We start from the raw sequence: 141,294 nt of genomic DNA on the forward strand, positions 1-141,294 counted from the left end.
CTATAGATCCTACAGATATTAAAAGGATAGTAAGGGACAACAACTTATACCAGTAACTTCAAAAACTTAGGTTTCATCTAAGATAAAATTTTTGAAAATACCACAATGGACTCAGAAAGAAGTAGAAAACCTGATAGCCTTGTATCTACTAAAGAAATAGAATTTGTAATTAAAAACCTCTCTCTCTCACACACACACACACACACACACACACACACATCAAAACAAAAAAACTCCAGGCCCAGATGGCTTTACTGGCAAATTCTATCAGCCTTTTAAGAAATATCACTCCTACATAAACTCTTAGAAAGTAGAATAGGAGAGAACACTTCCCAAATCCCTCCCTCCCTCCCTCCCTCCCTCCCTCTCTCCCTCTCTCTTTCTCTTTCTCTCTCTCTCTCTTTTTTTTTTTTGCAACATAGTCTTACTTTGTCACCAAGTTTGGAGTGCAGTGGTGAAGTAGTGCAATCACAGCTTACTGCTGCAGCCTCCACCTCCTGGGCTCAAGCAATTATCCCACTTCAGCCTCCTGTATAGCTGGGACCACAGGTGTACACTACCACATTGAGCTAATTTTTTTTTAAATGTTTTTACAGAGATGGGTTCTGTCTATGGTGTCTAGACTGGTCTTGAACTCCTGGGCTCAAGCTATCTTCCTACCTCAGCCTCTCAAAGTCTCAGCTCATTTTGTGTGTGACCATCTGAGACATAAACCTGAGAGTGGAATTGGTAGAACAAAGTATATTTAATTTTACTAAGTGCTGTCAGATTGCTCCCCAGAGTAACTACACCAGTTTCTGCATCTGCCAACAATACTTGAAGATTCTTGTTTTCCACTATCTCACTAAATCTTGGTATGATAGAGGCAACAGAATGCTGCAGAGATCATGGATTCTGGAGACAAATGCTTGGGTTCCAAAACAGGTTCTACCATTTTCTGGCCGTGTGACCTTGGACAATTTACTGAATGTGTGTCTCAGTTTCCTCATCTGTAAAATGGAATAATAATAGTACCTATTTTACAGATACTGGGGCTTCATAAGCATTAGTCGATGAAACTGTCATTTTTTTCTGTTTCAGACATTTCCCCCATTTATCCTGTTTCTGAATATGGATTTCAAATTCGACTGTAAAGCTGAAAAACTAAATGAGTTTTTAGGTGAGCTGCAGAGCGCTAGTCAGACCTTTTTTGTCTTTGGATTATTAGTATATGTAGTATACAGGGCAGGATCACATTTTTTCTTACTAAGTTGGATACATAAATAAAATGTAGCTTTTTTCTCAGTTACTGATCTGATTTTCCTCACAAATCTTACTCCTTCCTCTTCACTGGATAGTGGAAGAGGCTGGAAATAAATTTGGTTTCATTTCATTAGGTTTCATTTATTCTCTTTGAAATAAATGATCAGAATTTTAAATTCCTCCCATTCTACTGCTGCTCCTCTCTAAAGTGGCATCTGGGTATAGAGGGCAGGGCTTATATGACCTTTTGATGTTAGACTGAAGGGATCCTCAAGCCTGACACTGGTTTTGGTTGTGTACAAGTTGGAATCTTCTGGGTAGTTGGCTCAGTTTCATACCTGGGCATTGTGCCAACATTTGCCTCTAAAGCTGATAAATTTGTGGTCTTGTGCCCCCTGTTTCTCCCCACTTCCCCCAGTTGGGCCATCTCTCAACAACTGCCTTTGGTGCTGGAGACCCCAGTGATTCTCTGCCGCATTCTCCTGTGGGCCTAAAGGCTCTCTAGTCAGTATCTATGCCATATAGGGATCAAGAGACACCACTTCCTGACCATGCTGCTCTGCTCTCTTAATGCTTTTGGGACCACAGTTAGTCCATCCATGCTACAGAACAGCTTCCTTCCACAGTCCCAGTAGGGAAAAGGCAAAAGCCTCTTTGCCCTTGGCGCTGCTGCTTCCTTCTCTGAGGCTTCGCAGGCCCAGGTCAGGTTGATTACATCATATTCTTCCCTCTCTTGTTTCTATTCCTTTATTTACCCCTGCTCATCGGAATGGGAAGAGACATATTTCTCCCCCTTGTCAAGTCTCTTACTTCTTCCTTCCTTCCATTGTTTGGGATTTTAACTTCCTAATGGGATTTTAATTGCTCCAGTAGAACTTAATAGTGCAATTATCAAATCTGGAACATTTTTACATAGCAGACATTGTATTTGGGCTATGCTGTCATATGGAACTCATTTAATAATCTCTACTTGACAAAGTTTAACAACTTGGCTGGGCATAATTCAAGAATGACTTCAGTCTAGAAAATGGCATGAATTTGTAGAAAATATTCTAAACAATTTCAGATGGTTTTACAGCTATCTCACTATTGTTCCCTGCTCCCACTGGAGGGCAAATAGTGGTAATAGTAAACATAGACAGACGGTTCATTTTTCCAAAAGGACTTCTTTTAATACTCTACTTATTTCCTTTCCTGAAGGCACAGCCATGCACCCTGGTTGACTGTAGAAAAGAAAAGGGCCCTGAGGAAAGTGGGAGTTTTTGCCTCTCTGCTAAGCCTTTTGTTAAAGGACATCAGTTGTACCACACTCACTGGTGAGTTACCATTTTGAAGAGGTTGTGAAGAGTGATGCTCAGTACAGGCATACCTCATTTTATTTTGTGCTGTGCTTTATTGCACATCATAGTGTGTTTTGTAAAAATTGAAGATTTGTGGCAACCCTGTGTTGAGCAAGTCTATTAGCACTATTTTCGCAATAGCATGTGCTACTTTTTGTCTCTGTGTCACATTTTGATAATTCTTACAGTATTTCAAACTTTTGCATTATTATTATATCAGTGTGATCAGTGATCTTTGATGTTGTTATTGTAATCATTTGGGGGCACCACAGGCTGCACTCACATGGGATGGCAAACTTAATCGAAAAATGTCGTGTGTGTTTTGACTGCTTCACTGACCGCCTGTTCCCCCATCTCTCTCTCTCTTGTTGGGCCTCCCTACTCCCTGAGACAAACAATATAGAAATTAGTCCAATTAATAATCCAACAGTGGCTTCTAGGTATTCAAGTGAAAGGAAGAGTCACATGTCTCTCACTTTAAATCAAAAGCTAAAAATGACTAAGCTCGGTGAGGGAGGCATATCAAAAGCCAAGGTAAACTGCAAACTAGGTTTCTTGTGCCAGTTAGCCAAGTTGCAAATGCAAGGAAAAAGTTATTGAAGGAAATTAAAAGTACAATTCCTGTGAACATGTGACTGATAAAGCAAAACACATCCTTATTGCTGATATGGAGAAAGTTTTAGTGATCTGAATAGTAGATCAAACTAGTCACAACATTCCCTTAAGCCAAAGCCTAATCCAGGACAAGGCCCTAATTCTCTTCAATTCTATGAAGGCTGAGAGAGGCAAGGAAGCTGCAGAATAAAAGTCTGAAGTTTGCAGAGGTTGGTTCATGAAGTTTAAGGAAAGCCATTTCTATAACATGAAACTGCAAGGTGAAACAGCAAGTGCTAATGTGGAAGCTGCAGTGAATTCATGAAGGTGGCTACACTAAACAACAGATTTTCCATGTAGATGAAACACCCTTCTGTTGGAAGGAGATGGCATCTACGACTTATTGTAGCATCAAAGCTTCAAAAGACAGGCTGACCTTCTGTTAGGGGCTAATGTAGCTGGTGACTTTAAGTTGAAGCCAATGCTCATTTAACATTCCGAAAATCCTAGGGCCCTTAAGAATTATGTTAAATCTACTTTGTCTGTGCTCATAATGGAACAACAAAGCCTGTATGACAGTACATCGGTTTACAATATAGTTTACTGAATATCTTAAGCCTACTGTTAAGACCTACTGCTCAGAACAAAAAGATTCTTTTAAAGATTTTGCTGCTATTGGCAATACACCCAAGAGCTCTGATGGACATGTACAAGGAGATTAATGTTGTTTTCATGCCGGCTATCACAACATCTATTGTGCAGCTCATGGATCAAAGAGTAATTTTGACTTTCAGATCTTATTAAGAAATACATTTCTAAGGCTATTGCTGCTATAGTCTTATAGTCTTATTAAGAAATTCATTTTGTAAAGAAATGAAAATTTAAAAAAAAGAAATACATTTTGTAAGACTATTGCTGCTATAGGAACCACTATAGATAGTGATTCCTCCAATGGATCTGGGCAAAGTAAATTGAAAACCTTCTGGAAAGGATTCACCATTCTAGATGCCATTAAGAACATTTTTGATTCATGAGAGGAGGTCAAAATATCAACATTAACAGGAGTTTGGAAGAAGTTGATTCAACTCTCATGGATGACTTTGAGGAGTTCAAGACTTCATTGGAGGAAGTAACTGCAGATGTGGTGGAAACAGCAAGAGAATTAGTATAAGAAATGGAGCCTGAAGATATGACTGAGTTACTGCAATCTCAGGTTAAAACTTTAATGGGTGAGCAGTTGCTCTTATGGATGAGCAAAGAAAGTGGTTTCTTGAGATGGAATCTATACTTCTGATGCTGTGAACATTGTTGAAATGACAACAAATGATTTAGAATATTATATAAACTTAATAAAGGAACAGCAGGGTTTGAGAGGATTAACTTCAATTTTGAAATAAGTTCTGTAGGTAAAATGCTGTAAAACATCATCACATGCCACAGACAAATTCTTCATGAAAGTATGAGTCCATTGATGTGGCAAACTTCACTGTTGTCTTATTTTAAGAAATTGTCGGCCGGGCGCAGTGGCTCAAGCCTGTAATCCCAGCACTTTGGGAGGCCGAGACGGGCGGATCACGAGGTCAGGAGATCAAGACCATCCTGGCTAACACGGTGAAACCCCGTCTCTACTAAAAAATACAAAAAACTAGCCGGGCGAGGTGGCGGGCGCCTGTAGTCCCAGCTACTTGGGAGGCTGAGGCAGGAGAATGGCATGAACCTGGGAGGCGGAGCTTGCAATGAGCTGAGATCCGGCCACTGCACTCCAGCCTAGGTGACAGAGCGACTCCGTCTCAAAAAAAAAAAAAAAAGAAAGAAAGAAAAAGAAATTGCCACAACCTTCAGCAGTCACCACCCTGATCAGCAGCTATCAATATTAAGGCAAAAAAGATTAATAGCAAAAAGATTACTATTTGCTGAAGGCTCAGATTATTAGCATTTTTAGCAATAAAGTATTTTAAACTAAGGTATGCACTTTTTTTTTTTTTTTTTAGACAGGGTCTTGCTGTGTCACCCAGGCTGGAGTGCAGTGGCGCAATCTCAGCTCACTGCAACCTCCACCTCCCGGGTTCAAGAGATTCTTCTGCTGCCTCAGTCTCCTGAGTAGCTGGAATTACAGGCGCCTACCACCACACCTGGCTAATTTTTGTATTTTTAGTAGAGACAGAGTTTTGCCATGTTGGCCAGGCTGGTATACCTTTTTTTGTTTTGTTTTGTTTTGTTTTGTTTTGTTTTTTTAACTTAACATAATGCTATTTCATGCTTAATAGACTACAATATAGTGCAAATGTAATCCATATGCAATGGGAAACCAAAAAGTTCATGTGACTTGCTTTATTGCAATATTCGCCTTATTGTGGTGGTCTGGAACCAAACCCACAATAGCTTCAAGGTATGCCTGTATAGACTTGTTTGCATTTCCTCCCACCATGTAGCTGGTACCTAGCCAAAGAGCAAGGGAGCTAAGTTTCATAATACTATATAAGTTTTGGTGCTTGGGGGCAAGGAGTGAAGCTCATATAGGACTTTAGTACGGCCATACTCTAACTCAGGTTTTGTCAGACAGGCTCGCCCTGGCATAGCATGCAGTCATGCAACTAATAATAACAGAAAATATCAAAGCAGCAGAACTCTTGATTCCTTAGCTCCAGCTGCTTGCTCCCTCAAATTTCCCATCTCAGTTAATGACACATGATATACCTAGTTTCTCAAGCTTATAATCCAAATCACCCTAGATTCTTCCTCTTCCTTTATTCTCCACATCCATTCCATCAGTCCTGCTGGTTTTACCTCCAGAATATTTCTTAAATCTGTCAATTCTTCATCTCTATTGTTAAGACCCTTGCCCAAACTCCAATATCCCTTACTTGAATTACTTCAATTGGGTCCAAATAGATCCTCTGCCTTGTTACCCTGGCTTTTCTAGCATCTATCCACCATAGAGCAGGCAGAGTGACCTTTGAAAAAATGCAAATTAGATCATATAATCTCCCACCTACTATTTGACAATACATTCTCATTATACTTTTGAAAAATACAAACTCATTACCACGACCATGTGAGCCACCCCTTTCTATATGTTTCCATCATTTTGGGTCACTCTGCCCCTCACTCACCCACCATGCTCTGGCTGCATACTCTGTTTCTTGAACACTTCAAGGTTGTTCCCACCTCAAGACTTTTGTACCTACTGAGGGCTCTACCTGAATGAATATTCCTTCTGGATCTTTAAATAGCTACTTTCAAATATGCAGAAAGCTTCCCTGACCACTCAAATTATACTAACTGCTCCCCTCTCGTCACATATCCTCTTGACACATCGGTCTATTTTGTTTTCTTTATAGGACTTCAAAATCATCAAACTTATTTATATGTTGGCCTTTTATTGCTTGTTGCCCTACATTAGAATAACTCTATTAGCACACAGAAGAATACCTGGTTTCAAGGAGTGCTCGATGAATAATTGTTGAATGAATATAGGACCTTGTATCTTACTTGGTTTTTTTCATATGCATGACTCACTGAGAGAATCCATCATAGGAGAGGAACGAGTGGTAGGGCAGGATTGAGGCATTGCCAAGAACACCACTAAATGCCTTAAGAAAGAATTTTCAGTGCTAATGTTCTCCTTTCAAACATATCCATTGTGGGTTTAGCACAAGTGCTGAGACCACAATAGAGAGCGGGGCAAGGATTTAGGATTCTGTGTGTCAGCCACTGCTGGGCCTGCCTAGCTTCTTGGATGCGTGATTAACACCAAGCCCCACCCCACCCCAAGTGTACCCACACTTTCCCCTTCCCAGCTGCCAGGCACATGCCCTCTTCTACCTTCAGTGTGAATATACCTCCTCTTTTCTCAATTATGCACACTGTACCTTTCCCCTAGTGTGTCACATTCTGCCTTCTTGGTGTGAAGAAGGCAGATCTTTGACTTTCAGATCTTATTAAGAAATACATTTCTAAGGCTATTGCTGCTATAGTCTTATAGTTGTATTAAGAAATTCATTTTGTAAAGAAATGAAAATTTAAAAAAAGAAGAAATACATTTTGTAAGACTATTGCTGCTATAGGAACCACTATAGATAGTGATTCCTCCAATGGATCTGGGCAAAGTAAATTGAAAACCTTCTGGAAAGGATTGCTGCTCTACCCCCATATCTCAGAAATCTTTCATGGAATCACTACAACTTTATTTTGGTAGATGGGCTCAAGACAGGGGTGGGCTGCACACGTGGACCCTCCGTTGGACACAGGTATTGGGGGTGAGCTTGGTGGGTAGGGGCAGATGCATCACGATGTTCCTGCTCTGCAGCTTAGTGTTGCCAAGGGGCCCTCCCATGTACACAGGACAGGAGTACACCGTCAGGTCGGCTGGGGGTGGCAGGTCGCTGGTGCCTGGGGCCTGTGTGCTGATGCTGACTGGAGGCAGAGGACTGGGTTGGCTGGAAGGACTGTCTTGCAAGGCTCCAGCTATTGGGTCCCACTCCGCATGTAGGACCTGTAGCCCGATCAGCAGCAGCCCTCTCTCTGGAACCGTGGGGTTTGGGCCGTTCTCCACCTGGGGGCGTCAGAAGCTGGTCAGGCAAGGCTAGGAAGCTGGGAGGTGGCAGGTGGGGAGTGGGGGTTGGGGGTTGGGAGGTCGTAGTGGACCGAGATCAGAGAAGCTAGCAGGGTTACCGAGGGGCAAGATCACCAATAAGGGGTAACTGCGAGGTGTAATTAGAGACTTTGAGGGGACTGGAACCGCGAACGAGGGGTGGCGCGAAGATACCCTGAGGTGCAGAGGGTTGCTGTTCATCTCCAGACGTTTATACGGGAGCGGACTGGAGACCGCGCCTCGGCTACCAGGGAAATTCGAGCTGGGCACATTCTGGTCCAGGGCAGCTTCCCCACGCAATGCCAGCAGCAGGCGGCGCGGGTGGCGAAAGGCTGACAGGTGGAAGACGCGCTCTGGTACATCACTGTTCGCGTCCGCGCCCACGCCCAAGTAGCGAACCAACAGCTGCCCACGGCGCGACAACTGTCGCAGCCAGTGCCAGGGCGGCTGCGGACCGGCCGGCGCATGAGGTCGCCAAGGCAAGGGTAGGCGGCCAGTCCAGAGAGCGTGGGCCACCTCAGCACAACGGCGGGAGGGACACGGGGGTGCGCCCTTCAGCTGCTGCAACAGGCAATCAAGGTCGCGTTGTAGCGTGCCCACCAACCGGCTCAGTTCCAGAGCCTCTGTCTCTAAGACGCCCTCCAGGGGCCGCCGCGCATTCGGCCCCAGCACTGACCTCGGGGCGCCAGACTCGTCTTGGCGAACCAGGTTGGTCAGCAGATCCTGCAGTGACTCCAGCCTCCGGTTGACTTGCACTAGGCGTTGCCGCAGTCGCCTTTCCGCGAGCTGGGCGCCTCCTCGAGACTCAGGAACCCACACGGGTGAACTCCGCTGCAGCGCACTCAAGAGAACGCGACTCTGGCGTCGCAACAGCCAGGCCTGGGGGCCCTCACTGAGTCCGCAGAGCCGGGGTTCAGGTGGTGAGGGCAGTAGGTGCATCTGGGCCTTGCACTCTGCCATTGCATCCAGCTCCCTTAGCTCTTGGGGATAGAGGTGAGGGGTGAGGGACAAGATGTACTCTCCCCACCCTAGACTCAAGAGAGTAAGCCTTTCTCTGATCCTTTACTGCCATCACCCCCCATAACAGTATGAATATTACCCCCATATACCTTTATTGAGACTGCTGTCCACATTTCTGTGGTGGGTAGCATTGCATTGTACTATTCCCTACCCCAAAACAGATACCTGAGTGAAGCTTACCTGGGAGGGGCATGAGCCTGGCGAGCAAAGACTGGGGTGTGTGTGGCTGGACCCAGTTCCTGCTACTGGGGCTCAGGCAGGCTTGCGTGAGGCTAAACAGAGCCTCCCTGTCCTCAGTGTCCTCCAGAGGACCCCCGTAGAAAACTGAAGCTGAAGATGAGGTTAGAGCCTTTCAGTTCCAGTACCTTCAGTTTCCACCACTCCCAAAACCAAAGCTGTGAATTATATCCCACCCCCACCCTCTTCCAGGCTCTCCTGGGGGCTGATGACTCCAAGGGGGACAGGAAGGGTCTTACCAGCCAGCTCTTGCATGGCAGCACGGGGATTGCTAAGACTTGCCCACAGCTGGTCTTGGGTCTGAAGAACCTGGGTTAGGGTCACTTGACTCCTAGAGAAGGGGAGCGGAAAGCAGGGTTTCACATATCATCTGTATGCTGAGGACTGTCAAGTCTTCTCTTCAGTTCGAACCCCTCTCCTGAGCTTCAGACCCATGAGGGTTCACTAGTCATTGCTGCATGGCACCCCAAATACAACTTGCTTTCAACTGAAATCATCATTTTCCCCCATAAAACCTGTTCCACCTCCTATTTCAGTGAGAGATACCACTAGCCACCCAATTATCTAAAACAAAAATCTGAGAGTAATCCTTGACTCCTCCTTCCTCCTCACCCCATATTTATTCTCTATCCCTTCCATGGCTACTACCCTACCACCCATACCACAATCTCTTCCCTGGAGATTTCCAGAGTCTCCTAAAGCTGCTCTGCTTGTCCCCAGTCCTGCCTCCTCTGGTCCATTCTCCACATTGTATCCAGAGTGATCTTTTCAACACACAAAAAGGATATTGTTTCTTCTTCTACTGGGACTACAGGCGCCTGCCACCATGCCTGGCTAAGTTTTTGTATTTTTAGGACAGACGGGGTTTCACCGTGTTAGCCAGGATGGTCTCGATCTCCTGACCTCGTGATCTGCCTGCCTCGGCCTCCCAAAGTGCTGGGATTACAGGTGTGAACCACCATGCCTGGCCTACCTTGCCCTAGTCTTAAAGGCCCTTTATAATGAGCCTTACTTCTCCCTCCTCAACATCCAGCATGTCCATGTCAACCACACTCAAGTCTCCTCCCTTCTGCTGAATTTAGGTCCCTCTGCTCAGAAAGGTCCATCTCTACCTGATTTGCCCCTGCTTTTAAGATTCAATTCAAAGTAAAATCTCAAAGTCTTTGGAGAAGCCTTCCCTAACTTCCCCTTGCCCTTGCTCTTTGGAGCTTCCAAAGATGAATTAGTTTTACTCATCCCAGCATACGGAAGATACTCAATGTTTGTTGAGTGATTGACTGAGCAGCTCACCAACGCCCCCTGTGTGCCTGCAGCCTCGTTCCATAGAGCTGCCGGTGTAGCAGGAGGCCATGGAGGAGGAGCAGAGGTAGTGCCTGGGTGGGGGGTTGCATATAGAGTCCTTGCTGGGCTAGCTCCACACTATCAATCAAAACATGGCCCAGCTCCAGGGACTGGTTCCAGAAAACAGGCATGGAGTGCTGAGTCAGCACAGCTGGGGAGGAAGGAGAGTGCTGAGTCAGCACAGCACAGTTGCCCTCCCACTTCCAATTTGAGAGCCTGTAGGGGGTTAAGCTCCTCACCTGGCAAAGAAGCACTAGACTCTGCAGGCACAATAAGCCAAAGACGAAAATCTCTGTGAACAGTGGCTACATTCCTGCTTTCAGGTTGGCCTAAAAGCTGTTCTGATTCCAGGTCTGCAACCACTAGACTCAGACAAGGGTCTGAGATCAGTCCTTGGGTAAAGGGTCGGGCAGAAGTCTAGGGATCAGACTTGAGGCTAGGGGTGTCAGGAGTCAGCTACAAGGCCAAGTGGACAGGTTTGGTGCTAGGTCACTGGCCATCAGTCCTGAGATTTCAAGCTAAGGCCCAAGTGTAGGATAGGATCCTGGCAGCCAATCTAGGCAATAAACTCACCTTTGGCTCTGCCTAACAGTTCCAGCAAGAGCTGTAGCAGCTCTTTCGGCCAATGGGGCATCAGATGACAGTTGTCCAGCACCAGCCAGTGCCCCTCATACATAGCCTGGGATAGAGTGCTGACCACAACTGAGACCGGGTCCCAGACTTCAGAGCCCAGGGCTATCACCTGCAGATGCTTCTGCCCCTGGGGACCAAAAAAGAGATGGCGGCATGACTCAAAGTGATCCTAGGGTGACCTGAGGGACCCAAACTAATGCTACCATTATCCCAAAAGTCCCTAAATAGAACAGAAAGATCCATGAAAATGCTTAGAGGAGGTCCCCACGCCCCAGCCTACAGGAACCTGGTCACTCTGTGACCAAAAGACTAGGTTCAAACCTGCTGATACTTGGCAGCCAGATTCTGGATGACAGTCAGAGGATGCAGAGTGGCTGTGGGGTGGCCAGGCAGTGGCAACAAGATCAGCATGGGCTGAGTAGCCCGACTATGTTTAAAGGGCATGGTGGGAGCGCCCATGTTTTCATCCAGGGGCCGACCCAGGAGGCTGGTTGTGAAGTCTGCCAGGGCACCTGCCAGGCACTCAGGTCGCAGAACGCGCCACAGGATCAGCTTCTGGAGGAGGCTAAGTGGCTCAGGCCCAGGCCCAGGTGCAGGACCCAGCACTGTGGATGACAGTGACAGGTAAGCCTGCCAAGCATTGGAGTGGCCTGCCAGGGAGGCACACAGGCCAACAAATGGGGGCAGCAGCTCTAACATCTCACATTCATGCCAGGCTTTTGGCCCAAGCCAGGCCGGTCGAGCCACACCTGAGACTGGCTTGCTGTGGACTGTGCTGGGAGAGGCTGCTAGTCCAGGCCAGAGTGCCAGTCTTTCCAGCTCTGATGCTTTCCCTGTCACTTGCAGCAGAGCCAAAGCACCCAATGCACCCACCAATGGTACCTGGGTAAGGCCCAGTGCTGTCACAGTGCTGCCCAGCAGCTGGCGGGTCAGGTGTGCTCTCAGTTGCAGTAGATGACTGGCCAGGTCCTCCCCGTGATTAATCTCACGTGGCTTCATGCTATCCAGAGCCTGCTTGGTGACTGCCAGCCACTTCTCTGGGCTCATACGGAAAAGTGGCAGCAGGTTCTGCAGTTGGCTTAGGGCCTTTACCATGGCTATTCCATGCCAAACCACAGGCCGATAGGGTGCCCATGATACCATTTCCTGTAGTTTCTGCCCTTCTAGCTCTTCACAATGGGCACGCAGCTGGCATAGCTTTCCTTGGGCCCTCACCATGTTCCGCAGAAACTTGGCTGGCTTCTGACGCTTTGGATTCTGGAACAGCAGCATCGTCAGCAGCCGCTCCTGCATATACTCATTTGTTGGATGGATGTGGCCCTTTCCCACAGTCCCCAAACATCTACATTCATCTCCACCCCCTTACCCAGGTCCATCCAATACTCATCTCAACCCACAGACTGAGCCCCCAAGCACCTCAGCAGCCTCCACAGCCTTGCAGGTATCTAGGGCTCTGATCTTTAGGTTCTGCCAGCGGGTCTCGAGCTCAGGACACTCTCTGCACAAGATTTCATGCAGCATCTGTTCTTCCAGTATTTCCATGTTCAGGCCCAGATCCAGCACATTCAGCCCCTTTAGCAGTTCACAACCTAGCACTTGGGGTAACATGGGAGATGCTTAACCTCTTCCCCTTGGCAGAGCCACGGGGTAGAGTAGACAGGGAGTATGGCTCCCTGCTATAGACCTGAGCCTGCTCTGGGCCAGGTTGAGTGAAGCCCTCTTAGGGCTGGTGCTGAGGGCCTAGTGTGTCCACACAACTGTGCTGGCAATTTGCCCTCTGGGCCTCACCTTTTTCCATAGCACAGAGGGAGAGGGTGGTGCTGAGATACAGACAGAAGCCAGGCTGCACCTGGGGTGGGCTCAGCTGCTCCCGCTGCAGCAGCCATTGCAGTTCTTGGCACCCTAGACCCAGCTCCACGTTGGTCAGTAGCACAGGCAGGCCTGTGAGAGGGAGGCAAAGGAACCCTACCCACGATGCCAGCACCCATGATCCCCATTCCCCATCCACGAGGTCTGGCTCCGACCAGCTTCCCTGTGGCTGATAGGAGGGTTTCCACAAGACGCTTCAATATAGTTAGTGCCCGGGATGAAGGATGGGAACTGAGGTTAGACTGAGGTGTGGGAGGCCTGTGGGGTCACAGAATGGGGCGAGTCAAAAGGGGTCCAGGGTGGGTGGGGACCAGTTCTCACCACAAGCAGCTGCCTCCTGGAGCTGAGAACCTAGCTCCGGGTCAGCACCTGAAAGAACACTAAGGTAGGGAAGAGACGGAAGCTGAGTCTCATAGGCTGGCTTTGACCCCTGGCTCTCTGTCTTCTCCTCTTTCTCTTCATTTTCCTCTTGCTCTTTCTCCTGCTCATTTTTTCTTTCCTCTGCCTTCTGCTCTTTTGTCTGGTCCTTAGCCTCATTACTGTCTTCACTATCATCATCTTCCTCTTTCATGTCCATTTTACTCTCTGTGTTTTGATTTCTCATGAGGCCTTTCCCTGGGACAGAAAGATTCAGAGGAGCTCTTCTTAGGGGAGGAATCAGACTCCTTAGGGGAGGAATTCACTCAAGGGCTCTATTTCATGAGGGAAGGTCTGCGGGACGACATCTTAGGAAAGTTGCTTAAGCTCTCTATGACTCAATTTTCTTATCTGCAAAATGAGGTTGATATTAGTGGCGACCTCACAGGGTTACTGTGAAGATTAAATTAAATTATACATAGAAAACACTTAGATGTGCACATAGTAAGCACTCAATAAATGTTGGCTCTCAAAATTATTACTCTAAAATTCCAGGGAGGGATCCTACTCATCCTCTATCTTCCCATAGCCTCTCTTCTGTATTTTCTATGCCTTTTCTTCTGCCTCTTGTAAGGGCATTTGTGGGATTTAGGGCCCATCCAGATAAGAATCAGGGTGATCTCATTCAAAGTCCTTAACTTAATTACTCTGAAAGAACCCCTTTCCAAATAAGGTCACATTTTTCTCACAAACTCAATCCCCAGCCTCTTCTTCTGGGAAATAAACACTCTATTCCTTCTCCTAGAAAATGTTCCTTCCAATACTCCACCCAGAAGGGTCCCCGATCCAAACAGAGCCAACAGAAATATTACCCAGGATTTCTGAACATTGGATAAATTTGGGTAGTGCTGAGTAGACCAGGGAAGTGGAAAATCATGGACCAATCAGTCATGTAGATTCAGAATCATTGTAATAAAGAGAAAAAATAAATGTGACCAAATTGATTCCTGTAGTATAGGCTGGTGCAATCTGGGACATCCTGATCACAAAAATGCAGTGTCCTCATTATGAAGGGAAAGACCACAAGAGGCTGAGTGATGGGCAGTTCAGATACTCTGGAAGCATTGCATTTATTATGTCTGCTTACCTCTACCCTCAGTGGGGGCTGGTGCCAAGCATCTATTCTCTGCCAGAGGTAGCGGGTCCAACCACATGAGGGCCTGGTTGCTGGGGTCAAGCAGCAAAGGCCAACGGCAACTACTGTAGTGGGTGGGGCTTCGCAGAAGCAAGCCGGCCAGGTGGGCTGACTTTGCCTGTGGCTTCAGGTTTCCATCCCACTGGTACTGTTCAGATGCAGAGCTCAGCAGGGACAGAATATTGAAGGGAGAGTGTGTAGCCAGCAGGGGCTTCTTTGGTGGTATGCTGACAGATTTTTGCTTCTGCTTCAGTGCCTGTGCCACATCATCTGGGCCCAGGGCCTCCTGAAAGCCCCTACACAGAGCTAACCACTTGTCCAGTAGCTCTTGGCGCCGCAGTGGTGGGAAGGGACCCAGGTAGATGATGGCAGCTGAGCATAGGAGGGCATCTCCGAACACAGTCATGCAGCGTCCCTTCAGCTTCTGGAGTGGACGGGAAGACCAGAGGCTGTGTAGGCCAGTGAGGAGGGTGCAGGGAGAGATATGGCAGAGGGAGGGCAAGGTGGGGTGTGGAGGAAAACATGGCAAGGAGTGCAGAGAGGGACAGAGGGAGGCAGTGAGGGCACAGGGAGGAGCGGGGGAGTGGCATGAAAGGAACTTTGGGGGAGACATCTTGGAGAGGGATGGTTACCTGGAGCTGTATAGTCCAGGCATGCATAGGCATGAGCAGTGCAGCCTTCATGGGCCATTTGTGATACTGCCCACGCTGTGCTTGACTGAGGGTCTTTGCCACACAGTTGTGGGAAGCTTGGGCATCCTCCACCATCTTAGCCAGGGCCAAATTATTCTCCAGGGTCTCCTGGGCCTGAAACTGGTAGTAGCCCAGGCGGGCCTGCTCCCGAATGAGTGTTGCCTCCACTTGCTGCAGCAGCAGGCCCGTGGGCAGTCCCCGGCAATGTGCCAGCCCATAGTGCAGAACAGCCCAGAGCCAGGCTGCCAGGCTGGCTGCAGGTCGGCTCACTGCCCGCAGGGCTGCATCACTCATACCTGGAGCTTTCAGAATTAGATGTAACTTTATCAGCTGTGAGTCTGTTATCTTGTCCTTGGGGAAGAACACCAGCTCCTGGAAGGATGTATGTTAAAGGGATGGGGAAGACACGGATGCTCTGGACCTTGACCCAACAGTTTAGCCTTGCCAAGTCTCCCTTTTATGCCTCCCCTATCCTCCTTCATTGTGCTCCACCCTTCCTACCTGATAAAAATCCTCAGTGCATAACAGCTGTTTGGCACTTGCCCAGCCTGTTTCACGGTGGAACAAGTCACACATTGCATCAGTCACCCGGACCACAGATTCTGGTGGTGCTCGATAGCTCCGTATCTCCTCGAAGTCAGCCACCTGCAGCTGGCTCAGAGGCTCCAGAAATGCCTTGCTCATCTAAATGAGGAGAGATAACTTCTAAAGTGAGCTCCTGAGATGTTCTGTTCTTCCTTCAAGGTGTTTCTAGGGGGATCATCTCCTCCTTGGAGTCCCCATGAGAGGTCACTCCCCAAGCCATCCTATTACCTTTGTCCCCTCCCCCCAGAAGACTCCATGATGAGTCACTCCATTCTCTCCTCTTGGTATCCTTAGAGGGATTGCCCTCTTTCAGGAGAGGAGCAGTGCAGGGCAGGCAGCAGGAAGAGCCCACCTGCTCCAGGAAAGCCTCTTGCTGAGCCTGCAGGGCATCCCGCTGCTTGGCGAGGTCCTCAATGAGGTTCTCTTGATGCCTACACTCTTCTAGCTGCTGCTTGTATAGGAGCTTGCTTTGCTCTAGCTGCTGCTGAAACATGCTGAGGCTCTGCAAAGAGATATCCAGGCCCTGCAGTTCCAGATCCTGAGCCATATGGGAATACCCCAGAAGACCCTATGATCCCGGGACTCTAGCATACTCCTCACTTGAAAGACTGACCACGTTGAACTCCAAATAGGCCACAGAGAGAGGCTGAGCTCTGGGTCTGTCACTTATTAGTCTGTGAGTTACATATCTAGTAATGCAACCCCAAGTGTGTGGTTGCTTTTTCTGCAGCCGCTTCACCCAAAGAATATGTGTGTAACAGTTACATTACATTACTCTATATTTTAGTTGACCCATTAGCAGCAGTTGTCACAGAAGACAGTTCCCTCCCTCTTGAGGCATCCCCCTCTGTTGGCCTTCGTGATACTGTGTTCTCCTTGGGCTTTCTCTAACTTCTCTGGCTGCTCTTTCTCATTTCCTTCCTCTGTGAGCTTAACTATTCCTCATCAATTTTTTCAGAGCTTCCTTTCTCTTCTCACTCTACACTTATAAAAGCCTTCTCTGATCTAATGGCTTTGATTCCTACTTATGTTCCAACTGCCAAATCTCTCTCTCCAGCTAGGTTCCCTCCCAGCCCCATACCACGTATTCATCTGCCTAGTGGAAATCTCTTGGGTGTCTCACAGGCCCCTCACATTCCACATGTCCCCACATGAATGTATTTGGTTATGCCTCCTCAGCTGTCCTGCAATCTGACTCCTCTCCTGTGTATTCTTTTTCTCAGAGAATGGTGGCAAGATACACTCAAGTTTCCCAAGGAACAAACTGAGTTGTTACGCTTGGCTCCATCTCCTGTATCCCCCAAATCCAGCCCATCTTTGAGGCCCTTCAATTCTACCTCCCAAATGCCTCTCGTGTACACTGCCCTTCCCAACGTTGGTCACTCACACTCAGGCCCTCTCACTCCTCACCTTCTGCACTGGCCTCCTAACTGGTCTCTCAGTTTTTATTCTTACTCCCCTCCTTTTATCCCCCCACTGCAGCCTAGCTGGTTTTCTAAAAGCTGAATCATTGTCATTAACACTTGTCATTTCTACATTTGATTGACAATACCCCCATGACCAGACCCCTACTCATCATTCCAATCTCATCTCTTTTCTCTCTCCTAGCATGCTACTTTCCAGCCATTCCTGACTTTCAGTTCCTCCAACGTGGCACACACTCTTTTGCCTCTAGGCCTTTCACATACTGTTATATCAACCTGGCCCCTTTCAAACACAGATCAAATCTGACCTAAGTTTCAGTAATCAACTTTCATGTACTTTATTCCTTTGTTTACATAGTTAGGGAATTTTCTGAGCTCCTACCATGTTATATACATGCTCTGTGCTGCATAGCAGGGCACTCTGCTTTCTCTAGAAAGTTTTCTTGATATTTTGGAGCACTCTGAACTTACTCCGTTATAACATGGTTTTGTCATTGCCTGGATGAGTATATCTTCTGCTAAACTATAAGCACCATGAAGGTAAGGATAGTGCCCTATCTTCTCTTATTAGGAAGCAACCTAACCTTTTTTTTTTTGGAGACAGGGTCTCACTATGCCACCCAAGCTGGAGTGCAATGGTGCAATCATGTCTCACTGCAGCTTCAACCTCCCGGGCTCAGGTGATCCTCCCACCTCAGACTCCTGAGTAGCTGGAACTACAGATAGGTGCTACCATGCCTGAATAATTTTTTGTAGAGACAGGGTTTTGCCATGTTGCCCAGGCTGGTCTTGAACTCCTGAGTTCAAGTGATCTATTGGCCTTGGCCTTCCAAAGTGCTGGGATTACAGGCGTGAGCCACTGTGCCTGGCCTAACCTAATATTAATAGTAACTAACATTTATTGAGCTCTTACTATGTGCCAGCACATTTAAATACTATACATGTAAGATCTTGTTTAATCCTCATTACAACCTTATAAGGTTAGGGAAGTCTCCCCAACCTTTCTGGACCTTTGTTTTCTCATCTGTAAAGTGAGAAAAGAATAGCTACCTCAGAAAGGTGTGGCAAGGATTCTGTCATCTATCTATCTATCTATCTATCCATCCATCTAGATGTAAATGTAGGCATGTATTAACATAGACATAAATATTAAGAAATGCCTGAACAAAAAATAAATTTTTGTTGAGTGCAATAATGAAAAAATTAACCAGTTGAATATAAGAGAGTAAAGAGATGGAGGGGCCCAGACTGAGTCCTGGGATTTGGCTCAGTGGCTGGTAATGCCATTTCTTGGGGTGGGGAACACTGGAACAAGTACACACTATTACGGCTATTGATTGAATGACCAAGGGATCTGACTCTGAATGACCCTGAGACTACAAACATCTCTTATCCAGATCTTTGGCTTACTGTGTTCTACTCTGGTATAACTGACTCACAGATCAAGGAATACTAGCACCCCCTAAACCAGATCAACAATCCTGGTATTAATCATCTTGGGAAAATGTAGGGCAAAAAACTGGGAAAGGGGATTTCTGTTGCTCTTTGACTTTGTTTTCTTTCTTTGCAACTTAACTGAGTCTTGAGGTCTAATCTAAGCTGTTCATCCTAGGTGGTGAATAGTAGGGGGGCATCAGTACCTTTAAAACTCCAGGTGACACCATTTACATCAAACACAATGAAAACCACATTAGTAGACACGACATATGCCATGTATCTGGAATTGTGTGGCACTGGATGATAGTCCTAAGGGCACTCATCAGAAGAGCTGGCTAGGTGTTAGGAGCTTAAGACCTGAAACCCTAGTAGAAAGATTATCTGAGTGTGACATGGGCACTAGTTCACTGCTCTGAAGTTATACCAGAACATTTATCAAAATCTTGTGTAGTAGGAAGAAAAGGTGCTATTTTAGAATTCCTCTTATTAAAAGCAAAACTGCTCTTTAGTTTGGGAAAACACCTTTAGCTAGGAGTATTTGGCTTTAGAAGGTGTGATAAGCCCTATCATCACCAATTTTAGCCAGCTATAAGAAGTCTGTTTATTCAAAGAATAAGATTGTTCTGTATAAGACAGCAAAAGGTTTTGAGGTTTCAACTAGAAGGGCATGCTAAAGGAAAAGTGGGATGGCTCAGAAACATTGTAGACCAGGTATTAGAGAGATGAGAGAGGAAACGAAAAGTTGGTCACTGGAAAATGCCTGGTAGAGGAGGGTGAATAAGAAAATTCAGGACACTCTTGTCTAGTATACCATTATAAATCTACTTCTGGTTCTATGCTATAGCATAAATTTCTCCCTGCTGCCATCACCCATCTACATGTCCTCACTGTACACAACAGTTTTGTTTGTTTGGTGCTTTTGTGGAAGAAAGGGTATAGGCACAAAGTGCTATGGAAAAAGAGGATAATTCTAAGAGGTGAGTGAGTGGTGACTGAGATGTAGTCCCTGCCCCAACCCCCATGGGAATCTACAGCATACTGAACTTCTCATGATCAAGGTGCTAGGGGCAACCAGAAGCAGATGCTTGGATTTCACACATTGTGAAGAATCAATCTGATTTTAGCTGTGTCATGGGAAACTTTTGAACCTAAGCTGTAAAGGAGGAGGCAGCAGAGATTAGAGAGATTTTCTAGGGGAAGTGGAAGCTTAGGGGGACAAGAACTAAGGTTCATTCTGGTTGCTTCCTTTCAAGACCCCTTTTGGGCTTCTGCTTTGACACCACCATGGAAGCCTCAAAATCGTCTCCTTACCTTGCTGGAGGCTTTCAGCTGCTGTTCCAAGTCAGAGATCAGATTGGCATGGGTACCATGCTCCTTAATCAGCATTCTCAGATTCTCCAAGGCATTCTGGACCCTGGAGATACAATGTGCTGGTGAGGAAACCCAAAGGAGCAGAAGGAGGTACATTGCAGGGGATGGGACCACTCACCGCTGGGCCTTGTTCTTAATCTTCAGGATTGTCTGTTGCTGCAGCATCAGGAAAGTGTCCAGGAAGTCTAGGAAGGTCTTAGGGGTGACGAGTGGCAATGCAGGGCACAGGTGCTCATGGTAGTGGGTGGCCGAAAGGTGGATAAGAGCCATGGCTTTGGCCACACTGGGAATTGAGGCCTGGAGGTCTGGGTACTTCCAGGAGCCTGCAATGGGCATGGCTTTAGCCTCACTTTGTGAGCTTGTAGGAAAACAGGAAAGGAAAGGGATCATCTCCTAGCTCAAGAAGAAGGGTAGGAAATGTGAAGGGGGCTCTGTAGGCTCTAGAGAGGGAGAGAGAGATTGACCTAGGTAATAACCCTCATTAAAGCCTGGTAAAGATTAGTGGTAAGGACAAGTAAAAAGGGCTCACCATCATCAAGGGGTAGACTCCGAGCACCCTCCAGGTGATGCTGGGCCACTTTGACCAGGGCAGCTTGGTCCCAGGGTTCATAGCGGTCAATGCTGGCAGTGGCCAGTTGAAGGAGCCTCAGGAAAAGGGGGGAGGGCAGCTGCTTGTGGGCCTGTTTATCTCCAATCAGGAAGAACAGGTGAAGGTGGCTGCACACTTGCTGGTGGAACCTGTGGGCCAGGGCTCAGCTAATGTCCTCCCCTTTACCTTTGCTTGCCCCTCCTGGCCCTAGTCCCAACCAGACCACTTAGCCCCAATCTCTCAGCCCTTATGGCAGCCCACAGAATTCCTTTTGGCCAAGACAGAGTAAAAGCAGAGCAGACTCGGGTATGGGGTTCTTGGCCTCACCTCTGCAACACCATTTCCTTCTTGATGTTCTGTTTGACACCAAGGTTCTCCCTGGGGAAGTGTTCTTCAATGCGGTCCAAATCCGCTTCTGTGTACTGGCCAGGGAAACTGCCTGAGGTTGCCAGGGCCAGGAGGCGATGAAGTGTAGTGAGATCCACACCACTGGGTACCAATAGAGCCACAGGCTGGCTTAACAAGCCAGCACGCCAGCTGGCATCTCGTAGACATTGGAGAATGTCCTCCTCTGACCCAGATGGTAGATGAAAGAAATGGGTCTGACATATACTAGAAGCCAGAGTGATGGCAGTGTGGCGCCCAGTACCCAGAGCCCCCGAAAGCAGCAGGCCATGCTGCCGGGGCCTGGCCAACACCCGGACCAGGCGGGCCACATGCTGTGCCATGGAATGACACCGGGCAAGGTGGGGGCTCAGCTTCAGTTGAGCAGCTGAGGTGGCCAGCTGCTCCTCTAGCTTCTCCCACTGCCGTTCCAGGTACAAGTTGGGGGTTTCAGACTTAGGCCCCAGTGTCAGCTCCTGACTGAAGACCACGTCTGAGGGCTTTTCCTGGGGATGTAGTAGTAGCACTGGTAATAACAGGGGTGAGACCAGGTCCATCTGGGGTGCCTTCTGCCACCAAGTCTTGAATGATCTCCTTACCTGGAGCCTATAGTTGGATGCCCTTGTGCCTTTCTCTTGCCTTATCTTGTGACTTATGCTTTCCCTCATCCCTCTGCTTACTGGTCCTGTAGATGGTGTTAGACTCGGATCCCTGGAGTTTGAGCCTGTGGTGACCTGAAGTCCATAAGGCTCCTCTTCCTCCTCTGTTTCACTGTTGCTGTTGCTGAAGTCCTCCCACTGGGCCAACTCCCCTTCAGATTCTACTTCGGGCACCCTCTCCTCCTCCTTCTCATCCTCCTCATGGTCCTTGACCAGGTTCTGGGGCCCTGGACCACAACAGAAGACACTCTGAGCTACTACTAGGAGCAGCTTGGCACAATAGGAGCGTTCCCTAGGGCTGTCCAGCCGGTCACAAAAGGTTCTCTGTGCCTCATGCAACCAAAGACGCACCACATTGCGTGTGGCCATCATAATGGTCAGACGAGTGCCACGCAGGCCTGACACCCGGCGCAAGTGCTCCTGGTGGTTGGGATAGTCCACAAAGCCTCGGGAGCCTGTTCTATTAGGCAGCAGCTGCAGGTTGCTCAGTAAGTGGCTCACAGAGTGTGGGGAGAAGTGGTAGTGTGGGTGGAGGGGTGAAGGCATGAAGCAATTGCACACAGCCTCCCAAGCCTCTACTGAGGCCCTAACTAGGGCTCGTGCCAGAGCACGCTCCCGCTCCACAGAAGGGAAACGCTCAAGCCAAGCCTGAATAATAGGCACATGTCTGTCCAGCAGGGTGGCCTGGGTCATGCTTTCCAGGGCCAGGACTGTGAAGAGTCGGAAGAGGCGTGGACACAGTGGGCGCTCACAGTAGCCTGGCACTGTGACAGTGGCAAGGAAATTGACTGTAGGCTGCAGTGTCTGCAGTTCCAAGGTGCTGTGGGCATACACAGTGCCATCCATGGCCTGGCGCAGAGTCTCCAACACTGGCTGGCAGCTCTTCTCTGGGTCTATGGGACATGAGGAATAATAATGAGGACATGTAAAAGTCCACATGAGGGTATCAGTCTGTTCCTTCTATTCCTGCTACACACGGTTCTAAAGGAATTTTGTGAATCTGACATGTTGGGACTCGGTCACATTTGAGTAAGCTATTCTCCCTCCCCAACATTCTCCCTAAAATTGAGGAATTTCTTCTCCCTTCTCCCGAGATCCTATCTCTTCTCCTTCTCCCTAGTTCCTAGCTCCCTATCCTATTTGGAAGCTGAGAAGGATAGAAACCAGATCTGACCACAATTAGGGGGAAAGTGCAATCATTTCAGTCAAAGAGAATAGAGTTATATCACATGTACACACAAAAAAATCAAATTTAGGCTGGGGTGTGGTGGCTCACCCCTGTAATCTTAACACTTTTGGAAGCTGAGATGGAAAGATTTCTTGAGGCCAGGAGTTCAAGACCAACCTGGGTAACAGCAAGACCTTGTCTTTACAAAAAATGAAAAATAAAATAGCTGGGCCTGGTGGCGTGTGTTGTAGACCTGTCTACTTGGGAAGCTAAGGCTGGAGGATCACTTGAGCACAAGAGCTTGAGAGAGCCGTGATCGCACCGTCCAGCCTGAGTGGCAGAGTGAGACCTTGTCTCTAAAAAATGATAATAATAATAATAAATTTCAAAAACAAACTTTATTAAGACACTATTTACATACAACAAAATGTATACATTTTAAGTATACAGTTCAGCAAGTTTTGACTAATGTACACACCTGTGTCATCACCACCCCAATGATATTTAGAACATTTTCATCACCCTAGAAAGTTCCTCATGCTCCTTTAAAGTCAATCAATCCCCCTGCCACCACCATCATAGGCATTGTTATGTGATCTGATTTCCATCACTATAGGTTAGCTTTGTCTGTTCTAGAACCTCAAATAAATAGAATCATACAGTATATACTTGATCATGTCTATCTTCTTTTACTCAGCAGGTTTTTGAGACTCATCCACGTTTTTGAGTGTTTCCGTAGTTTGTTCCATTTTATTCCTGAGTAGTATTTTTCTGAGAGCCCCCAGTTAAACTGGTGTTCTAGTACCAGAGCAGCCAACAACCCTGCCCTAACAGGAAATAAAGGGGAGCTGAGTGTGGGGGTTTACAGTGTGCCTTTCACAGGATACTTCTTTTATCTGATGGACTGCCTAATGCCTAGTTGTCTGACCTGTGACCAGAGAGTCCTTCACACAGAGAACTTGCTCTGATTCTTTAGATAGAAGGACAAATTCAATACACCACAACAATAGGAAACAAGTTCAAAGATTTTTACTTAATCCTGTGCAAGGAGGGCATAATGAGCCAGGAGGTCATCAGTCTTCCATCCTCATGTCACCTGAGGCAGCAATGAAGAGTCAGAGAGAGAGAGAGAGAGAGGAAATGCGGGAGGAAAGGAGGAATGGAGGGAGGGACTGGCAATATATATAAGGAAATAGGGTGTGGGTCATTTTAAGTTTTCAGGCAAATGCCTGAATGGCCTGTTTTTAAAGGAAAGGAGGGAAAGCAGGGAACTAGTCGGCTAGGTGGGAGAGGTGCCTCTAAATTCTTATCTCTTGCCACCACCTGGAGTCATTTGGGTATATATGTGGATTTACCATTATACAGAACAATGCTACTGTGAACATTCATGTATACTAAGTTTGAGGATATGTGGTTCTCATTTTACTCGGGTGAGTACCTAAGAGTGGAATTGCTGGGTCATATGTTAAGTAACATTTAATTTACTAAGAAACTGGCATATATTTTTTATAGTGGATGTACCATTTTACATTCTCACCATCAAAGTGAGAGAGTTTCAGTTGCTCTACATCTTTGAAAACACTCGTTATTGTCAGTCTTCTTAATTATCACATGGTGGTTTAAATTTGCAGTTCACTGATGCCTGATAGTATCAAGCATCTTTTTGTATACTATTGGCCACTCATACATCTTTTGTGAAGTGTTGTCTGTTTAAGTCTTTTGTCCATTTAAAACATTGGGATGATGTTTGTTTTCTTATTGAGTTGTAAGAGTTTTTATGTATTCTGGGTTCAAGTCCTTTGTCAGATACATGTATCATGAGTGTTTTCTCTGTCAATAGCTTATTTTTTCGTTTTCGTAACAGTGTCTTTTGAAGGGCATAGGTTTTCAATTTTGATAGAATTTAGGTTTTGTGCCCTAAGAAATCATTGTCTAACCAAGGTCACACAGATTTTTCTCCAATTTTTTTCTAAAAAATTTATAGTTTTAGCTTTTACATTTAGGTCTGTGATCCATCTATAATTTATTTTTATCTATATTTTGAGGTAGAATACATGGTTCATTTTTTTCCATGCATATATCCAGATGTTCCAGTACCATTCTTTGAAAAGCCTATCCTTTCCCCCCATTGAATTATCGTGGCACATTTATTAAAAATCAACTGGCCATATATGACTACTTATCAGATTTTCTGTTCTATTCCATTAGTCTATATGTATATCCTTATATCAATACCACACTCTCTTCGTTACAACAACTGTAGAGCCAGTTTTAACATCACTAGTGTGGGTGTCCCAACTTCATTCTTTTTCAAAGTTGCTTGGCTCTTCTAGATCTTTTGCATTACCATATAAGTTTCAGAATAAGTCTGTCAACTTACCAAAAAAAAAAATCTGTTAAGATTTACCTTGGCATTGCATTGAATCTATAGATCATTTGGGGGAGAATGAGGACCTTACTGATACTGACTCTTCTAATCTATGAACATCATAAATTTCTCCATTTATTTAAGTTTCCTCTATCTCAGCAATATTTAGTCATTTTCAGTGTCCAGATCTTGAATGCTTTTCATTAAATTTATTCCTAAGTATTTTATCCTTTTAAATGACTTATAAGTAATATTTTAAAATTTCAATTTCCAATGGTTTGTTACTAGGATATAGAAATACAAACGATTTCAATGGATTGATTCTGTATCCTGTGACCCTGATGACTTAACTTATTTATTGTAGTAGTTTTATGGGGTTTTAGAAAAATATTTCTTTGGGGTCTGTATGTAGACAATCATATTATACGCCAATACAGACAGTTTTAACTTGTCTTTTCTAATTTTAAAAGCTTTCATTTCTTTTTCTTAATTGCATCGCTGTGGTCTCCAGTACAATATTGAATAGAATCAGTGAGTATGTTCTTGCCTTTTAACTGATTTTAGGGGGACAGTATTCAATATTTAACCATTAAGTATGTATTTAGCTGTAAGTATAATAGACGCTCTTCATCAAATTGAGAAAGTTATCTTCTATTCCTAATTTCCTGGGAGTTATGGAATAGTGTTGGAATTTTGTCAAGTGATTTTTATCTACTAACATTACTTACTCATTTGCTCCTTTATTCTGTTAATGTGAGCTACACTGATTGATTTTTCAATGGTGAGTCAGCTTTGCCTTCCCAGGATAGACTCCATTTGGTCTTAAGATGTTATTATTTTTGTATGTTGCTGAATTTTATTTAATAATATTTCAGTGAAGATTTATTTTTGCATTTAGGTTTATGAAAGATAACAGTTTATTTCTTTTCTTGAAATGTCTTTGTCATGGCTTAGTATTCTCCGTTTTCTGAAAAAGGATGTGTAAGTTGTACTTTCTTTTCTAAATACTTGATATAATTCAACTGTATAACCATCTGGGACTGGAAACATTTATTATTATGCATTCAAACTTTTCTTAGGTATGAGGCTGTTCATTTTCTATTATTTTTCTTCTTTTGGTCAGGCTTTGACAAGTTATGTTTTTGTAAGGCATGTGATACGGTTTGGCTCTGTGTCCCCAACCAAATCTTGTCTTGAATTGTAATCCCCATATGTTGAGGGAGGGACCTGGTGGGAGGTGAGTGGATCATGGGGACAGTTTCCCCCATGCTGTTCTCATGATAGTGAGCAAGTTCTCACAAGATCTGATGGTACATCTCCTCATCCCCCCACCCCCACCCCACTGCTATGTAAGACGTGCCTTGCCTCCCCTTCGCCTTTTGCCATGATTTTAAGTTTCCTGAGGCCTCCCCATTCATGCGGAACTGTGAGTCAATTAAACCTACTTTTTTTTATCTTTTGAGACGGAGTTTCATTCTTGTCACCCAGGCTGGAATGCAATGGCGCGATCTTGGCTCACTGCAACCTCTGCCTCCCAGGTTCAAGCGATTCTCCTGCCTCAGCCTCCCAAGTAGCTGGGATTACAGGTGACCCTCATCATGCCCAGCTAATTTTTGTATTTTTAGTAGAGATGGGGTTTCACCATGTCGGCCAGGCTGGTCTCAAACTCCTGACCTCAAGTGATCAACCTGCCTCAGCCTCACAAAGTGCTGGGATTACAGGCGTAAGCCACCACACCCAGCCTAAATCTCTTTTCTTTATGAATTACGCAGTCTCAAGTAGTTCTTTATTGCAGTGTGAAAACAGACTAATACAGCATGTATCCATTTTATCTAAGTTACTAAATTTATTAGCATAAAGTTTTTCATAATTTTCCCTTATTATCCATTTTTTAAAACTTTTTTTTTTTTTTTAAATGAGAGTCCCACTATGCTGCCCAGGCTGGTCTTGAACTCCTGGCCTCAAGAAATCCTCCTGCCTAGGCCTCCCTCCCTAGTAGCTGGGATTACAGGTACATGCCATCATGCCTGGCTCCCCCCAACTCTTTTTTTTGATATGGAGTCTCACTCTGTCGCCAGGCTGGAGTGCAGTGGTGGGATCTCAGCTCATCGCAACTTCCAACTCCCTGGTTCAAGCAATTCTCCTGCCTCAGCCTCCCGAGTAGCTGGGATTACAGGCACATGCCACCATGCCCAACTAATTTTTGCATTTTTAGTAGAGACCGGGTTTCACCGTGTTGGCCAGCATGGTCTCAATCTCCTGACCTCATGATCTGCCCTCCTCAGCCTTCCAAAGTGCTGGGATTACAGGCGTGAGCCACACTGCCTGGCCCTGGTTCCCTTTTTATCCTTTTAAATATCTTTAAGAAAAACTCTTTTATTCCTGATATTCAAAATTTATGTTTTCCTTTTTATTTCTTGATTTGTGTTAACAGGTGATTGTCAATTTTATCTTTTTCAAGAAACAAAATATGGCTTTGTTGATATTCTCCATTGTTTGTATGTTTTTCTGTTTCACTGATTTCTGCTCTGATCTTTATTATTGATTTCCTTTTAAATGCTTTGGGTATAACTTACTCTTCTTTTTCTAGAGTCTTAAGCTGAAAATTTAGGTCATTGATTCCAAGCTTTTCTTTCTAAGAGATGTTTAAAACTATAACCTTTAGTTGCATCTTACAAATTTTGATATGCTTTGTTTTCATTATTATTTAGTTCAAAACATTTTCTAATTTCCCTTGTAATTTCTTTTTTGGTACATAATTTATTTAGAAGTGTGTTGTTTAATTTTAAATAACTTGGAAATTCTCTAGGCATCTTATCAATATTTGTATTGTTATGGTCAGATAAAATATTTAAAATGTTAATCCTCTGAAATTTGTTGAGACTTATTTTATAACCCAGCATATGGTCTATCTTGGTGAATGTTTCATGTGCATTTGAAAAGAAGGTGCATTTTGCAGCTGGTGAGTATAATGTTCTTGGTGAGTATAATGTTCTGTAAATGTCAGTGTGTTGCTAGTGTTATTCAGATCTTTAATGTCCATACTTTCTTGCTCCTTGTCTTACCAGTTACTGTGAGAAGCATATTAATTTCTTACTATGATTTCAGATTTACTATCTCTCTTTTGTTTCTATTGGCTTTTTTTCATATACTTAAATGTCTGTTTTAGATGTGGACACATTTAAGACTTTTGTCTTTCTGATGAGTTGAATCTTTTAATTATGAGATATTCTTTTCTATCTCTGGTAATATCCTTTGTCTTAAAGTGCTTTGGTATTAATATTGCCACATCAGCTTCCTTATGCAAACTATTTCTGCAGTAAATATTTTGCATTAAAAAACTTCTTTTAATCTATCTGTGTTTAATATTTAAAGTGCATCTTTTGGACAGCATATAGCTAGATCTCAGGGTGAGTTTCTATTCTATTGCTTGCTTCTTCTTGACAGCAGGTCAGATTATTTTCTGGGGGTTTCTGTTGGCATGTCTATTCATTTTTTATTTTATATTAGATGTTTTGGTGGTTGTCACTCAAGGACACCTTTTACATTCTGCCAGCAGTAATATTCTTCACTCTACAATGTTGCTGAAGTCTCTTCTCAGCTGAAATCTCTTCATATATCTGACTGTACCACTCTTTACTCCTTCTGTTGTCTGCAAATTCACTACAAAGACCAAATAATATAGCTGGAAGGAACTACAGGTTTTGGAACCAAATACACTTGAATTTTAATCTTGGTTCTGACACTTAATAGCTAGGGTATCTCGGGCAAGTTATAAAATCTCTGTGTCTGTTTCTTCATCTTTAAAATAATTGCAAAAATTCTCCATCTTACTTGGCTTTTATGAGCACTGAAGATGACACAGACATATCATATAGCACATAGTAGATATTCAATAAATTGTACCGGCTATTATTAAGTACTAATATATCTGGTTCAAGTTTTCTACATCTCATAAGAGACTTCGCTATTTAACTGGATAGACTATCTACCAGGTTGTTGGAGTCAAGGAAGTCAATGGGCTAAACCTCTACCTAAAATTCACTTCCCAATCCCATGGCCATATTTAGAAGCTGTCATCATCTAGAGGCACATCACTTTAGAAACTTTACACTTCAGTATCCCAAACTTTCATCACGATTTTTCTCCTTTCCTTTGTTATCTTGTTTTCTACAAACTTTTATTGAGCACTTACTTCCTGTTGGGTCTATCAAAATGAATGAGACAAATTTCTGTTCTCTGTTCTCATAAATCTCCAAGTGTGGCGAAAGGGACAGACAGGCAAGCATACAATCATGATATCATGGTTATCACAGGTTATTGTACAGAGCACAGGATGGATATCTAACCGAGCCTATGAATCAGGCTTCCTGGAGAAGCTACTGCCTTAGGTAATTTAGAAAGAATATGTAGGATTTATCCACATAAAGAAGGCAGAGAAGACAGCAATCCCAGGGTGTAAAGGAAGCCTGACTTGTTGAGCCCAATTAGAGAGAGTGTAAGAGGACACAGAAGAAAGCCTCATCACAGAAAGCTTTGTAAGAGCATTTGTCAGATTTCCAAGTAAAGATCATCTGAACCATGGAAATAAGTGGAAAGATTCAAGAAATATGTAGGAGGTAGGATTGAAAAGACATGGTGACTAGATATTGGTGAAGAAGAAAGAGATGTCAACAAGATTTCTGGCTTACATGACTGGTTGGATGGTGAAACTAAGAGGACACACGGGAGCAGATTTTGGCCACGGGGAGATGATGAGCTCAGGGTTGGATCTGAGGTACCAACAGGACAACAAGGCAGAGACATACAGTAGACAGCTGGATAGACAGATCTGGTGCTTAGAAAAGAGGCGAGATTGGAGACAGAGATTTAGCAGTCAAAGCAGAGAAGAGGCCATGAGAGTGGATGGGATTATTCAGGGAGCATATGTAGAATGAGAGGATATTAAGAACAAAACATTAAAGTTAGATCTATAGACATATATTTGAGAGTCAGTGAATATTGCTAGGGATTTTATAATCTCAAGAGAGGACAGTAGCTCCTTCCTTCCCTCCTCCCAGCTCCTCACCAGAAGTGGCCAGGTGCAGATCCTCCAGCAAGAAGAGGAGGGAGGCTTTAGAATCCTGGTGATGCCCAGGCTGTGGGCTGGCTTGTGTTTGGCCCTGGATTCCTCTGCTCAGCAGGAGACGGAGGTGGGTGGAACTGAAGGCAGGGTGGATGGGGCTGTATATGTAAGGGTGATGTGGCTCTACCAGCACCTCCACAAAGACTGACTTCCCTGTTGCTGCCTCTCCAGCTAGCAGCACTGGCTGCCCCCCTGACAGAAGCAGGTCCACCACATACAAGAGCCGCTCAGTCTGCAGGACAGAAGTGGGACTTACTGCAGCACCTCCAGTATAAGAGAGTAATCTAGCTGAAAATAAAAGTCTAGGGGACTTGTCCTAGAGTGGGCCTCAGCTGATCTTTGAACATGGATTACCCCAAAGGTAAGTCCTGAAGTTCTAACCCTAGCTCTTGCCTTACTGTCCTCATACCTGGATAGAAGGGTGAAAGGTGCCCAGAGTTCCTTTGATGTGGCTGCTCAGGTATTGGCCAGTGAAGGGGACCAGTGTTCCATCTTCAGGGCTTACATGTAGATCAAACACCAAGGCTGAGGGTGGTGGCTCAGGGTAGTTGGAGAGGCGACTAATAGAATCCCTTATGAAGGTATCAAAGACGGGCCAGAACCTGCTCAGATGGACACACAGGCAAAAGCGTCAGACAGTTACAACACTTCCATTTATGACACACTCACAGACTCCACCATACCCTAACAGTGATGTCATGTGGGTTTTTACTTCCATGGGCCAGTCCATCTCAGCCCTCTGCATTTCCCATCCCCCATCCCGGTAGGTACCTGGAGGGAAGGTGGGCTCCGAAGCCCCAGATCAGGGCAAAAAGAAAACTGCTGACAGCCAGCAAGTGTTCCCTGCACTTATTTGGCACATCGTCACTGTCAACCTGGGACCGATTTAGAAAGCTGCTTTTTGAAGACCTGAAGCTTTGGGCCACAGGATCACTACAGCTGAGGTCCTCTGCAAAAGTTGCCAGGGCCACGAAAGGAGCCCCAGTAGAAGAAGGTGGAAGGTGAAAGAAAGAAAAAAGGTTGACACTATTACTTCTCACTCCTGGCCCAGATCCACCAAAGAACACATGCCCCAGGCTCCAGCCATATACCCCAGCTACCCTTAAGGCTCCATCTCTCTCAAGCCAGCCCTTCCATCTTCCCACCTGGGCCAGGGGCCTTCTCCTCCTTTAGGCGCAGGTGGGGGTCAAGCAGACTATGCAAGATGCGTGCCATGCTGGTAACTTCTGCCACACCTGCACAAACAGCTTGCTGCCCATGTACCTGCAGCAGAGAGCTGACACCTTGGCGCGCAAGGAATCGGAATGTTGCAGGCACCAGAACTTCAGCCATGTGGTTGAGCTCAGCGACTGTCTGGTGCTGCAGGCGGTACTCACAGGGAAGGGATGCCATCAGGGCACTAAGTATACACTGCCAAGTCTGCTCTCCACCACACCAGACTAGGGCACAACAGCCTACCACTGTGGGGGACATGCCTGTTGCATCAGCCACCTCCATCAAGAGAAAGGTGCCTGGGGGTCGTGCTATCTGCTGTCCACTGGGGAGACTAAGCTGCGGAAGCTCACTCAGGAGGCAAGTGATGGAGTCCAGCCAAGCAGCACTGGAGGCTCCATCACATATTATCCAGTGCTGGATCCCCATAGATTCCTCTGTCTGCCTCTTTTGGCCCATGTTGTTACACTGGCCGGCTGCACGAAGTACCTTGGGGAAGATGCCATGATGCCAGCAGGAGCCCTCTAACCATCCCAGGAACTCCTGGGGGCTGAGGCCACTGGGGTACAGGTGGGTAATTTCCACAGGCTGGCAGCCTTGGGTTGAGGTGTCCTCCATGGCTGCCAGCCGATTTTGGATCTTAAATAAGCTGTGCCAACAAGTGGTCTTGCCACTGCCTGCAGGGCCTAGGAGCAGAATGCCTGAGGCCCGGCTCAGGGCCTGGCTCAACTGTTCCAAGGACCCCAAAATGTCAGGGCTGGGATGCAGACCTACCTGCTGCAGTTCCTCCACCACCAGTGCCTTCATCAGCTTGTAAGTCATAGCTTCTGCCAGCACTTGGCTGGCGCTAGGGAAAAGCGCACACAGCAGCCCTCGGAGGTTGTGCAGGTGGAGCCCATTGAGAACGCTAAACAGTGGTGAGTGCAGTAGGGCATGCAGTAGGGCAGCCTCCTCAATGGCAGCTAGGCTGCGAGGCTGCTGGCACTTCGTTTCCTCCTTGGCCACATTTAGTGTCTGTATTGTGTCTTCCAGTATCTGCTTGAGCAGTGGCAGGCGGCAGGGCAGGGGCCCAGACACCAGCTCACGCTCTAGAGAGAAGAATTTGGATAGGCGGGTAGCCATCTGGAAGGCATCCCGCATCCCTGCACCTAGCAGAGTCAGCTCTGCCACTTGCCGCAGATCAGGCAATGCCAATGCCACAGGCCGCAGCAGCAGGTGCAGGTTGGCAGGCACAGCAGAGCTCAGGGCACGCAGTACCAGGAGACAGCCATAGCCAAGGCGCATAGACACGTGATGTTTTTCAAAGAAGCCACTGCCAAGGAGCTGGGGCTCGGTGGGGTCTATGGTGCTTGTGTTTCGGGAAGCCTCCTGGTACAGTGGGGCATACAAGCTGTGCAGTTCACCCAGGCGCTGGCCCAGGGCAGACAGCAAGCCAGGGGGAAGCTGCTGAACTTTCTCCAACAGCAGCCAGGCACCACCCTGCAGGGCACCATTCAGATAGTTGCTCAGGCATTGAGCCTCTATCTGAGGTGAGCAGGGCAGCATCACCAGCTGGCGGCCCAGGGCCTGTGCCAGGCTATTCACTATAGCTCTCTTGCCCACACCATTAGGACCCAGTAGAGTCCCACAGGCCACCTCCTCTAGGGCCAATAATAGTACCAGTGCTGGCCGTTCAGGCAGCAGGCTGGGTAGAGGCCCTAGTCTAGGTCCCAAGTACTCATAATTGTACAGGAAGGACCTGCCTAGCACATCTATCCAGCATGCTGCTGGTGACAGAGAGTGTTCAGAAGATGTAGTAGTCTTAAGACTCTGTAGGGGGCTTTTGGGGATTATGTGAGGTGAACCCAAGTGATACTTGAGTTGGCGGACCCAGTGAAAGTCTGTGAGATCACTGACCTGGTGCTGTTCCAGCAGCTGTGCTATATCCCGGTGAGTCACTGCCATGACCAGCAGGGCACTGAGCAGGCTGGTCTGGCGGACAGAAGGCAGGGACTGTCCACCTTGGGAAGCCCTCTGGGCCCGCAAAAAATTCACCAGTACCTCAAGCTTGCGCATATGCATGGAGACCATGGCCAGGGTACCCCAGTCAAGCAGAGCTTCCTCCATCTCGGCCCGCCATACCACCTCCTCTGCCACCAGCACACACTGCCATGGGAAGGCCTGGACTAAATCGATCCAGTGCTGGACATACAGTTGCAGGTACAACTTGTTTTGCTTGGGCAGCTGCTTGAGGGCTTCACCTAGAGATGGGCCTCGAGCAAGGCGAGCAGCCACACAGCCCTGCAGCATGTGCACCAGTGCCAAGCGCAGACACTTCTCCAGAGAGGCCAGCCACTTAGGGAGATCTGGATGCAGAGGAAGGGGACCCTGCAGCTTCACCTCCTCCCCACCCGCCCCTAGCACTGCAAGTGCCTCCACCTGAGTCTGTGCGTTTGGGCTTGACTCCCAGTCATCCATGTTTTTCTCACCAGTTGGGCAAGACTTGAACCTCACAGCATGCACATGAGGAAAGCAGCGTCGTACCCATAGCTGGGCTTCGCATGATTCCAGTCGAGCAGCCAGCAGGGCTACCAGCTCACTGTCACTAAGGAAGAAGAGGCGGGGGAAGTGAGCACACACTCCATAGAGCACGCTCTCCAGAGTCATGATGATGCCCTCCAGCTCCACCGATCCTGCTTGCAGCAGTTGTTGCAGCTGCTGGCCTTGGAAGTAAGGGCTCCTCTTGGCACTGGGCACTACCAGTGACAGAACCATGGGGTCAGCTACAGAGATGCGCATCAGGGTTCGATACTGGTCGTCCATGACCTTGAAACGAGAGTTCTGTGGTGAGGGAGAGGATAAAAGTGAGGGCCAATATGAAGTGGCAGCTCCCCTTTCCCACGCTGAGCCCTGCTATTCAGGAACCCTTTTTGCCCTCTCTGCCTTAACCCCCTTCCCTACCAGGTCAGCATTAGGAAACTGGATCTTCATCTCATGCAGAACTTTATTCAGAAAAATCCACTTCTGCTGGAAAGTCAGCCACACCTCCAGCAGGGCACCTGTGTAAGCAGCCAGAGAAATGCTGGTGGGAAACACTAGGGTTCTACCTTCTGCAGAGGAGTCCACCCTGCTCCTGACCTCTCAGGTGCCCCGCCAGCCCAAGCAAAATACTCTGCCCAGCAGGACTCGGGGATCCTGCTTGAGGGAGAAAAAATTTTCACTGTGAATAAAAACCTGATCTCTTCATCCCAAGAAACAGCCCTGAAGGAGGTCCTCACTCTATTCTTCATATGTTCTCCCACCCAACCTCCACCTCTCACCCCCATCCCTCTGGCACATCCTGCCTCAGGTCTCACCCATCAGCCTGACTAGAGGCCTGCACTTACCCAGGCCATGCATGATGGCCATCCACTCCAAAGCTATTTTGTTTAAGTCTCCTGACTTTTGGATGGCCAGGATCTTGGACAACACCTGAAGACTTTCCTGGATGGAATCCTGCAGGTTGCTGTAATCTAAGACAGAAAAAGCTGAACTGGCAGTCAGATGGGGCAAGGGCCGGGGCTGGGGGAGAGAAGAGCAGACCAGGGGGACCTTCCAGGAGAGGCAGTTACAGAGACCTTGATGCCCTTGCTATCTTTTTTCTTTTCTTTCTTTTTTTTTTTTTTTTTTTTGAAAAAAAGCCCAGGCTGGAGTGCAATGGCACGATCTCGGCTCACTGTACTATGCTTCCTGGGTTCAAGCAATTCACCTGCCTCAGCCTCCTGAATAGCTGGGATTACAGGTGTGTGCCACCACACCCGGCTAATTTTTTGTATGTTTAGTAGAGATGGGGTTTCACCATGTTAGTCAGGCTGGTCTCGAACTCCTAACCTCAGGTGATCCACCCACCTCGTCCTCCTAAAGTGCTGGGATTACCATGGTGAGCCACCATGCCCAGCTGCCCTTTCTGCCTTTAAGGATTCCATCAGTCAATATGTAGAGCCTATAAAGCACTTGGGTCTCAAAATGGTGAGAGAAGAAGCTCCTCCTTTCCCAAGGCACTGTGGGCAGACTCCAGGCCAGCTGAGTTCCCTGACTAGCTGCTGTGAGTATCAAGCTAACTCCATGGAAGTGCTTTGTAAGAACTAGGGCCTCTAGCCTGGGAAGAGGGCTCAATGGCTCCAGGACCCTACATCATATTTCTATAGCAAGAATGCCCATTCTGTCTTAAAAGGGGTCCTGGTAGAGAAGCTGAGAACAAACTTTTCTCTATAGTCTTAGCACTTGGCTCCCTGGTGCTGCTTAAAGAGTTATCCCTTCAGGCCACAAGTGCTTGGTTAGACTAGGGCTGGAAATGAGGTAGGGACACTAATTGGGGTAAAAATGAGAGAACAATCAAGAAAGGAGGTTTATTCAGACAGATGTAGAACTCTCCAGACATCCCTGGTGGGAAGAAAACTGTCTATCCCCTTCCCTTACTCTTCCCCATGTGAGGAGGCAAAGAGGCCCATCTTTTATGCCCTATGGGAAATGAGGCAGGCCACAGCCCTGCACACAGCTGCCTGTGTAAGTGTACTTCAGCTTTCCTCTGCATATCCACACAGACCTCAAGTTCTCACCTAATTGGGGGAAGGTTATGATGAGGTACCGTGAAGTCTCACTTGACCTAGATCTGAGCTGTGTCTGCCAACATGATATATAAAAAGCACAAACTTCCTTGGGGGTGATGGTCCTGATATTATACTTTCATTTTCATATATATCCTTGTTCTCATTTGGTTAAGAATCTAAAGGGGGAGATTAATAATTTGTAGGTGTGCCCAATCCTGTAACAACCTGTCTTCTTGAGGTAAGAATTAAGTACATAACAAGTCCATCATTTGGGGTTTATTTGGGTGAATGAAGTCACCAGCTTCATGGTGTGTGGCCACTACAAAGATGTTGTCCTTGGTTAACATGCCCAGAGTTAACAGGAAAACAAAACCTGGTACAGAGAAAGGAGAGAACCCATAGGAAGAAACCTCAACCATACAAGTGCTTGGTGCAAATGCTAGCTTAGAGAGAGAAGGGAAAACTGAAAGGGAGCAAAGGTGGAGGAAGGGCTGTGAGCTGAAGTAAAGACTGGTAGGACCCAGGCTGGTATCTGAAATTATGCTCACAGACATCCCAAGGCCCAGATTATCCAGAGCCTTTACTCTGCACTATGAATTTTTATTTATTACTTTTGGTAGCAGAGAAATCTAAGGATGAGGCAGAAAAGTGGTAGACATCAAGTAGGAGCAGATTGGCAAAGTGTAGAACCAGGGTCAGAGATGGGCAAATGGATTAGCATAAAATGTGCTCAGGACAAAAGTGGGAAGAGAATCTCCTTTCAATCTTGGTGCAAATGTTAACTGCAGACATCCAGCCTTTGTGTCAGTCAACACCAAAACTTACAAGTCCTTAATAAGGGAGATGTGAACAAGGAGGCTGGGTGCCATGTATCAATGTGCTGCAAATGGCTGGAAAAGGCACCCCTAACCAAATACTGGATATAAAGAGGTGAAAAGGATAAAGAATTTGGGTAATAAGGAACATCTATATTAGAATAGAAAGGACCTACATTCTCCTCCATGCAGAAGTTGAACCAGTTACACATCTTGCCTAGTTGACTTCTACATAGCTTGAGTCCACCCACTTTTCTTTCCCCATTGCTACTATCCTAGTCTAGACCACTATTATTTTTCACTTGGGTTATACCAGTCATCCCTTAATTGATCTTTCAATTGCCATTCCTTGCCTCCTTTCAATCCATTCTCCATATTGAAACCAGAATGATATTGTTAAACTAAAATCTGATTATGTTACTACCCATAAAAAACATACAGTGACTCTCTATTGTTTTCATGTTATTGAGTAAATTCTTAATGTGACCCACAAGACTTTGCATGATCTGATCCTCTCCAGTTCTATCTGCTCCATCCCCTCCTCCACTATTATTTGGGATCCAGCTACAGAGAAATAGAAACAGAAGCTCATGCTCCCCATTCTTACCATCAAATATACCGACTAAAGCCCTAACTGAACTGAAACTCACAGATTTCAAGCTATTCTTTAGAAGATCCAAACATTTTTGCTTCCACTAGTTAAAGTGTGTGCACACTAAGAATAAGAGTGTGTTTGCGAATCTATTTATGTGAGTTATGTTGTGATTGTAAGTAAAGAGTTGAATCTAATATTGTAAAAACCACTGACACATTGGTGGGGGAAAAGTTGCTGTTTCTATGGAAACCACAGAAAGCTTCAGTAAAGGCAAACTGATTAAACATATGCTATTAGGTATAGGCAAGTCAATTTTTTATAAACTGGGAACTTATAATAAAAATCTAGAAAAGCTCTGGACTCTGAGACAGTGTCTTCTATGTAACTCCCAACTGTCTCAATCTCCTTGGAAGTCCTCTCCCCACCTCCCTCTCTCCACACGGTACCCAGCTCCTGCAGCTAAGGCCCTTCCCTTCATAGGGACTTTAAAAGTGTCTTCATGTTGCTGCCCAACTTTACAGAAAGTGAAAGCAGAAATAGTAGACAATGCATTAATGCAAGAAAGGCAGTGAGGAACTATCAAATCAAATAAAAGCTCTTGTCATTAGCTTAAAAGGTTAGTAAATGTACATGCATATATTTTGCTAAAATAAAAATCTTAAACTATGTATGCATCATTAGATTTTGGATTCACCAACTGGGTTCCAGTTGTGTTGAATAAGAAAATTTCTCCTCTATTGGCAATGCCCCAGCTATATCATCTTGGATGCTTATGTAAATGCTGTTCCCTTTGTCTGGTCTGCCCTTCTCACCTGGCAAGTTTGGCAAACTCTTACTCCTTCAAAGAGTCAGCATAAGGCCTCTGCCTAAAGAAGACTTCTCTGATTCTCTCTCTGGTTCTTTGAGCTGGTCCTCTCTCTGAGATTCTACTGCCCTCGGTAAGGTGCTCCATTTTGTTTATCCCTATAATATTGACTGTCTCTCACTGGACTCAGAAATCTCTGAGGGACAGGGATACTGTCTGTAAGTCTCAAGGTCTCCCGTGTAAAGTTTAGCACAGAGGAAGAAGGTTTGATGAGGGAGAGAATAAAGAAATGAATTAATGAATGAGGCATAAAATTAGACAGCAGGGTGCAATCTAGAGGACAGAGCATTGAAAGGTGTAGATAACTGACCATGAGGAATTTCTGAGTGTAGGCAGAAAGAGGAGGAAGGACCTTTGCTGAAGGACCCAGGCATTGAGTAGAGACAGGTTAGGGGAAGGGGATCACAAGGAGATTAAGACAGTAGGGGGCTACATGGAAGACACTGTCTCAGAACAGACTAATGTCTCAGGCTGTCTAGTAAGGATGGGGCCCTGGCTAGAGAATCAGATCTGCCAGGGCTTGATGGATATGGTGGATGAAAATGGCCCCCAGCAGGGGGCTTTCACTAGGTCACAAGGACTGAGTCTCACCTGAGAGGATGAAGGTGCCACTATCTTTGTCCACTACCTCCCACTGGGGGCTGCGGAGCACCTGCCTCTTGGAGCGCTCTGAGGCTGGGGGCTCGTAGGGTACATGCAGGATGAAGTTGAGCAGGCGCAGCTGGCGCACTTCCCAGTATCGCTGCAACTGCCGTATAGTCTCTTGGGCATGAATTCGTTCGTTTTCATTTTGCCAGACCTGGAACAGCTGGGTCTCAGGAACCAGGATTGGGCAACTGATTAGGGGATAGGCTTGGAGCTGGGACTTGGGGATTGGATCTGAGACAGAACTCAAGGGTCAGGGCTCAGGAGAGTGGAGGTGTCAGAGATGAAGGGAAAGGGGGACCATCAGGCTTCAAAGATAGACCATCAGCAGCATCTAACTACCTTGCCCTGGGGCCACTGCTTTGGAACCTCCACCTACTTTTGCAAGGCTCCAGTTGAGCAAATACCTCAGTCAGCTCATGCTCTCTGGGGACAAGATAAGTATTGGGGGCACCTGCCATTCTGTTCGCCCACAACTTCGGGGCTGCCACCCACTTCCTTCCCCCATCAGGGACATACTCTCAGTCACAGGGAGTCTGGAAGCACCCAAGAAATCCCCATCTGGAGATTTAAAGAAACTGCTCCTGCCCTTCAGGCAGGTTAGCAGTCTCAACCCCCATTAAATCCTATGCCAAACACCCACCACCCTCTTGTCTAAAGGGACTGCTGGGCCTTGACTGGCTTTATTACAGGTCCTGGCTTTGGACCACTTCTCTCGCCCCCGTACTGCAGGCCCCACCTGGTTGATTCGATCTGCAAACTCCAGCAGTGGATAAGTAAGCAGCTGGCCCAGCGTTAGGAGTTCTATAGTTTGGAGACTGCCCAGCCCGAGGGCTGGAGGTAGAGAAAACAAGTCAGAGCAACACTCAGTATGTGACAGAGTCCAGCCCATATCCCATATCCCAGAGCCCAGCCCAGCCCAGCTTAGACCCCAGATAGCAGATCCTAGAGCACAACACAGAGTCAACAGCTTAGAACCCAAGGTCTAGAGCACAACTCAGAGCCCAGAGGTAAGGCCCCAGCCCAAGCCCAACCACCATCAGCAGAGAGGAGGTAGTAAGGGAAGTTAAAAATTTTTGTCCCAGTTGAGGAAAAGAGATTGAAATATGTGGGAAAGGTAGGGACAAACCTGGGGAGGAAAGGTGTTTCCATCAGGAGCAGCAGGAAACTGAGTTGTTGCATCGCTCTAACCTTTCCCCCTCCTCTGACATTAACCAAACATACCTCGCAGGAGACACTGGCAGTTGAGACTCTGTGGCTGGAGGCTGCCCAGCTTAGCGAGCAGGGGCAGGTAGCTGCGAAACTCCCCCAGGATGCGCATGCAGTGCTGCAGCACGGGGCTGTTCAGCCCCAGGGTTGTGCTCATCCGTGCTGCCTCTGTCAGCCAGCCCTCTGTCTTCTCCTGGGCCATAGCTAAGCTGAACTGCAGGGAGGAGGGCTCACTGTCAGCTTTAGACTCTTCCCCTTCCGCACCACTGTAGTCCTCCACTCCCAGACAAGAGCTCCAAGGAAGGGTGTCAGCACCTTGGCAAAAGCCATGCACTTCCACTCGCTGATGTTTTCAGAGATGACTCGGTACAGGTGCCATATGCGCTGCTGCTGCACAATAGGACGTGTCCCACAGATTGGCAAGGGCACAGGAGTCTCATCCTCTGTGGGGGAGGATTGACTGAGACCTGGGCTGCTTGCAGTGTTGGGAGGGGGGGGGGTGGAATGATCAGTCAAGAGCCCATAATGACAGAGGTAGGGTCCAGAAAGTGATGGTTGGGGATAGGGGAAGTGGAGTTCCAAATTGTTTGGCTCAACAATGGAGGTGGGGTTAATCCAAGGAACAGTTACTCCAAGGAAAGACCATCTGAGAAAATGTGATGGCAGTGAAAGGGAAGAGTTCCTCTTTTATTAGTCTCCATCTCACTCACTCCATTCTAGTCTAGTGACAACGGACTCTATTATTGCTGAGATGCACCAGGCATGCATTCTCCTGCTAAGGGCCTTTGACTGGCAGTTTATTTCTTTCTGGAACACTCTTCTTTCAGAGAATCACATGGCTCATGCCCTCACCAACTTCAAGTCCTTGTTCAAACAGCATCTTCTTTTTTTTTTTTTTTTTTTTTTTGAGACAGAGTCTTGCACTGTTACCCGGGCTGGTGTGCAGTGGTGTGATCTCGGCTCACTGCAACCTCTGCCTCCTGGGTTCAAGCCATTCTCCTGCCTCAGCCTCATAAGTAGCTGGGAATACAGGCTCATGCCACCACGTCTGACTAATTTTTGTATTTTTAGTAGAGACAGGGTTTCACTATGTTGGCCAGGCTGGTCTCGAACTCCTGACCTCATGATCTGCCCGCCTCGGCCTCCCAAAGTGCTGGGATTATAGGCATGAGCCACCAGCCCAGCCAAACAGCATCTTCTTAATGAGGCCTATGCAGGCTATCTGTTTAAAAATTCCTAGCTACCCTCCCTGGCATTCTAGACCCCTCTTACCCTGTTCTACTTTTTTTTTCCTCTATCACTTATCACTTTCTTATATACTACAGAATTTGGTTATCGTCATGTTTATTGTCTTTCTCTCCCAACTAGAAGTTTGAGTTCATTAAGAAAAGCGTTTTGTCATTTGTTCACTGATGTACCTCAAGCCTAGTGTACACAGTAGTCTGTCAACAAATATGTGTTGAATGAATGAATGAATGAATGAACTGTCAGCCCAAGAGAAAGTTCAGCAAGATGAATATAAAAAAAGATCTGGCCCACATAGAGGACATGTCATGTTTACCTCTGGCCATTATCCTCCACCCCTTCATCTCACAGGGTACTACATTAGTTCTTAATCAATTAAATCAATTATTTATAGTCAGTTGTGAGATATGTGTCAAAAGGAATTTATAATTAACAATAATTATAGTATCGAGGTTTGCAATTTACTTAAAAGACAACAGACATCTCATTAACTTGAGTGGGACAAAAAGTGATAGAGTCACACCCAAACGCTGGGCCTCATGCATCTTACATATGTGCACATCATCCATTTTGGAGATCTCAGAATATTAAAAAGCTGGAATCACTAGGCTATCAAAGCTCTGATCTGACAAAAAGTAAAATGACAGTAAATCTGAATTCTTCCAGTCTTTGTCTAAACTCAAAGATATGGCTAGAGTCCCATATAATCTTTGATGGCAGTTGTTTCAACATCAAATATTGGACAAATAAACAACTTCATCTGTAAGAAAGAGCAGACGTGATATCTCCAAACACATGAAAAGATAAAAACAAACTGGGGATTAAGAGCAAATGTCCTTTGATGGACATTTTCTGGTATCTACTTGATAATTTCCATGCATTTTAAAACTTTTTATCTGAAAATGAGTTCTGATCTTTAAAGTTGTAGGAAAAAGTAGTAAAAAAAAATTGTGTACCTTCGATCTTCCATAGGTATAGATATATATCTATACTGTTTATCTTTGCCTTTTGTTGACATTTTACCCATTTGCTTTATCATTTGCATTCACGTGCTATGTGCATGGGCATGTGTATGCACATATTCACACACACAATGTTTTTTTCTGAACTATTTAAGGGCAAGTTACATAAATACTCAAGTATGCATTTCCTAAGAATAGGGATATTCTTTTATATAACCACAGTTCAATTCCCAATTTCATATATTATATTGACACAGTATTTTAATCTACTGTCCATATTTCAGTTTTGTCAGTTGACCTAATAATGTCCTAGATAGCATTTTTTTTTTTTTTGCCTCAATTATAGCATCTGGTCCAGGGTCAGGTACTGCATTTGCCATGTCTCTTAGCTTCTTTAATCTGGAACATTTCCATAGCCTTTCTTGCTTTTGTAACAGACATCTTTGAAGTATACAGTCCCCATTTGCCACTTTTTTGTTCACAGAAAGTTCCTCATGTTGTGTTTTTATGATTTTTAAAAATGATACTCATGCTCAGCTGGACTACTACATAAATGATACTGTATCCTTCTCCAGTATCACATCTGAAGGCATATGACATCCCTATGTCCTTCATTGGTGATGTTAATTTTTAATCAGCTGGTCAAATTGTCTGATTTCTCCACTCATTGTTGTTTCTTTTCCTTTATCTTTTTTTTTTTTTTTTTTACAACAAATAAGTGATCTCTGGGAGAAACTCTCTAAGATAGTGCAAATATTCTGCTCCTCATCAAATTTGCCCTAGATTTGGCATCCATTAATCCTTATCTGATCTGGTAATTACCATGATGGCTACAAAATAATAATTTTCCCACTCCAGCCTTCCTTCCACATTTGCCAGTCAGCTCCTGGCATTTTACTGTAAGCATGAGTCCTCATTTCTCTCTCATTGATTTATCTATTTATTATTACTAGGGATAATAAATGCCTTTACTTCAATAGCTTAGAATTTATTACTGTACTTACTTTGGTGATCAAATTGTTCCAGATTTAGCCAGTTGGTATCCCTTCTGAATCCTTGTGATATGCTCCCATCACTTTTTAAAACACCTTAATACTTTCTTACTTTCTGGTATAAAAAGACACTCTAGGTTCATCTTGTACCTACCCTGCCACAGCCCTGGAATCATCCATTTCTCTAAGGAGCTCTGGTTCCTTTTAATGGGGAATGATATTAGAAACTAAGACCTGAGCACAATATGGCTTCTTGCTACAGTGGTTTCTTTGCTTCGTGTCCTCTTCAGCAGATAGAGATAGCAAATGTGTGCACATGTATATACACATAAACATACAGTTACATACATATACATGTGTACATAAGCATGCATACACATGCAAAATGTGTGTTTTAAAATGCAATAGAAATACAAAGTGATGCCATAGGAAATGGAAGCTTATAAAACAAGCTCACAACATTTTTCCAGAAATCAGAGAAAAAGAATAAAAGAATGAGTGATGATAAAGAAGATAAAATCAGTGAGTGAGAGAGATTCAGTAAATCCAACAAACATAAGAATTCTGGAAGGAAGGCCAGGCACAGTGGCTTACACCTGTAATCCCAGTGCTTTGGGAGGCTGTGGCAGAAGGACTGCCTGAGTCCAGGAGTTTTAGACCAGCCTAAGCAACACAGTGAGTCCTCATCTGTACAAAAAATACAAAAATTAGCAAGGCATGGTGGCACACACTTGTAGTCCCAGCTACTCAGAAGGCTGATGTGGGAGGATTGCTTGAGCCTGGGAGGCTGAGGCTGCAGTGAGCTGTGATCATGACATTGCACTCTAGCCTGAGATCCTGTCTCAATTGTTTGGTAACGGTTCTTATATTTGCTCTGGTCTCCTTCCAGAGCCCACAGAGTTGTTTAAGAACAGAAGGGAACCAGCTTCAACTGTATGGAAGAATTGAGACCAATAGTTATGTCCTAGTCTCCTCCTGTGTATTAGTGAGGCACTCAAGTAGCCTCCTCTCTATACCACATTGGCTGGAGGAAGTAATCTGCTAGAGCATCAAGACCTACTCTTATCTGGGGTCTGCTAGCTGGTGTAGGATTGTGTTGAACAGGGCTACACAAAGGCTAAGTTCTATAAGGAGGGCAACCTTACATTTCTCCTGCACATGCTTTTAGCCCCTGACCCTATCACATTCTGATGGAACATTCACTTGTTTGCCTTCCTTATCAGACTGTGAGCCCCCATGCCCCCACCCTAAGCACAACACCTGCCATGGTCAATATATGATATTTTTGTCCTGAAATTTTCATTTATAAAAGACACCAATGAAGGTATGTGATTCCCAAGGCTTGCTTGGGGTCATACAGGACACAGAACCCTGAGTTCCAACTCTTGTTTCAGTTGACGGGTCTATCACAGAGTGATAATGGAGGGTGCGGGGATCCTCAGTACCAGTGAAGATGACATAAGCGTGGTGCAGTTCACTGAGGTCGCTGACTGTGTTCTGGAACTGACGCTCTAGGGAGATGAGCTGGTGTTCAGTACTCCTCTGATCTTGTGTGGGGTCCATAAAGGGACCGGAGAGGGCCTTCCCAAGCAGGCCTTCCAGCTCTGCCAATGCTGCTGCCATCAGCTGCTGCAGCTTGGGTATAATGGCATGTCGCTTGCTGAGCAGGAACTCTGAAGCCTGGCTTTTCTCAAACTGAAATGCCTCCCACATATCCAGAAGCTGTGGGGCAAGCAGAGGGCAGTGGAGTAGATGTGGTCGTGGGGGAGGAGGGCGGGGAGGGATGGGTGACTCCCTGAATTGCCTTCTCACCGAGATGTCCAGTGCTTCATTCTCAGCACTAAAGAGGCTAAAATGGTTGCGGATGAGTTCATGGAGTGCCCGTACGTATTCCATTCGCTCCTCCAGCTCGACGTACTGTTTGTTGGCTTCATTCAACTGCAGGAACTACAGCATGAGACCAGCAGCCCCACAACCCTATGTGCCTCTTTGGGCCCATCCCTGAGGGCAACTCCCACCTTTTGGAGTGAAGTCTCCAGACCCAGTTGCAGCCTTGTAATCAACTGGTGTCAGGAGCAATCTAGGATCAAAAACCTCTCTGACCCAGATCTCTCTGGTGAAGGGTCCACTTCTCACCCACCACCCCATTACCTTGATGACAAGGCAACAATTTTCTATCTGACTCACAGAGAGCACAACTCTCTCATCACACCAGGGCCTCCCTGTGACATGAGGAACCTGAGGGCCACGTGGACAGGGTAAGAATTAGCAAGGGTAGATCTCTTAGGTGAGCAGTTTAAGAGCATCAGGCCCTGATGGGAGCTCAGCAGAGACCTGAAGACAGTGCGCTGAGCTTTTAAGCAGGATGGGCCCTGAATAAGCTGGGAAGGATGGATGGGGAGAGCCCACCTTCTGGGTGCACTGTGCAATGGCGTGAATATCTGAGTTGATGGTTCGGAAGACATGCATGAAATTTGTGAGCTCTGTCATGAGTTGTTGACTGAGGCTCCAGCACTCATTTTGCACCTGTGCAAGAATGTCCTTCCTTATGCTGTCCAGCTTGGATTCTGGAGACAGGAGAGTAAGGTGTGAGGGGATGCATAAAAAAGAAAGGGTACTGGGGACATTGCTGTGATCCAGAGTGGGAGTAGGCTGAATGGCAGGTCGGACCATGAATTATCTCGTTTAATGCTTGTTGGATCCCTGCTCAATGTCCAGTCAGCTGCTATGCACTGAGGACTGTGCTCTATACCGGTAGACAAGAGCAAATGAATGAAACAGAAAGTTTCCCCACCCTGAAAGGCTCATAATATGAGGCAGAGACAGACATATAAATGAGCAATCACAAATCAGAATGATAAATCCACTGTGAGTGCCTGGGAGCCTTCAGCCAGCATAGTTAAGAGGTGGGGGTGCCGGGGGGTATCCTGAGAAGGCTGGGCAAGGCCCCTTCAGAGAAGAAACATTGGAGTTGGATGTGTTGAGTAGTTAATGCTCCAAAAAGATGAAACAGTGTGTGCAAGGGTATGGAAATGACATGATTGTGAATAGCAGAATACCCTAGCAGAGATAAAAGTATTCTGCTTTTGGAGTCTTACTGCCCTTGCTCTAGAAGAAGGGGGACCAAGAAGGTAGTATGATCTGCCTTTTGTTTTTAAGGATTAAAGTAAAGAAGGTCTCAGGTGGAAAAGGGGCTAGAAAGTAATCCTGGAAATTGCCCTTGGCAGTATGAACAACTTTATTATCTCAGAGGGCAGGGATAACACCCATATGATACCTCATGAAATCTAAGATCTGCTTGTAAGAAGTACCATTATTTTACATACCACTAACAAAGAAAAAACTGATGCCATCTAAACTCTAACATGTCTTCAATCAGGAGACATCTTTAAGGTTCAGAGATGTTAAAATATGCACAGGATGGGAAAACACAACATAGAAATCTGGTACACCAAATAGAGTATAGAGTGCTTTCTACATACCAGACACTATTTCAAGTACATTAATTATATTAACCTATTTTATCCTCACAAATTCCCATTGAAGTAAATACTATTATTTTATAGATAAGCAAACTGAAGCTCAGAGAGGTTATGTAACTTGATCAACATCACACAGTGGCAGAGCAAAGATTCAAACTCAGGTAGCATGGCTCCACTCCATTATATTTTAAATACAAATATGTTTATGTTATAAATATAAATGTAAACATATATAAAATATGTTTATATAAAGTATTTAAAAATATATTTTATATTATGTGTGAAGTAAACTGGCCAACCCTCTATTAGCATCTCTGCAACTAGAAGGTAAAATAGTGAGTTTGGGGGACAGATAATTGAGACATACTGGGCATGTCACTTTCAGAGACTTGGAGGAAGTAACCAAGACAAATGGGTACTAAGACCTGAGATTGAGAAAACCTACTGAGAGGAAGCCTATTGAGGGACAACCTATATCAGACAGAACACAAAGATCTAAACTCATCCTTTTTCACACTGTCCCTTTGGAACATAATAGTAACTAGGCCATTGCAATGCTGCCGCATTGTTTTTTTTTTTTTTTTTATGGTGCTGCTTTTGGACCAGTAGCAACAGGCAGATGAAGGCAGATGGGAGCTCAACAGTGACACCATATGGTATAAAGGAACAATGCATTGATAAATATATATATATATATATATATATATACACACACACACATACCCCAGGACTCCCTTGGGATTAGAAGCTGGAGATGGATAAAAACAGATTTAAGAGATACTTAGAGGACAAAAGAATGACAAGGATTTGGTGACACGTTGGATGTAGTAACATCAAGGAGAGAGAGGAGTAAAGGGTGACCCCAAGTTTCTGGTGAAGCTAATTCATCAGAGTGTATAATTATGCCATTCGTTGTTCAAGCGAGCTCAGGAAGAAGAGAAACAACAGAGTTAAGTTAGAGGGTTAGATAAAATTCAATCAGCAAGAAGGATGAGAGTAGACACAAGGGGATAAGGTGAAATGAAAAAAATTATTGAGCACCTACTGCATGCCACACTCAATGCTAGGAGTATTGCAAATAATATCTCACTTAATCATCCCTACTATAACCCTGTGAGTGACTGTGTTATCATGCCTAGCTTACAAATAAGGAAACTAAAACACAGTAATCTGAAGTTACCAAGCAAGTGAAAAACAGAGACAGGGTTCTAAATCCAGTGCTTATTTCTCTCCACCTGCTCCTCTTGAAGAGGCTAGTTGGTCTTGAACTGAGGATCAAGAAACTAACAAACTAGAACAACAATGAGCTTTCTGGAGCAGCAGTGAAGTAAAGCCTGACCAAAACAGGACCAGAGAAAAGGCAAAACAATCATAGGTCCTCCCCATTCCTGCCTTGCCAGCCCAAACCCCTTGTACAAGAGCAGGGAGTTTCAGTGGCCTATTGGATACCTAATGATACATGTGCTTTCCTCTGTTGAGAGCCAACACAGGGAAGGCTAAGCAAGCAGAGCATTCAAGCAAACTCTTTCCAGGCCCCAGTGGCTTCTAACCTTCATAAAGAAAGCAGGCCTAGGGAGCCATGGGTCCAATAGAATTTAGTCTTCACAGGAAGTAGATACTATTGGCTATTGCCATCTGAGGCTCGGTGAGGAAAGAGAACAACCTCCATATTTCTGAAAAGAACAAATCACTGGCTTCCCAATCTACCCCACTGTGAGCCTCTCTATGGCGAACTCCTAGGCTGAGGCACTAGCTAGTACACAATAGCATGAGATATCCTTCCTATGGGAAGGGAGAAAGAGGATAAAAGACTAGGTCATAAACCAGATTTCTCAGAGACCCAGGGATACGAACAACTGGGCATTGGCTTAGTAGGGGTAGGAAGTGTCAAGAGGAGGGAACCTGAGATGGGATGAGGAGAAAACAGATAGTAGAATGCTCTTGAGCCCCACTTTCTATATAGAACTTTGCGAAGAGACTATCTTTTAGGGTGCCCCTTGCTAACATGAAATAGTCACAGCAGAGTAGAAATCATACTGCTATGTGTTGTAGTAAAAAGAGGGGCAGATATAATGCTTACCAGTTTCCCACAACTCCCAAATGGCAGGGAATACAGAGGATAGCAGAGAATTGATAGCCAGTGGCCTGGATGAAGTTCCTGTGTTGAGGGGCTAGGGACCCTGAAGCAAAAGCCGTGGGGGTAGCCAGCCTAAGACAGAGACTGGATGAAGGATTCACTAAAACCCCAAGGATCAGCTATGCCAGCAAATGCCAAGGCAAGGACGGGTCAGCAAAGATAGACACTCCAGGTCCCTATAAGGCCAAGAAAACACACCCCAGCTCTACCAGCCCAGGACACAGCAGCACCAGAAGCAGCTATGTCAGAAGGGCAGAGACCAGGCAAGGAAGTATTACACCTCAGAAGCCAGCCCACCAGCCTTCCCCAGTACAGGGGGCACCTTGGGAAGGAACAGGGAGAAAAAGACATTTGAGAGTAAAAACAACCCAGAACTATAGTATAAATTTTCAATTGCCCAGATACCCCAAATAGACTGAATCGGACCAAAAGTGACTGCTTTAAATGAAAGGAGCTTTCTTTAATTGGAAAGGTTACATTCTTTCACTACCAGTAGAAGTTAGGACTACAGAGTAAGACAAGATCAGTTAGAGAGTAGCTTTTTACACATGCAAATTGTAGTATAAATTTCACTCTGCTACATGCAGAGAGAAGGCACCCTAGATTCCCAAGAACCTGTAAAGACACTGAGCTTAGTAGCCCAAGCACAGGAACATGATTCCTAAGGAATACAGGGTATGAGCAGAGACAAAACAGAGAGGCTGGCCTCTGCAGCGAGCATACCTTTGATGGCAAAGGAAAGGGCCATCGGGCTTTGGAAGGCTTCATAGGTCCAATAAGAGGCCCGCACCGAAAGGTCTCTGGAGGACATTCCAGGACCAAGGCAGGCCATGTGAATAGACGTAGAGAAAAGGGAAGGAGGAGAGGGAAGAGAAGTAGTGCTTACCCATCTCTGTCTGTACATCACGGCAGCTAAGTAGCAGCAACTTGCCTTTTGTGAGCAACTCGACAGGCATACTGGAGACACGGGCCTGCCAAACATTTAGGCGGCTCACCAGTGTCACGTAGTTCTTGATGGGACCACCTCTCATGTCTTCCAGCTTCTGAGGCACCCAGGATTGCAGGAATTCATAAATGCCTGTTATCCAATGATGTTCCCTGCAGAATTCCTGCACCTCCCACAGCACACCCTAAGGGCAGACAAGGTGTTTAGGGCAGAGGCAGGTGGCTATAATGGGAATTGGTGGGCAGTACCCTATCCCTTAAACCACTGTTCTCACCTCCAGCAGCACCTGTTGTATATTCAGTGCCTGCTGGATCTGAGGGTTGTTGTTCAGATCTTCCTCCAGCTGCTTATAATTGCAGGGGAAGTACTGGCCCCGCAGCCGATACCCGCGGACCTCCAAGATACCAGCAATTGGGTGAGACTTCCAGGGCCACACCAATCCTACATTCGGGCCACAGAAGATGCTCACAGCATCACTGGGCTGGCCCTGGAACTTGGGCATCAGAAATTCGGTTTTTGAGTCCTCCTCTTCATCTTCTTCTATGGAGCACATGCCATAATTGTCGGTCAGTACCCTCCAGAGCCCACAAACAACCTTCCCTTGTCTTTGCCCTCAGTGTGTACACACACACACACACACACACACACACACACCCATTCTCTGCTCATGAGTGAGTTAACACATACATCTATATCACAAATGTAAAATACCAGACCCATGGAGGGGATTTATTAGTTAGGGTTCATGTGCAAATTACATAATTTACCCTAGCTAGTCTAAGCAGGGAGGGACTTATTACAGAATATTAAATGGGTTGCAAAATAATTAGAAGAGCTAAGATACAAAACCACTGTAGGTTGAGCATCTAGCACTGCATGCTGCCTGGCAAAATGGGATGTCACTGTCACACCGTCAACTACAAAACACACTGCCCCTGCTATGATCCACAGAATGGATGGCATATGCCCTGACTTTCCCCCACTTAATTCAATTCTGAATCAAAGTCTTTTGTAGATCTAACTGGTGGATCCTAAATTGTATATGACACCTAGCTGCAGGCGAGTCTGGGAAGTGTAGTTTGTAGTCTCCGGCATCTGCAGAACATAGGAGTTGGTGGGAAGGAATATTGAACATGCCAGTCCTCAGTTACCTGTCTTAAAGAATATTCTTGAACTTAGCCACTCATTAACTCTTTAGGAACAGGTTAATTGACAAGTTTAGTATTTGTGTTAAAACTTGACACAAAATAAAGGAAAGAATTAAAATGTCCAGAAATAAGAGCCATACTATCCACACCCAAGCCCTATAGTACTCTTAGCTGATCTCTTCTCTTCTCCAACTGTACTCACTCTCCAGGAAATCTCATCCAGCTTTATGACTGTAAGTACTATCTATTTGCTCCCAAATTTATCTGCAGCCCAGATCTCTCACTTAACTCCAATCCCATTTAAATAACTGCCTACTTCACTTCTCTATCTGGGTGTCTAACATGCACCTCAAATTTAACAAAGCCAAAATGAACTCTAATTCCTCCCCGCCAAAACTGCAGTCTTCCAATTTCAGTAAATGGAAACTCTGTTCTTCCAGTTTCTCCAACTGAAATCTTTATAGTCACCTTTGACTCTTTTTCACATACAACACATCCCCCCATTTAAAAATCCTGTTGTCTCTACTTTTAAAATATATCCAGAATCCACCAATTCTCACCACATTTACCACCACCTGCTCTTCTCCCCCATCCCAAGTCACCATCATCTCTTACGGCATTATTGCAAAAGCCTTCTAACTTTTCTCCCTGCATTGGCCCTTGCCTCCTACACCTTGCAGTCTCTGCTCCATATAAGAACAAGAATGATCCTTTAAAAAAAAACGCCAGAAGAGATTCTGAGAAGATGATGGCAATGGCAGCATCATTTTGAAATCTCCCCCAAATGCCCACATAAAAATGATAGAACAATTAGATAGTAAAACAAAAATGCAAGTATAACATTTTTTAACAAATGAGGACAAGGGATCCTCATAAATCCTAAAATACAAGTAGGTAGGGTCAAACCACCTGCAACCTCAAAATACACATGGCATCACCATTTGTGATGAATGATGCAGAGGGAAACAATGAAGCAACAGATGGACCTAAGAATAAGAAAACCCCCAAACAGCCATCAAGCATTTACTGGGAGGCAGAGGGCCCATTTGAGAACAGCAGGTAAAACTGGAAGGGGGTTTTACCCCCTCCAAGAACAGGTGAGGTAAGGTCTATAGAAGCTTAAGTAATCTATGCCCTGTGTACTCTTGAAACCAAACACTCAGGGCTCCCTTTTGGGACAGAGCTTGTCATGGAGAAAATCCTGGGAGTAGAATAAAGATTGAGCAGCCATAGAGAAAAAGGAAAAGTCTAGATGAAGGTAGGGGAGGGAAACCAGAAAACCTCAAAAAGTAAGCCATCATTTTTTTTTTTTAATACAGAAAAACAATAGAAAGTGAAACTCAGAGGTCAGGGAACTATTTTGAAACAAGTCTTCTTTTGAAAGTTAACAAATGCTAAAATTTCCAGTTTTCTATGAGCAGCAGAAAAGTATCAACATCAAACCCCATACCAAGCTTTTATAAGAAAAAAACAAAGCAAGGTGTAGAATAAATCCCTAGAGACAATGAAAGCATGTCAAAAACCAGAGCAAAACTATAGCCCATTTCAAAACAAGCTAAAAGACACTAGAAACATGATAGAAGTCATGAGAGGACACATATCAGAATTAGAAAAACTCAGAAATTATGTGACAGAACTATGGAAAGAATTAGAAATGAAAGAAGAAACAATTTCATAACGGAAATTTAACTAAAATGGGAGATAAGAGCAAACAAACTCAAAGGATAATTTCTTAAGAAAAATAGAAGGCAAAATAAGGTAACTATACAACTAAAAAGGAAATTAAAAAATTTTAGAAGATTTCAAGAGAAAGGGAGAAATACTGGGGATGGGTGAAAAGGATCTAATGTATCAGTAACAGGATTCCCCGAAGAAGAAAACAAAGCAAGGGAAGAGAACAAATATTAAAAACTATAATTCAGAAAAACTGTTCTGAAATTTAAAAAAGATATAAAGCCACATTTTGAAAGAACATACCTGAGAATTCTTCCCCAGAATGTTCAATACCAACACATATTCTAACTAAAATAACTAGATTTCAATAAAAAAGAAAAAAAATCTAGGCAAAAAGAACAAGTGATTTTGTAAAGAAAATAAAATTAGATTATCAGAGGCTTTTTGATAGCAACTCATAATATCCTAAGAAAACAGAATAACATATTTAAGATATGCAAAGGAAAAAAGTATAAACCAACAACTTTATATTCAGCAACACTAACTTTCAAAAGGTACAAATTGTTATCAACATAGAAGGACTTCAGAATTTTGTTCCTACAAGCCCTTCCTGAGAAATGTAGTAAAAAGTGACCTTCGGACAAACAAAATCACTAGAAATACCTCAACACAAGGACTGCTGGCGGGCTTAAAGATATTGAACTAAGATTAAGTGAGGGATAGAAGGGAAAGAGTATAGTATGAAATGACGATGTAGAGATTGCTGGTGATTCTCTTGCTTGCCAGGTGGACAGAGACTACCTGAAGAATGGAACTCTGAAGGCACATTGGTTGATTGCCCAATAGCTATTCCCTTCTCCCTTCCTCTATGGTTGGAGAACTGCCTTCCATGAGACACTGAGAATGTCAGTCATTTATTTCCCAGCCTTTCTTACAGCTAGAGGTAGACACATGACGCAGATTTTGATGGTGAGATGTAAAAGTGAATCTGACGGGGAGTTTCCGGAAAAGGTTCCTTTTCCTGGCAAAAAGTGAGAGTCAGACACAGAGCTCTCTTGTTAATCTTGCCTCTCCTTTTCTGCCTGATTTTGCTTGAGAATGGGATGCTCGACATTGCAGCTTGTCTTGCAACTATGAGGCAACAAGCCTGAGAATGAAAAAACAAAAAAACAAAAAAACAAAAACCACTTCATTGCGGCCTCCTCTGCCACACATACCTCTCTTACAGAATTGGCTCTTAAATATAGCTAAAAGCAGGAAAGAGTGATGGAAAGATACAAAGAACCTGGTACTTGATGATCACTTTTAAGCCACTGAACAAGCTCTGGAAGCACCTACTTCAAGACTTCCTGTTTTGTTTTGTTGTTGTTGTTGTTGTTTAGGCCACTGTGGCTGAATCTAGCTGCATCATGAATTTTCTAGTTATAGGTGTGTAGTTTTGAGTTAAGATTACTTAATCCAAAATCAACCCCCATACTCAGGCCCATATAATAGATGTTTATAGCCAAACACAAGCACAGCTGAAGACTGCAACCTCCCCCACGATACACAACCTTCTAAGAGGATCTGCCCTTGCCTGTAGCTAAAAGCCAGTTATTTCGCACCATGACACATCCCATTGCCATAGCTTATGAATAAATCATGCAATCTACAGGAGAGGCTGAATCAATCATACTCCTTGTCTTGAAATTGGAACTAAATCAGTCTCATGGACAGGAAAACTTAAAGATCACATAAAGTCAAGTATGGAGTTGGTGCCATAAAAAGTTTAAGTTATTTGAAAGAAGTAGTTATAAGGGAGCAGAAAGCCCAAAGGAAGCAGAGATAACTGGTCTCAGGAATCGGGACAGGGGAACTGGAAAGATGCACAGAGATGAAAAAAGGATAATCAGAAATTTGAGAGACAGGGGTTCTCTTCCTGATATTCTAGTTTCATATTCTGTGAAGATGGGTGCTGTTACTTCTTCTGTACCTTTGAATGTAGTAATTGTCTGTTTCATGAGCTCCAAAATATAAGACAAGCTTGAAGAGCAGTGATTCAAGGTGCCAAGACCTATGAGAGTGCTCAGGCAATATGGTGCTATACAAAGTCAATTGTGATTCCAAGCAATGGAAAGAAAAGCTATTTTTAATGGAATTTGGCAAAATAACATACCAACAAAACAAAACAAAAATCACTAACTTCATAGCCAAGGTAAGAATGAAATAAACTTTGCTTATAATGAGAATTTTTTTCTTTTTAATTTTAGATATGGTATCTCTGTCACCCAGGCTGGAATGCAGTGGTGTGATCATGCCTCATTGCAGCCTCAAACTCCTGAGATCAAGCAATCCTTCCACCTCAGCCTCCTGAGTAGCTAGGACTACAGGTGCACACCATCATGCCTGGCTAATTTGTAAATTTTTTGTAGAAACAGGGTCTCACTATGTTGCTCACACTGGTCTCGAACTCCTGGCCTCAAGTAACCCTCCTGCTTCGGCCTCCCAAAGTGCTGGGATTACAGGTGTGAGCCACTGTGCCTGGCCATAAGAAGAAATTTGAAATCAACTAAATCAAAGAAATGTAATTTACCTGCCATTTCTAAGGGATTTGGGACTTCAACTGAAAATTCATATGTATTGATATAATACATATAAGTCAACATGGAGTTGAATTTTAAAATATCAATCCAACTTGAAAGGCTTCAATGATATAGATCTTTAATATAGGTTTCCTTGAATGAGTGACTCAGACATTCCACACAGAGCAAAGCTTCTGGTTAAACATATTTATACGACTCCTCATATCTCCAGGGTTTCTTTCTCACAGAGCGGCAAGGAAAAAAAAGAAATCTTTCCTTCTCTCTCATCTATAAGTCTACTCACAGTCACACTGCTTCCCTCTATATTTCCTCTTCCTGGTCCTACTGTTCATACCTCATACTCCAAAGAGACCTTCCCTGTGCAGTCCCCTTGCAAAAAATCAGTTTTCATTTTTTACATTACATCTCCAAGCTAATTTCGGCTATCCCAACCAAAATGTATATCAAGAGATTATATAATTAAAATTAGGCAATTCTTCGTCTCTTTTCAGTGTAACAGATTTATCTTACCGCAAATATCAAAGAGTTATTCCAATCTTAATAGGATATTGCCATATTAAAGTTTAAGGTTTTTGAATTTGACATCTGACAGATGAGAAAAGTGATTATCTGATTGTGCTTTCTGAGTTTTGAACTGCAGAAAACATCTGATAAGACTGTAAGGACGTCAGATAGTAATAGTAATACTCTCTTGTTTAGTTGTAAAATGTTCTGTGGAAAATATTGGAGAACACAGTTTAAGACTGGAGAATATGTTGCAACTATTTTATTAATAATACACTGAGTATTCTTTTAGTGATTAGAATCTAGTCAATGTATACATTTCTATTGAAAAGGAGTTAATTTTCATACTTTTGTGTGTAAATGGGGCTACTGAAATTATTTTGTAATTTAGTTAAAAGGCCATACAAATTTTGCCTCATTTAAGTAAAAGTTTTCTCAGTTAGATGCATCTTTCTTAAAGACTACTAGTAGTGTTTTAACTGCTACTTCTTTTTTTTTTTTTTTTTTTTTTGAGACGGAGTCTGGCTCTGTCGCCCAGGCTGGAGTGCAGGGGCCGGATCTCAGCTCACTGTAAGCTCCGCCTCCCGGGTTTACGCCCTTCTCCTGCCTCAGCCTCCCGAGTAGCTGGGACTACAGGCGCCTGCCACCTCGCCCGGCTAGTTTTTTTGTATTTTTTTAGTAGAGACGGGGTTTCACCGTGTTGGCCAGGATGGTCTCGATCTCCTGACCTCGTGATCCGCCCGCCTCGGCCTCCCAAAGTGCTGGGATTACAGGCTTGAGCCACCACGCCCGGCCTTAACTGCTACTTCTTTACGTTTATTCAAAATGTACTCCACTTTTTAAACTTTTATTTTAGATTCCGGGGTACATGTGCAGGTTTGTTATATAGGTAAACTCGTGTCACAGGAGTTTTTTGTACAGATTATTTTGTCACGGTACTAATTCTAGTACCCAATAATTGTTTTTTTCCATTCCTCTCCTTCTGCTCACCCTCCACCCTCAAGTAGGCTCCAGTGTCTGTTGTTCCCCTCTTTGTGTCCATGAGTTCTCATCATTTAGCTCCCACTTATAAGTGGGAGTCACAACAAAACCAAAATTGACAAATGGGATCCAATTAAATTTAAGAGCTTCTGCATAGCAAAAGAAACTGTCAACAGAGTAAACAGACAACCTACAGAAGGGGAGAAAATATTTGCAAACTATGCATCTGGCAAAGGTCCAATATCTAGCATCTATAAGGAACTTAAACAAACTTACAGGAAAAAAAAATGGCCCCATTAAAAAGTGGGCAAAGGACATGAACAGACATTTTTCAAAAGAAGACATACATGTGGCCAATAAGCATATGAACAAAAAGCTCAATATCATCGATCATTAGAGAAATGCAAATCAAAACTTTTTCATTTTTTTAAAGAATTTAAGAACAACAGAACTTTGGTTCTGGCTGGGCACGGTGGCTCATGCTTGTAATCCCAGCACTTTGCAAGGCCAAGATAGGAGGACTGCTTGAGGATAGGAGTTCACGACTAGCCTGGGCAACATAGCAAGACTCTATCTCTACAAAAAATGTAAAAATTAGCCAGGCATGGTGGTATGTGCCTGCAGTTGCAGCTACTTGGGAGGCTGAGGCAAAAAGATGACTTGAGCCCAGGAGGTTGAGGCTGTACCACTGCACTCCAGCCCGGGTGACAGAGTGAGACCCTGTCTCAAAAACAAACTAACAACAAAAAGAACTTTGGTTTTGATTACTCCATTCTATTAATCTGATTTTCCATTCAGATCCCTTTTTTCTTCAAATTTTGTAGAAAAGTTTAAAAAATGGTACTATGAATACCCTTATTCATCCATTTAGATTAAACAACTATTAACATTTTGTCACATTGCATTATTTGGTTTTCCTTCTATCTTTTCATTCCCCTAAACATTCTGAAGGTAAGATACAAGCATCATGACATTTCACCCCTAAATATACCAGTCTGTGTGCTTTTTGAAAAGCAGAAGGGACAACCTAACGTGAATATTTTCAGTTTCACTGGAAATTAGATTAAAAATGCAAGAGGTTTTTTTTTGCTCCTTTTAACCATTCAAAAAATACTACAGCATATTTATAACATGAATTAGTACCGCATATGGTGAGAAAATATTGTGAAATGTCTGATTTATCTACATCTTTAATACTAATAAAGTAAGAAGGCACATCTGTAGCACGTATTTCTATGTGCTGAGCACCATACTAGACACATGACCTCTTTTAATCTTTAAAATAATTCTTCAGGTTAGGTATGTTTGTTATTCCCACTTTGCAGACTAGTAAACTAGTGAGTCTGACTCCAGAGCCTTACTTCTTTCCACAGCACCATGTAAAACAAATATCAATAGTCTCTATCAATTAACCTAAATTTATTTGGGGAAAATAACGTGCCCCAACTGGTGTATAATTTGTAAAAGACACAGAATCCTTGCAATGAACCTTTTTGCTCCTTGTCACCTATTTCCTAAAATTAATGCTATGTCTTTAATTCTTCTGATAGAAGTTGAATGGGGAAATTAAAAAGTATTGATGAGTCAGATGTGACTGATTGCATTTAATGATTTTATTTGTGACAGCATTAGTATCCTAAATAAGAGAAATGTGAAAATATATTTCCACCCTGATGGTTAATAAGTGTGAAGATTGATAATCAATAATAATTAGTAACCATGAAATGTTTCAATAATACCGATGAATTAATCCATATGAAATGAAAGAGAGCTATATGACATAAAGCAAGTGTTGAGCAAGCAGAGCTCTTCAAACAAGTACAAATTTACTTAGCAATAAAGTTCAGTAGTAAATGAAATGCAATTATGGCACTGGAGAAAAACCTCACACAGTTTTGGATGAACCAGGTTTGGAAGGACAATATACTCACACTCTTTCATACACCCTCTCATTGCACGCACATACACAGAAGCACGTGAATTTGTGAGCAAAAACACTCCCTGACCTTTCTACCCACAACACACATGTGCAGTACCCAGGTTAGAGCTGTTCCATCCACACCCAATGCCTGACTCTATAGCCTGGAACTCCTGCCTTCTTCCCATGCCATTCGTACTTGTGCCCTTACCCTCCTTCGGCCTTCCTACCCCCTGCCTAGGTCTCCCTAAATACCTTCAGAATACGGGGAATCCGAAGAGGTCTTCAGGTCTGCAGACTGTACTACCTTCATGCCAGGATATGGAGAAGGGGCAGAAATGGGAAAACAATGAGGGATTCAAACCAGGTTGTGAGAGTCTGATTACTCAGAGGATAGGAACTGGGAATTCCCACAGCCAGCTCTCTGCTCAATCCAGAATACCTGTAAGGCAGAGGTCTTGACAGACTGTAGGCCTCCAGTTAGAATCTGAATCATATTTTCAACACAGGGCACATGAGACAGTTGGTCATGATCATCAAAGACCAGCTGTGATGAGAGAAAGGGTTTCTGCCTTGGGGCCTGTAAAAAAAAGGGTCAGGAAAGGTCGAGGGGCTAGATGTCAGTATACATTCCTCAGCATCTGGCCCTGGACTGCCTGCCACCTCCACATATGCCACCCACCACCTCACTTGAAGGATGTTGGCCACAAAAGAGGTTATCTGCTCTTCCAAGATAGAAATGAGGCTCTGACAAATCATGTAGTCGACCAGGCGGGCAAACTTTCCCAGCTGCAGCCACCAGGCCTCTGCTTGCTTCAGCTTCTGCTCCAGTTGTTTGCGCTGTACCCTCTGAAGGTATATGGAGCCTTGGCCTGCCCTGATCCTGTCGCAGTTTTGCACTCGCTCCTGCAGGCCCTGTTGCATGTGGTATGTGTCCTCGTGAACCTGTAAGCATAGAGTGGAAACTCACCAGAGATAGGGTGATGGAGAGCAAACCAGCCACCCACTAGTCTGTGCAAACTCTCAGGTCCTGGAGTCTGGGACCTAGAACCTAGATATACACATGGAGGGCTCCTTTTTAGCAGAGTTTACCCCCACCCCACCTGACCCCCTCAATTTTTAAGTGACCAGAGAAGATATGAAATAGAGAACACATATTGAGAGGTCACAATGTGCTAATACAGTAGGCCAGGCCTGTCTACTGAAAACCCCCAGGGTGAAACTCAAATAGAAAATTTGTGTATATGTAAATGTAAGCGTTCACAATGCATAGAAGAGACCAAAAAAAAAAAAAAAAAAAAAAAGACGGGCTGAATAAAGTTAAATAATAATTTCAGGATATGGACTCTGGGTAATAATTAGGCCAGGTGATGTGGCCTGCTGAGTAGAATGATATTGCTTTATGTTACAATAGAAGCTGTTTCTGGGCACTGATATAGACTTTCTATTAGAGGAGAGGGAATGTGGAATAAGAGCCTGGGAGTCTTTTTGTGGGTTCTTTCAGATCTGGGAGGTTCCCCAGCCTATAAAGGCTGCTGACAATTGCCAACACTCTGGGCTTTCACTGTTGAGGAACAGAGAAGAGGTACCAGAAAGCTATGCTTGGCCAGATGGATCCTTTGTCTTCCATGCTCTCCTGTCCCTTTTGATGCTCCCTAGAGCTTGTGATTAGAACTGATTGGTGTCTGTGAATTGTACTTCTGGTATCCATGAGCTCAAGCCCCAATCTTCTCAGACCCAAGAGTAAGACAGTTAAGTCCTAAGCATGGGACATCAAATACATACATGCCCTATGCGTATGATGATTTTGTATATGAGACTAAGTGAAGTGTTCTTTTCCATGTTCTAACAATACTCCCCAATACCCAGTGCTTCCCACTTCATAACCCTTAGTCTAGTGTACCATGATTTTGTTATTTATATAACTCATCGACTACACTGTAAGCTCCTTTAGGAGGCGATCTTATTACACCTTATTTCATTTCTCTATTGCTTAACACAGGGCCTGGCATGGGGTAGTTCCACAGTAAATGCTTGTAAAAAGAATGTATAATCTCACATTGAAAGAGCCTACTGAGTGCTATTAGGATAAAACCATACCAATGACAACAATAATAATTGCTAATACCATAGAACATAATCAGTATACATTTTTAAAGCACCAATACTAGGGGTGATAACGTACAAATTATAAGAAAAAATGTTCAGGATGGGCACAGTGGCTCATGCTTGTAATCCCAGCACTTTGGAAGGCCAAGGAGGGTGGATCACTTAAGTTCAGAAGTTTGAGACCAGCCTGGGCAACATGGTGAAACCTGATCTCTGCAAAAAATACAAAAAATTAGCCGGGCGTGGTGGTATCAACTGCTGCAGTCCCAGCTACTCGAGAAGCTGAGGTGGGAAGATCACCTGAGCCCGGGAAGTCGAGGCTGCAATGATCCCTGATCATGCCACTGCACTCCAGCATGGGCAACAGAGTGAGATTCTGTCTCAAAAATAATAAAAATCTTGGAATTCTATGCCTAGTCAGAGTATCATTGAAGTTTGAGGATAAATAAAAACACTTTTTAGATATACAAAGACTCAGAAAATTTTCCATCCACAGATTCTCCCTTAAAAAAAATAAGGAATAGTATTAATATATTCCGGGCAGAGGAAAATGAATCCAAGAGGATAAAGTATTCTACAAAATATTTGGTGGGTAAAGAAATCTGTGAGATACATTGTTAATTTTAAATAGTGCTATGGCCTGTGTGTTTGTGTCCCTCCAAAATTCATATTTTGAAATCTGAACCCATAAGGTGATGGTATTATGAGGTGGAGTCTTTGGGGAGGTGATTAGGTCATGAGGTCTCCAGTCTCAGGAATAGGATTAGTGCCCTTAAAAAAAAAAAAAAAAAAAAAAAAAGGTCCCAGATCATACAGTATTTGTCTTTCTTCGTCTGGCTTATTTCACTTAGCATAATGTCCCCAGGTTCATATGTGTTGTCATTAATGGCATTATTTCCTTCTTTTTGTGACTGAATAATATTTTATTGTATATATGTATTAACATCACAATTTATTTAACCATCCATCCATCAATGGACACATCGATGTTTCTATATCTTGGCTATTGTGAATAATCCTGCAATTAAAAATGGGGGTATAGATATCTCCTTGAGATACTGATTTCATTTCCTTTGGGCATATACACAGAAGTGGGATTGCTGGATCATATGATAGTTCTATTCAAAGGGTTCAAACTTTTAGTTGTAAGATGAACAAGTTCTGGGAATCTAATGTACCGCCTGTGTGGTAATGGATGTGTTAATTAATTTGATTGTGGTAATCATTACACAATGTATACATCTATCAAGTCATCACATTTTACACCTTGAATATATTCAATTTTTATTTGTTAATTTTATTTTTAAAAGGCCCCAGAGAGCTGGCTAGTCCCTTCTGCAGCAAGAAGGTGCCACCTATGAGGACTGAGCCCTTGCCAGACTCTGAATCTGTCATCACCTTGATGTTGGACTTCCCAGCTTCCAAGAATAAATGTTTGTTGTTCGAAAGCCACCGAGATTATGGTATTTTGTTATAGAGGCCTGAGTGGACTAAGGCAAATGAGTAGGTTATAAAACAAGAATGTTCATAACAATCTTGAAGTAAATTCCAGGAGATGTCAATATAAGAGTAATGGGAGGAAGAGGGAAGGGAAAGAAAAGTACGATAATGCCAAGGTTCTTATTCCTCTTGGGAACGACATGGATAAAAATTCATACTTGTCATTCATTCACTCAACAAATACTCACTGAGCACCTACTAAATGGCATACCCTACAGTAAGCACTAGAGATATATTAGTGAATGAATACTTAAGTCCTTGCCCCTCCAGGAGGAGGGAGACAGCAAACATAATAAATACATAATTTATGGTGTACATAAAAATTAGTATTGGCGGGGTGAGGTGGCTCACACTTGTAATCCCAGCACTTTGGGAGGCTGAGGTGGGTGGATCACATGAGATCAGGGGTTTGAGACCAGCCTGGCCCATGTGGCGAAACCCTATGTCTACTAAAAATACAAAAACTAGCCGGGTGTGGTGGCGGGCACCTGTAATCCTAGCTACTCGGGAGGCTGAGGCAGGAGAATTGCTTGAACCCTGGAGGCAGAGGTTGCAGTGAGTCAAGATCATGCCACTGCACTCCAGCCTAGGTGACAAGAATGAAACTCCGTCTCAAAAAAAACAAAACACACACACAAACAGAGTGATTAGAGTACTATGACAAAACAAAAGAGAGTGAAAACATGTATTTTAAAATGATTTTAAAATATTATTTTAAAATACATGTTACAAAAACTGAAAGAACAGCAAGCAGAAATGAACAAATCTATAGTTGTAGGTAGGAAGGGATATTTAACATATATCTCTCAGAAATTGAAAGACAAAGGAGGTTAAAAAATCACTGTGTCTTGACTGGGTGTGGTGGCTCATGCCTATAATCCCAGCACTTTGGGAGGTCAAGGTGGCAGGATCACTTGAGCTTGGAGTTTGAGACCAGCCTGGGCAACATGGTAAAACCCTGCCTCTACAAAAGAAATACAAAAATTAGCCAGGTATGGTGGCCCATGTCTGTAGTCCCAGTTACCCAGCAGGCTGAGGTGAGAAGATGGCTTGAGCCCAAGGGGGTGGAGGTTGCAGTAAGCCAAAATCATGTCACTGCACTCCAGCCTGGGTGACAGAGTGAGACCCTGACTCAAAAAAAAAAAAAAAAAAAAAAAAAAAAATTGTGTCTATAGAATATTTGAATACAACAATGAATGAGCTTGGCCTAACACATATTCTTTTAGGTTGGGTTTCCTAGAAGCAGACCCTGAGACAGGGATTTGGAGAAATGTGATTTATTAAAGGAATGATCTTCAGGGAAACAAGAGCCTCTAAGGGAGTAAACAAAGCAGAAAAGAGAAGGGGAAAGTACCCAGCAAGATCTCAGCTAAATTCTATTTTTAATCTGATCTGGAGTGGGGAAGGAGGCTTTGGAATGTTCTAGTCATATTGTAGAGTTGTCACGCCTTGAAGCAAGTAAGGAAAAAAAAGGCTGAGGAACTGTTCCATATGAGAGAGACTAAAGAGAAGTAAGCACTGAATTCAATACGTAATTCTGGTTTGGATCCTGAAGAACGAAAAAATATAGTAATAAAGGACATTATTAGAATAATTGCCAAACTTTGAATAAAGATTGGAGATTAGATAACAGAGTTGTATCAAAGTGAAATTTCCTAATCTTTGATCATTGTACTATAGTTATAAAAGAAAATGTCCTCGTTCACAGAAAAAACATACTGACATATATAGGAGTTGCTATGATTTGAATGATTTGAATGTGTCTCCCAAAAGTTAATGTGTTGGAAACTTAATTGCCATGGTAACAGTTTTAAGAGATGGGGTCTTTAAGAGGTAATTAGCCAAGAGGGCTCAACCCACATGAAAGGGTCAATGTTTTGATCATGGGAGTGGGTTAGTTATCATGGGAATGGATTACTGATAAAAAGGATGAGTTTGGCCTGATCTCCCCTCTCCTCTCTCTGTCTCATATTCATGTCTCATCACTATGTGATACCCTCCACCATGGGATGAGACTCTTGCCAGATGCTCTTGGACTTCCCAGCCTCCAGAACCATGAACCAAATAAACTTTTATTCTTTATAAATTACCCAGTCTTTGGTATTCTATTATAGCAACAGAAAACAAACTAAGACAGGGTAAGGGAGCTGATACCTGCAATTTACTCTCAAATGATTTAGAAAATAATGTGTACATGTTTAGACAAAAAGAAAGAGCATAAACGATAAAGCAAATGGGAAAAATAATCTATATAAAGGATATGTGAGAGTTTATCTTACTATCCTTACAATTCTAATAAGTTTGAAATTGTGTCAAAATACAAAATCACAGAAGGAAGGAAGGAAGGAAGGAAAGAAGGTAAAAAGGGAGGAAGGGAGGAAAGAAGGGAGGGAGGGAGAAAGGAAAGGAAAGGAAAAAGGAAAGGAAAGGATGGAGAGGAGAGACAGAGGGAGGGAAAAGAAAAAAATAAGTGTTGGTAAGAATGAAAGGCAACTGAGGCCAGGTGCAGTGGCTCACACCTGTAATCCTAGCACTTTGGGAAGCCAAGGCAGGTGGATCACTTGAGATCAGGAGTTCAAGACCAGTATGGGTGAGATGGTGAAACCCTGTCTCCACTAAAAATATAAAAATTAGCTGGGCATTGTGGCTCACACCTGTAATCCCAGCTATTTGGGAGGCTGATGCAGAAGAATCACTTGAACACGGGAGGTGGAGGTTGCAGTGAGCTGAGATCACACCACTGCACTCCAGCCTGGGAGACACAGCCAGACTCACACCTGTAATCCCAGCACTTTGAGAGGTCAAGGCAGGCGGATCATGAGGTCAGGAGATCAAGGCCACCCTGGCTAACACGGTGAAACTCCGTCTCTACTAAAAATACAAAAAAAATTAGCTGGGCTTGGTGGCGGGCACCTGTAGTCCCAGCTACTCAGGAGGCTGAGGCAGGAGAATGGTGTGAATCTGGGAGGCAGAGCTTGAAGTGAGCCAAGATCGCACCACTGCACTACAGCCTGGGCGACAGAGTGAGACCCTGTCTCAAAAAAAAAAAAAGAAGAAAGAAGAAAGAAAGAAAGAAAGAAAGAAAGAAAGAAAGAAAGAAAGAAAGAAAGAAAGAAAGAAAGAAAGAAAGAAAGAAAGAAAGAAAGAGAAAGAAAGAAAGAAAGAAAGAAAGGCAGGCAGCTGGAAATCAACATCATTGATGGAAATGTAAACTGGTACAACCACTCTGGAAAACTGTTTGGCAGTGTAAAACATACATATATTCTATTCTAGCAACTCCACTCCTGGAATATATATCCCCAAAAAATAAATGCTTATGTTCACCAAAAGGCATGCATGTACAAGAATGTTCATAGCAGTATTATTCATAATAGCAAAAAACTGGAACCAACCCAAATGTCCACAATAGGAGAATGAGTATATAAATTGTGGTCATTCATACAGTGAAATACTACATAGCTATACAAAAAGTGTGAACCACTGATACCTACAACATTATGGATAAATCTCACAAACATAATGTTGACTGAAAAAAAGTCAGGCAAAAAGGAGCACACACTGTCCAATTCTAGTTATATGAAATTCAAAATGAGACAAAATTAACCTGTGGTGACACAGGTCAAAGTACTGGTTACCTCTGCGGGGTTATCAATGAAAAAGGTACCAGGGAGCTTGCTGGGGTGCTGGAAATGTTCTCTATCATGATCCGGGTATACAAATATATAGCAATACAAATACAAATGCAAAAAATTCAACAACTGTACAGTTAAAATTTGTCTACTGTATATGAATTATACCTTCATATAAAAAATTGACTGCTGGATTTCAAAACTTTATAACTATTTTTGTAACATTAAAGGTAGGATTGAGGAACTGAGAGGTAGAGAAAGGCTGTGGAGCAGCTCACCCCCCATCTCCTGCCTCATTCAGATTGGTACAAGGGCAGGTCCAGCATCTATTGCCTGAAGGCTAAAGGCCGCTGTCTCCTTTTCACTCCCGCACCTTGGCTTTAGGATCCTGACATTGCTGATGCCTTTAGCCCCTTTCCTCTAAACCTCCTGAAGACAGACTATGAATTTCCTTTTTAGCCACACTTCTAAAACATCCAAAGAAGATATCACTGAAGAGTCCAATCAATACAAACTTGTAAAATACACAGAGGTTCTGTTAAATCCAAGGTTTGAAACTCTGTGGAGCTGTTATTGAACGTCTTTGTGCAAAGACGTTCAATAATATCCCTAGGTTCCTGGGATACATCAATGAATGAAACAAAGATCTCTACCCTTGTGAAGGTTACAATCTATCATGAGACATTAGTAAAAATAGTAAGCAAATTATATAGTATTTTTAAAGGTGAGAAGGAAGACAGAAAAAGGAAAACAGAGTAGGATAAGGAGGATAGGTAATTCTTAGAAGGGGAAGGAATTTGACTATTCAAAATTTTGTGAAAATGTTTTATTATAGGTATTTTTAAACATTTAAGATTTCATCCAAGAGCAATCAACAGAAGTTATTGCTTCCTCCTAGGAATAGAAATTCCTTGCAGTCGGCCGGGTGCAGTGGCTCACACCTGTAATCCCAGCACTTTGGGAGGCCAAGACGAGTAGATCACAAGGTCAGGAGATGGGGACCATCCTGGCTAACACGGTGAAACCCCGTCTCTACTAAAAATACAAAAAAATTAGCCAGGTGTGGTGTCGGGTGCCTGTAGTCCCAGCTACTTGGGAGGCTGAGGCAGGAGAATGATGTGAACCCAGGAGGCGGAGCTTGCAGTGAGCCAAGATCGTGCCACTGCACTCCAGCCTGGGCGACAGAGCAAGACTCCATCTCAAAAAAAAAAAAAAAAAAAGAAAGAAATTCCTTGCAGTTGAGGCCATTTTTGGACTTCAGAGTTCTGTCCTTTGTGATTAACCTGCTCTGATGGAGTTTAGAGCAACAGGTAGAACCCAAAACCTGGCTCAAGCCAGGCAAGGTATACCTCCTTCACATTAATTAGTTATTTTCACGAAACCTGGGTGGGCCTCCTCTCTCAGAACTGGACTATCTATACATGGTAATTAGCCATAGTCCTGTGTGAATATCCAGCCCCACCTAACAACAAACCATGATAACAGGCCATGGCAAGAGGCAAGTATACAGGAGGGCCTCCTAGAATTCTAGGCAGGGGGTGTGCATTGCAGATGCAACATACACATAATTAGGAAGGATTCCATCATTGCATCCTTCCACTAACCACAGTGGCCTTCCAAAAGTTTAAGATAGGTTCAAAGATAAGCTCAGCAGCATAAAAGACCAGGATTCCTGTTCTCAAATTCCCTAATTCCCAAAGGTCGGCATAAACAACAGACAAAATAAACATTGATATATTCCTTCTCCTCCCTGCTCCTAGGTCAAGATCAACCCTCAGGGAAAGGTCGAGTCCAAGCCTCTGCACACCTGTTATTGATTCGTCCATCCGAGAGTAGAAACTGCTGTTGCTGGGCAGGAAAATGGCTCTGATTCAACTGCAGAGTCCAGGTCTCACAGTGGATTCCAGGAGAAACTTAACGAAAGGAGGCTGAAACTCTGGGGAGCTCAACTTGGAGAAAAGGTCTACAATAAACTAGAGCCTCTTACCAGTCGAAGAATGGATGTGCAGAGGTTCAGGCAACGATGGAGCAGTCGTAAAGCCTTATGCTTCTCCTTGGCTAGAGCTTTCTGCAGGTCCAGCAGCTCATAGCACCGATCCAGTTCCTGGGGTAGCCAGGATACAGAGTGTAGCTCCTGCAGAAGCCTAGAATCAAGGACTAAGCTGGTCAGAGCTGGCATCCCAATCCTTCCTTAGATACCTTTGACCTCTTCTCAGCCTAACTTACCTCAGAGTGCACAAATAGTTACAGAGCTTGTAACATTACCAACAGTGACCAATAGTGACAGCTCCCTCTCAGAGTTCTCTGAAAGAGTATAAGCCCAGAAAGCTGCTTTCTCAGCTATACAAGCTGAGAAAAGGCTTGGGGTATGTGCAAGTGCTTATACCTAGTGATCTCTCTGCTAGAAGAGAGGGTCAAATAAGTACCAAGATCTGACTTAGAAGGAGAGACAGCAGAGGCTTCTTCCTTGGAATAGAGAAAACTAAGGGTCCTAAAAGTCTAGGTGGACAGGTAAATTTTAGGATCAAATGTAATGAAACTGGAACTTCTCTATGGGCTGCCCATCCCTGAGGAAGCTCAATCCTGTTATCCATACCTCCCAAGCCCCAGAGAACGCCACATCTGTAAACATCCTTGAAAAAGATAAAAGACTCCTAATAATCAGACAGGATGGTCACAATGGGCATCACTTATTCAGTGTCTACTGAGAGATACTGAATGTGGCACTTCGTATTCACAGTCTCGTTTAATTCTCATTACAGAATTAAATGTAGAAATCTTTACCTGAGTTTTAAGATCAGGAAACTGAGGCTCAAATACTAAAGTCCCTTGCTAGTACTCAAGGTCTAAATAAGATTTGTCCAGCCTCCCAAGCCCTTATGCTCTTAATTACACCATGATGATTAGGCTGGACTGGAGGATGAAACCCCCTAGAGCAGAAGTTGCAAACTGGGTTAAATTCAGTGGAAAAGTTTTTCAAAATGAGTCACTAAGAGTTGGCTAGCATACAGTATTTTAATAAAAATTTGAAGGCCTGGTGTGGTGGCTCATGCCTGTAATCCCAGCACTTTGGGAGGTCGAGGCAGGTGGATCACCTGAGGTCAGGAGTTCAAGACTAGTCTGGCCAACGTGGCAAAACCCTGCCTCTATTAAAAATAAAAAAAATTAGCCAGGCGTGGTGGTGCATGCCTGTAATCCCAGCTACTCGGGAGGCTGAGGTGGGAGAATTGCTGGAACCCAGGAGACAGAGGTTGCAGTGAGCCGAAATCATGCCATTGCACTCCAGCCTGGGTGACAAGAGCGAAACTCTGTTTAAAAAAAAAAAAAAAAAATTGAGTTAAAATTTGGTTGAAATTTGAGTTAAAAATGAGAAATTTTGGGCCGGGCGCGGTGGCTCAAGCCTGTAATCCCAGCACTTTGGGAGGCCAAGACGGGCGGACCACGAGGTCAGGAGATTGAGACCATCCTGGCGAACATGGTGAAACCCCGTCTCTACTAAAAAATACAAAAAACTAGCCGGGCGAGGTGGTGGGCGCCTGTAGTCCCAGCTACTCAGGAGGCTGAGGCAGGAGAATGGCGTAAACCCGGGAGGCGGAGCTTGCAGTGAGCTGAGATCGGGCCACTGCATTCCAGCCTGGGCAACAGAGCGAGACTCCGTCTCAAAAAAAAAAAAAAAAGGTGAGAAATTTCACAACAAAATGTGGACTTCTAGGAAATCCTGAAATTTAAGGTGGTTGATCACACTGGACCTATATTCCCAAATGGCAACAATTAGTTGGAACTGAGTCGTGACTATCCTCTTTAGATGCAGCCTCCAGATTGCACTTCCCATGCTCCCTAATGTCTTCCACCTAAACCACTGCATTCCTTCAATACTTCCTGCTTAGGCCCTTTAGGCATCTGAATTTGCAACTCTTATCACAGAATATACCTAAGAGTAGCTGAGGAGTCACGTAGGGAAAGCAAGGAAATATTGAAAATAGGAATAACCAACATTTTCCAAAAAAAAAAAAGTATCCAAGTAATATCTTGGAAAGAACAGAGAGTTTGGATTCAAACAACTGAATTAGACCCCCAGATCTGACATTACACATAATTACGTGAGAGCAAGTGGTTTAAGATATATAATTACCTGGAGAATATTGCATATATTCTCCATAGAGAATATATTCTATTCATGAAATAGAATATAATCTTTTCAGAATATATATTCAGAATATATATTCAAACAAAAAACTGGTTATTTAACAGTATGTAAGATATGATCACATTTTGTATACGTGATAGAAAAGAGACTAGAAAGATACGCAACGAAATGTTCATAGTGGTTGGAAGGATTAAAGTTTTTCTTTGTGCTTTATTGTATCTGTCAGATTTTCTACAACAAACATACTATTACCTTTAGTAAAACTAATTTTTAAAAACTCAATGAAGTTGTGTTTTTAATACCTCACCTACTAATATGGAGTAGCCCAGCTCCAAAGTGGGGCACAGCCAAGAGCAGATGATTCTCTAGGAAATTCCGGAGTCGATGCAGCCCCTGCAATCTCACATTCTTCTTCCAACTAGAAATTAGAGGTCAGTGATAATATACTGTTGCTGTCATCCATTTCCTACCAAATCACATATCTGTCATTACCTACCAGGTAAAGGACTTGCGTAAGAGGCAATACTTAAAGAATGGAATGAACTGGAGCTGTTGCCAGAGAACACAGTGATGGTGCCAGGTACCCAGTGTCATCGTCTCGCTACCTTCTACAGGATGTACGTGCAAGATCCCAAAGGGAGAGAAGATGTAGTGCTCGGCATTCACCTTGTCGGGTGGCACCACCATCAGGCTGTAAGGCCTTTAAAAAAAAAGAGCTCTGATCAGTGAAGGCCCTGGTAACTTGGTCAGACTTTAAGAGACCAAAGGAGGATAGAGGAGATAAAAAGGGAAACAGGAAGGCAGGCAGAAGAAAGGAGAAAAAGGGGGAAAGAGAACAGAATGATTTTTAAACTAGAAAGATGAAACAAATATTATTAAGAAACCGAAGCCAAAGGTAGCCAGGAAGAAAGAAAAAGGCACCTAGCCAGTTCCAAGAAATTAATATCTTCACACGCAGATATCTTACATCCCATCAAATCTAAGACACTGTCCACCATAAGCTGCAGCATTGTCTTATGAAATGCTAAGATAAAAATGCTTCTAATAAGATATTCCATCAATTTGTAAGATGCATCCAATTTTAGAGATGATAAATGTGAAAAATTCTCATTTCTAGAAATGATAAAATACATACATACTTGGGTACTGAAAGACATGCAGAGATAATCAGAATGTTATTTGGTGGAGTAACCAAGATTGGAGAAAAGCAGAGGAAGACTAGAAAATTAGAAACAGGCAAATAAAGAGGAAAATTGCAACCTAGTTAACTAGATAAGTACCTTCAGAGCCATCTTAAAAATCTTAGTTGGTCTTGGGTTCTCTTACTTCAGCAAAATGCACCTATATCCCACATTAAATGCAATATATATGTAGTGATATAATAGGTGTATCTAGTTACAGTAGGCCAGTTAGCATAATGCTATGTTTAGATACATTTAATAAAGCATTTATTTTTATTTTTCTGTTTTCTTTATATAACTCAGAGCCAGGAATATTTTTAAGTATTACATATATTTTTAGCACTTTAAAAGCTGTATCATAGGTCCTATAATGCCTAAGAGATAAAATAGCCCTCCTCTATCTCTTATCTCTCTCAACTTTCTAGAAAACATTGTTAAGCAAGTGACTTAAGTACATTTTAGATAGATACCAGAATGGACACGCTAAGTCAAGTCATATTAAAACCTTGCTTTGTTTTTGACAAAGTTACTAAAGTGTCTCAAGTATAGTACTAATATCCCCAAATTACAGTTAGGAAAACTGAAACAAAGAGAAATTAAAGCTTTGCCCAAGACAGTTAAGGGAACAATACAGGATTTAAAACCAAAGTTACCTGACTCATGCCCCTCCTTTAATCAGTGGGCCATTTAGCTTCCCACAGTGAGGCTGCCTATGTTAACTGAGCCCTGGCGCTTCCCAAGAGGTATTTCCTTTTCCTATGACCTATTTAATGGAGGCTGCTGTTTCTGTGTAGGGCCAGGAGTTACGGAGTACCCTTCTCATTCGCAATGGCCACTACTCCTTTGGAGGAAATTCACTCATTCTACAAATGTTTAATAAGGCAAGCAGTGTGTAAGCCACTGAGGATACATCAGTGTTCAAGAAAAATTCACTCCCTGCCTTTATGGAACTTAGTTAAACCATTTATCAAGTTGTACCTCTGTTCAAGTATTGTGGTCAGCGATGGGGACATAAAGATGACTTCTATATAGTCCTTGTCCTCGAAGGGCTCAGAATCAACTGGCATATGACATGATACTAGAGAGCAGATGGGGGAAATCAGTATCTTCCTGAGTCCCAGACCCAAACATTCAGCTGCTTCCACAACATCTCAAACTCCGTCTTGCTTGCATCTGAAACTCACCAAGTTCTGTACTAAACTCAGTATCTACTCCCACCAAATCTTTCCCTAATCTGGGCAATTAGTTCACTCATTCATTCAACAAATATTACTGAGTATCTACTCTATGCCAGACTGTTCTAAGCCCTGAGGATACATCATTAAACACAACAAACCCAAACCCCTCCCCAATGGAGCTCTCATTCTACTAGAGAAGATGATAAACATCATTAACAACAGGGAGGGGGGAAAAGAGCAGGCAAAGGGAGATTGGCGGTGCCAGGGGAGAAGTGTAATTTTAAATGGGGTGGGTAAGGGTGGGGAAGTGACAGCTGAGCAAAGACTCAAGGAATAAAGGAGGTGAAGGAATAAATTCCTAAATGTAAATCAAACACTGGAGAAAATGCAATTAAAATTTTGATAAATTCAAACACATTTAAAAAACCTATTACATAGCAAATAAAGAAATAAAATGAAACAAGTGAAAAAGTTATTTCTATTGATGGTGCACTAGAAATTTGGACCAACATTCCCACTTGAGAACAACTAGAAAAACTAGGCCAACTATCTGGATAACATATGAAACTGGATAATACATGAAATATAATATCTGTATAACACATCAGAGAACCCAAAAATGTAATCCCCCAGGCTTCAGGTTGAGACCCCAAATGGCTACAACACATGAGTAAAGTGGAACCAGAAATATACCTCCTCCTTGGTATGGGGCCTGAACTACAACTTTTGCTCATTTAGTTCCCTGAGTCTGTTGAAAGCTTGGCTCCTCTTTTCAGTATCTCAGGAATGTATAGTAAAATTGACATTTAACTACCTTTATATTGAGAGGAATTGAGAGGAGCCTCTGTCTGGGGAAAAGCAGCACCAAATGCTGAACTCATTGCAATGGGTTTCCTTCTTTGGCAGATCCTGGCCCTGTAATCATCCATTGCCTTTTTAGTTCTCTTGTCAATAGTTTCTTGTCTCTTTATGTGCCTAATTGTCTTTGATCGTGATGCTTCTTTGATTATAAAAGATGCTAATAGTTTAAAGCCCTATGCTTGTCATTTCCTTTCTGTAAGCTCTCCACTATGATTTGTAGGCATTCCATCTCACATTGTCACCATTACTATCATTACAGCCATGACAGTCAAGTGTAGCAGCCACTAGGTGTATCACATTCAACCACAAGTGATATAATTTAATTAATTGTGATGCCACTATGTGTCATGGATTACTAGTATCCTATTTCCCATTAGCAAGGAATTCAATACTGTTTTAGGCCAAGGACATTACCAAATCAAAGAAGATCCTATATTAGAGGCTAGTTTCCTGGGGCCACTCATAATACCAGATACTGTGTTAGCCACGGTCCAGGCAGTAAAACAGAAACCATACTAGGCATTTCAACAAAGTGAATTTAATAAAGAGAATGTGTTTTTGAAAAGATGTCGAAGCCAGGCGCGGTGGGTCATGCCTGTAATCTCAGCACTTTGGGAGGCCAAGGTGGGTGGATCACTTGAAGCCAGGAGTTTGAGACCAGCTTGGCCAATATGGTGAAACCCTGACTCTACTAAAAATACACAAATTAGCCAGGCATATTAGCAGGTGCCTGTAATCCCAGCTACTTGGGAGGCTGTGGCAGGAGAATCACTTGAACTTGGGAGGTGGAGATTAAAGTGAGCCAAGATCGCCATGGCACTCCAGCCTAGGCGACAGAGCGAGACTCCATTTAAAAAAAACAAAAAACAAAAAAACAGCTCCAGAACTAGAGGAACAAATGGAAGAGGTTCGGGTTATTAGAAGCTATGAGATTGGAGGAGGGGCCTTGCAGAGTTGAGACTCAAAACTCTGAATGCGGCTGGGTGCAATGGCTCATGCCTGTAATCCCAGCACTTTGGGAGACTGAGAAGGGAGGATAGCTTGAACTCAGGAGTTCGAGACCAGCCTGAGCAACAAAGTGAGATCCCATATCTACAAAAAATTTAAAAATTAGCCAGGCATGGTGGTGGGCACCTGTGGTCCCAGTCACATGGGAGGCTGAGGTGGGAGGATCACTTGAGCCCAGAAGGTGGAGGCTGCAGCAAGCTGTGTTCCTGCCACTGCACTCCAGCCGGGGCAACAGAGCAAGACTGTCTAAAAAAAGAAAACAACAACAACAAAAAGAACTCTGAAGGAAAGGGGCTACCAGCTGGTGTTGGTACCTCTCAGCGTTATGAAAAGGCTGATTCAGACAGTGCTGGCTCGGCCAGGCACGGTGGCTCACACCTGTAATCCCAGCACTTTGAGAGGCTGAGGCGGGTGGATCACTTGAGGTCAGGAATTCAAGACCAGCCTGACCAACATGATGAAATCCTGTCTCTACTAAAAATACAAAATTAGCCAGGTGTGGTAGCACATGACTGTAATCCCAGCTACTTCAGAGGCCGAGGCAGGAGAATCGCTTGAACCAGGGAGGTAGAGGTTGCTGTGAGCTGAGATCGTGCCATTGCACTCCAGCCTGGGCAACAAGAGTAAGCTCTCTCTCAAAAAAGAAAAAAGAAAGTGCTGATGCCAGGGTGAAAGACCATTGCTGAGGCGATGATGGCAGAAAGAGCAAGCAAATGAAGCAGCAAGTCCCTTCCCCTCTTATCTTGCTGTCCAGTCTCCTAGCACTCTCCATTAATCAAACCTAATAGGAGGCCAGCTGAAAAAAGAGAAAAAGTTTGCAGAATCTCAGCCTCAGTATCACAAAGCAGAGAGGGAGGAGAATTAGAATCAACAGACAATCAGTTAATAACTGACAGATGCTCTCAGTGAACATTTATTAAATGAATTGATCAGTAAATGAATGAATGATATTGATCATTAGTGCTACCTAAGTTCAAGAGATCAGTGTGTGCAGGAAATAAGGTTCTTTGGGAGACTGTATTAGATACTGCTTAAAAGCATAAACTTTTGAATTAAGATAGTCCTAGGTTTAAATCCTAGTTACACCACTTATTATGTAGCTTTGGATAAATTACTCAACCTCTCTTATGTATCAGTCCACTCATCTCATATACCGAAATAATAATAGCACCTACCTGGTAGATGAGGATTAGGTAACCCATGTCATAAGTTTATTAGCACAGTGCCTAATATATTGAAGAGCCTGGTTAAAGGCAATTACTACAATTATTTCTGGGAGCAGATAGACTTGAATAGGGCTTTTAAAAATAGGTGAGATTTGAGCTGGGCATGGTGGCTGATGCCTGTAATTCTGGCAATTTGGGAGGCTGAGGCTTGAACCCAGGAGTTTCAGACCAGCCTGACAACATAGTGAGACCTCATTCTACAAAAAATAAATTTTAGAAAACTGGCCGAGTGTGGTGACTCATGCCTATAATCCCAGCTACTCAGGAGGCTGAGTGAAAGGATTGCTTGAGCCAGAGAGATTGAGACTGCAGTGAGCCATGATTGCGCCACTGCACTCCAGCCTGGGTGACAGAGTGAGCCCTTGCTTCAAAATAATAACAAGAAGAATAAATTTTTAAAAGTAGGTGTGATTTGGATCTAATGAGAGGAAGTGAATAAATGCCTCTTGAGTCATGGGGAAGGAAGAGACCTGTTTTTACAGCCACATAGATAAATTAGAACCAGGAGGTAGAAGTTAAAAGAACACAGACTTTGATTCAGTCTAAGGAACAAGATGCCTGGAAAAAAATTTTCCTGACACTGCAAAGATTTAAACAAACACATGATTCTTCCATTGGAGTTGGAAGAGATCACCATAAAATTTACTTCTGAGGCTATGAACAAATGTTTCTATCATTCTAGGATAGAATAAAGAAGAGCAAAATATGAGAAAAGGATATGTAAGACAAAAGTCTGCAAAAGCAAAAGGGAGTGAAGGGGAGGTAGAGAGTGGAAAGGAGGAGGAGGCTGAGGAGAAGGGAAGAGAGAGGGACACTGGAGTCAGAGGAGGAGTATGTGGAGAAAGGACAGGGAGAGGGGTGCACACGCGGAGAAAGAGGAGGCGGAAGATAGCACAGAAGGAAACCAGGCAGTGGGAGGAGAAGGGGCCTGGACATAGGCTCTCACCTAAAGTACCGGCTGGGAGCCACATTGAGATAGAGGAAATGGATCTTCTTCAGGTATCTCTCTGTCTTCAGAGCAGTCATCACCTGGCTACCCAGGAAGGAAGTCTCAGGTGAGAAGCCAGTGCTGCTCTTTTGGAGGGTCTTTTCCCTGGGAACTTCATAGTCAAGCTGAGACCTGTATGACAAAAAGTCAGGAGAGAAAAGGCAGAGCAAAAAGGTCAAGTACCTTAGAGGGAGGCCTTGCCACTGTTGACTAGTGAAAGGAGGAGCTAGATCAGGTGCCTGAGGAGACCTGACATGGCATTGTCAGAGCCTGACTACCATCTATATTCAAAGATACCACATACTGGGCAAATATAGTGTATTATGCAACACAGTTAGGCAACAATATTGACACAAACATGTGTGTGAGCAAACTCTCCCTTTCTGATAAACAAATAATCATTCTGGATTGATTGTAATTACCGTGAAGTCAGTATTACACAATACTGTGTACAAATAATGGGAAGACTTTATTTTCACAACTCATTGCTACGTAAGTCCACAGTACTGGACTTCCCCTCCCAGCTCAACCTTCTTAGCCTTTCAGATCTAATAGTCTATCTTTGATTCCATTATACGTGCTTTCCAACCCTGAATGATCTCCATGCCTGTTACATTTTCTGCTCTTCCCCCACCATCACCCAACCTCTAGCTTCATATTCTTTCCTTTCCTGCCAAGATCTAATGGTGGCCCCCTCAAGCCTGCACCAATACGCTCATCCTCTTACTCTTCTGCATTCTGGTCAAGAAAATTGGTATGGAAATTAGTTACCAATAACTCAAAAGGGAATGACTAATAATTTTTAGTCGGGGTGACCTGAGAGCGCACACAAAAAAACTCGGGAATGATTTAACTTAGACTTAGCCAGTCAGAATATACCAGTATCATTAACTGACTCAAACTTAGATCAACACAAATTTCCCCAGGGATAACACTGCAATCCTATTCTAGAATTCATATCAACAATATGGTTTATAACCTTTATAAATATGTCCTTGATGAACTGTTGTGTTAGATCAGGACATCTTAAATGGTATAATTGCTCTTATAGGTTCATTTTCTCAGCAAAGTCCTATATGATATGGTATATTCAGAAGATCATAAAACCAAGGACATTTGCTCCTCTACAGGTTCCTGGTGTCCAATCAGTTGTGGGCTCATTCTGCTCTGATGTCTTCACACAAGTCCTCAGGCAGCTACCTCTTTCAGGCCTCTCAAACTGCTATCCCTAACCCCATGCAAGCCCTGCTGAGCTCCCAGTTCCATCCCATTCTCTGTCTCCTTCCCTGTCTGGAGAAAGCTGAAGTTTTTAGCCATTAGCCAATTCCCTCAACTTCAGTTGCCTTCCCACACACTTATCTGTCCCCCAATTTCAGAGGAAGAAGTATCCTTTCTTCTCTGTAAGATTGATTCCTCCATCAGTGCTCTGGATCCTATTTTTAATCTACTCTTCTTGTTACCTTAATCTATTCGTTTAGTCTATGAATATTTATTGAGCACCTACTTTTCAAACACCATGTTAAGGGCTATCAACATCTCTCCATTAAAAAAAAAAAAAAAATTCCTACCCAGACACCAAAATTCTTTCAAGTTGCTGCCCTGCTATTTGTCTTTTTCCTTCAAGCTAAGCTTCACAAAAAAATTGTAAAATGCGATTTCCACTTCATCTTCCATTCACTCCTCAATGCACCACAATCTAGCTTCCTCCCCACAAAACTTAACCTCTTCCTTGTTACTACAGCCAATGAACATTTTCATTCTTCTTACTTGTCTCATTTAACATGTAATACTACTGACTGCTCCCTCCTCCTTGAAACTCTGTTTCACCTTCTAACCTGCGACAATGTTTTTGTTAATCTAATCTAGACCTGAACACTTCCCACAGGTACTTTCCCCTAACTACACACACATTCTCTCTCTCTCTCTCTCTCTCTCTCTCTCTCTCTCTCTCTCTCCCCACCCCACCCCCAGAGGAGCAGCCAGGCAAAAGACAGTATTCTTTTGTTTTATAGCACTTATTACAATTTGTAATTATATTTTACTTGTTATCAACTTAACTATCTCTCCCTAACTAAACTGTAATACCTCAAGGGAAGGGATTGAGTCTGTCTCATTCACTTCTGTATCCCTAGAATCTTACAGTTCCTAATAAATGTAGCTATCCAACACTTATTAAATGAATGAATGCCTGGGAAGCCACTCCTGGAGAACATAATGCAAATGAAGCCATATTAGCTAGACCTTAGAGGTTTACTGCCAGGTTCAAAGGTAGGACAAAGAACTTGATCCCTTCCCAACATCTCAGCCCATGCCAATTCAGTTAAGTTCCCCTAGGAAACGAAACTTGTACTCAGGGCACAGGGCAGCTCTTTGAAAAAGGAAAAGATTCTGATAGGCCTACCATAAATTTGTGGCATTGGCCACCTTCCATCAGCACCCCAGGAGCCTACCTATCTATCCAACATTAGGCTTTAATGGAAAGACTTCACCCAGCCATAAACTTACAGCAAAAACTGCGGAAGTCAAGCTCAATTAAAGGTAAAACTAGCCTTCTTCCCAAACAGTAAATGTGCCACAGACAGCTGCAAAGCATTGTCTAGAAAATGAGGTCAGAGGACAAGAAGAATTCCAAGACTAAAGTTAAAGAACTCTCTTGGGCGCGGTGGCTTATGCCTGTAATCCCAGCATTTTGGGAGGCCAAGGTGGGCAGATCACTTGAGACCAGGAGTTGGAAACCTAGCCTGGCCAACATGGCGAAACACTGTCTCTACCCAAAATACAAAAATTAGCCGGGCATGGTGGCATGAGCCTGTAATCCCAGCTACTCGGGAGGCTGAGGCAAAAGAATCACTTGAACCTGTGAGGCAGAGGTTGCAGTGAGCCAAGATCAGGCCACTGCACTCTAGCCTGGGCGACAGAGTGAGACTGTTTCAAAAAAAAAAAAAAAAAAAAAATATCTACAGTTAAAGAACGCTGAGAAGAGAAGGTCTCTGTAAGCATTCTGAAATCCTGTAGAGAGCTCTGCCAGCCAGATATTTTTAAAAAGAAAAAAACAGGGCTGGGCGCAGTGACTTACGCCTGTAATCCCAGCACTTTGGGAGGCAGAGGTGGGCGGATTATGAGGTCAGGAATTTGAGACCAGCCTGGCCAACATAGTGAAACTCCGTCTCTACTAAAAATACAAAAATTAGCTGAGTATGGTGGCACATGCCTGTAGTCCCAGCTACTCAGGAGGCTGAGGCAGGAGAATCACTTGAACCCGGGAGGTGGAGGTTGCGGTGAGCCGAGACCACACCATTGCACACCAGCCTGGGCAACAGAGTGAGACTCCATCTCAAAAAAAAAGAAACAAAAGAAAAAAATATCAGTCAAGGGGCCAGGGTGCCCACATTGGCAGGACAAGAAGACTCTGGAAGGGTCAAAATGAAATTCTATCCAGTAGTGCTGCCAACTCCACTCTGCCTTGGAGCTGTTTTAACTCACATACATGTGGTAAGGACAGTCAGACATGCATTCCCTAGGGGTACCTTGAGGGAAAGACCCAGCATCCAGGAATCAACTCACGGTAGGCCTGGGCAATGTTAAGTGATTATGAATGAATTACAGAAAAAGAATTAAGGAGACTTCTGGCATCATCTAAGAAAGAAGCCTGGAAACTGAAAAGTGAAGCTGTTATTCTAAAGCTTTGGCTGCCTCATAGCTGACTTCTGATTTTCATTAATTTCTGTATTTCTCCATGGGGATTAACACTAACACCACTGGGTTTATTTTGCAGAGAAAAAGGAAGAGGAAAGTAGCCTCACACTAGCTTTGCGTGGAGTTGGGTTAATCCCCTATGATCAACAGAGAGCTGGATCTAAATTTCCAAGTGACCCTACAGGCACCCATAAAACAGCTCCTTTTTCTCCTCTGCTCAAAGCCCTAGACTGAGTCCCTCACTTACCTGGTCTCTTTTCTTCCAACAGGCTCCTCCTCTGCATTGTCAGTGTCACTGCTTTCATACTGTACAGGGATGTCCGTTGCCAGTGCCAAGGGAAGGAGACTAAGTCCATCCAGCCACACAGCCTCTTCTAGGGCCACCTGAGCACCAACAATGCCCAGGCAGCGTTGTAGCTCGGGTAGTGTCAATGGTCGCAGCCAGGTGGCCAGCTCCTCCTTTACTTGCTGCCTACTCCACCGGGCCTGCACAAAAGGGCAAGCTGGGCATGGGGGCCTGTGATGGAGCCTCTGCTTCTGGGGACAGCAGTCAGCATGGGAAGCACTGTCTAACAAAGAGCTGTCTGGAGGAAAGGCCTGGTTAATGGCACCTAGAAGGTCCAGATGGAGGTGGGTTTGGACCCAGGGTGCCCAGCAGTACAGCTGCTCCAGGAAGGGCAGCAAATCAAGGTGGCCAACTAGCAACTCACGATATGGAGGCAGCAGACCCAGTACTGCATGCAGATAGCGCCAAGCTGCAGGGCTACTGTCCTGCAACACAGCTGAGAACAGAGTTCGGAGCTCAGCTAGCAGGAGTTCCAGCACTGTGGGCTGCTCTGACTCAGTCGCTGGCTTCACGAACTGCCTCTGTTTCTGCTGACAGGCCAAGGGCTCTTCTTTGCTGTCCAAGACACATATGGAGTGCCAAGACTTAAGGGCATCAGATGATGTCTCATCAGAAGACAAACCTACCCTCTTCTCCTCTGGGACCATGAGGAGCTGGGCATTCAACTGCTGCCGAAGTGACCTTGCCCACAGCTCAGGCTCCAACTGCCAGTTCCAGGATGCCAGATGCCGGGCCTCACCTGTAAGGGCCAGCCCAGGAGAGGGGCCAGAGAAGGGACCTCAGGTTCTGGGCAGGGGATGGTCAGAGTCAATGGGGTTAGGAGGAAGAAGAGACCTGGGACAGGGAAATAGATGGAGCTACAGAGCAGAGCCAGACCAGCAGAGAGCCTTTCCTGAGACCCTCAGGCCCTCCCTACTGCTTCCCCAAAGACTCTGGTAAGGAGCAGGCCTAAGAAAGAGGTGAGAGCCCTCCTGGCAGAAGAGTTCCTTCTTACCTCCCAATACCCTGTCCCCCTCACCTGGCCTAGGGGATTTAGGAGGCAAGGCAAGGGAAGAGAGCCCGATCTTCTGATGAGGTTTCATGGAAGAGTGCCTGCTGAAGCAGTGAATGAACTTAGACTTGAGTTCCAGTCCGAGGCTCACCCTAATCATAGCCACCCATACACGGAGAGACTGGCACACACACGTGCAATCACCTGAAAAGGCAAACTGACACACCCACAGAGCTCACTCTGAACCTCAGTCACAGCAGGAAATCTGCACTCCAGCTGGCGATCGCCTGAAAAACGGGTTAACAGGTCGTCACTCAGAGGCAGCAAAGCCCCAGTCCCATGACGTCTTCGCCCACAGGCTAAGGAGGTCGTGAAGACAGAAAGCCAAGGAGCAGGCAAGGCAAATGACGGTCAGGATGCGGGTAGGGGAAGACGTTAAGAAGGGGCAAAGGAGGGGGGCTGGGAACGCGGGGAAGAGGAGGCGGACTCTGTGGGAGGGGGTCCTGAGCGCAGGGGCGAGAGCGGGTCCTGGGGAACAAAGAGAAACAGATCCCGAGCCGAGGACTCACCCCGCAGCTCCACCCGCACCCAGCAGTTAGAACCGTTACAAGATCCCAGAAGGACTGAGTCTTTACCAGGAGCATCGGGGGAGCCAGAAAGAGGAGGGGCCAGGGTCCGATATGGGCGGGGCCGAGAGGGGAGAGCCCGAGCCAGGAGGGGCCGAACCAGGCCGAACCTGTGGGCTGAGGCTTGCCTGGGACAGGGACCTGCAGGGGACCAGGCCGGGTCTGAACGTGCAGCACAATTGACTCAGGAGACTAGCAATCCAGAGGGTGTCGTAAGCAGGTGTTTATATCCATACAGTGTCTAAACTAGTGCCAGGTCTTTGGTATGTCTTTGGTACTTCCCCATCCCCACCCCCAACGTATCCATCTACCCTATCCCACCTCCCCACAAGAAGCCCGAATAAAACAAAATCCTTGATCTCAAGGAGTTCAACATCTATTTGGCACGGGGGGAGGGATTTTTGGGGGGAGAGCTTATGTAGGGGCTGATTTTTAAAAATTAAGTTGAATGAGGCCGGGCGCGGTGGCTCACACCTGTAATCCCAGCACTTTGGGAGGCCGAGGCGGGTGGATCACGAGGTCAGGAGATCGAGACCATCCTGGCTAACATGGTGAAACCCCGTCTCCACTAAAAATACAAAAAAATTAGCCGGGCGTGGTGGCGGGCACCTATAGTCCCAGTTACTCCGGGAGGCTGAGGCAGGAGAATGGCGTGAACCCGGAAGGTGAGATCGCCCCACTGCACTCCAGCCTGAGCGACTGAGTAAGACTCCGTCTCAAAAAAAAAAAAAAAAAAAAAAAAAAGTGAATGATTAAAATAAAAAAAACAAATTCAGCCCCACCTCTCCTCTGAAATCCAGATTAGTATATCCAACTGCCTACTTAATGTCTCCACTTGGAGAGCTTATAGGTATCTCAAACTTCAAATGTCCAAAAGCAGGCTCCTAACCACCCTCTCCCCACCAAAGAAACGCTGCTTCTTTCACTGTCTTTCCCACCTCAGTCAATGGCAAATCCATCCTTTCTGGTTTCTTACATCAAAACCCTGGAGTCAGCTTTGAGACCTCTTCCAAACCCCTTCTCTACCCCTCTTTCTCTCTCTCTCTCTCTCTCCATAAGTAATCCTTCAGGAAATTCTGTTGGTTGTACCTTCGGAATATATCCAGAATCCAACTATTTCCCACCATCTTAAGTATGACAACCTTGGTCTATGCTGCTATCATTTCTCACCTGGGTTTTCCACAGCCTTCGAACTGTTCTCCTTGCCTCAAACCCTTCTCATGCTTCTCATCATTGCCCCTATAATCTATTCTTTTTAGAGCAGCCAGTGATCCTTTTCAAATATAGGCCGATCCTATGACTCCTCTGCTCAAAGCTCACTAATGCCCCCTTATCTAATTCCTTCAACTGAAGGCCAAAGTCCTATCATGGCCTACAAATTGCTGATAACTGCCTGCTACCTCTATAGCCTTCTCTTTCCATATTCACACTCTACTACCGCTGTGCCTGCATCACACCAGACATACTCCCACCTCACAGACTACACACATGCTGTGCTGTCTGCTTATGTATCAGTTTGGAGATACACAAGTTATGATTGTTATTTTTTTGTGGAGACAGAAAATGTCTCTATGTTGCCCAGGCTGGTCTCGAGCCCTGGCCTCTAGCAATCCTCCCACCTCAGCCCCCTAAAGTGCTGGGATTACAGGTGCAAGCTATCATGCTTGGCTGTGATGGTTCATTTTATTTGTCAACTTGACTGAGCTAAGAGATGCTCAGATAGCTGGTAAAGCATTATTTCTGGGTGTGTCTTTGAGGGTATTCCTGGAAGAGATTAGTATTTGAATAGGTAGACTAAGTAAAGATCATCCTCACCAATGTGGATGGACATTGTACAATCTGTTGCCTAAACAGAATTTAAACAGACAGCTGGTGGATTTGCTGTTTTAGCTGAGACATTCATCTTCAGTCCGTGGACATCAGTGCTCCTGCTTCTCAGGCCTTCAAACTTGGACTGAATTACACCACCAGATTTCCTGGTTCTCTAGTTTGTAGACAGCAGATTGTGGGACTTCTCAGCCTATCAGTTCTGTTTCTCTGGAGAACCCTCACTAATACACAAGCTTTCTGGAGCTGCGTAACAAGTTATAACAAACTAAGCAGCTTAAAAACAACAGCTACTTAGTATCTCACAGTTCTGTAGATCAGATGTCCAGCATGACTTGACTGGATTCTCTGCTCAGGGTATCATAAGCCTGAAGTCAAGATGTTGACCGGGCTACTCATCTGGTGGCTCTAGCGGGTGGGGGGCATAGGGGTATCCACTTCCAAGCTCTTATGGTTGTTGGTAAGATTCGGTTCCTTGCAGTTGTAAGACTGATGTCCCTGTTTTCTTCATGGCCATTAGCCAGGAGCCACTCTCAGGTCCTAGGGGCCACCTGTCTTCCTTGACATGTGGTTCCTCCATTTTCAAGCCAACAATAGTGCCTCAAACCCTTCTTATGCTTCACACTTTTCTGATGTCCCCTTCTGTAACCATAAAGAAAACACTCTGCTTTTAAAGGGCTCATGTGGCTCATGTGATTAGATCAGGCCCACCCAGACAATCGCTCTTACAGTCAACTATGCCATATATTATAATCTAATCATGTAAGTAAAATTTGTCATATTCACAGTCCCATGGAATATGCAGGATATACTAGGGAGATATATACTAGAGAGCAGGAAATCTCAGAGACAGTGGTCCCCAACCTTTTTGGCACCATGGACCAGTGTAGTGGAAGACAATTTTTCCACGGACCAGGGGAGGGGTTAATGGTTTTGGGATGATTCAAATGCATTACATTTATTGTGAGCTTTACTTATTTTATTATTGCATTGTAATATATAATAATTATACAACTCACCATAATATAGAATCATTGGGAGCCCTGAGCTTGTTTTCCTGCAACTAGATAATCCCATCTGGAGGTGATGGGAGACAGTGACAGATCATCAGGCATTAGATTCTCATAAGGAGCATGCCACCTAGCATGTGCCATTCACAATAGGGTTCATGCTCCTATGAGAATCTAATGCCACCACTGATCTGACAAGAGGCAGAGCTCAGGTAATAATGTGAGTGATGGAGAGTGGCTGTAAATACAGATGAAGCTTCATTTGCTCACCCACCACTCACCTCCTGCTATGTAGCCTGGTTCCAAACAGGCCATGACTGGTACCAGTCTGTGGCCTGGGGGTTGGGGACCCCGATCTAAAACTTCTACCTACCACACAAATGCTGTAATAAAAAGACCCAAAATATCATGGCTTAAACATGATAGGTTTTTTCTCTCATATAACCATCCAAATATAAATACTCTGAGGCTACCATGGTAGCCTTTAGTTGTTCTGCCTTCTCGAAGGAAGTAGTTCTCATCTTTAAGGTCCAAAGTAATTTACCACCATGTGCCGGGTCCCATCCCAACTAGTGAGATGGAGGGAAAAGGAAAGGAGAAGGCATACCCTTTCTTTTAAGGGCACAGCCTGGCAACTGCATACATCAATCACATGACCAAACCTAGCTGTAAGGAAAGCTACAAAATCTAATCTTTATTTTCAGTGGTCATATGCCAAAAGAAAATTTAGAGGTTCTTTTCGTAAAGAAAGAGGGAGACAGTGGATACTAGGGGACCACTAGTGGCTTACACAACTAGTTGAACAGTAGAAGAGTGAACACTTCTTCAAGATGCTCTCAAGGCTTACTCTTTCATTTTAATTCTCTGCTCAAATGTCACCTTATTAGTGAGTTCTTCCCTAACTGCCCAACAGAAAATAGCAACTCTCTCCCCAACATTCTTATCCTCTTTATCTGCATTACTTCTCTCCATAGCACTTATTACCATTTCATATAAACACTTATTTATTTCCTATTTCCCCTAACTAGAAACATAAGCTCCATGGTAGCAGAGATTCTGATTGCTGCCTACTCTATCCCCAGCTCCTATACTAGGCACCATGAGTACGTGATCAGAAAATATTCGTGGAAAAAAATACATGAATGTATAACAATCTTCATTTGTGAGTAAGAAGATAGGCTCTGGAATCAGACTGCCTGGATTGAAATCCTAACTTCATCACTTACTAGTCATGGGATATTTTACCTCAGTTTCACTTTTTGAAAATGAAGATAATAATGTCTACCTTATAGTATTGTTGTGAGGATTAAGTGAATTAATGCACACAAAATGCTTTAGAATAGAGCCTGGTAAGTAGTTGACATTTGATATAATTGTTAAGTGTTTGATTGTTATTCATTTTGACATAACCGTGAACAAGACAAAGGATTCAGTGAGGGCATGAATAAAGAGCATGGACAATTCTTTCATAAAAGGGCAAGGAGGAGTACCTGAGTCACAATAGGCCTGAAACAAGAAAAAGGTGGGTGCAGTGGCTCATTCCTGTAATCCCAAAACTTTGGGAGACTGAGGTAGAAGGATCACTTGAGCCCAGGAGGTTAAAGCTGCAGTGAGCCGTGATCACACCACTGCACTCCAGCCTGAGTGACAGAGCAAGACCCTGTCTCAAAAAACAAAAACAACAACAACAAAACAAAATCAAAGCTCTTCAGACAAAGACAGAAAGGATTTCTGTTCCGTAAGCTCTGCTGAACCCTCAACACTGCCTAAAACTCTGTTTCTTTTGTCAGTTCACTCCTCCATTCTGGGCAATGAGTATTTCAAACCTCTTGTACTCTCTCATCTTCCATTTCCTTCTGCTTTATTCTCAGATGATGACTTTATCTTCTATTTGAAAAAAGGAGATGCTGTATTATCAATCAGCATTCTCCAGAGAAGCAGAATCAATAATATGCATTCATATAAAGAGATATATTTTAAGAAATTGGCTAACACATGTGTGGGGGCTGGTAAGTGTCCAAAATCTGTAGGGCAGGCTGGCATGATAGAAACTCATGCAGAAGTTAATGATGCAGCCTTATTGTTTCCTCTTAATTTTTTTAAATTTTTACTTTTTTAGAGACAAAACCTCACTCTGTTGCCCAGGCTGGAGTGCAGATCATAGCTCAGTGAAACGTTGAACTCCTGAACTCAAGCAATCTTTCCATCTTGGTCTCCCAAAGCATTCGGATTACAAGTGTGAACCACTGCACCTGGCCTGATGCTGGAGTCTTGAGGCAGAATTTCTTCTTCTCTGGGAAACCTGTTTTACTCTGAAGGCTTTCAACTGACCCACATTATCCAGAGTAATCTCCTTTATTTAAAGTCAACTAAGTGTAGATGTTAGCCATACCTATAAAAATGCCTTCACAGTAACACCCAAATTAGTGTTTGATTAAATAACTGGGTACTATAGCCTAGCCAAGTTGACACACAAAACTAACCATCACATGCTATTTAAAAGGAATTCTCAGGGCCGGGTGTGGTGGCTCACACCTGTAATCCCAGCACTTTGGGAGGCCGAGGCAGGCGGATCATGAAGTCAGGAAATTGAGACCATCCTGGCTAACACAGTGAAACCCCATCTCTACTAAAAATACAAAAAATTAGCCGGGCATGGTGGCCGGTGCCTGTAGTTCTAGCTACTCAGGAGGCTGAGGCAGGAGAATGGTGTGAACCTGGGAGGCGGAGCTTGCAGTGAGCAGAGATGGCGCCACTGCGCTCCAGCCTGGGCGACAGAGTGAGATTCTGTCTTAAAATAAAATAAAATAAAATAAAATAAAATAAGATAAAATAAAATAAATAAAATAAAAGGAATTCTCGCAATCTCCAAATGCCAAATTTTAAAAACATTTAGATCTGCTCTTATCCATTCCTCCCTCCTTCCTGTTACCAATTAGAGATGCTCTTTCTCTCTCTAAAGGCAAGTTCTATACATTTGTTCTGGGACTATTCTTTCTTGCTTCCTTTCACTCAACAAATATTTACTAAGTGTCAACTGCATCAGGCACTGTTTTCAGTGTTTGGTTGTATCAGTGTACAAAACAATGTTCAGTTATATCAGTGTACAAAACAGAAACAGTGACAAAAATTCCTGAGTTACAGAGCTTACATTCCAGTGGGAGAGACAGATAATAAAGAATAAAATGATACTTTGGAAGGCTGAGGCAGGCAGATCACAAGGTCAGGAGATTGAGACCATTCTGGCTAACACGGTGAAACCTCATCTCTGCTAAAAATACAAAAAACTAGCTGGGTGTGGTGATGGGTGCCTGTAGTCCCAGCTACTTGGGAGGCTAAGGCAGGAGAATCGCTTGAACCTGGGAGATGGAGGTTGTAGTGAGCCGAGATCAAGCCACTGTACTCCAGTCTGGGCAACAGAGCGAGACTTCATCTCAAAAAAAAAAAAAAAAAAAAGAATAAAATGAATAAACTTACATAGCATGTGAGAAGTGATATATGCTATGGAAAAAAACAAAGCAAAGGGAATCAAGAATGTCTAAGGGGAGTATGGGCTACCATTTAAATAGGATAATCAGAGTAAGCCTTAAAAAAAAGGTGACATCTGAGCAAAGACTTGAAGGAAAGGAGGACAGACCTTCTCCCTGTCTTTTGTCTGGTTTGTTTTATTATTTTGAGACAGGGTCTTGCTCTGCCACCCAGGCTGGAGGGCAGTGAGGTGACCACGGCTCACTGTAGCCTCAAATCTCCCGAGGTCAAACAACCCTCACACCTCAGTCTCCTAAGCAGCTGGGACTAGAGGCATGTGCCACCATGCCCAGTATATTTTGGGTTTTGTAATTTTTTTTTTTTTTTTGTAGATATGGGGTCTCACTATGTTCCCCAGGCTGCTCTCAAACTCCTGGGCTCAAGCAATCCTCCCGCCTTGGCCTCCCAAAGTGCTGGGATTATAGGTGTGAGTCACCATGACAGGCCTGTCTGGTTAATTTTAATTCATCCTTTGGGTTTCAGCTTCAAAATCACTTCCAGTGAAGCTCTCCTTCATCCCTCAAACAGAAAAAGTTTGCACTACTGTATGTTTCCATTACAAGATACATTTCTTCTTTATAACATTCATCACAGTTGCGATTACTGGTCCTATATTAACCTTCACATAACTACGTTAAGTTCCAAGAGAACACGGATTGAATGTTCTTGTTCAGCTCTGTATCTGCAGGGCTTATGCTAAAATTGGTAAAACCAGTCACTCAAATATCTGTGGAATATGTGAATATATGATGAATGTGGGGCATACCCAGAAAAGGAAAAACAGAATCTCTATTACATGTAACTAAGCTAATTCCTAACTAATCAAAAGGGGTCCAGACTCAAGACAAAAAGCTATTAGGAAGCACTCTGTTGAGCCTGTGTCTCTGTGCTGGAGGCTGGAGGGACTCCTTTTTTAAAAATTAAATTAAAAAAATGTTAAAGTGTAACAACAACAAAAGCTGTTAGGAGACTGCTGCTGTAATCTGTGTAAGAGCTGATAAAATTTTAAGGGGCCAGGCGCAGTGGCTCACACCTGTAATCCCAGCACTTTGGGAAGCCGAGGCAGGTGGATAACCTGAGGTCAGGAGTTTGAGACCAGCCTGACTAACATGGTGAAACCCCATCTCTACTAAAAATACAAAAAGTAGCTGGGTGTGATGATGGGCACCTGTAATCCCAGCTGCTTGGGAGGCTGAGGCAGGAGACTTGCAAGGCGAGGCAGAGGTTGCAGTGAGCTAAGATAGCATCATTGCACACTAGCCTGGGCAGAGCGAGACTCCACCTAAAAAAAAAAAAGAAAGAAGAGCTGATAAAACTTTGGTTAAGGTAATAACAATGAAGATGGAGAGAAGGAAAAGGGTTCAAGAGATATTTAAGCAGAACTATAGGACTTAGAAATTAGGTGGAAACTATGGAAACTAGAATGGCAGAGTGATTTGCTCCAGATGGGGTCTTTTAGATGTTGACTGATCTGTGACTTTATTAAGTGTAGAAGATACCACCTACTGAGATTTTGGGTGTAAAACATCTTTAAATCATTGACATAACATCAAAGGTTAGATGTGCAGGTTCACTTCTGTCTCTTCTGATAAAAAGCCTTTCTCTTAGTTATATTAATAGTAAATTGAGCTGGGAGGAGATTCAAAGATGTTCATTCAACAAATATTTGTTGAGCACACATTATATGCCAAGCACTGTGATAAGGATACAATGGTGAGCAATACAGTCATGGACTCTGACTTTATGAGGTATATAATGAAACACCGTTAAAAGCACTACACGTCGGCTGCTTGCTTTGCTCCATGCCTCCCCGATGAAGCCCCTGTCATAGCTGCCGCCAAGCCTGCCACCACCACCTCTGAGCAGATGACTGTGCCACCCAAGTATGCCAATCTTGGCAAATCTGCCAGGAATGTCTTCACCAAGGGCTATGGATATGGCCTAATAAAACTTGATTTGAAAACAAAATCTGAGAATGCATTGGAATTTGTAAGCTTAGGCTCAACCAACACTGAAATTCACCAAAGTGACAGGCAGTCTGGAGACCAAGTACAGATGGACTGAATATGGCCTGATGTTTATGAAGTGAAACACACAACACTAGGACTGAGATTACTGTGGAAGATCATCTTGCAAGTAGACTGAAGCTGACCCTCGATTCATCCTTATCACCTAACACTGGGGGAAAATGCTAACATCAACACCAGGTACAAGCAGGAGCACATCAACCTGGACTGTAACCTGGATTTTGACATCACTCGGCCTTCAATCTGGGGCGCTCTGGTGCTGGGTTACAAGGGTGGCTGGCTAGCTACCAGATAAATTTTGAGGCTGCAAAATCCTGAGTGACCCAGAGCAACTTTGCAGTTGGCTACAAGTCTGATGAACTCCAACTTCACACTAATGTGAAAATGGGACAGTTTGGTGGCTCCATTTACCAGAAGGTAAATAACAAGTTGGAGATCACTGTCAATTTTACCTGGACAGCAGGAAACAGTAACACTGATACAGTTTGTCTGTGTCCCCACCCAAATCTAATCTTGAATTATGGTTCCCATAATTCCCATGTGTTGTGGGAGGGACCTGGTGGGAGATAACTGAATCATGGGGGCAGTTTCCCCATACCGTTCTCATGGTAGTGAATGTCTCACGAGATCTGATGGTTTTATAAGGGGAAACTCCTCTCACTTGGCTCTCATTTTCTCTCCTGCCTACCACCATGTAAGATGTGACTTTCACCTTCCACCACAATGGTGAGGCCTCTCCAGCCACGTGGAACTGTGAGTCCATTAAATCTTTTTCTTTATAAAATACCCATTCTCAGGTATATCTTTACCAGCAGTGTGAAAACGGACTAATACAAACACTCACTTTGGAATACCCAAGTATCTGATCAACCCTGACACCTCCTTCTTGGCTAAGTGAACAACTCTCGCCTAATAGGTTTAGAATACACTGAGACCCTAAGGCTAGGTATCAATATGACACTGTCAGCTGTCCTGAATGGCAAGAATAACAATGCCGGTGGTTACACACTAGGTCTGGAACTGAAATTTCGAGCATAAATACTGTACAATTATTTATTTTTACATTATTTTGCAGCAGAGCTACCTTTAGAATTTAGTGTATCTTTTACTGTATGCTTGGGATGCAAGCATTGCTAAATGTTAGACTTCCAGGCTAAGTATGTTAGATTTCCAGGCTAAAGATAATTCAGTTTTAAAATGTTACCCTTTTAGAGATAGAGAAGAAACTCAATTCCAAAAAACGTCCTTTCAGCTATAGACTTGGAGAGGCAACTTGGTGGCCCCTCTTCAGAAGCCAGTTTTCTTTTTTATCTAGAAATGACTGTACGTGGAAGTTGGTAATATGTAGGCATTTTGTAAATTCATATTGAGTAAATGAATGAAATTGTGACTTCCTGAGAATTGAACCTTGGTTTCCTAACCCTAATTAATGATAGGCTTGTTGCTTGATGGTGCAAACTCACTTGAAAGAGATTCTTTTAGACAGATCTTCGTGATCTTTCCACCCCAGTTAATCATCACCTCTTTTACACCAAAATGTCTGCAGGGTGTGGTAACTGTTTGTTTTGTGCCATTCTGGGGTAAAGAGGGTAGATGTGATGAAGCCAGTAATTCAGGATTTAATTCCTTCTCATGCCGTGGTTTTGTGCCCTTCCACCAGAATATGAAATAGCTTCCAGGAGTTCCAGATATAAGCTTGGAAGAATCACATGGTGATAACACTCAGAATCTAAATTGGACTTCTGTTGTATTCTCACCACTCAATTTATTTTTTAGCAGTTTAATGGGTGTATTTTAGAGTCTTCCATTTTGTGTGAATTTAGATCCTCCCCTTCAAATGCTGTAATTAACATCATTCAAAGTAAAATTTGAAAAATATATTGAAAAAAGTGTGATATACCGAAAGCATGAGGAATTATGGGAGCTGGAGTCTGGGGAAGAGTTATCTGAGGAAATAGTAACTAGGATCTCAAGAATGAGTAGACAAAGGCAGAAAGCATTGTAAGCCAGGAAACAGCACATACAAAGGCCTTGAGATGAAACAGCATATGACAATTTAGAGGAAGCGAAAGAAGGCCAGTGTGGCTACAGCACAGAAGGAAAGAGTGAAGTGTGATTTGAATAAATTCAGCAAATAGTATTGACAGTCCATTGTTACTGATAAGATAAAGCTGGAAGTAGAGGCTGGATCATGCAGGCCTTTGTAGGTCATATTTAGAATCTCAGTTTTTATCCTAAGAATGGGAAGCTATTACAAAGATTAAGCATTAGTTTTTATTTTATGGCTTGAGTGAAGAAAAGATTGAAGGGATACAAAGTGTGTATTGGAAGCGCAGCAACTGCAGTAATCCTGGTGGGAGATTACGGTGAGGGTGGAGAGAGGTAGTGAGAATCCAGGGATATTTAGAAATGTAAACTCGTAAGATTTGGCAATTGAGTGATAGGAGAAAAAGGGAAATGCCTTCTATCTTCTCCAACTGGATGAGTACCAGGCATAGGATAGTTTATTAGGAAACATGTTGAATTTGGGATGTTTTTGAGATACTTAAGTGGAGATGTCAAACAGCTTGGAGGAGATCTGGAAGTTACCAGTAACTGAAGTTCAGAGTGGGGAAGAAACTGTCCTAGGAAAATTAGACTGAGAAGAACAGGACCTAGAAGAACTTTTAGATTTAAAGGCTGGGAGGAGGATGAGCCTGCAAAGGAGGCTAAGCAGCTGTGGTCAAAGAGGTAGTAGTAAAACCATGACAGTACAGTAAGACACCAGTGGAAGCGTATCAATGATAAGAAACTAGAAAATTATACCAAATGCTACTGAAAAGTGAGGTAGTGAGGACTGGGAAATAACCACTGGATTCACCGACAGGAAGTTGATCACCAAGGTGACCTTGGTAAGAACCATTTCAATAGAATGAGGGTTGTAGAAGTCAAAATGGACTGGGTTGAGGAATGCAAATGGAAAATGACTCGTAATATGGAGAGGCCCAAACTATCTGTTTTGAGAAGTTTAACTGTAAAGTAGAAAAGATGGAAGCGTAACTGGAGGGGAAATGAGATTATGAAGTGGTTTATTAACAGGGGAGTCTTTAGCATGTTTAAACACTGATGAGAAGAATTCAGTAAAGTGGAAGTCAAAGATCCTCCAAGAGGGAAGGACTAAGATTCTGAGAACAGGAATAAGCACTGGCCTTAGACAGAGGTATGCTTGCCTTGTTTAGACAAGAGAAACAATGATGCATATGTGTGGGTAAATAAGTTGGAGGATGTTGAGAGAATTACCGATACCTTCTACTTTTGTCTATGAGGTAAGAAACAGTTACTTGCATAAAGTGAAGATAATGGTGCGGGGGAGTGACAAGAGATTTAAGAATGTTGGTTTGAGATAGTTATTGCAGGGAAAAGTTAAAATGACTAGAAAAATCTAGGACTATGGGGCTGAGACTACATTTGAAGCTGATAACCATGGATTCATAGTGATATAAATTTCTCCACAGTTGTTTCCTTGGGTGGCATTTAGCTGTCCAAATGCAGGCACAGATAAGTTTCACTTTATTTAAGGGTTCAAAAAGAGATGAAAGGCAAGGAAATTCTACCTATTGCACGAAAACCACTAGTTTAAGCTATACAGCAATCTAAAGAAGGAAGGTACTAATGCAAAGTAGAAGCATTGGTTGCAGTGAAATCAGAGAATGATGGAATAGTTCAATAAACCAAGTGGAAGGAATATGGTCAATAAATAAGGTGCAAGTATTTTGAAGATAGAGCAGTTTGTGGTGATGATAATGGCCAAGACATGACAAACGGAGTGAGTGGCCAAGACAGAGTGGAAATCATCAGAGATTGGGCCAAATAACTAAGAGACAAAACACCAAATAAAGTGTCTATGTAAATGTTAAAATATCAAGGAGTGGATAGGAAGACCAAGGGCTAGCTATTTAGAGTAAAGTAGCAGCAGAGTAGTACTAAATGAGAGTGGTAGACAAGTAATGAGAAGGTTGTATGGATGAACAGCCTCAAAAGAATGAGGCTTTGCAAAGGAGTGGGCAGTTCTGAAGTCACAATGGCAAGAACACCAAAGTATCTCCAATGTTTATGTTTATGATAATATGATAAAACTTGTCAACACCTATTCTTTAGTGCTGTGCTTGGAATATCACATTGTTCCCATTATGCCAATGGCTATCACTTTATGGCAAGACCTGAGGACCAGGTTATGGAAGGCAGAGTGGTAGGAATTAAGTTTTTCTCCTGAACATTAAACATTTTTAGAAACAGGAAAAAACCAGGGCAAGAGATTGACATTTTAAGAAAGGGATTAAGAGAGAGGTCAGACTGAGGGACACTTGTTTTTTCATGCCTAGAGGCAGGTTAAGTAAGACAGAAGCTCTCAAAGTTCAAAGAGCAAAGGCTTTAGAGTCAGACAGATCTATGCTCCTAGCTCTTTTTTAGCAATTACTATTATGTGACATGGAAGGACGAGAGCACAGATAATTCACAATGGAAGTTGATTCCAAGGATACACACACATGTTGATGTGGAAGGGTCCTCTCACCAGCAGCACAGTATCACAGGTCCCATCCTCCTGTCTTCTGGAAGTTAAGAAGTTCAAACCTGGCCGGGCGCGGTGGCTCAAGCCTGTAATCCCAGCACTTTGGGAGGCCGAGACGGGCGGATCACGAGGTCAGGAGATCGAGACCATCCTGGCTAACACGGTGAAACCCCGTCTCTACTACAAAATACAAAAAAAAACTAGCCGGGCGAGGTGGCGGGCGCCTGTAGTCCCAGCTACTCGGGAGGCTGAGGCAGGAGAATGGCGTGAACCCGGGAGGCGGAGCTTGCAGTGAGCTGAGATCCGGCCACTGCACTCCAGCCTGGGCGACAGAGCGAGACTCCGTCTCAAAAAAAAAAAAAAAAAAAAAAAAAAGAAGTTCAAACCTGTTTTACTTGCATTTATATTTCCCAAGGACAGAATGCCACTCAGTGGGTAAGGTCCTGGTCAGCAACTTTTACCTTCCTAACATCTCTGTTCAAGAGATGGCAGCTAAATGGGGCAAAAAACATGATTGGAACCACTTTTCTCAATAAGACAATTTGTATAGGCCGGCAGCAGTGGCTCATGCCTGTAATCCCAGTGCTTTGGGAGGCTGAGGTGGGCGGATCATAAGGTCAGGAGTTCAAGACCAGCCTGACCAATATAGTGAAACCCCATCTCTACTAAAAATACAAAAAAATTAGTGGTGGCGCATGCCTGTAATCCCAGCTACTTGGGAGGCTGAGGCAGGAGAATTGCTTGAACCCAGGTGGCAGAGGTCGCGGTGAGCCTAGATCGCGCCAATGCACTCCAGCCTAGGCAACAGAGCGAGACTGTCTCAAAAAAAAAGAAACTGTGTATAAAAGGGCCTTCTGGCACATTCTGGATTCTTGCTTCCTGATCTGTTAAGTGAGGCTAATACCTCTTACTTATAGTTGTGGTAAAAATTAAGATAAAGCATGACATCTACCAAAATCAGAACCTACACAAAGTGGGTGCTCAATAAATACTATCTTAAGAGGCAGCCTGGTGTGTTAAAATGAACATGGACTTTAAAGTCAGATTTGCACTTTAATACCCTACTTGAGAATTTCAATTTCCTGCTCTGTAGATAGGAAGAACATCTGCTTTGTGGGTAGTTGTAAGAAGTTTTAAAATTATTACTGTGGAAACCAATGTCTAAGAGCTTCAATTCCTCTAAAACAGGAAACAGGGTCACCTGATGAGGGGTATGGGATTAAAGACAGCTGTGAAGGTGTAAAATAACTGCCATGGTAATTAGAGAAGGAAATGGACCAGGAACCCATAAAGGTGCGTGCTGGTGTGAGGACTAGGTCAAGGTTGGAGGCCTTGAATATTTAGTGGCATTCATTACACAACTGTTTTTCTCTAGCAGAAATAGCAAAGACAGAATAAGTGGAATGATACAAAAAGATGGCCAAGGGTGGCAAGAAAATGGGGTGATGGAATGATATGCTATTCAGGCTGCTGAATACAGAAGTAAATTACACAAAGTTGGGGGGCGGGGGAGGCAATAATGAGAAAAGAACGGAGAGGCTGGAATTAGAAATCACAGAATGGGCCGGGCGCGGTGGCTCAAGCCTGTAATCCCAGCACTTTGGGAGGCCGAGGCGGGCGGATCTCGAGGTCAGGAGATCGAGACCGTCCTGGCTAACACGGTGAAACCCCCGTCTCTACTAAAAAATACAAAAAACTAGCCGGGCGAGGTGGCGGGTGCCTGTAGTCCCAGCTACTCGGGAGGCTGAGGCAGGAGAATGGCGGGAACCCGGGAGGCGGAGCTTGCAGTGAGCTGAGATCCGGCCACTGCACTCCAGCCTGGGCGACAGAGTGAGACTCCGTCTCAAAAAAAAAAAAAAAAAAAAAAAAAAAAGAAAGAAATCACGGATTGTACTCAATGAGACCAATGTGGGGCAGATGATGGAAAGCTGGAATTAGGAGATTCTAGACAAGCAGTGAAACATTAAGGTAGCATTAAGGAAGTCCCGAAGATTTCGTTTTATCCTTTTTATCATAACCATTGCCATCTACTTCCCCCTTCAGTTTTTCTTCCTCAGATTTGGCTGTATTGCAGAATACGGTCCCCAACTTTCTCCCTTCCCGATTGCCCGTAAGACAAGCACACAGACCTTGGTTCAAAGGTTTTACTGCTCATCCTGAGAAGACTGTACAAACTAAGAAAGTAACAACCTGGGGAAATGGCTGAAGTTCCAAGACTCCAGACTTCTTACAGGTTTCATCTCTCTTCTGTGGCCACTAACTTCTCAAGGAGGCAGTGCCCAAAAGCCCTGTGGTTTTTTGATCCGTTGTACTTCGACAGCTTCTCCTTTCCCTAGATCCAGCAGAATTCTAGACATATAAGACATAGTTCACAAAACAACAGTTATGAACCAACAAATACTTGGTTCACGGTTATAAGCCATTGAAGTCAGTCAGACTTAAGGACAACTAGACAGAGCTCCCATTTTCTGTCATCTGGGCAGGAACCAATCTCCTTTTGTATCAAATGGCCTTCTGGTACATTCTGGAATCTTGCTTCCTCATCTATTTAGTGAGGCTAATACCGCTTACTTGTAGTTTTGTTGTAAACTAAGATAAAGCCTGACATATTACTCATTTTAAAATTGTACACACAGACCCTGCTTTAACCAGATGCCTGCAAATACTCAGGTTTTCCTTCTACATATAGAAGACAACTTATCAGCTGCCAGGGCTGAAGCCAGCAGATATGGCTAAATGACAGAACAAAGGATTATGCCAATAAAGTATGCAAAGCTTCCTTGCCCAGAATATAAATCAAACAGAGTAAAAAGCGAGTATATTGGCTCCAGGAAAAGGAGCAAGGACAGCCAGTTTTCAGGCGACCTCGAATTCTCTCCGTTTAGGATTCACCAACCCTAAGGTCCACTGGGTCCTTCAATCTGAGGGTCCATCCAGGGCCTTCCCTCCTGGGGTTGGAGATGGCTAGCTGCCTGATGGAGAGACCCCAGGCTGCTCAGCAGCAACGCCTGGCACAGCCGAGACAGCCTCGTAGTCTGCGATGCGGCGCTGTACCAGGGCAGGCATGAGCTGCACGTAAGCGGCCATGAGGCGGTGGTTGGAATGGATCAGCTTCCCAGCACAGCTGTGCAGACAGGCCTCCTAGAAGGAAGATAGGGTTTAAGCGGAGGACAAAGGTGTCCTGTCGGGCCCGCCTCCTTCCTTCCCCATGCACAGCCTAGGGGTGAGGGTCTGGGAAGGCCAGGACCAGAGGTAGGGGAAGTGGGGTGAGGAGGGAAGCAGTCTACCGCTAAACTCTGTTTGCAGCGTAACCTCCTTACACAGTTCCCCACCTCCTCAGCGTCCAGAGCTCGGTGGTGCAAGCTGGGCACACAACGCTGGAAGCAGAGTTCTGTCATCCGATTGTAGACCAACAGGAAGTCACGCAGCTGGGAGAAAACCGGGACCACGAACTCAGCGATATGTGCCCCACACTTCTACTCAAGGTCGCGCAGCCCAAAGTTTCCCAGGCCCGCGCACCATAACCCGAAGTTTCCAGCCCTCAGATCCCTGGCTCTATGGGGTTTCCGCGATGTGTGCAGGAATGCGAGCTGAACGTCTGGCCCCGAAACGACTTAGTTCTCACTCACGTTTCTCAGTTGCTGTTGCTGCTGCTGCTGCTCCATCACGCCACCGGCGCATGCTCTACGCCACTTCCTTTTCAGCTTCTCGGTGCCGCCCCGGAAGTAACCTCTCGCTGCTCTCGAGAACCAAGCTAGAGTATCGCCCTGCCCCGGCTTCGACGTCACTTCCGCCCTTATAATCTGCGACGTGGCCGGCTTCTTCTGCCCGGAGAGGACGTCACTTCCGCCGAGTCCCTGACCTGCTGCTAGGATCGCGACGGGAACTGGAGCCCGAGGTCCCCGCGCGGCCCGGGCCTGGCGCCCTGAGGGGAAGAGCGGCCCGGCCCGAGGTGAGAGGGACATGCTTGGGCGACGGGAAGTTGAACGCACAAACCTGTCCAGAGGGCAAGATGCCCCGAGCCCTGGGGAAGAATGAGGACACACCTGATGTCCAGGTGTATGGGGGTGGGGGCGGGGACTCACATACCTGGGAGACTGACTGTGGAAGGGATCACCGATATCCTGGTAAAGACAGGCTTTTGCCAGAGACTGGGAACATACACCAACTGATCTAACTAAGGCCTGGTGGGGAGGGCCCAAGGAAGAGGAGTTGTATGAGACGTAGGAGGGGAGACCCCCTGAAGGAAGGGGGAAGAAACACTAAAGGAGTGAGAAAGGCCAAGCAATGGAGAACAAACCTGAATGGGGGGTGAAGACCTGAGCCCTGGAAAGGGTCCATCTCCTGCTCAGCATAAACACGCCTGCATGGAGATAAGTTCTAAGAGAGCTACTTTCCCTCTTCACTGTTGTATTTTCATTGTCACAAATAGTACCTGACACAGAGTAGGCACTCACTAAATGTCTGCTGAATGACTGAATGAGTGTAGAATAATCACCAGAGGCCTGGTGAGGTTGGGGGCTTGTGAGAAGACACCGTGCTTTGGTGTGCCTGTGTACAAATGTGCATTTTGGAGGGGAGAAATACATATACCTGAAGAAAGGAATGATGACCAAACGCTGGGACACTCAAACCCTGGGACAGCCTTTAAAGAAATGACAGAGGAGGCTTCCTTCTTCTAGAGTGCTGGCCAGTGCCCAGAACTTCTGTGTTGGGCTTTGCAGGGTGCTGGGGTGGAGAGTTTTACTCCAATACCTTTCCTAGCCATGACGGACGGGATCCTAGGGAAGGCAGCCACAATGGAGATCCCTATCCACGGGAACGGTGAAGCCAGGCAGCTTCCTGAAGATGATGGGCTGGAGCAGGTGCTTCTGTTTGATTCTTCTAATTGTTTCAATTTAGGAATCCAATTTATAAATCCTGGGTTCTCACCCTCCATTCCAGTAGCCTTCCCCTGAACTTATCTGACTCCCTTAATTTTACATATCATTTTGATTCTGTGCAGACTTCCCTTGTGTAGTGTCTTTATGATGCTTGAATCCAAACTTGTTCCCACCTCCAAAATGCTTCTGCAGTCCCTATGTTCCTGAAGCAACCCCTCTTCTCTGGCCTATAGGACCTCCAGCAAGTGATGGTGTCAGGACCCAACCTCAATGAAACCAGCATTGTGTCTGGTGGCTATGGGGGCTCTGGTGATGGACTCATCCCCACAGGTATGAACAGAAACAGGAAGCTTGGGTGGAGGAGGGGACAGGAATGGTTTGGGGAAGCATAGGATATGTCTAGGAAAGCTTGAATAATGTCTGGAGATCTTAGGAACTTCTGCTTGTAGGAATCCCATGGACTCTCCTCAGCCCAAAAGCAACTCCCAGCATTGTCCATCCATTTCCCTTTTGCCACTTGGCCCCTGAAATGGCTCATTCGTCCTTTCCCTGCCACCACCTGAGTCAAGTTAAGACCTACTTCACAGGAATGCCCCCGCTCTACAGCTTGAGGCTGAGTTGGAACTTTGTGAGGCTTTTCAGAATTTTTAGATTCTAAAGTTTAGAGGAACAAACAGCCCTGAATCTCACACTAAGATTCCACATGGGAATGCAACCAGGTTTCTTGTTATCATGACCCACCATCCTTGACTCCTGCTGCCCCCAAACTCAGTGTATTTTCTTCTGTTTCCTCTGCCCCTATACACCAACAACTCCCTGCAAACCCCTCCTCTGGCCTCCAAGGAGGCCATATGTATATCAGGATTTGGTTATCACTGTGCAAGGTCCGAGTTCCTCCTAGTAAACAGGAGAATCCAGTTGTCTCTAGCATCTCCTTCAGGGAAGTCAATTTCATGTGCTGGGAGAGAAGCATGGGTGGGGCCACAGAGGTGTCTGGTGTATCTGAGAGAGGCTGGTGTCAGAGAACTTGATCCTTTAGGGTCTGGCCGCCATCCATCTCACAGCACCACTCCTGCTGGCCCTGGAGATGAGGTGGCTCGGGGCATTGCTGGAGAAAAGTTTGACATCGTCAAGAAATGGGGCATCAACACCTATAAGGTAGGATTTGAGCACCTCTCACTTCCCCAAAACTCGTTATGGGTACCTTTTTCCCCTTTCCTCATGATCGTAATATCCCATCTGTGGCTGAGAGTAGGAGCCTGGGTGGCGTTGGGGTAGATACCTGTTGTGTCGGGAGGCTATTAGGGTCTCTGATCTATTGCCCCGTTTCCCAATCAGTGCACAAAGCAACTGTTATCAGAACGATTTGGTCGAGGCTCACGGACTGTGGACCTGGAGCTAGAGCTGCAGATTGAGTTGCTGCGTGAGACGAAGCGCAAGTATGAGAGTGTCCTGCAGCTGGGCCGGGCACTGACAGCCCACCTCTACAGCCTGCTGCAGACCCAGCATGCACTAGGTGATGCCTTTGCTGACCTCAGCCAGAAGTCCCCAGAGCTTCAGGTGCCTCACCCAGACCAAAGAGGGTGGGGGAACTGGGCATGGGCCCTCCCAGGCAGTCATTCGTCATCCTCCCTCCCTCCTGCAGCCCACAGGGAGAACCCCTTCAGGGTGGGCCCAGCCCTACCCCCAGCAGCACTCACCTGTGGAGGCAGCCTAAGGGTTTGTACAGAGGTCCAGAAGTTGGAGGGGGTGGGGGAGGGGGCACACTAGGTGCTTCACAAATAACCCCTCTCTGCATTGGGGAGAATGCCTTCAGTGCTCAGCCTAATCAGAGCCCCTGCCCTGCTTGCCACACTAGCTCTTAGACTGTTCCAGTCTTGTGAACTTATCCAAGAATGCCCACCACCCACATTCCTACCCCAGGTATCCCCAGGGTGACCCCACTGACTTTTTAGCTAACAGAGCTTTGCTGGAGGCAGTCCTTGGTTCTTCCAGTTTTGCTGGCTGTTTCCTCCCCAGGGAGGAGGGGAATGAAGGGCTCTACAGCTCCAGTCAGGTAGGTAGTAGTATTCAAGGTCTGTTCCTCCCTTCTGCCCTCAGGAGGAGTTTGGCTACAATGCAGAAACACAGAAACTGCTATGCAAGAATGGGGAAACACTGCTAGGAGCTGTGAACTTCTTTGTCTCTAGCATCAACACACTGGTCACCAAGACCATGGAAGACACGCTCATGACTGTGAAACAGTATGAGGCTGCCAGGTGTGGGCACTGGCAGGGCTTAGGGTTTGGGGAGTTGGCTGGCATGGGTTGAAATTTGGGCATTAGGGACATAAGAATTCAGGAAGGAAAGGAGAGTATGTCTTGAGGATAAACGGGTGGAGACCAGCCTTTATCACCCCCTTCCCAGGCTGGAATATGATGCCTACCGAACAGACTTAGAGGAGCTGAGCCTAGGCCCCCGGGATGCAGGGACACGTGGTCGACTCGAGAGTGCCCAGGCCACTTTCCAGGCCCATCGGGACAAGTATGAGAAGCTGCGGGGAGATGTGGCCATCAAGCTCAAGTTCCTGGAAGAAAACAAGGTGCCTACCCCACCCCCTTGACCCTAGCCCACCTTTTCATCTGTGACACTAACCTTCCCCTCAGACCCTCCCCATTATTGAATGACAAAATGCAGCCTAGCTAGGGAGTAGAATGTTACCCCCTCAACCCCTGGGCCTTTCCAGATCACCCTCCCTCCAATTCCTGGCCCTTTCCCATTGGAGGATTTGGCTGCTGGTCCCAGGAACATAACTGGGAAAAATCTCCCCCTGAGCTGGGATACCAAAACCTTAGGCCCAACAAATCCAGTGAGGTCTCTTCCATCAGACTGACCCTTCTCTGACTCCCTGGGTAGAGTTCAGCCCCTAGCCCAAAAGCACCATCAGAGCAGAGTCCTTGTGCCCCCGGTCTGTGCCTGGGCTCAGGCTCATAGACCCTCAAAAAGGGCGCCTGAGTCCAGTCTTAGCTGACCCTGCTGGACCTCCAGATCAAGGTGATGCACAAGCAGCTGCTGCTCTTCCACAATGCCGTGTCCGCCTACTTTGCTGGGAACCAGAAACAGCTGGAGCAGACCCTGCAGCAGTTCAACATCAAGCTTCGGCCTCCAGGAGCTGAGAAACCCTCCTGGCTAGAGGAGCAGTGAGCTGCTCCCAGCCCACCTTGGCTATCAAGAAGGACATTGGGAAGGGCAGCCCCAGGGTGTAGGAGATTGGACATGGGACATCCCTTGTCACTTGCCCTCTGGCTTGGGCTCCTTTTTCTGGCTGGGGCCTGACACCAGTTTTGCCCACATTGCTATGGTGGGAAGAGGGCCTGGAGGCCCAGAAGCTGTTGCCCTGTCTATCTTCCTGGCCACAGGGCTTCATTCCCAGATCTTTTCCTTCCACTCCACAGCCAACGGCTATGACAAAACCACTCCCTGGCCAATGGCATCACTCTTCAGGCTGGGGTGTGCCCCCTGACCAATGGCAGAGCCTCAAAATGCCCTGTCAGCCAATGGCAGCTCTTCTCAGACTCCCCTGGGCCAATGATGTTGCGTCTAATACCCTTTGTCTCTCCTCTATGCGTGGCCATTGCAGAGAAGGGGACTGGGACCAAAGGGGTGGGGATAATGGGGAGCCCCATTGCTGGCCTTGCATCTGAATAGGCCTACCCTCACCCACCCACCCAGTTTAATTGTGCTTAGAGCCCAAGAAGATTGGGATCTAGCACTAGGAATAAACCTTTCATAAAAGCAGGCCCAGCGAGGTCAATTTGTGGGGGACTCTAGGAGGGTGGCCTGGGTGGAAACATGCTCAGTCTAATCATACACCAGAACCCTATCAAGAGCTGGGGCCAGGCAGCTGAAGTCACAGGTTTCAGAGATGGTTTGAAGGCCCAGTCGTCTCTCCCAGCCCCAGTTGGAGCCAAAGTTTTATTTGTCCTTTAGCCAGCACCAAGATAGCTATGGATCTTAAGAGCACCAGATCCAGAGGGGGTTGGGTTTGCTGACCATAATGCATTGATTCATACAGCAAATATTTACCGAGTGCTTTCATTTGCCAGGCACTGCGTTAGACCCTGGGGAGACATCAGTGAATAAAACACGGTCCCTGCCCAAGTGCCTAGGGCCTATTGGGGGAAAGAGACAAGTAACCAGGCAACTACAAAACAGTGATAAGCATTAGGATACAGAAGTACAGGGTGCTATGGGAGCACCAAGGAGGAGCATCTGGCATAGACTGGGGTGGAAATGAGGATGTCAGTTTGAAAGCTGAGACCAGGCCGGGCGCAGTGGCTCACGCCTGTAATCCCAACACTTCGGGAGGCCGAGACGGGTGGATCACGAGGTCAGGAGATCGAGACCATCCTGGCTAATCTCTACTAAAAATACAAAAATTAGCTGGGCATGGTGGTGGGCGCCTGTAGTTCCAGCTACTTGGGAAGCTGAGGCAGGAGAATGGTGTGAACCTGGGAGGTGGAACTTGCAGTGAGCTGAGATTGTGCCACTGCACTCTAGCCTGGGCAACAGAGCAGGACTTTGTCTCAAAAAAAAAAAAAAAAAAAAAAAAAAAAAAAAAAAAAAAAAGCTGAGACCTGAAGGGTGAGTAGATGACAAACAGGCAGGGTAACGGGAAGAGCATCCTAGGCAGAGAGGCCAGCATATAGTGAAGGCTCTGAATAGGAACTAGGAGGAACTGCTTGGAATGAAAAATGAAGAGGGAGTGGCTAGATGAAGACTGCAGGCTGGTTAAGGACTTTTGCCCTCTGGAGAAGGAGCTGAGAAGTATTTTGAGCAGAAATTTGACTGCATGGGAGAAGTATAGGGTTGAGAAAAGTAGTCCTCTAAGGCTTAAGACAGTGTCATATAGACTCCAGTTCCCTCATCTTGGGTAGTGTAGTAGCCCCCGCCCAAAGATAGTGTCATATAGACTCCAGTTCCCTCATTTTGGGTAGTCTAGTAGCCCCCGCCCAAAACTGCAAGCATGATCACCGTCTGGGGTTCCTTCACAAGCACTGGAGCATCCTGTGCTATGTGCTGAACTCAGGTGGATAAGAGGTTGAGCCAGTTCCCAAAGCTCCTGCTGCACTCAGGTGTTGAGCCTAAATCTGAACCTTGTGGAGAGGTCACAAGAAAGCTTCCTAACAGCACTTTGGTTTAGTCAGGGCTCAGGTGTCATCACCTGAATACCCTTTGGCCAAGGAAACGAGAATTTTTCAGGATTCTCCCCAACTTTGGAAGGTTGGAGGAAGGGGATGACCCACTCAGCAGATTCCCATAGTGCAGGGATCCTCACAGGCCTGAGTTTGCCCTTTGTCACGGATATTGCAGCTCCCAGGCAGTCTTCTGGGCTTTGGTCAGTCTGCAGTCATCTGACTAGAGCTTGATTTTTGGGGCAAAGAAGGTGGTCCTCATATGAATTGCCACTTCACGGGCCACTGGGGATTTTTCAACATGTAAGGTACTGAGTCTCCAAATGCTGGCTGTAGGGCCTAAAAACAGGACTCAACTCCAGGTTCTGCCCACTTTCTAGCTGAGTGATGAGGGCTAATGTCTGGGGAGCCAGATCCCTATTTTTTCCATTGTAAAATAAGGCCAATAAAAGATGCTACCTACTGACTATTGAATAATATATGTAAAGTGGCTAGTTCTGTGTCTGGCACATAATAACCACTCAGTCCCTGTAAACTGTTGTAATTATTTTCCACTTGGGGCTGCTTTTTGCACAAGGCGATGATTCTGAGAATTGCCCAGTGTCTTTGGTGTGAGGAAGGGGAGTCGCTGGATGGTCTGAACTAAAGCCTAATCAAATCCCCCACCTTTCTACCCCTTAACTCCTTCTCCCAGAGTTCTGGGTACTGCCCTTCTGCCGCCCAGAGATCGTGCTAAGGTACAGACGGTTTCTGCGTATTCCTGGTCAGGCGATAGACCAGCATATTACATAGGAGCACTCCAAGGAAGCCGGAAAGGACGCCTCCAGGAGGCAGGCGGCCCGGACAGGCACCCAGAGTCCGAAATCCCTGCTGCCCCAGCTGCCTTTTCTTGACGGAGTCTCATCTCAGTCCCTGAGACCGACTACACCGCCCTTCCCGGAGCCGGAGGCAGCTGGCGGAGATCCGGGATCCGAGATCCGGGATCCGGCTCGCCGGCTCGCCGGCTCCCCGGCTCCCCAGCAGCACCAAGGAGGCAAAGTGCCCAGGAGGTTGGGGCGTTGGGGAGGGGCGTGCCGATGCGGTAGGGGTGGGCGGGGCCTCCGTGGCGGGGGGCGGGGCGTGGGTGGGTCTTCCCTGCTGGAGTCGCCCCCTCCCCCGGCCGGTCCGCAGCCCCGCCCCGGCCCCTCCCTCCGGCCTGTGCTGCTAGTCCGGCGGCGGCGCCGGCGCGGGGACAGGCTGAGGCGCGGGCAGGGCCGGGCGGACGGGCGCTGGCAGCAGTAGCAGCGCCGCGGGCCCCTCAGAGTGGGCGCAGTCCAGGCTTTGCCCTCGCATCCTGCTCCAACGCGGTGAGTGCGACGGGCGGGCCCCAAAGGTGCGTTTGTATTCCTGTCAGCCCGGGTCTGGGTCCGAGCGTCTGTGGGTGGGGGCACGGATGATTTTCAAAAGCTGTGCTTCTCTCTGCCCACGTGAGGCGTGTCCATGTCCGTGAGAGCAGCAGGGGGATTCTTCGGGCTGTGGCTGCTCACGTGAGGTCCCTGTTTTGAGGCGGGGAGGCGCGGGTGGATGGGTGATGGTTCCTTGGAGGAGCGCGGGGTTTGGGAGCTTGTGTGTGTTGGCGGAGGGTGCTGAACGCTGCGGCCGAGGGTGGTGGTGGTGGTGGTGGTGGGTGCTGAGTGGGACTCTGGAATATTGTGGCCCAGCTTGTCTGAAGGGCTCTTTTCTCCCTGGTGCAGACACCTCCACCCCTTGCTCCCCCACCCCCACTCTACCCCCCCCCCGCCCCTTCCATCCTCTGGCACCCACAGGCCCACCAGTCAGGATGGAGGACACCCTTTCCTCCCCATGCACTGCTCTGTGGACAGGAAGCCTCATGTGGAGGCTGTTTTTTTGTGGGAAAGGACCCCTCTGGTTCTCCTGTAGCCTGAGCCCTGCCTGGAGGACCCCAGGCCCCTCCCTGGTTCTGACCTCCTCCCTTCTGGAATTGGCTTCAGATCCTGGGCTGCAAACCTGCAGGGACAGATGGTTGCAGGTTGGAGGGGCAGGCTGCACCCCAGGGAGGTCAGTTCGACTGAGGGCAGGCCCTGGGTTTGTTCTTGGTGTGGGGGTTCTCTGATGTGGACAACAGAAACTCAGGACTGGCCCTAGCAGGAAGATCACATCTGGGAGGTCAGAGCAGGTGCAGAAAATACCACAGGTCTCTCCTGGCCAGTCTGTCTAGCCCACTGGTGCCCATTCATCCCCTAAGCAGGGGATGATTTGCTGCAGAATTGGAATCAGAGCTGCAGGCCTGACAGGAGCCCTGCTTCTTTGGGCTTGTATGCCTCCAGTGACAGAGCACTTGCTACCTTCTGCTGTGGAAAAGCTTCCTTATATAAGCAGAGGTCTCTCTTCTTGGGACTTTATTCACTGTCTTGTTACTGCCATTACTTTTGCATCTCTCTCTCTGATGAAAGGGAACTGCAGAGATGTAAACAGGGCTCTCCTGTAACCAACATATACTGAGTACTTCCTGCATGCCAAGTACTGCCACAGCCACTTAGGAGACAATGGCATTCTTGCTGAGAGAACTTGAGCAAAAAGTCCATAGTTGAGATAGTATAGCCCAGGTTCAGAAAAAGCAGAAAAACCCTATGGTTAGAATAGAGAGCATTCATAGAGTGTCACAGGTGACTTAAAACTCAGCAAACATTTATTTACCAGGGGGCAGGGTGGGGAGTGTGGCGGGGGAGTGTGGAGGGGAGGGAACTAAGACCATCCTCTAACACATTTAGCCTAACAGTGAAAACTAGAAGTCAAATCATCGAGGTAGTACAAGATGAGATTTAATCATGGGCTCATGGTATGATCTGTAGAGACTCTTGGCTTGAGAGGGAACCTTGGGAGTCTCAGATTTTGAGAAAACACCCTTCTTCTCCCAATTTACAAGTAAGGGAATGGGGTCAGAACTTGCCTAGAGTTTCACCTTGTGTTAGTGGTGTTAGCTACAGTGTCAAGACTAGATCCTAGATCTCCTCACTTTTTAAACCTAGCCACGTTTTCAGAGGCAGAATTGAGGATGTAGTCATAGCTTGTATCTGAAAGGTGAAAGAAAAGGCATAATTGATAAGACTGCCAGGGTTCTGGCTTGTGAGGGTAGGTGAGTGGCAGTGTCTTTTATTTATTTATTTAGATTTATTTATTTTTATGCTTTTAGGATGTAAAAGCATCATGTATAACCTCGCCTTTTTGAGATTTGCAGTCTGTCCATTTGGTCCATATTTCTTAGTTTCTCTTGTTTCTGTTTCTTTACTCATTGTTTCCCCAATGTACATATCCACGTCCTATTTGTCCCTCAAGACAGCTCAAATACCCCTTCCTCTGGAAGCGTTCTTTATTCTATACCACCCTCAGAGTTAGATACTTCCTCCAGTTTGCTGCTGTAGCAATTTGAACATGTCAATATCATGGTACTTATCACATTGTAGTTACGTGTTTCCATTTGTTTCTCACATTAGTCTAAAGACTTGTGAAAGACAGGGAGTGTGTCTGATTCAGCTTTGTGTCTCCATTTCTCAGCTGAAGGACCTGGCCCACAATGTGCCCAGAGAAGTCTGATTGAATGGTTCATTCACTTTACTCAGTCTGGCAGTGTTGGGGGAGATGGCCATTGCTTTGCTTCCCTGCCAATCTTATTTAAAGGATTCATTGGCTTTAAGGACTTTGCCTCATCCAAGGCTTCATTTGTTTCGGAGAAAGCCCAAAGACTGTAACCTGCAGTCATTTGTCATTTTTTGAGTTCTCAAATGATCAGATAAACCTGGAAGCTAGTGAGTAGACGTGAGTTATTTTAGCAAGCAAGTGAGCCTAGCTGGCCTCTCACATCCATTTTCAACAATGCCTTGGTTACCTCCATTCACAGCTGTGTAATTCATGTATACTGGGAATCCTGTGAGATTGTAGGAAGAAGTTCTGGGGGAAATTAATGCTGTTTGAGAATTTGGAGAAACTGAAAAGCCTTGAAACACATGCTTTGCAGATGTCCAGGATCTAGTGGAGTCAGCACTGGCTGTCTTCATTTGTTCACAATCAGCTTCTTGCTTGACTCCCTGGATCTGGCTTCCTGTCCTCCATCCCCTGAAAACCACACGCTCTGAGGTTAATGAGAGCCTCTTTGGGGCTTAAATAATGGGACCTCTGCAGCATTTCACTCCCTTGTTCATGAAGTTCTCTTCTCCCTTGGCATTCATGACATCTCTGTTTCCTGATTCTCTTGCTTCTCTGGCTGTGCCTTCTCAATCTTCTTTGCAGACTCTGCTTCCTGGGCCTATCTCTTAAATATTGAGGTTCCTTGGGGCTTGGTGATAGGCCCTCCTTTCTCACTTTACCCTCTCTGGGTAATGTCATCCACTTCCATGGCTTCAGGAACCATCTCTACACCAACATCCAAATTCATGTCTCCAGGCCAGACGTCTCTCTTAGGCTTCAGCGTATCTTGCCAACTGCCAACTGGACCTCTCCACTTGAATTACATCCCATAGGCACCTCAGATTCATCACATTAAACACTGAACTCTAGCTGGGTGCTGTGGCTCATGCCTGCAATCCCCACACTTTGGCAGGCCAAGGCAGGAGGATTAGTTGAGCCCAGGAGTTTGAGGCTGCAGTGAGCTATGATCATAACACCACATTCCAGCCTGGACAACAGAGTAAGACCCTATCTCTTAAAAACAAAAATGAAAAAACCTTAAAAGATAAACACCGAACTTATCATCCTCTCATCCAAACTGCTGTTCTTTGAGAGTTTCCAAAGAATCGTCTGTTAATTCCTTCTTCTCCCCTAACTCTTCATATGTATACTCAGCCACCAAGTTCTGTTGCTATCCCCCTGCAAAATTCATTTATCTTGGCCTCCCTTTGCTATTCTCCTAATCAAGGCAGTTTCTTAATTTTCCATCCTTGCCCTTTAAACTATTTTCCACACAGCAGCCAAAAATATACTTTTGTCACTCTATACATAATAGCCCTCACCACTACCAAGGTTTTCCTTTGCTTTTTGGATAAATCCTTCATTCCCTAGCAGGTAAGGGTAAAGTCTCAACTCCTTAATAAGCCCAACAAAGCATTGCATCATGTGTCTTTTGCCTACCTCTCCATCTTGTTTCTTAGCCCTCCCATCACAGTGTCTGTCCTTTCTTTAGGAGAAAGTAACTTTCTTTAGCAGTTACTAAAGTTACTTTCTTTAGGAGAAAGGTTGGCTTCCAACCTCTGGACCCATCCCTGCTCCAGATCTAGGTTAGGTAACCTTTGTACTCCTGGAACAATTGGTGCTTCCTCATTATGGTCTTCACCACTTTGCATTGCAGTAACCTATTTATTAGATTGTGGAATCCATGAAGGCTGGGCTGTGACTATTTGTCTTTGTGTCCCCAGGCCTAGCAGCAGTGTCAAGTGAATGCTGAATGAGGGAATGAGGTGCCTTGAGAACTAAGCCATAAAGGATGGTGGGAATAACCAATGCAGGGATAGCAGAAGGCAGTCTGAGGAAGGAGAGTGAAGTCCAGCTCTGAGACCAAGGCCTTATAAGTGTCTGCTGTGATAAACAGTCCGCTTGAACCACCACCTATAGGATCTTGGGGGCAAATCTCTAGAGCACAGTGGGATGGAAGAGCTAGGACCCCACGGGAGGAAGAGAATCTCAGATTCAGGCAGGGGTATGGCCTCAGCGGCTGCATGCCCAGTAAGTCTGGGAGGCGAACTGAAGCAGGAAGGGGAGGAGGTGGGGAGGAGCTATTAGTCCTTGGAGGTAGCCCAATCCCCGCCCCTGTGTGACAGTCTGGGAGAGCCCCTAGGCTTGGAGAGAGGTGGAGCCTGGCATCCAGCTACCCCAGCAGGACCCAGCAGACCACTCCCACTCTTCCTCCCAGCCTTTCCCTTCACCAGACAGAAGCTTCAGCTTGCCTCCCGCCTCCTGGTCCTTCTGCCAACCTTCAATCTGTCCTCCCTCCTGCTATGTTTTCCTGGTATTAAGTCTTCAGACTCCAGAACCCATTACAACTGTAGAGAGAACATCAGGATGCCAGTGCCCACATCAGGAGAGGGTACTTTCAGGCATGCCCTTCCCACTCTACCCAGGCCCACTCTTACACAAACAAAAGGCACAGCAACTCAGCCCTTCTATCCCTCCCCAAATCTAGACTCCCTCCTGCATTCATTCATTCATTCATTCATTCATTCATTCATTCATTCATTCACAGTCTTCAGAAAAAGGCTCATAATGCATCTAACAGCATAGACAATGGTGACCTGGTCCTAGTCACTGCCTATTTTGGAGTAATTCAGCTATTGTTCTGCCACCCTTCATGACCAAATCCCTGCCATCCATTGTCTCATCTGCTGTGTTAACTTCATCTCCCATTTACTCTTCAGTCACTCTGATGTGGCTTCTGCCCCTGCCACTCCACCACAGCCAAATCTAGTGGACACTCTTCAGTCTGTTTCTTATTTCACCCCTTCTTTTTCTTGTACTGTTCTGTTGATTTCTTTGGTTTCACACTCTCTTGGTTTTCCTACCATTTCTCAGGATCTCTTTCTCAGTCACTTTTGCTAGCTCCCCTCCCTCGTGCCAGGCCCTTTTCTTATCATGTCTGCCCTCTGTCCCTAGGTGGTCTCATGTGTTTTCATTGCTGTAAGTGCCATTTATATGCCAGTGATCCCAAATCAGTAACCAGCCCAGACTTTTGACCTCCTGTATTCTGTTTCTCACTTGACAGCTTTACCTGGACATCACAGAGACACGTCGTACTTACCATACATAGAACAGAATGCCCCAAATCAGCTCCACCTCAGCTCTCACTGTCTCCATTCATGGCCCATCATTTGCTAAAATGATAAAGCTAGGAGTCATGATTGACATCCCTCTCACACCCAGTTCATCTTGATGTCCTTTTGATTTCTCTTTTATTTATTTTATTTTTATAGAGATGGAGTCTCATTATGTTGCCCAGACTGATCTCCAACTCCTGAGCTCAAGTGAACCTTCTTCCTCATCCTCTCAAAGTGCTGGGATTACAGATGTGAGCCATCTTGCCTGGCCAATGAATATTTCTCAAATCAGTCCAGCTTTTTGCTTGTAGCTCAGATGATACCCTGCATTATCTTACCCAAAGAACTTTGGTAGCTTCCTAACTGGTTTCTCTGATTCCACTCTTGTTTCTCTTTGTCTTCAATTCTCACAGCTGCCAGAGTAGCTTTCTAATTTATTTTCACTGATTTATAAACCACATCATCCCCCCCTCCAACTTAGGATAAAATCACTTTTTTTTGAGACAGAATCTCACTTTGTCTCATCCCAGGCTAGAGTGCAGTGGCACGATTATGGCTCACTGCAGCCTCCACCTCCTGGGCTCAAGCAATCCTCCCAGCTCAGCCTCCCAAGTAGCTGGGACTACAGGTGTGTACCACCATGCCCAGATAATTTTTAAATTTTTTGTAGATATTGGTCTCATTATGTTACCCAGGCTGGTCTCCAATTCCTGGGCTCAACGATCTTCCTGCCTTGGCCTCTGAAAGTGCTAGTATTACAGGCATGAGCCACTGCACCCAGCCAAAATCACATTCTTAATGGCGGTTATAAGGTCCTTCATGATCTCATCTCCACCTATCTTCCCAAACTCACCTCTTGCTTTTATTGACTTGGCTCCAATGAAAGAAGCTTTTTATTTATAGGACCCTGTCCTAGGCATTGGGTATGCAGTGATGAGCCTAGAATGATTTCCCTTCCTGATTCCCTGTTGTTTCTCACCCTCACCCATTCCATTTTTCTCCCATCCACCCAGAATTCTGCTTAAAAGTTACCTCCTTGGAGAGCCTTCCCTGGTGACCCAATCAAAAGTATTCTTTCTCACAGCATCCATTTTTTCTTTATATCACTTCCCTGCCACCATTGTTTACTTTTAGAATATTTGCCACCACCTCCCCACCACAGGGACAGTGACCATATCTCTTTTATCATTCCATTCCTAACACCTGTGCAAAGTAGGCAGTAAATATTTATTGAATTCCTGAAATCAGTTCAATAAGTATAGGTCAATCTTTATGTCAGACTCTGTGCTAAGTGCTAAGAATGAAAACATAAAATAAAATGTAAATACATAAATAAAATGCCTACCCTCAAGAACACTGCATGGAGTGGAGAAAGCAGAGAAGTAACAAGAAAATCACAGCATAGCTTTTAAGAGTTAGGATGGAGTAAATACAGGGTGCTGAGGGACACAGAGGTAGAGCACCCACGCCAGACTCTGGGTAGTCATGGAAGGTCTTCTAAAGGAGGTGACATTTATATGGGGACCTGAAAGATGCGTAGGTGTCACATCAGCCAGGAAACGGGGCCAGGAGGAGGATCTCAGGACAGAGAGAACGAATGGGTGATCTCCCAGAAGCAAAAGAGAACAAGGAGTTTTCCAGGAACTGGGAAAACAAACAAACAAACAAAAAAAAACAAAACAAAAAACCAGCAAGAATGATTGATCATAGACTCATGAGACATGAGGTTGTAGAAAAGGTATGGGGCAAAGTTAAGCCTCATTGGCCAATTTAAGGACTTTGGACAATGGAGAACCATTGAAGGAATTTAAACAGAGTAGTGACAAGATCAAATCTGTGTTTTAAAAACATTCTGGCTGCGAGGAAGATAGATGGAAAGGTGTCAGTGAGGAGACAAGAACACCAGTTAAGAGGCTATTGCTGTATTCCAGGAGAGAACTGATGGTCGCCTGAATTGGAGGGGGGGAGTAGCTGTGGGATTGGAGAGAATGGTTTAAGATATTCAGGAAGCAATCCTGAACTTGATACTAACTGGGTGTGAAAAAGAGTGCAGTTTCAGGTAGTTGTACTAAGAGGTGGGTCAGGGGATAAATGGAAGAGCTACAGGTAATCAAAGGGAGACACTCCATTCAGGTCTCTTGGAGGAGGATTTGGGGGAGGCAGAGGAGATGAAGGGTAAGTATGTCAGTGAAAATGGACATCTGTGTACCATGCACTCAATATACACTATGTCACACTTTCAAATTATTATTCTTATAATTACAAATTAAGACACTGAGGCTCAGATAAGTTATATGAATTGTCCAAGCTCACACAGCTGGTGAGAGACTGAGCCAGGTTTGAAACCCAGTCTAATCCTACATCTGTGCTCTTAAACAGAACACCAGGCTCAGGGGTCACATCACCCTGATCCTTCCAGTCACTGCCCTGTCTTGCCCCTAGCAGGGAAGAGGTGGGGGCAAGTTCTCTGCAGGGGATTTGAGTGGCGGGGATTGGGTGGGGAGAAGAAGTGCTGGACTCCCTGGTGCTGACCATCTCTCTGTACAGAGGCTGGTGTGAGTGGCAGGAGCCAACTGTGGGCGCCATGGCAAAGAGGGAGGACAGCCCTGGCCCAGAGGTCCAGCCGATGGACAAGCAGTTCCTGGTATGCAGCATCTGCCTGGATCGGTACCAGTGCCCCAAGGTTCTTCCTTGCCTGCACACCTTCTGTGAGAGGTGAGGGGATGTGTGTACTGGGGAGGGATGAGGATCCTGTGGGCTCTCCTGAGGGAGCATGTGTAAACCTGTAGTAGGTGAGGACAACATGCTTACTTGGGAGGAGAGCAGGTGAACCCCAACCTGCAGGAAATGAGGTTTTGGGGGCAAGAACCTGTGAGAGAACCATAAGCTTGTAATACTGGGCCATGGTTCCTGTCCAGAATAGGGCCTTCTCTGCCCTTTCCCATGGTTCCTGTCCAGAATAGGGCCTTCTCTGCCCTTTCCCAAACCTCAAGGCGGCTTTTGACACCACCTGATAAATCAAACAGTGTTGAGACTCAACCAGCTTTGGCATCAGCAATTTATGACTAGTAGGAGGATATTTGAAGCTGGGTCTGTCCTTCCCTGCTTGTCCTCATTGTTGTCCTCAGGTACTGAGTGAATGGCAACCCATCCCAGCCTCTAGGCTTCTATCAATCATTTATTCATTTAACAAATATTCATTTATTGAACAACTATGTGCCAGACCCTGTCCTAGGCATTGGGTATGCAGTGATGAGCAAAAACAGATATGATCCTTACTCTTTTTAAAAACGGATACACAATAGTTTACATATTTACAGGGAACATGTGATATATTGTTACAAGCATAGAATGGGTAACAATCAAGTAGAGTGTTTAAGGTACCCAACACTTATAATGCTTACTCTTAAAGAGCTAACAGTCGCCGGGCGCGGTGGCTCAAGCCTGTAATCCCAGCACTTTGGGAGGCCGAGACGGGCGGATCACGAGGCCAGGAGATCGAGACCATCCTGGCTAACACAGTGAAACCCCGTCTCTACTAAAAAAATACAAAAAACTAGCCGGGCGAGGTGGCGGGCGCCTATAGTCCCAGCTACTCGGGAGGCTGAGGCAGGAGAATGACGTAAACCCGGGAGGCGGAGCTTGCAGTGAGCTGAGATCCGGCCACTGTACTCCAGCCCGGGCGACAGAGTGAGACTCCGTCTCAAAAAAAAAAAAAAAAAAAAGAGCTAACAGTCTAGTGAAAGAGAAAGATAGTCATCAAATAATCATATAGCCAGATTATAGATAAATAGAACTTTTAGTAAGTGCTGCAAATAAAGTGCTGAGCTATGAGAGATTGTCATATGGAATCTGTTATGGTTTGGAGAATCAGGGAAGGTTTCCCTGAGGAGCAATTCAGAGAATGAATAGGAGTTAAGTAGGTAAAGGGAGTTGGAAGAGCATTCTGCGCAGAAGGAAGACCATTGGAAAAACCCATGTGACATGAGAAAATATGTCAGGTAAGAGGCCTGGAGGAAGCCTGGTGGGGCTAGAGCAGAGTGAGTGTGACTGAGAGTAGCATGGGATGAAGCTGGAGAGGTAGGTAGAGGCCAGACCACCTAGGGCTTTGTAGACCTGTTAGGGAATTTCGCCTTTACGCTGAGAGCCACATGAAGCCTTTGCAGGGTTTTATATATGATCGCATCTGTATTTTGACAGTACTCTCTCGGTCCCTCATCTCTCATTGTTCTTTCTTGGATGGCCTGGTCCCTGGGTCTTCTCACCATTGCCTCTATCCACACTTTTCCTCTGTCTTCTGCCCCAACTGAAACCTGGCTCTGCACCAGGGATACTGCTTCCCTGCCAGCCCTGCTCTTTGAGATTCCAGCTCCACTGCCCACTCTCCTTTATCAACTGGAAATGGCCTCAGTTTTCTTGTCCATTCAAGTTCTTCGGTCAACCTGGGGACAACCACCCTCTTGTGCCTGTTGGTTCTTAACTATTTCTTCAGGGTTGTCCCCCATTCCACCTCACTTAACACTCCCTCCCAACCATGCCCTGAATCTTTTCATCCAGAATCTTATCTGTAGTCATAAACTCCAACGTTCCACTCCTGGCTCTCATTACCCCACTCCCATTACACCACTTTTGATACAATATAAATGTCTAGCCCCTTTGACTGCTCCCTCTTTTCCCAGTCACCAACTGCATGCTGGCCTCTCGTTCTTTCCTGCCCATCCTGGACCCTGTGGCTGACTGACTGGCTCCCCTGCAGTTCTTTCACATCTTTATCCTTTGCAGAGCCCATGCAATAGAAGCTCAATGTCGGATCAGAGCCGAAATTGGATGTCTCTGCACTTTCTCCTGTGCCCAGATCACTGAGCACTCCTGGAGAAAATCAGTGGCTGAGAAATTTTAATAACAATAGCTACCACGTATTGATTGCTTACCGTTTGCCAGAGACTGGCTAAGTGATTTATACATACTGATTTCCTTAATCCCTGCAACAGATACTTTATTAACTTCATTTTATTATTTTATTTTAATTTTGTTTGTTTGTTTGATTTTTGTGTTTTTTTTGAGACATAGTCTCTCTCTGTCACCCACGCTGGAGTACAGTGGTGCCATCTTGGCTCACTGCAACCTGTGCCTCCCGGTTTCAAGTGATTCTCCTGCCTCAGCCTCTCAAGTAGCTGGGATTACAGGCACATGCCACCATGCCTGGCTAATTTTTGTATTTTTAGTAGAGACAGGGTTTCACCATGTTGGCCAGGCTGGTCTTGAACTCCTGACCTTGCGATCCGCCCACCTCAGCCTCCCAAAGTTCTGGGATTACAGGCCCACCGCGCCCAGCTTGTTTTAATTTTTTAATTTAATTTTAGTTTTTTAGAGATGAGGGTCTTGCTGTATTGCCCAAGGTGGACTTGAACTCCTGGGCTCAAGTGATCCTCCTGCCTCAGCCTCCTGAGTAGCTGGGATTACAGGTGCAGGCCACCACACCCAGGTATCCCCATATTAGAGAGGAGGAAACTAAGGTTCAAAGTCAGTAGGTAATTAAGAAATATCTCTGGCCAGGCGCAGTTGCTCATGCCTGTAATCCCAGCACTTTGGGAGGCCAAGGTGGGAGGTTCACTTGAGCCCAGGAGTTCCAGAGTAGCCTGGGAAACAACATAGTGAGATGTGGTCTCTACAAAAGAATTTAAAAATTAGCTGGGTGCGGTGGCATGCACCTGTAGTCCTAGCTACTCGGGAGGCTGAGGTGGGAGGATCATTTGAGCCTGGGAGGTGGAGGCTGCAGTGAGCTGTGATCACATCACTGCACTCTAGCCTGGGTGACAGAGAGAAGCTCTATCTCAAATTAAATAAATAAACAAATAAAAAAATAAAAGAAATATTTCCAAGGCTACACAGCAAGTAAATGGCTGAGGTCTGAATCCAGTTTTCACTGCAGAGCTCTCACTGTATCCCTTGGTCTCTGCTCTCAGAGTATGTTCTAGTGGGCAGTCACTGACAGTAAGCAATCAAGAAAACGAGAGCTGCAGCTTGTATTAATGTTTTGCAGGATATAAACAGAGAGAAGTAGGGGTGTTTGGGGCAAGAACTATTCTATATAGTCATCAAGGAAGGCTTCTCTGAGGAGGTGACATTTGACCTGAGTTCTGAGGATAAGAAGGAGACAGATTTTTCCAGGCAATAGAAAAATCTGTGCAAAGTTCTTGAGGAAGAAGTAGACAGGACATGTTCAGATACCAGAAAAGAAACCAGTGTGGCCAAGTGAGGAGGAAAGTGGGATGAGGTGAAATTGGAGAGAATAAGGGCAGTTTAAGGGGGAGCTTGTAGGTTTTCGGAAAGTGTTTGGATTTTATTCTAAGTGCAATGGGAAACCATTGGAGTTAAAAAACATATATATATATATACACACACATACACACACACACACACACACATACATACATACCCCCGTACAGGGAAATAATCTGATGTAAAAAGTTCACCCTAGCTATTATGGAGAGAATGGATTATAAAGGAGCAAGAGTGGAAACGGAGACCAGTTAGGAAGCTATCGTGAGCCAGGTACACTTGACAAATAGGAAAGGGATATTGCTGAATTAGAAGGTATTCTGCATGGGGAAACACTAGATTCAGTGAGCTGGGAAGAAAGCTGCTGAAGAATAGAGTGGAATTGTTGAAATGCAGTGATAGTTGATGAGAAATGGGTGTTAGTGGGAGCATGGGAAGGGGGAAAAGATCATTGGGGATGAGAAGGTCAAGGAATTAAGAAATCACAACATGGTGAAACCCCATCTCTACTAAAAATACAAAAATTAGCCAGGCATGATGGCATGTGCCTATAATCCCAGCTACTTGGGAGGCTGAGGTAAGAGAATGGCTTGAACCCGGGAGGTAGAGGTTGCAGTGAGCCAAGATTGTGCTACTGCACTCCCACCTGGGTGACAGAGCAGGACTCCATCTCGAAACAAAACAAAACAAAAAAACACCAAAAAAACCAAAAAACCAAAAAAAATTAAATACGTGAACACTTGTGAAGCACTTAGAATCATGCCTGGCACATAGTGTTTGTCAGATTTTAATTAAGATCCTAAGTTATAGGAAACATTAAGGCATGAGATTGAGGATATGGGAGAGTTTGCACAATGCAGATCTTCACTCCACAAATTTGAGGTCCCCAAATACAGCTGCCTTCAGTTCTCATATCTGTTTCTAGTAAGTGTCCTCTGCCCTCCCATCAGTGACTAATCTGAGCCATCATCAGGCCCCTGAATCCTCCATCGTTCACTCTCCTGTGTCCCCTGTACCCCTCTACATCCTCCTCTCCTTTCCTCCTTCCCTCCATTCAGAGACTGACATCCAGTCCTCCTCTTAAGGCCAATCTGAGGCACTCCCCAATCCTCTGCACTCCCCAGTCCTCAAGATCTTGTCCTCTCAGTTTTCTAGTCTCTTCCCCTTCTCCTTCTCTCCTGACTCTTCCATTCATAAGCAAGCTCAAAACTCCCATGCCAAACAGATAAAAACCCTTTGTCACCTTGTCCCTTTCTAGCACCATCCAACCCCTCAACCTCCTTCTCATTCGAACTTTCAAGCTCCCCTTCACTTAACTTCCAGCAGTCAAGCTTTCCTTCTTCTGCCACTCCCTCCCTGTTTTCCCTACAGACAAAGAACCCTCGCATTTGCCAAATTCAGTAGACATTTTCCTGTCCTTACCTTACCCAACTCCTCAGCTGCTTTTGACACTGATGACTACTCATTCCCTCCTGGAAATGTACCACTCACTTTTCTGCTCTAACACTGCTGCTCCTCCTGCCTCTCGGCCTGGTCTTTGTTGTCCTCATTCAGTTTTTGCTGAGTGCTCTGTCCCTCTCTCTTATCACCATCTATGCTTTCTTGGCTGATCCCATCCTCTCCCAGTGCTACCAAAGCCATCTAAATGTTGATGGCATGCCCATCTCTTGTCTCTAATCTTCATTCTCCTAACTGTCTACTGGTAACCTCAACCTGGATGTTTATTGTTACAGTAAATTCAACCAGGACAAGGCTGAACTTTCCTACAGCTACTCCTCTTTCTATGTTTCTCATCTTAGTGAATGTCACCACTATCCACTCAGTTATCTAAGCTAGGAAGCTGGAAGTCAATGAAGACTCATCACCTCCCTTTTCCCCATATCTAATCAGAAAACACCTCCCACCTTCCCTCCTTCTTAAACACTTCTCAGATTTGTTTCCACCTCATAGTCTACATTACTACTGCCTAAATCCAGGTCTTCCTCACTTCCTGCCTAGATTATTATAAGAGTATACTGGTTAAACACATACTTTGCATTTGAAGACAGGCTTCAGCACCCACTGCTGTTGTTACCTTGGGCCACTTGCCCTTCCTCCTGCTAACAGAAACACAAATCAGAGAGCATGGCACCTGGCACATATGCACTTAATAAATGGTAACTAGCTGATGCCACTGCCCTCGCCGCCCTCCCCCCTGCCCCCCTCCACCCCATCTGCTGTCTCATTCCCTTTAAATTCACTCTCCACACAGAGGTGGTGAAGAGGAGCTTGGTAAAATGTATACCTGGCTATACCACTCTCTGGCAGCTTCCTATTGCTGGTGGGATAACTTCTAAGCTCCTTGATTTCTCTCACCATTCCTTGCCTTGGACTTTGTCTCTAGCCAGCCACATCAAACTGCTCACAGTTTCCTATTCATACTATGCTGCTTCTTGCTGCCTTCTGTATCTGGACTACCCTTCCCCCTCTGCCTGCACCTTTCTTTGGTCAGGCTAACAACTATTTATCCTTGAAGATTTAGTTTACATCAACTTCTCTGAAGACTTTCCTGGACACCCTCTCCACCTACCTGAGCCAGATGCATTTCCTTATCACTGTATCTGTCATTCCTTATATTAACAATAAGTAATACAAGTAGCCTACCATATATAGTGCTATTGTGAATCAGGCATTTTACATTTAATTCTCTTCAAATATAAATATGTACTTTACATGTAATCCTCTAACACTCCGTGAAGCCTGTATTTCTCCATCTTACAAAGGAAGAGTCCTTCACTTGCCAAAGTTATGTAACTTGTCAGGGGTCACACAGTATAACAGGTGACCGACGGGGTGTTGCCCTGGGCAGCCTAGCTCCAGGACCCATTCCCTTAGTCATCATGCTATTTACTTCTGTACTATTCCTGTGACCTTTTTCTCTGTAGATGGGAAGTATTTTAAGGGTAGGCAATGTGCTTTATCTTTTTGTCCCCAGAGCTTGGCATAAATTTGGCAAGAGTAGATAGTAAATGTTTAATGAGTTAAAGAAGTTGGGCAGGGGGTGCCTAGTTGCACATTCCTATGAGAAGCATTTGTGAACACCTGTGAAAGGTGAGCCTGTGTGCACACTGTGAGGAATGTGGATAGTCTGCTCTTCTGAGAGGGGTCAGGGATGTGTTCCTCAGTTGTAAGAGGCAAGGCCATTATACCTGCTAGCAGATGAGATGTGTCAAGCAGAGAGGTTTTAAAATGAAGTATAATGGCACACCTGTGAGGGAAGGGGTCGGCACCCATGGGAAGTATAAGGAAGGGTGCACTTATGCTACCCCATTCACTCTGGTCTTCGACTCTCCTTCTTCCTGGACAGGTGTCTCCAAAACTATATCCCTGCCCAGAGCCTGACACTATCCTGTCCAGTATGCCGGCAGACGTCCATCCTCCCAGAGCAGGGTGTCTCGGCACTGCAGAACAACTTCTTCATCAGTAGCCTCATGGAGGCAATGCAGCAGGCATCTGATGGGGCCCACGACCCGGAGGACCCCCACCCCCTCAGTGCAGTGGCTGGCCGCCCTCTCTCCTGCCCCAACCATGAAGGCAAGGTGGGCCCAAGCGAGGCCCAGTGAGGCCGGGACTTGGGGTGGGAGGAGAGGAGAGGCATTGGGGGGTGCCGAGTGGCTGGGTGAAAGGGTACTGCTCTGGATGAGTGGTGCAGGTAGGGGGTGCACTTAGAAAGTAAGGGGCAGGGAGGGCAGGTGGGGAGGGGAGGGGACAAAGAAGTGTGATGTCTAGCCATTACCCAACTGGAGTCCTTGTACCACAGACGATGGAGTTTTACTGTGAGGCCTGTGAGACGGCCATGTGTGGTGAGTGCCGTGCTGGGGAGCATCGTGAGCATGGCACAGTGCTGCTGAGGGATGTGGTGGAGCAGCACAAGGCAGCCCTGCAGCGCCAGCTTGAGGCTGTGCGTGGCCGGTAGGCACTGGGCAGGGTCCTGGGCTGGTGGGGCCACAGGGATGGTGTGGGAGGGGAATAAAGGGTCTGGGAAGGGCAGACATAGAAGTCTCAGGGAGGTCTCAGGAAGGAGATCTCCACGAGGGCAGCAATAGGGTCCCCAGGGAGAAGGGAAACTTCTGCAAAGCCACCCTTAGCAACTCTGGCATGAGATGTTCCCCCTCCAGATTGCCACAGCTGTCTGCAGCAATTGCCTTAGTTGGGGGCATCAGCCAGCAGCTGCAGGAGCGCAAGGCAGAGGCCCTGGCCCAGATCGGTGCAGCCTTCGAAGACCTCGAGCAAGCACTGCAGCAGCGCAAGCAGGCTCTGGTCAGAGATCTGGAGACCATTTGTGGGGCCAAACAGAAGGTGTGTCTTGTGTTCACCCTTTTCTACCATCGTCCTTTGTGATGGTTTTATTGCCTCCATTGTTCCTCTGTCTTCCACACCAGCTCCCCATTCCCCAGCCTAGATATTCTGCCTCCTCACATGCCCTCAGTAGGTGCTATGGGCATCTGTGTCCTCTGTCCACAGGCACCCTCTTGTATTTCTTTTATGCCACAGTGCTACAACTTCAGTAATCACAGAGACTCCCCCTGTGCCAGTCTGCTCACCCACTCCTCCCTCTACCCCTCCTCAGGTGTTGCAAACCCAGCTGGACACTCTGCGCCAGGGTCAGGAACACATCGGCAGTAGCTGCAGCTTCGCAGAGCAGGCACTGCGCCTGGGCTCGGCCCCGGAGGTGTTGCTGGTGCGCAAGCACATGAGAGAGCGGCTGGCGGCATTGGCGGCACAGGCCTTCCCGGAGCGGCCACACGAGAATGCACAGCTGGAACTGGTCCTTGAGGTGGACGGGCTGCGGCGATCCGTGCTCAATCTGGGCGCACTGCTCACCACGAGCGCCACTGCACACGAGACGGTGGCCACCGGAGAGGGCCTGCGCCAGGCGCTAGTGGGCCAGCCTGCCTCGCTCACTGTCACTACCAAAGACAAGGACGGGCGGTTGGTGCGCACAGGCAGCGCTGAGCTGCGCGCAGAGATCACCGGTCCGGACGGCACGCGCCTTCCGGTGCCAGTGGTGGACCACAAGAATGGCACATATGAGCTAGTGTACACAGCGCGCACGGAAGGCGAGCTGCTCCTCTCAGTGCTGCTCTACGGGCAGCCAGTGCGCGGCAGCCCCTTCCGCGTGCGTGCCCTGCGTCCTGGGGACCTGCCACCTTCCCCCGACGATGTGAAGCGCCGTGTCAAGTCCCCTGGCGGCCCCGGCAGCCATGTGCGCCAGAAGGCAGTGCGTAGGCCCAGTTCCATGTACAGCACAGGCGGCAAACGAAAGGACAACCCAATTGAGGATGAGCTCGTCTTCCGTGTTGGTACAGAGAGCCCAGGGCAGAGCCAGATGGGCCAGGCTCAGGTAGTGGGTGGGGAGGGAAGGGAGGTTCAAAATGACGTCTGAGTGAATTCTTTTGTTTTCACTCCTATCCCTTCCCACAGGCAGTCGTGGAAGGGAGAAAGGTGAATTCACCAATTTACAAGGTGTGTCCGCAGCCAGCAGCGGCCGCATCGTGGTAGCAGACAGCAACAACCAGTGTATTCAGGTAAGCACCTTTACCGCTCGACTCCACCACCAAAATAAGGGTTTTCAAGCTACAGCCTCCTGAAAAGATAGAATGTACAGGTCACCTCCTGGAAAGATGGAACCCTGCGGATAGTACCGTTCCTTAACAGCGGTGAATCAAAGGATCACCCCTTATGCACCCACCGGCCACCCCATTCCCATAGGCCATAACTGTAACCAGCACCTTCAGTCAGAAACCAGAGTTTACTATGCTTGTAGCCTCACCTTTGTAGGCCATGGCTTAGGCCAGGTCCGCTCCTGGACTGCAAAGATCTGGCTCATTCCTCCTTCCCTTCTGCCTCTCCTTGAGCCTCTTACTTTCTCCCTTTTTCTCCTGGTGGCCAGGATGCAGGCCTGCCCTCCCTTGCTGTCTTCCAACATGCTTACCTGACTCCTGAATGTATGTAGTCTGTCTGGAGTCTCTGCAGTTATCAGGTTGGCTAGACAGTCACATGGGGGTATCTTGGCCAAAGCGGGTATCTTTCAGTGGCTAGAAGTTGTAGCATAACCTCACAGGTGTTCCTCCCACTGCCTCTCCCATAACCTCATACAGCTGATTATAGCATACATCACACCGAATGGACATGGTTTCTGCTGCACTGTGAGCTCCTTTTCAAAGCCAAGAAATGTGCCTTTTTCTCTCTCTGTTTCTTCTAGTAAAAACTCAGAGCCTAGTACAGTGGGTACCAGGGTAGTTGACACAGCAGAGCAGTTAAAAGCTCAGGTTCTGAAACCAGACACCTGAGCTTGAAATCTAGCTGTGTCACATACTAACAAGTCACATGACCTCTTTGAGCTTCAGTTAACTCATGTGTAAAATTAGGAAAAGTATATCTGATAGGGTTGTGGGGAGTGTTAAATGATGTACTGTACTTGACATCTAGTGAAACTTCTGATGTTAGCTATTGTTAAAAAGATCATCATCCAGGTGGAGGCTGTAAACAAAGGCAAGCAGGTGGGAAAGAGCTGGAGGAGGTGGTTCAGGGAACTGGAAGGAGCCCAGCAGGCTTAGAGGTAGATTACTATTAGAAGCCGGGGGTAGCTGAGGTCAGATTGTAAATGGTTTTGGAGATGGAGTGTGGAATTTTTATTTTATCCTATAGGGGATTGTTTCTAACTACCATGCACTTTACTTCTTCGAAACATTTTACTGGGTAGCAAAACTTTTCGCTGAAGATCCTTACTTCTCAACACCTATACGTTTAAACTTTCTGACCCTGCTTGAGTACTCATATCACTGATCCAGCTGTACTAAGGTCCTTTCCCTCAGTGATGGCTACTCCCTGACCCCTGCTTTTCACCTAACAGTCTAAAAGTGCCAGGGACTCTTCTGTGGCCGTATTCCCAGTTCTGTCCAGTCTGCCTTTACTCCTACCCTATTTCTAAGAGCAGAGGAATGGAGAGGCCCTGTGCAGCACAAAAGGCATTTGGGTCCAGCCTGAATAGTGAGGAGGGGATTGCAGGGGAGTAATGAGGTGGTGCTGAGTCCCTACTCAGTGACACCTTCCAGCTCCTTTCCAACTCCTTAGGCTGGGAATGCTTCCTGGCATAAAAGTTGAGATTTGGGACCCCTTCTCTGTTGTGCACACACACAGGTGTGCTCCCTGCTCACATGCACAGATAAGTGCCACTTTGTCCTGGTGAGGGGGCTGAGCTTCCTCATTATTTTTTGTTTGTTTGTTTGTTTGAGACAGGGTCTCTGTTGCCCAGGCTAGAGTGCAGTGCTATGATTACAGCTCACTGTAGCCTTGACCTCCTGTGCTCAAGTGATCCTCCTACCTCAGCCTCCGAAGCAGCTGGGACTACAGGCGCATGCCACTATACCTGGCTAATTTATTTTATTTATTTTTTTTATTTTTAGTAGAGACAGGGTCTCACTATATTGTTTGGGCTGATCTGGAGCTCCTAGGCTCAAGCTATCCTCCTGCCTTGGTGTCTGAAAGTGCTGGGATTACAGGCATGAGCCACTGCACCTGGCCTCCCCATTGTTTCAGAGTGGGGAATTGAGAGGGAACACCTGGTATAGCTCCACTCTCTTCCAAACACCTGCTACTTCTATGGCAGTCCTCCTCTTGCTTCTACTTCCACCTGTCCTCTGTGTCGCCACTGCTAGGAGCCTGGCTCAGATTTCTAAGTTGAGTTTCTGCTTCTCTTACTCTGGAGTCCTTAGGGCTGGCATGGGCTGGGCTCCCTGATGAGGTCTGACCCCCGCCCCCCCTCCTCTCAGTACATGGGGATTGGGATCCTCACGACATGACCGTTTTCTCTTTTGGACCCTTCTATGTTGGAGGATGAGGCAGACCCCCTCATTGAGTGGAACCAGCATCAGCTGACAGAAGACAAAAAACATTTTGTGATTCTGAGTGAATGATTTGATTTGTATATATTATGTCCTTGTGTAATTGTGTAAGCTCCCAGTTTTATCAGCTCTTCTGTGAAAATTCCCTCATTCCCTTAGGCAGAATGTTAAATCACATTCTTCTCAGTTCCCTCAGACTTTTGCTGCTGTACTTTTCATACTTTACTGGAATCACTGGTTTGTTTTTGTTTTTGTCTGATTTTGTTTTGTTTTTTTTTTGGTTTAAGTCTTTCTCCCCCACTAGACTGTGAGATCCCTGAAGTCAGGGATCTACTTTCAGATACCTTGGTATAGGAGAGAGATGTTAAGGACCAAACTAGGACACCAGCAGATTCTAGAGATATTAAGGAAGCAAGAATGGCAGATTTTGCTGAGTCGTCAAATATCAAGAATGGCAGGACTTTGTGGACTGGGTAGATGGTGTTGCGGTTCAGGAGCAGGCCCAGGTTTAAGTTGATGAATTCGCTTTTGCAGATGTTTGAGATAGCTATGCAACATTCAAGTGGAGATGTCCAGTTCAGGTCTGAGATTGAGCTGGGGAGTTCATTCATTGTTGAATGTCTACTATGTGCCAAATGCCATATCAGTGCTGCAAATGCAGCAGCAAACAAAACAGATGCAGTCCCTATGCCATGCGAGGCTTACATCCTTAGAAGGGGACACTGATATTTAACAGTTATTTAGCTGCAAAATGATAATTATTATGAAGAGAGCTGTAAAGCATATATCCTGGTGACCTAAGTTGATGTGTGCATATTGATTTGGTAGGGTGGAGGGTGGTCATTAAAGTCTTCTCTGAACAAGTGACCTGGAAATTCTAAGAATGGAAAGATGAGTAAGAGTTGGCCAGGTGTCAAGGGTGGGATAGAATTGGACTGGAAGAACAAGACATCCCCAAGCCTCATCAGTATTGGGCCAGAACCTGAGCTGCTCAAACTGGAGGGGCATTACCTCACTGCTGAACCTGTACCTTTTAGTCTCCCTCACTTCTATTTAGCTTGTGGAGCTCATGGTATCTCCCTTCTCATACTGATGAGTGCTGTCCTGCCACAGGGGACCACTGCAGAACCCAAGAGCTGTGCTGGTCAGCCAGAGAAGAGCTTAGTAGAAGACCCACATTAGAAGAAAGGGACGCATGTTGGTGGTACCAGTTTAAACAGCCCTGCAGGACTAAGAGATGGGGTTGGGCTGGGGCAGGGACGGGGAGACCAGTCCATTAAGGAAGGCACAGGTTTGAATCCAAGAGCAAGGCCAATGCCCAGAACTTGAGTTCTCCAAGGCAGCTCCTGGCTCTCGTTCATCTTGTGTCCCCAGAGCCTATAACAAAGCAAAGTGTATGGGACTTACGTAGTGAGTAATGTTTTGACTATGAAGGAAAAGCCAGAAAGCTTAGCTAAAGCGGAAAGGAGGATTAAAGGAGGTGCTTTTGGGACAGGGAGACCCGAGCATATTGGGCAGCTAAAGTGGAGAAGGTTGGAGAAGGGAGAGGTTGAAAGGTTCACTCTGTCTAGGAGGAAGATTTCCTTGTCAGCCTCATAGCCTGAATGAACTAATTCTTGTATACATTCTCCTCTCTCACCTACCCCATTCCAGTCTGCTACTAAGTCTCATGAGTCTACCTCCTACATGTGTCTTGAGTCCATCTGCTTCCCTCCAGCCAATTTCCTTGGTCCAAGCCATCATCATTTCTCAACTGGAATACTGCAACAGCCTCTGACTGGGCAGCTTGACTCCTCCCTACAGCCAGAATGTTCTTTCTTAAAAGCAAAATTGATCTTGTCACTGCTATGCCTGGAAATGTTTAGAGACTCCTCATTACACCCAGGATAAAACATAATTCCTTCTTTTGTTCACCTGGGTCCTCCCTGCAGTCTAGCCACACTGGACAGGTCCTCAAGTGGTGCCCATACTTGACTTTGTGCCTTTTACAATCTGCTCACTCTGCTCGAATGCCTTTCCTTTTCCTTTTCTGGCCGAATTTGGTTTATGTGGCATCCTTATTAGGCTATTTGTTGAGATATCTTCTTCTCTTGGAGCCTTTTATCACCATTCCCCTTCATCCCTTCATGTTCTCACAACCCCATTCACATCTCTGTTGCATTCCCCCAGACCTGCTGCCATGTTTGATTTTTGTCAGTGAGTGCTTGTTGAATGACTGAATAAATGGTGGTGGGGGGGTCTCCTCCCTCAAGATCCTGCTCCCTTCTGTCTGTGCCCACAGTGTCACCCCTCCTACCTGCTCCCTTCCCTTGCTCCTCTGCTCCAGGTTTTCTCCAATGAGGGCCAGTTCAAGTTCCGTTTTGGGGTCCGAGGACGCTCACCTGGGCAGCTGCAGCGCCCAACAGGTGTGGCAGTGGACACCAATGGAGACATTATTGTGGCAGACTATGACAACCGTTGGGTCAGCATCTTCTCCCCTGAGGGCAAGTTCAAGGTGAGAGGCCTGCTGTCACTTTACTTACCCTGGTGTCCAGCTGAACTGACCAGTCTAGTGCCTCTTGGTGGTCAGGGTCTGGACTGATCCAAACCTACCTCCTCCTCCTCGCTGTTCTTTCCCCAGCCCAAGGTTCTGCTTTGATGCTGGGTTAGGACTACTATCCCCACTAGTCAGAATAAAACCTGTTATGGATATTCTCTTCCTCCAGACCAAGATTGGAGCTGGCCGCCTCATGGGCCCCAAGGGAGTGGCCGTAGACCGGAATGGACATATCATTGTGGTCGACAACAAGTCTTGCTGCGTCTTTACCTTCCAGCCCAATGGCAAACTGGTTGGCCGTTTTGGGGGCCGTGGGGCCACTGACCGCCACTTTGCAGGTATGGGGGGACAGCTCCAAGATTTATGCTGATACCCCTGTTCCAGAGACCTCCACTAGATACTCCAGTTCTAAGGGCCCTCTCCTCTTATATCTTGGCTCTGGAGATCCCACTTCCCTATACTTTAGCCCTGTCATCTCAGTCCTAGAGACCGCACCCCTCTCCTAACACCCTAGCTTTATCTTCCCAGATACTCTTCCCCATCCCACTCGGTGTCCCAGCTTACTGCCCTGAAGACCACTTTGTATTTTCAGGGCCCCATTTTGTGGCTGTGAACAACAAGAATGAGATTGTAGTAACGGACTTCCATAACCATTCAGTGAAGGTCAGTGTCCTCCCTCCCTCCGTGACCACTGTCCCAACATCCTTTTCTCTTCCACAAGACTGCTATTTTACCTCCTCCTTTTCCCCTTGAGATCATTCACTCAAACAATACACATTTACACATTTATGGCATGGCTGCTTTGTCCCAGGCAGTATGCTAGAAGCTGGAGATACAGTGATGCACAAAGCAAATGTATTCTGTGTCTTCTTGAGTATAGTCTAGTAGGGAAGAGAAAAAGGTAACCAAAAAGTTACAATATGATGTAACAGATTCTGTGATAGGAAGGTACAGGGAACTGTGGGAAGGGATACTGAAATGTATGATTCAGGAAAGACTATCTGAGGAGGACCTCAAGCACAAGTGGGAATTAAATGGAAGGCAGAGGAGGACGAGAGTGTTTGAGACACAGGAAGAGCCAAGAATGGAGGTGGGAACCTTGATAGTGTATTTGAGAAATCACAAGTAGTTCAGACTCAACTTGAGGAGCGGACCGTGAAAGCTGAGGGTGAGGCTTGTGTGCCCCCTTAAGGGGCTTGCTTTCCTCCCAAGAGCTATGGGGAGTCACAGTATTGCAGGCAGGGGAGTGATGCAGTCCTGGGTGTCTTAGATCACTCAGGCTGAGGCAAGACTGAGGCAGGAAGATCAATCTTTTGCAGTGATCCGGATGAGAAATGATGTGAGCCTGGACCATGAGAAAGACGTGACAGTGTATACGTAGGGTGTAGATTTGAGAGGGGGATTTGAGATGGAATTAAGGGTTGTGTTAATTCACTGGCTTATCAAGCAGAGAGGAAATTGGAGTCAAGAGTGACTCATGGCCAGCTGGGTGGCACCAGTCATTGAGATAGAGAACTGAGAGAACTGATTTCCCAGAGAAAATGAGCTGTTAGATTTGATATTCCCAACAGACATCAGCAAGAGTTGTCCAGTAGGCAGTAGGGCACATGGATGTGAAGCCTATGAAGCAGATTTGGGCTTAGCTGTAGATCTGGGTGGGGGTCCTCAGCCCTGGGACTTCACCCTGTCCTCCTCCAAGGCCTGAGGCCAGGTCCCCAGTCCCTAGCCCCTTCCCCCGCCAGGTGTACAGTGCCGATGGAGAGTTCCTCTTCAAGTTTGGCTCCCATGGCGAAGGCAATGGGCAGTTCAACGCCCCCACAGGAGTAGCTGTGGACTCCAATGGAAACATCATTGTGGCTGACTGGGGCAACAGCCGCATCCAGGTGAGTAGGGCCTGGGAATGACATGAGGGGGAGGTTTCCTGCTGTGTCCCATATGCCCATTCCCCCAAAACAGACTCTCATCTGCCTGATCTTGCCTCTCCCTCCGTTCTCCACTCCTTCCCCAGGTATTCGACAGCTCTGGCTCCTTCCTGTCCTATATCAACACATCTGCAGAACCACTGTATGGTCCACAGGGCCTGGCACTGACCTCGGATGGCCACGTGGTGGTGGCTGATGCTGGCAACCACTGCTTTAAAGCCTATCGCTACCTCCAGTAGCTGCACAGAGGCCCTGCCTGGCTTGTGGAGGGACAGACATTGGGGTGATTGGACAAAAGAGGGTCTGGCTGGGAGGTGGGCCAGACCTGGCAGCACTGAATGTGGGCTGTGGGCGTGGGTGCGCCCGGTGCCCTCCCTCTCCTACCCCCAGCCCCACGGTTGCACTTTATTTATTCGGTTCTTGCTTTGGTGACTGGGTGAGCCGGGACTGTGGTCCCGGGGATGTGTGCAGAGCTTCACCCTACCTTTCTTACACACCTCCCCTCCCCTCTCAGTCTGCTCCCCATCCCCCAGCCTGGGGCCAGAACAGCCTCCTACTCCAGGACAGAAGTCCCTCTAGTTGTCTCCCTACCACCCTATACACACTGACAGAGACAGCAATACCCCACCCGCCCCCATATTAAATAAATGTCTTCACCAAGATGTTTTTGCTGGGTTCTTGTGGGGCAGGGCTGCAGTGAAGAGATGGGATGGTGGGACTAGCTCTGGACTAAAAGGTGGGCAAGCAGGCAGGCAAGGGACCCAGTTTCCCAAGCAGGTCCTGATGTTTTGAAACTTGCATAGAGAGGAGCAAGAAAGGGTGAACCCATGGGACCCTGAGCCACCTGCCATATCCCCATCCCCAGGCCCTACAGAAGTAGGCAAGTCCTTTGCCTGTCTGCCCTGGGACTGGGAGGAATTGTGGGGTTGTAGGGGGAGGGAATGACCTCTGCCCAGCACACAGCCAGTAAGTGCAGAGAGAACAGTTTCAGGGTATGAAAGCAACTTTGAAGTCCAAGTCTGGGCAAGGGAATTGAGGTTAGCCCAGGTGTAGCTATGTGTAGGAGACTCCATGGCTAATTTTAAAAGTCATCCCTGAATCCCTGGAGCCCTGATGTATCCGCTTTCTCACCTTTCCAAGATTGCTGCCCCTTCCCTGCAGTGGAATGAGGGTCCTCACATTCTCCCCTGAGCTCTAGTCTGCCAGGGTTTTGCTGCCATCTCTGGAGAGAATTGAAAGCAGCAGTCAGTGATGATTTGGCAAGTAGGTACTATGATTTCTCTCTACAAAAGACTGAAGCTCACAGAAATAGGTCATACTGTTGATGAAGAGCAGAGCCCAGATTTGAATCTGTAGCTGTCATACTCCTAACTGGTAAGTTATAGCACCTTGTTCACCCTTATGCCCCTTGTACCTAGCATGATGGCTGGCAGAGAAAGCACTCAACAAGATTTGGGGAATGTTGGATCTGGGAAGGTAGATCATGAGAGGTCATGGAAAAGATCAAGACATCGATCTGGCATAGCACAATTCCTGGGGCTAGGATAAGAGGGACTATCCATGGATCTGTCTAAGACCATGGGGGCTTTGTAGAGATCAAGGGGGTCCCATTTGGACTATATGGAAATCTTGGTTATATTTACTTCCCTGGTCCTCTCTGCCCCACTAGCTGAAACCTGATACATAGGCCAGGCACAGTGGCTCACACCTGTAATCCCAGCACTCTGGGAGGCCGAAGTGGATGGATCACCTGAGGTCAGGAGTTGGCGACCAGCCTGGCCAACATGGTGAAACCCCGTCTCTACTAAAAACATAAGAATTAGCCAGGCGTGGTGGTGGGTGCCTGTAATCCCAGCTACTTGGGAGGCTGAGGCAGGAGAATCGCTTGAACCTGGGAGGCATAGGTTACAGTGAGCTGAGACCATGCCACTGTACTCCAGCCTGGGCAACAAGAGCAAAACTCTACCTCAAAACACACACACACACACACACACACACACAAAAGAAAGAAACCTGATAGATATGTGGAGGGACAGATGAGCTCCCTGAAGAATTCAGTGCAAGTGCTCTGATGGAGCCTGCCCTTCTGGCTCTGATTATGAGTGGAATTGCCTAAGCCCATGCCTTGGCCAGCAGAGATGGTGTGCTCAATTATCAGTCGCTCAGCACCAGTGGAGTCCTCCCCGAGAGCTCTCAGGTGATGCTCTATTTTTCTGCACCCCTATCTTGAGCAAGGCACCAGCAGTAATACAGAATGGAAACTCAAAGCTTCCAGCTTTCAGCCTCTCACGTGTTTACATTGTGAACACCTAAAAGTAGCAGGGGAATAAAAAGGCGGTAAGGGTGACCTTCCTTGGGTGGGATGCTACAAATGGCTTTTCTACTAGCCTAAGAACAGGCTGCTAGGGCTGATTTCCATAGATTCAGATTAGGTAGTCTTCCTATGCCATGGAAAAGGTACATCAAGGTGGAGTCATTATGTTCCTTCTAAATCCAGCCGTGGTGGGCATTTTCTTTCCAATTCAGGCCTTGGGGCCAAGTAGATGAAAGTAGTGCCTGACAGTGGAGGCCAGGTCTTGAATGATTGTCACAGATTTGGGGGGCACAGCAAAGCCCCTGCTGTCAGAATGTTGTAGTCCTGCAAGCGTTCACACTTTGCTCATTTAGGGCTGTCTGGTGATCAGAACAGCCCTATGGCCATTTGTGGTCTGCAGGTTCATTTATTTATTGAAGAAGTATTTGTTGAGTACTTACTATTAGTCAGAGTAATGGGCCTTGAGAATACAGAGAAATGGTCCCTGCCCTTATTAAGCTTATAGTCTAGTGGAGAAGAGAGACAAGTAAGCAACAAGGAACTAAATGTGTAATAACAATTTGAGTTCAAGCTGTGAAGGAAATGAATAGAATACAATGATAGAGAATATAGTGTTAAGTAGAGTGAATAAGGAAGGCCTCTTTAAGCAGTGACCTGTAGGGCTGGAGCGGGTGGCTAGGGAACTAGCTGTGTTAAGAAGAGGTGATAGAGATTTTCAGACAAAGGAAAAACAGGTACAAAGGTCCTGAGGGGTTGAGATCTTGATGTGTTTGAGAATCTGAAAGGAGGCCAGGAGTGGCTAGAGAGGAAGGAGGTTGGAGGGAGAGAGGAAAGGAACAAGTTTGGAGAACTAGGCCTGCCTTGGATCATTTAAGGTAAAGAGCTTGGATTTGGTTTGGAGTATAACAGTAAACCACCGAAAAGTTTAAGTGATAAGGATGAAAGGGATGCCCTGTGAAACAAACTTTAAACTGGACAGTGATTCTGTGGGGTAGGAAGAGAATTGAGAATGAAAAATCAGAAAACAGCATCTCTAAACTGTTCCTCTTGAAGACTGTATACATTAGAATTACAACTGACTTAGGCCGGGTGTGGTGGCTCACGCCTGTAATCCCAGCACTTTGGGAGGCCAAGATGGGCCGATCACAAGGTCAGGAGATCAAGACCATCCTGGCTAATACAGTGAAACCCCATCTCTACAAAAAATTAGCCAGGTGTGGTGGCATGCGCCTATAGTCCCAGCTACTTGGGAGGCTGAGGCAGGAGAATTGCCTGAACCCAGGAGACAGTGGTTGCAGTGAGCCGAGATTGTGCCACTATACTCCAGCCTGGGTGACAGAGCGAGACTCTGTCTCAAAAAAAAAATAAATAAACAAAAAATAAATTACAACTGACTTCAAGAAAACATTTTAAGCAGGAGCATAAGGTGATTTCAGATACATTTTTAAAGATCACTGTGGTTGTTATAAAGAATGTGTTGTAGAAGAGCTATTTCAATTGTCAGACAAGAAAAGATGGTGTTCGTATTACTAAAGAGGCAGAGAGAAATGGACAGATTTTATGTATAATTAGGAAGTAGGAATAACAGGATTAAATATTTATTAAATACATACAGTATTTCAGGCATTGTTCTCAGTGCTGAAGATATAGCAGTGACTAAAGCAGGTAGGATCCTTGTCCTGTACACAAAGGCAGCATGGTAGACTGGGGTGCTGGAGCTGGCTTATGAGAGCTGATTGTCAAATTTAGAATTTTGAGAGCTGGTTGTTAAAACACAGCTATTATTTAAAATCAAACTATATAAACTGAAATACATTCTATTAAAACCGAGGATAATCAGTACTTAAAACTAATTACTTCCTAATTATTTTACTATCCCCTGTGCTCTTATGATTATTTATATCTATATGGTAGGAATATTGCATGCAGTGTGTTATTGTACATCCCTTCCCAACTCTACATTTGGTGATGTCTTGTTGGTAGCTTAAAGTTGGCCATGGTAGGAGTATTTATATCACAAAAATCAGCAAATGTTACAAATCAGTGCTTTTTCCCCTCTAGAGAGCAGTTGTTAAATATTTGCCAGCAAACCCCTTGCTAAGAACACCCTATCCTTGTAGGAACACACCCCTAGGAGTCAGGCACCCAGGGTTTAAATCATGGCTCTGCCAATTGCTAGCAATGTGATGTGGCTAAGATACCTAATATTGGCTTCCTCGTTTATAAAATGGGACTAATAGTATGACCTTTGTCTGTTTGTGCTGCTATAACAAAATGCCCATGACTGGTGATTTAAAGTGAACAAAAATGTATTTCTCACAGTTCTGGAGGCTGGGAATTCCAAGATCGAAGTGCCCAGCAGGTTTGGTGTGTGGTGAGGGCCTGGTCTCTGTTTCTACGATGGCATTTTGAATGCTGCATCCTCTGGAGGAGACAAATGCTGTTCATCACGTGGCAGAAAAGCAGAAGAGAGAGAATCCACTTCTGAAAGCCCTTTTTATAGCAGCATTAATCCATTAATCAGGCAGAGCTCTCATGACCTAAACACCTCTCATGAGTCCCCACCTCCAAACACTGGCACATTGGGAATTAAGCTTCCAACACATGAATTTGGAGGGGACAAAAACATTCAAACCAATAGCTATGATATGAATTATATGATATCATTCATATCAAATGCCAGACATGTGTATCCAATAGATATGAGCAAATTATTACTATTTATTGATAGAGAAGCAAGAATGGACTATTCAGAAGGCCCATTATAGACTGAGCAAGAGGAAATGTTTATGTTGGAGGGGTCAGCTGGGATTAGCAAGCTCTTTGGCTGCCTGGAGCTTTATCCCTAAGCCTCCTACCCCTGAGGAAAGAGGACATTCAATTCCTGCTCCCTGGAGTATACACTCACAGGCTTCAGGCCCAGCACACCTAGCACTCAGTGGACCCAGGAGAAATGGCTAAGGTCATAGAACTCATCAACAGCAGAGCAGGCTGGACACGGACATAGCCATTCCAAGGGATAGTAGGTCAGTGTCCAGCTTATGGCTCTTGGCAACGCAGGAGGAAGCTCTGTCCATGAAGACATTTGCAGATTCATGTTCAGACCCCTTCTGGGAGAAGTCAAAAAGCTGCTGGTTAGGAGGATTGAGAAGACTACACAGGAAAAGAGATGGTTGAATTTCTCTGGGCTTGAGTTCCCAGAGAAGCAAGACATTAGGGTCCCCAAATCCATTCTGGGAAGCAAGGTTTGCAGAGGAAGGGAAAGAAGCATAGAAGGGTGCATGCCACTAAGGCTGCACAGACAGGGCTGAGAGGAGTGAGGGACGAAGGCTATGGAGGCCAGTTTCAGAGAGGAAAAACTCCTGGGCTCTGGGCTCTAGTTGAAGGGTGGGAGTGCACTGATTCCTGCGGCCTCCAGGGGGTGCTCAGACCCAAGTACCCACAAGCTTGTTTCCTCAGCCCAGGCAGGAAGCCTGGGAAGGACTCAAGACCCACAGAAGGGGCCTCCTGTAGTGAAGGGAAGAGAAGCAAGGCTGCTGAGTCTTGAGTACCCCGAGAAGTCCTGGCTTGTACTCTGTGACCAACACCAGGGTGGCCAACATATTCACAGCTCTGGGTTCCCACATGCGTTCGATCTTCTACTTTCAACTCCTGCCCAAAAGTTGAACTTCAACCTGGATTGCCTGCAGTGTAGATGACTCTGCTGGCCTAGTCCCTGGGTGGAGCAGGAAGCTCCAGTAATGGTATCTAAGCCATTCTGGGGTACACAGGTGAATTAGGAAGCAGCAGCGAAAAGGGACCATAAAGTAGTATTCTGGGATAGATGGACCAGGCGTGCTGTGAGAGGGACCAGGGCCATGTGGGGAAGGGGTCAAGCTGAAAAATGATCATCCAGTATATGTGCTGTATACCCTCAGACCAGCCCTGTTAGGCCAGAAGGAGACTGCACCCCTGGACTGGCAAGTCAGTGCAAGACCCTGCTAATAGGACTATTGAAGTCTCTCACTATGGGTTTTCTGTGGGGTGTTTGTTTCTTGGGGTGAAAGCTTCCCTCTCCCCAGGCAGGCCCAGCAAAATCTGTAGGATTCAGGCAGGGTTCTGACAGCTGGAGACAAGTTGTTGAGAAAATTCCTGATGGAGGGTTACGGAGTGCTCAGGAGGGAGAATATAAGGTTTCAGAGGCTGAGAGGGAAAGAAAAGGTAAGGGGGAGTCTTGGAATAGTGGCTCCCATTGCCTAACACCCAGAAACAAGACATAACCTGCAATGGGGAGAAGGTGAGTGTGAGACATTGGCTGTAGCAGTGATGGCGTTGCCCAGGCTGCCAAGGACTCAGAGAGTCCAGCCTTGCCCACTGACCTATGAGGAGGGAATGATGTTCACAGCACATTTTCATTCGTAAGTCATGAGAGGACATCGAGCCTAATGGTAGAGGCCTGGTGACATGTTGTTCCAGAGGTTCCGGAATCTTTGTTTTCCTGTTGGAAGGAAACTTTTCAGAGTAGAAAAGGGATCTGAGACTTTTGGTAAGATTATATATGGGACTGTCAGGGGTATGGAGCCATTTGTGAGGGATCAGAGCTCTTTCAGCCTTGGCTAGGGAGCAGGGGTCCTGGAACCTCATCCTGACCCATAGCTGAGTCTGCCCATAATTCTTTTCTGACTCAGTAGGCAAATCTCACATAGAAATGGGTCAGCTTTGGGAGTGGGCCCAGGAAGTACTGAGGATAGCAGGTGAGATCCCAGGAAGAGATGGATGTGGGGCTGAGACACTGGAGAGAGAAACATGACTGTCAGATAAAGGGCGTCTGTGACTCTTAGATCTCATTATGCCTACTACCATAACCTACCCCCAATTCCTAATATTCTCCTACCCTAGACGGGGGAAAATTGTCAGAAATTTGACTGTAACACTAGCAACACTACTCAGTACTTGAAATGCATTTTTGCATTTTTTTCATTCAACAAATATTTCTGGAACAACTATTATATGCCAGGCACTATTTTAGGAGTCAGGGATATATAATGGTAAACAAGACAGGCAAAACAAAGCAAAGCAACAAAAACCATCACCAGATAAGTAGACAGATGAAAGAATTTCAAGTTTTAGTAAGTGAAATAAAACAAGCAAGGGTCTGAAATGGCTAGATAACGTGATCAAGAAAGGCTTCATTGAGAAGGTAGCATTTAAGCAGGAGTCAGTTATAAATATTGTGAAACCCCAGTTACAGTTCTATTTGTTCTGTGTTGAGTAAATAAAGCGTTTCCCCCAAAGGTGGAAACTACCAAGAAAGACTAATTACTAGTAGTGGTGGTACTCTCTGGAAGAGAGACACCTCCTCTTCCTGTCTCATTACTGTCAACGCTTCACTTCCAGGCACTTTTTGCAAAGCTCTTTGTCAGTCAGGGAAGGTGAGAGGCTGGGCATGGGGCTTGGACATTAGACAACAGTGAGACATTATTGTCCCCAGACTCACTAGCCCAAGGGTAAAGCTGAAGAGGCTTGAGCATGCCCCAGAAAGGCCCCTGATGAAGCTTGGAAAAAGTTGTTCTCTGAGTATTTCTAAGTGAGTTTATCTGTGTGTATGGTTACTAAATGTAGTAAGTATTGCTGTCTCTAGCTGCCTTAGAGCAGGGCTTGACACAGTACAGAGAAACATTAGTTCCCTCCTTTTCTCACCTCCCCCATTGTGGAGATAAACTCAGTCATAAAAGGTGATCCTCAGTCTACTCGCTTCTTATGGGCACCTGGACCCATTGCCAGTGTGAGAGTCACAGCTGGACATCAGCAGTGTAACCCAGTCACTGCTTGAAAGTTGCTGAAGGGGGTTGGGGGGTAGCTGCCGGGAAAAGGGAGTATTGGATTCAGATTTCTGTCCAGACCCTGACCTTATTTGCAGTGATGTAATCAGCCAATATTGGCTTAGTCCTGGGAGACAGCTCATTCCCAGTGGAGTTGGAGGTGGGGGTGGTGCTGCTGCCAACTCTATATAGAGAATTCAACTGGTCACCCAGAGCTGTCCTGTGGCTTCTGCAGCTCAGCATGGCTAGGGCACTGGGAGCACCCGTTGCACTGGGGTTGTGGAGCCTGTGCTGGTCTCTGGCCATTGCCAACCCTCTTCCTCCGTGAGTAAAGCTGGGACTAGAAGTGAAGGATTGAGTTCTGGGCTGGGGTAAGGTAGGGCCAGTTTTTAGGCCTCAGTCAAATTTAGGGTCAGGAGCTATGGGAAAGGAATCAATCCCAATGGACCCATATATCTATCTTGTTCTCCCTAGGACTAGTGCCCATGGGAATGTTGCTGAAGGTGAGACCAAGCCAGACCCAGACGTGACTGGTGAGGCCCTGACTCCCAAAGTCTATCTATCTGTTTGGTTGTGTCTCTGCATTTTATCACCTTCTGTTTGTTTGTTTGTTTTTTACTTTGCCATCTCCCTACCTCCACCCCAGAACGCTGCTCAGATGGCTGGAGCTTTGATGCTACCACCCTGGATGACAATGGAACCATGCTGTTTTTTAAAGGTAGGAGGGACTGAGGTTGGGGTATTTAGGACCTTAGACTTATTCTCCTTCATGAAGGTTGTGCCTGTCTGTGGGAGGTCTTAGGAATTATCTGAGGGTGTCACTGACAGCTTCTCTCAAGCTATCTCAGTAGGTCAAAGTTTTCTCACTGGGCCCCTCGGTGAGTGTGGGTTTTTTCAGGGGAGTTTGTGTGGAAGAGTCACAAATGGGCCCGCGAGTTAATCTCAGAGACATGGAAGAATTTCACCAGTCCTGTGGATGCTGCATTCCGTCATGGTCACCAGAGTGTCTTTCTGATCAAGGTACTGCTGGGCCAAAATCAGGGCCAGGCTGGAGAGGGCTAGAATCGACACTGGGGACCCTTCCCCCAAATGGCCTTGGCATGGAGCCCATAGCAATAGGTAGCAGATTTCTTTCCCATGTGCCCTCCTTTCCTGTAAAAGCTCAGGCTAAGGGAGTGTGCATGCATGTGGGCTTGGCAGTTACACCATCCAGTGGCTATTCTTCAGTCCTAGTCTTAGTTCTACACCACTCTGCTGCACTTCACACTGCTGGCCATCCTTTTTTCCCTGGCAATTTCTTCCCTTGCCTTCCATGACCCTGTATCAAGTCCTCTTCAAAGGGCAGGGCAAATTGTTCCCAACACAATGGCACCTGGCCAGAAGAGCATATGGAGCATGAAATCCAGTCTGCTGTACTTGCGAAGTCCCATGTGACTCAGGCTGTGTCTGCTCAGAGGAAGGGGTGCCTTCTCCTACCTTGCCAAAGGTGCTATGTGGTTGGGGAAGTCCTGACTGTTGGCTTTGTTTTCCCTTCTGCCTCTTTTCTCTCTCTTTTCAAATGTCTCATTCTTTCTCAGCCAGTTCCCTAATGTTCCTTGGGGATCCATCCTAGCCTTTCCATATACCTTCCCTCAGTGATCTCAATCATCACCATGGCTCTGAGGAATATCTATGCTGTGGACACTGGATCTAGATCTACCTTCTGAACTCCAGACATCTCTTTCCAATTATATGTTCCACAGGCACCTAAAATTCAGCATCCCCCAAACGAAGCTTTGCATCTTCTTTACAAACCAACCTTTCCTCCTGTGTTTTCTGTTTCAGTAAATGACCCCAAAATATGCCTGATTACTACAAACCAAGTGCACACAGGGTCTCATGATCTGGGCCTTGGTTATCTTCTCAGGTTTATCTCTTCCCCGGCCACATTCACTGTGTGCCAGCCATACAAATCTACATGAAGTTGGAGCACATTGCTTCCTCATGTTTGGGCTCTGCATGCTGCTCCCTCTGCTGGTAACACCCTTTCCTCACTTGTCAACCTGGAAAATTCCTGCTGATTTTTCAGCTCTTGGGCCCAATGCTTCCTCTGTGGTGTGAAACCTTCCACAAGTTCTCTAGGCAGACTTAGGCACTCCCTTTATATTCTCAGTGCGCTCTTTACACTACACCTTGGTCGTTGCATGGCTAGGATTGTAGGAGTCCTTTCTGCTTTTGTACAGTGAACTTCCCGAAGCGAAAGACAGAGTCTTGTCATCCTCAGTGCCTCTCACAATGCCTGGCATATAGTAGTTATTCAGTGACTGTTTCTTGAATGAATGAATGAATGAATGAAGAAATGGATGTACTAATGTATAGATGATTGCGGGATGAACATTTGTGGATATGTTTGTCAACACTGATGGTGTTGCAGATAAATGTGCCACAGGAGTATCTGGGTACAGAGCTAGAGGTGTGTGTGTTATAGTAATAGGGACTGGATTTGCACAAACTGAGGGTGTGTATTGTGCAAAAGGACAGAACATTGTTGTCCACAGATGGACTGAGAATGTATGGGGCCACAGG

At 45.5% G+C, this 141,294-nt stretch overlaps 5 protein-coding genes and 1 pseudogene across 20 annotated transcripts in view; 4 read left to right on the forward strand and 2 right to left on the reverse strand.

Moving 5' to 3' along the window:
• Nucleotides 1–7,346: 7,346 nt before the first annotated feature.
• DNHD1 (dynein heavy chain domain 1) lies at nt 7,347–82,218 on the reverse strand. Its single transcript, XM_015114961.3, has 43 exons — nt 82,134–82,218; nt 81,592–81,851; nt 80,475–81,312; nt 76,490–76,663; nt 70,586–70,789; nt 70,397–70,507; nt 67,930–68,086; nt 59,395–59,649; nt 59,147–59,284; nt 58,960–59,011; nt 50,172–50,437; nt 49,838–50,081; nt 45,742–45,899; nt 44,778–45,270; nt 40,449–40,576; nt 40,149–40,347; nt 39,664–39,758; nt 38,871–39,078; nt 34,802–34,927; nt 34,377–34,474; nt 31,370–34,256; nt 30,996–31,173; nt 30,634–30,826; nt 30,168–30,456; nt 20,848–22,456; nt 20,461–20,669; nt 20,050–20,254; nt 19,872–19,974; nt 16,052–16,201; nt 15,616–15,798; nt 15,055–15,486; nt 14,375–14,846; nt 13,192–13,485; nt 12,790–12,942; nt 12,418–12,596; nt 11,323–12,288; nt 10,942–11,128; nt 10,608–10,730; nt 10,318–10,519; nt 9,267–9,358; nt 8,971–9,120; nt 7,945–8,750; nt 7,347–7,731 (listed from the first exon to the last, which is right to left on the reverse strand). Exons 2-43 carry the CDS (start codon nt 81,722–81,724, stop codon nt 7,381–7,383), a joined length of 14,490 nt encoding a protein of 4,829 aa, XP_014970447.2. The 5' UTR covers nt 81,725–81,851; nt 82,134–82,218; the 3' UTR covers nt 7,347–7,380.
• Nucleotides 82,219–90,276: 8,058 nt separating this feature from the next.
• On the forward strand, nt 90,277–91,738 carry LOC100425199 (non-selective voltage-gated ion channel VDAC1-like; annotated as a pseudogene).
• Nucleotides 91,739–97,261: 5,523 nt separating this feature from the next.
• On the reverse strand, nt 97,262–98,815 carry TIMM10B (translocase of inner mitochondrial membrane 10B). Of its 5 annotated transcripts, none has more exons than XR_001439567.3 (4): nt 98,761–98,815; nt 98,464–98,559; nt 98,028–98,272; nt 97,262–97,480 (listed from the first exon to the last, which is right to left on the reverse strand). XR_001439567.3 is itself a non-coding variant. In XM_001109886.5 (3 exons), exons 1-3 carry the CDS (start codon nt 98,794–98,796, stop codon nt 98,096–98,098), a joined length of 309 nt encoding a protein of 102 aa, XP_001109886.4. In that variant the 5' UTR covers nt 98,797–98,815; the 3' UTR covers nt 97,262–98,095. The 5 variants fall into 5 exon arrangements, 3 of the variants coding, with proteins under 3 accessions (XP_001109886.4, XP_077819717.1, XP_077819716.1); XR_013404052.1 differs by having other exon boundaries at nt 98,651–98,815; XM_001109886.5 differs by having other exon boundaries at nt 97,262–98,272.
• A 158-nt stretch (nt 98,816–98,973) lies between these two features.
• On the forward strand, nt 98,974–103,791 carry ARFIP2 (ADP ribosylation factor interacting protein 2). 3 transcript variants are annotated; one of them, XM_015114973.3, is made up of 8 exons: nt 98,974–99,083; nt 99,856–99,996; nt 100,248–100,344; nt 101,054–101,172; nt 101,353–101,574; nt 102,115–102,272; nt 102,421–102,595; nt 103,042–103,791. In XM_015114973.3, exons 2-8 carry the CDS (start codon nt 99,898–99,900, stop codon nt 103,195–103,197), a joined length of 1,026 nt encoding a protein of 341 aa, XP_014970459.1. In that variant the 5' UTR covers nt 98,974–99,083; nt 99,856–99,897; the 3' UTR covers nt 103,198–103,791. The 3 variants fall into 3 exon arrangements, with proteins under 3 accessions (XP_014970459.1, XP_014970460.1, XP_002799717.1); XM_015114974.3 differs by having other exon boundaries at nt 99,896–99,996; XM_002799671.3 differs by lacking the exon at nt 99,856–99,996.
• A 2,592-nt stretch (nt 103,792–106,383) lies between these two features.
• TRIM3 (tripartite motif containing 3) lies at nt 106,384–131,274 on the forward strand. Of its 9 annotated transcripts, none has more exons than XM_015114752.3 (12): nt 106,384–106,560; nt 114,536–114,703; nt 121,617–121,848; nt 122,070–122,221; nt 122,428–122,608; nt 122,880–123,612; nt 123,734–123,837; nt 128,483–128,650; nt 128,862–129,030; nt 129,285–129,355; nt 130,435–130,575; nt 130,701–131,274. In XM_015114752.3, the coding sequence occupies exons 2-12, from the start codon at nt 114,573–114,575 to the stop codon at nt 130,851–130,853; spliced, it is 2,235 nt and encodes a 744-aa protein (XP_014970238.1). In that variant the 5' UTR covers nt 106,384–106,560; nt 114,536–114,572; the 3' UTR covers nt 130,854–131,274. The 9 variants fall into 9 exon arrangements, with proteins under 9 accessions (XP_014970238.1, XP_028688508.1, XP_014970237.1 ...); XM_028832675.2 differs by having other exon boundaries at nt 121,617–121,843; XM_015114751.3 differs by having other exon boundaries at nt 106,384–106,534.
• A 7,393-nt stretch (nt 131,275–138,667) lies between these two features.
• Nucleotides 138,668–141,294, forward strand: part of HPX (hemopexin) — a 10,061-nt gene continuing 7,434 nt past the window's right edge. The window contains exons 1-4 of one of the 2 annotated variants that reach the window (XM_001109797.5): nt 138,668–139,053; nt 139,204–139,262; nt 139,376–139,447; nt 139,628–139,749. In XM_001109797.5, coding sequence (XP_001109797.1) covers nt 138,971–139,053; nt 139,204–139,262; nt 139,376–139,447; nt 139,628–139,749 — 336 coding nt within the window. In that variant the 5' untranslated portion in view covers nt 138,668–138,970. The remainder of the gene's footprint in view (nt 139,054–139,203; nt 139,263–139,375; nt 139,448–139,627; nt 139,750–141,294) is intronic. The other variant, XM_015114977.3, reaches the window with a different exon arrangement.

The sequence above is a fragment of the Macaca mulatta genome, chromosome 14 (genome assembly GCF_049350105.2).
Source record: "Macaca mulatta isolate MMU2019108-1 chromosome 14, T2T-MMU8v2.0, whole genome shotgun sequence".
Lineage (NCBI taxonomy): Eukaryota > Metazoa > Chordata > Mammalia > Primates > Cercopithecidae > Macaca > Macaca mulatta.

Excerpts from the sequence above, each read along its gene's own strand:
- DNHD1 (XM_015114961.3), bottom strand. The coding sequence starts at position 81,724 with ATGATTAGGGTGAGCCTCGGACTGGAACTCAAGTCTAAGTTCATTCAC. Across the intron at positions 81,313-81,591 it reads TCCTAAATCCCCTAGGCCAG|GTGAGGCCCGGCATCTGGCA; the intron begins GTGAGGGGGACA and ends TGGCCCTTACAG. Across the intron at positions 50,438-58,959 it reads GGATTCCCCGTATTCTGAAG|AAGAAGATGAAGAGGAGGAC; the intron begins GTATTTAGGGAG and ends TGTGCTCCATAG.
- ARFIP2 (XM_015114973.3), top strand. The coding sequence starts at position 99,898 with ATGACGGACGGGATCCTAGGGAAGGCAGCCACAATGGAGATCCCTATC. Across the intron at positions 101,173-101,352 it reads GGGGCATCAACACCTATAAG|TGCACAAAGCAACTGTTATC; the intron begins GTAGGATTTGAG and ends TTTCCCAATCAG. Across the intron at positions 102,273-102,420 it reads AAACAGTATGAGGCTGCCAG|GCTGGAATATGATGCCTACC; the intron begins GTGTGGGCACTG and ends CCCCCTTCCCAG.
- TRIM3 (XM_015114752.3), top strand. The coding sequence starts at position 114,573 with ATGGCAAAGAGGGAGGACAGCCCTGGCCCAGAGGTCCAGCCGATGGAC. Across the intron at positions 114,704-121,616 it reads CTGCACACCTTCTGTGAGAG|GTGTCTCCAAAACTATATCC; the intron begins GTGAGGGGATGT and ends CTTCCTGGACAG. Across the intron at positions 129,356-130,434 it reads TCCATAACCATTCAGTGAAG|GTGTACAGTGCCGATGGAGA; the intron begins GTCAGTGTCCTC and ends TTCCCCCGCCAG.
- TIMM10B (XM_001109886.5), bottom strand. The coding sequence starts at position 98,796 with ATGGAGCAGCAGCAGCAGCAACAGCAACTGAGAAAC. Across the intron at positions 98,560-98,760 it reads AGCAACAGCAACTGAGAAAC|CTGCGTGACTTCCTGTTGGT; the intron begins GTGAGTGAGAAC and ends GTTTTCTCCCAG. Across the intron at positions 98,273-98,463 it reads GAGCTCTGGACGCTGAGGAG|GAGGCCTGTCTGCACAGCTG; the intron begins GTGGGGAACTGT and ends TCTTCCTTCTAG.